Source organism: Lepidochelys kempii, chromosome 6 (genome assembly GCF_965140285.1).
Source record: "Lepidochelys kempii isolate rLepKem1 chromosome 6, rLepKem1.hap1, whole genome shotgun sequence".
NCBI classification, from domain to species: Eukaryota; Metazoa; Chordata; order Testudines; family Cheloniidae; genus Lepidochelys; species Lepidochelys kempii.
In genome coordinates this window covers 66,071,870-66,208,462 of record NC_136385.1, presented here as the reverse complement: position 1 = coordinate 66,208,462, position 136,593 = coordinate 66,071,870, and the positions used below count along the sequence as shown (strand labels likewise).

The 136,593-nt window shown below is 43.6% G+C and overlaps 1 protein-coding gene across 4 annotated transcripts; it reads right to left on the bottom strand.

Annotated features, from left to right (window-relative positions):
* Positions 1-17,769: 17,769 nt before the first annotated feature.
* Positions 17,770-129,697, bottom strand: SUSD6 (sushi domain containing 6). 4 transcript variants are annotated; one of them, XM_073348474.2, is made up of 8 exons: positions 129,362-129,697; positions 123,652-123,772; positions 119,485-119,585; positions 78,332-78,488; positions 30,599-30,796; positions 27,687-27,825; positions 25,471-25,895; positions 17,770-23,893 (listed from the first exon to the last, which is right to left on the bottom strand). In XM_073348474.2, the coding sequence occupies exons 4-8, from the start codon at positions 78,450-78,452 to the stop codon at positions 23,868-23,870; spliced, it is 909 nt and encodes a 302-aa protein (XP_073204575.1). In that variant the 5' UTR covers positions 78,453-78,488; positions 119,485-119,585; positions 123,652-123,772; positions 129,362-129,697; the 3' UTR covers positions 17,770-23,867. The 4 variants fall into 4 exon arrangements, with proteins under 4 accessions (XP_073204575.1, XP_073204574.1, XP_073204573.1 ...); XM_073348473.2 differs by lacking the exon at positions 119,485-119,585; XM_073348472.2 differs by lacking the exons at positions 119,485-119,585; positions 123,652-123,772.
* Between the last annotated feature and the right edge of the window lie 6,896 nt (positions 129,698-136,593).

The window sequence follows — 136,593 nt, the reverse complement described above, 5'->3', positions numbered from 1 at the left end:
TTTAAGACTCTCTTTTGTTTAAATGTATTTAACTTCAATAGCTAAATAAGATTAAATTGCTAATGGGCAAAGGGTCCTTTTGTTAAAGCTTCAGCAACTTTACTCTTTTAAGAGCTCACAGAGAACATGTTGTGAGGCACAAAGGCAGACCTTACATTCCTGATATTTCTAAGGTAAAAGATATTTTAAAAACCATTTTTTCATGCCTTCATTATATAAAATAAAACAGAAAAAAACCAAAACAACAAAAAGACAAGTTCAGTTCTTTAGCAATCTTTTGCTGGTCCCACATAAGAGTTATTTAGGGTTATGGATCCTAACAGCTACATTTTCTTGATATACATATTTTTTGAAAATAAAAATAAAAACATTAGAATTTTGGCTGCTCAAAATTAAAAGGCAGTAGCAAAAGTTGCCCAAAAGGGTTGCCAGTCCCCATCTGTTGAGTTTATATCTTCTTCTTGTAAAGAATGGCTCAGAGTTGTCTGGCAAAACAAATAGGGCAGGGCTGGTTCTGCCATACAGGGCAGTACAGGTAATTGCTCACAACAGCAAAATAATGTATTTGCACTATATATTGCACAGCTCTGGCATTCACTGGGCAGACTGTCATGTCTAAGTTACTGACACAAACTATACACTAGATGAACTGTCAAAGTCAACAACAAAGTAGGTGCGGTAATATCTTTTATTGGACCAACTTCTGTTGGTGAGAGAGACAAGCTTTTGAGCTTCACAGAACTCATCTTCAAAGAGGGCTTGTCTCTTTCACCAACAGAAGTTAGTCCAATAAAAAAAATATTACCTCACCCATCTTGTCTCTCTAATATCCTGAGACCAACACAGCTACAACTACAATGCAAAAGTGAACACTGCTAAGACAACTCCTTGTCAGACTGAGCAAGGAAGCAAGTTCCAGAGATGAGGACCTCTGCTGAGAATCTCCTTCCCCAACCCCAGAAGAACAAGTTTTATGAGTTGGCTCAAATGCCCCAACTTATCTCGTGTACTGTGTTAAAACATAAGGTGATAAGGGATCTCACAAGTCTTGTTTCCACGGGACTCTTTTCTTAGGATTTCCCACTGTTGCTATCACCACTACAGCTCCACTGAACTTAGCAGAGGTCAAGGTGGGAGATCTAGTTTACCCTATAGCCACTGATATTTTAACAGGTGTGTCTTCTAGAAATTCTTTGAACTGGGCTAGAGGTCACAGTGATTAAAATACTAGCAGCTAATGGTGCTACTCTTGTACTTCCGCCATTGCTAGTACCAGTAAAGTCTCCCCAAAATAGCAATGGAGGGTACGTCTACACAGGAACTAGACACACACGGCTGGTCTGTGCTAGCCAATTCGGACTTGCAGGGCTCAGCTGCGGGGTTGTTTCATTGCTGTGTAGACTTCTGGGCACAGGGTGGAGCCCAGGGTCTAGGACCCTGTGGGATGGGTGTAGACATAGAATCATAGAACTTGAAGGGACCTCGAGAGGTCATCTAGACCAGTCCCCTGCACTCGTGGCAGGACTAATTATCTAGACCATTCCTGACAGGCGTTTGTCTAACGTCCTCTTAAAAATCTCCAGTGATGGAGGTTCCACAACCTCCGTAGGCAATTTATTCCAGTGCTTAACCACCCTGACAGGAAGTTTTTCCTAATGCACAATCTAAACCTCCCCTGCTGTAATTTAAGCCCATTGCTTCTTGTCCTATCCTCAGAGGTTAAGAAAAACTATTTTTCTTCCTCCTCCTTGTAACAACGTTTTACATATTTGAAAACTGTTGTCATGTCTCCTCTTTTCCAGACTAAACAAACCCAGTTTTTTCAGTTTTCCCTCATAGGTCATGTTTTCCAGACCTTTAGTCATTTTTGTCACTCGTCTCTGGACTTGTTTCTTGACTTTAGCAAAGCTTTTGACACGGTCTCCCACAGTATTCTTGTCAGCAAGTTAAGGAAGTATGGGCTGGATGAATGCACTATAAGGTGGGTAGAAAGCTGGCTAGATTGTCGGGCTCAACGGGTAGTGATCAATGGCTCCATGTCTAGTTGGCAGCCGGTATCAAGTGGAGTGCCCCAAGGGTCGGTCCTGGGGCCGGTTTTGTTCAATATCTTCATAAATGATCTGGAGGATGGTGTGGATTGCACTCTCAGCAAATTTGCGGATGATAGTAAACTGGGAGGAGTGGTAGATACGCTGGAGGGGAGGGATAGGATACAGAAGGACCTAGACAAATTGGAGGATTGGGCCAAAAGAAATCTGATGAGGTTCAATAAGGATAAGTGCAGGGTCCTGCACTTAGGACGGAAGAACCCAATGCACAGCTACAGACTAGGGACCGAATGGCTAGGCAGCAGTTCTGCGGAAAAGGACCTAGGGGTGACAGTGGACGAGAAGCTGGATATGAGTCAGCAGTGTGCCCTTGTTGCCAAGAAGGCCAATGGCATTTTGGGATGTATAAGTAGGGGCATAGCAAGCAGATCGAGGGACGTGATCGTTCCCCTCTATTCGACATTGTTGAGGCCTCATCTGGAGGACTGTGTCCAGTTTTGGGCCTCACACTACAAGAAGGATGTGGATAAATTGGAGAGAGTCCAGCGAAGGGCAACAAAAATGATTAGGGGTCTGGAACACATGACTTATGAGGAGAGGCTGAGGGAGCTGGGATTGTTTAGCCTGCAGAAGAGAAGAATGAGGGGGGATTTGATAGCTGCTTTCAACTACCTGAAAGGGGGTTCCAAAGAGGATGGCTCTAGACTGTTCTCAATGGTAGCAGATGACAGAACGAGGAGTAATGGTCTCAAGTTGCAGTGGGGGAGGTTTAGATTGGATATTAGCAAAAACTTTTTCACTAAGAGGGTGGTGAAACACTGGAATGCGTTACCTAGGGAGGTGGTAGAATCTCCTTCCTTAGAGGTTTTTAAGGTCAGGCTTGACAAAGCCCTGGCTGGGATGATTTAACTGGGAATTGGTCCTGCTTCGAGCAGGGGGTTCGACTAGATGACCTTCTGGGGTCCCTTCCAACCCTGATATTCTATGATTCTCTCCCATTTGTCCACATGCTTCCTGAAATGTGGCACCCAGGACTGGACACAATACTCCAGTTGAGGCCTAATCAGCATGGAGTAGAGTGGAAGAATTACTGCTCATGTCTTGCTTACAACACTTCTGCTTATACATCTCAGAAGGATGTTTGCTTTCTTTTGCAACAGCGTTTCACTGTTGACTCATATTTAGCTTGTGGTCCACTATAACCCCCAGATCCCTTTCCGCAGTACTCCTTCTTAGGCAGTCATTTTCCATGTGGTATGTGTGCAGCTGATTGTTTCTTCCTAAATGGAATACTTTGCATTTGTCGTTATTGAATTTCATCCTATTTGCGTCAAACCATTTCTCCAGTTTGTTCAGATCATTCTGAATGTTAATCCTATCCTGCAGAGCATTTGCAACGCTTCCCAGCTTGGTATTGTCCACAAACTTTATAAGTGTACTCTGTATGCCATTACCTAGATCATTGATGAAGATATTGAACAGAACCGGACCCAGAACTGATTCTTGTGGGACCCCACTCGTTATGCCCTTCCAACCTGTCTGTGAACCACTGCTAAATACTCTCTGGGAATGGTTTTCCAGCCAGTTTTGCACCCACGTTATAGTCGCTCTATCTAGGTTGCATTTCCCTTGTTTATTTATGATAAGGCCATGTGGGACAGTATCAAAAGCCATACTAAAATCAAGATCATACCACATCTACCGCTTCCCCCCATCCACAAGGCTTGTTACCCTGTCAAAGAAAGCTATCAGGTTGGTTTGTCACAATTTGTTTTTCACAAATCCATGCTGACTGTTACTTATCACCTTATTATCTTCTAGATGTTTGCAAATTGATTGCTTAATTATTTGCTCCATTATCTTTCCGGGTACAGAAGTTAAGCTGACTGGTCTGTAATTCCCTGGGTTGTCCTTATTTCCCTTTTTATAGATGGGCGCTATATTTGCCCTTTTCCAGTTTTCTGGAATCTCTCCCGTCTTCCATGACTTTTCAAAGATAATTGCTCAGATATCTCCTCAGTGAGCTCCTTGAGTATTCTAGGATGCATTTCATCAGGCCCTGGTGATTTGAAGATATCTAATTTATCCAAGTAATTTTTAACTTGTTCTATTTTAGCCTCTTCTGATCCTACCTCATTTTCACTGGCATTCACTATGTTAGACATCCAATCGCCACCAACCTTCTTGGTGAAAATTGAAACAAATAATTCATTAAGCACCTCTGCCATTTTCACATTTTCTGTTGTTATTTTTCCCCCCTCATTGACTAATGGGCCTACCGTGTCCTTGGTCTTGCTCTTCTAATGTATTTCTGGAATGTTTTCTTGTTACCCTTTATGTATCTAGCTAGTTTGATCTCGTTTTGTGCCTTGGCCTTTCTAATTTTGTGCTTACATACGTGTGTTATTTGTTTATATTCATCCTTTGTAATTTGACCTAGTTTCCACTTTTTGTAGGACTTTTTTGATTTTTAGATCATTGAAGATCTCCTGTTTAAGCCAGGATGGCCTCTTGCTATACTTCCTATCTTTCCTACGCAGTGGGATAGTTTGCTCTTATGCCCTTAATAATGTGTCTTTGAGAAACTGCCAACTGTCTTCCATTGGTTTGCCCTTTAATGTTAAGAATGTTTAGGCTAGACAGCTCCTGTGAAGCCCTATGGTGGGCAGATGCTTGAAATATCTGGTTTTGATTGACGCGAGGTCTTTGGTCTTTACACCTTTTCAACACTTGTATAGCATGTTATGCAAACAGTGTATTTGGAACACACAGCCAGATTCTCAGCACTCCTTGTGCCTGCTTTGTACTGCTCATTAACATTAGAATCTTAATTCTGTTCCCATAGAGATGCCACACTTCTATCACTTCCTCCTTCCATCACATTTTCCCCTTCCCATGGGAGCAGAGTTAAAGTTGTTTTCCAGAACTTTTTTTTATATTTAATGCATTTGTTTTGATATTGAAAGAATGATTTTTGGAGTGTCTAACATTTCATAGTACCCCTTGATCTGCCCAACCAAAAAAACCCCCCTAAACATTACGTGACAACATATAAAACCTAGGTAATTTTTTCATTAGGTCTTGTGAGAGGCAGTTTTCAATGTCAACTGTTTTTTTTTAATTTGTCTGTTACTTTGATTTAGTATTCAAACAATTTCTCCTTCTGTCCCTGCCAAAATGCTTTCTTTGTCTAGGGGAAATTTTGCATAGTTTCATGTTTAACTGATTAACACAGTGTTTAAGTAATGTGCAAAGGTGAAGTTTGTGATAGTGCTGGGAACAGAGGTCTAACCTGTGTAACCGATATCTCATCCACTGGGGCATAGTGCTTTGATATAGATGACTTTAAATCTTTATACTTTATTAGACCAAGTTTAATGGGGCTAATGCTGATACCTCTTTGAGATGTATAGGTGAAAGAACACTAGGTACGTTTTTCAGTAGGTTATGTGGTTGAGGCAAAGGCTATGGAACTGCAGACACAGGGTTCTTGTTTCAGCTCTCCACTTGGGTATGGTTTATCTAATAATCTAGTCATCTGAAGTCATGGTTTTGTTACACTGTTCACCATTTCCTGTAATGTCTGACAAATCTCCATGATAAAGCCACCAGATCAGCTGTCTGTGAGGATGACAGCTCTGTACTGCAACCCAGGTCCTTCTCCTGCAACTGTTCTCTCATACACAGCAGAAATGTTTTTGTTTTGTGTTACAGCCAGCCATTGATAGTCTCTTGCAGCCCATTTTGGGCAAGGTCATCTCAGAACCTTAAAAACGGGGATGCCCAAACACTGACCCCATAAAAACTACCATGGCCATTTACCAAGAGGAGCTGCACTTAATTTACCTAAAATTCACCTACAGAGCAGTTTTCAGCCACCCTCATCTTTAATAATACTGAGAGAAGACCTATAAGGCTGCTGGGCCCAGCTTGCACTGCTTCAGTTTAGGTCAACATTAAGGATTGCAGGCTGGAACTGGTTCTGGTAGCTCCATTGACCCCATCTCCACACTTAAAATGAGACTGGGACATGACTGTTGTGTTCTGTATTACTCTGTGGGCCATGCTTTTGCCTAAGCTACACGTTGGCCTCCCAAACTCCTGTTCTGCTGGGCTGTGAAATGAATTTATCATAGGTCACCTGACTTGCCAATCAAAATTGTAAACATATCCCTCCCATTCCTCGCTTTCTCTGTGGACAACATTCCTTTTGAACAGGAGATGGTGCTATTTAATCACAGTGGCTTCTCTGTCAGAGGTTTTTCTATTCTCAACCAACACAATATAAATAGAAAAGGAGGACTTGTGGCACCTTAGAGACTAACCAATTTATTAGAGCATAAGCTTTCGTGAGCTACAGCTTACTTCTTCTGAAGAAGTGAGCTGTAGCTCACAAAAGCTTATGCTCTAATAAATTGGTTAGTCTCTAAGGTGCCACAAGTCCTCCTTTTCTTTTTGCGAATACAGACTAACACGGCTGTTACTCTGAAACCTGACAATATAAATAGAATCACTAAATCGGGGATTACTAGCATCATTAAAGTTAGGGAGACCTCAGAAGGATCTGTTGGTAACTCCTGGTCCTGATTAGAATAGCTTAATAACTAATTCAGAATGGCAGTGAAGTGAAAGTCCTTCCAATATCAGAGCTCTTCAGTAATAGCTTGTCCTATGCAGGCTGCTTTTAACTTTCTTGCACTGATTTCCAAGGAAGTATGTTCTGGTTAATAATCGACCATTCTCTAGGCTGCCTCTGCCCCCTGCTTTTTCTCGTTTGCTTGCTCTTCCACCTTCTCTTGCATAGCATGGGTGGTGATGCATAAGCCTCTGGGCTAATGAGTCATGTTTCACAAGACATTTTGGCTAATATAATTAGGCGTTCAAGGATCAGATATTTTCAGTAATCATCTCATGGTACAGTAGTAATAGATAATCTACCTTCAGGTCTGGATTTACTATGCATGATAAGGAGGACTAGGTGATTTAAGTGAGTGGTAATGAGCTAGAACCATTTACCTCTTGGTCACCAGTCCAACAGTTAACATCTGGAAATGAATGAACTGGGGAGGAGGGTGTGGGTGTGTCTCAGCAAAGAGGTCAAAGACCAAACAGATCTGGTAATTGAGCTATCATTTTTGTAAGAGGGCCACTCAGTGCAACAAAAATAAGTCTATGCACTGTACTGCAGGCTGATAACTCACTACTTGGTTTAACTGAATCACAATAGGAAAACTTCCATTGATTAAACATGTAGTAAGGGAGGGGTGGAGCATGGATCAATCCCATAATACACTGGGTAGCCCAGTTAACCCTATCATGAGCACTTTACTACCATCTGCTTGTCCTCCTGGTGCCCTTGCCAGGGCACAGTTGAGCACAGCAGATGTGGCCACGGCACAGTACAGTGTTGGGGAAGCTGATCCAGCTGCAGTCATCAAAAGTTTTTATTGTGATGGTTTTTAATTATCACTAGAAATGCAAAACAAAGAAATTACCACCAGCAAAGGTGAGGGAACCCTGGCCTTCAACCTCTTGTAATATTATCCAGGGGATTAATATCCTGACAGATAATGGCATTCCCCTCACTGTGCACCATGGCTGGGGGTAATGCATCGTGATCTGAACATTTTTTTTCAACTATGATTGGTGAGATGTGACTGATTTGTCTCATCAAAAGCAAATGACGATTCCCACCATAGAATGACTCTGAATGCACAACAGAGGTGGTAAACTGGGGTGGAGGCAAGAGAGACAAGGTCTGCGTGAGGAAGGGAGAAATTGATTCAGTCACTGTGACCTATTCAGTCTTTGGCCTCTCTGCCAAGACTGCCAACAAGAGGGAGAACTGTGGTGGTGGGTTTTCTACCGTGAACCCCAGGCCATCAGAACCAGAACTGTGATGATAAACTCACACCCCAACTAGTCAGCAAGTGATGAGAACTTTTGATCCTTATTGAAGTGGGGAAAATTCAGAAAGTCCCAGCACCAAGTGTTGGCACTGCCCAGATGCCCACATTCAGCAGTTGCTACATTTTATACCATTTTGGGAAAGTCTTAATTTTGCTACCAAAATGCTGCAAGTGGGAAGATTCCAAGCTGTTTAGTTCAACGCTCCTGGATGGCTCTCTAGAGGCTCCAACTCTTCCTGAGGCTCTGTCATAAATATAAAGGGAAGGGTAAACCCCTTTGAAATCCCTCCTGGCCAGGGGAAAGCTCCTCTCACCTGTAAAGGGTTAAGAAGCTAAAGGTAACCTCGCTGGCACCTGACCAAAATGACCAATGAGGAGACAAGATACTTTCAAAAGCTGGGAGGAGGGAGAGAAACAAAGGGTCTGTGTCTGTCTGTAGTCGTCTTGGCCGGGGACAGAACAGGAATGGAGTCTTAGAACTTTTAGTAAGTAATCTAGCTAGGTATGTGTTAGATTATGATTTCTTTAAATGGCTGAGAAAAGAATTGTGCTGAATAGAATAACTATTTCTGTCTGTGTATCTTTTTTGTAACTTAAGGTTTTGCCTAGAGGGGTTCTCTATGTTTTTGAATCTAATTACCCTGTAAGATATCTACCATCCTGATTTTACAGGGGGGATTTCTTTATTTCTATTTACTTCTATTTTTTATTAAAAGTCTTCTTGTAAAACACTGAATGCTTTTTCATTGTTCTCAGATCCAAGGGTTTGGGTCTGTGGTCACCTATGCAAATTGGTGAGGCTTTTTATCCAACATTTCCCAGGAAAGGGGGGGTGCAAGTGTTGGGAGGATTGTTCATTGTTCTTAAGATCCAAGGGTCTGGGTCTGTAGTCACCTAGGCAAATTGGTGAGGCTTTTTATCCAACATTTCCCAGGAAAGGGGGGGGTGCAAGTGTTGGGAGGATTGTTCATTGTTCTTAAGATCCAAGGGTCTGGGTCTGTAGTCACCTAGGCAAATTGGTGAGGCTTTTTACCAAACCTTGTCCAGGAAGTGGGGTGCAAGGTTTTGGGAAGTATTTTGGGGGGAAGGACGCGTCCAAACAGCTCTTCCCCAGTAACCAGTATTAGTTTGGTGGTGGTAGCGGCCAGTCCAAGGATAACGGATGTAATATTTTGTACCTTGGGGAAGTTTTGACCTAAGCTGGTAAAGATAAGCTTAGGAGGTTTTTCATGCAGGTCCCCACATCTGTACCCTAGAGTTCAGAGTGGGGGAGCAACCTTGACAGGCTCCATTGACCTTTCCGGAACTACAGAGAAGAGGGATTCTTTTCCAAATAGGAACCTGTAATGGTCTCATCTCAAGCTGGGAGAGGATCATTCAGCCCAGAAGCAGGATAGCACAGTAGTAATTTGGAAGCTGTGTAGCGAGGTGTTGCATTCATTAACCTACTTGCACTATGAATAGAGCGATAATATCTCAAGCTGCCATCCATCTCACCCCCATATGTGATACATCCTGGATTTGGACGTAATTGAAATCATTGGAGCAACAGTTGTGCATTATTAACAACTCACTGTATGCATGTTATTTAGTGATGGAAGCATGATTCCATCATGGTTAAAGCACAGGCCTTGGCTGCAAGGGTATAGGAGGGCTTTCAGAAGAACTGTGTTCTTTTTGGCTCTGCCAGACTTCCTGTATGACCTCGAGCAAGACATTTAACCTCTCTGTGCCTTGCTTTCCCATGTATAAAATGGAGATAATACTTACCTTCCCGATGGGATGTTGCAAAGATGAATTCATGACTTTGCAAAGTGCTTGGAGATTTTGGAATAGAAGGCACTGTAGAAGTGCAAAGTGTTCTTATTAATACACAGAATGATTCTTTTTACAGTTTGGCAGAGGCAGCAATACGTGGCTCCAGATTGGGATTAATTGTGGGGAGGGATAGTTCAGTGGTTTGAGCATTGGCCTGCTAAACCCAGGGTTGTGAGTTCAATTCTTGAGGGGACCATTTGGGATCTGGGGCAAAAATTGGGGATTGGTCCTGCTTTGAGCAGGGGGTTGGACTAGATGACCTCCTGAGGTCCCTTCCAACCCTGGTATTCTATGATTTGGGATGTAGGAAGGTGCTAACATCTCAAAAACCATCCTGATGAGACTTCAGCCCCAATTGTTGTAAATCTCTTGAGAGCAGCTGTTATTGTGCAGTTTCTGCCCTCCTGGCCAGACATGGGAACAGAGAACAGTTGTTTTTGCAAGACTGCTGTCACACACGAACCACAGCTAAGATGTGCATTCCTACAGTTTGGGAACTAAAACAAAACCCAAACTGCAGGGAGAGGATGAGCTCTAGGGAATTAGAACTGAAACCCACCTCCAACCCCTCACCCCTTTTATTCTCATCTCCCAAATTCAAGTGTCCTGGTTTTGGGTCTATGTCAAGTTGTTTGTTAGGACAGGCAAATTCTGAGTAACAAAACTCCCATGGTCTGAGAGGGCTGTGAAATGAGAGGTTTGTTTCCCTGAGCATGCAGCATTCATGTCTGACCTCTGAGTGATTTAGGTGATCAGGGTTTACCTGTATTATTTTGTTAAGACTTTACACAAACAAACAGCTCCAAAAATAGGCAGGGAGCTGAGCTCCTTTAAGGGAAGAGCTGCCTTTCAGGCCCAGCCCACGTGTGCAGCCTGATTAAGAAGCATACAGAGGGGAACTGGAAAAGCTGGCTGTGCGTGACTGAACGCCTCTGCTGGAACCTGTGGCTTCTCCTCAGCCCAGGCAGTTTCACAGATTGCAATTTACACATGAAAGAAAGTCAAGCATTGAAAGCCAGCCCATTATGCCCATCCTTTTCCTCTGTCCCACATCCTTCCTTTGGAGCCCTTTGCTGTCCTACACTGACATTAGGGGGTGCATTTACAGGTAACTGACTCCAATGGAAGGGATGTAGGAATATAACCCCAATTACAGCATATGGAGTTGTGATAGCAGTGGGTGAAATGCTGCTGAGAGCCCCTTTGCTGCAGAGCTTCGTCTCCCAGTGACTCATGAAGTGACTGCTCTGTGCCAATTTGCACTGTGTCCTCCTCACAGCCATAACCAGCTCCCAAGGCTGCTCACCTGCTGGTGCTCTGAGACTGCCCTATTGCCCCTTACGTGTCATTTCCAGCCGGCTGGTGATTCTCTTGTCCAGCACAAGCTCTGCCTGGCTGTCAGGCAGCTGCTTGAATCGTTGCCCAAAATGACCCGCCCTCGTTCTGGGCCTCTGGATTTACGGCCTATGCAGCTTGGCGCCCTCCCTTTGCATGGTCACCCCGGCTCCCATGGTCCAGCTTGGGGACAGGAAGAGCATGTCTCTCCCACCTGGCAGGTCACCCACACCACACTTCAGATTTATGAGCTGGGAACCTTGTCCTCCCAGTTGCCATGGAAACACAGCTTGCCAAGCAGGGCTGAGGAGAACAGAGCAGGCTGGTGAGTTTCCCCTTCACCATCCCCACTTCCCGCTTGGCCTGGCCACCCTGCACTGTGCCAGCAGCGGCCACCGTCCCGCCACCAGGGAGCATGCACGAGAGTTACCAGGCGGTGTAACAGGATCAGCAGGGGAGGGCGGGAGAGAACTTGAGGGCGTTAAGTCTTTTCACACTGGATGGAATCCCACCCCCAGGAACTGCGCTGTATGAACACAGAACAAGACAGTCCCTGCCCCAAAGCGGTTGCAATCTACTAGAAGACAAGCGGCAGCAGATGGGTACAGACAGGAGTACCAGGGAACCATGAGTCTTTGTGCCACATTGACCTGGTGGAGGGAACCTAGACCCTTCGTGCCCTTGGATCCTGGGTTTTGTTGTGAATGCAGCTTCAGGCCTGCAACTCTGAGGATCCTGTGCTTTGTGATGTGGGACAGTCTGGGCTCTTCGCGGCCCAGGCTCCTGTGGCTTGTCAGACTGGACGAAGGCATGGTCTTTCGTGCCCTGGGGCCCTGTGCTGGGCTCCTGTGTAGACTGATGTTGTCTGAGCTCTTCAGCTCCACTGTCCGCTCTTTGGGCTCATGGCGTGTTGTCCAGTTTGGGCGTTTGAAATGTCAGGAACGTGGCTTGAGCTAGTCACTGTCATTCCAGAATGAAATGGGATGAAGCTGAAGAGGCCCGCATAGTGCCCCAGGGCAGAGAGAGATTGCATTAACAGTGTGACAGTATATTTTGCTGCATATAATTCCCAGCTAACAACGGTCGGTGATGCCTTCCAGTGACAAAGCCACCACCGAGCTCTAGTGATAATCCCTTCTGCTGCTCCCCAGGGCATTGCCCTGGAAGGTTTCCATTAACAGACCCTCTTCCTAATATAAAGCAAGCTCTGTGCTCAATGCCCTCTAACACAAAACCATTAGCCCCAATGAACATACCAGTGTGGGGGTGTTTCCATATCCTAGGGTAGCCCCAACGGTGGGTCAGAGGCTGTGAGGGAACTGAGGATTCATGGGAGATTCCAAGGAGTGGGAAAGGTGTGACCTATTGGAGGGCAAACTGGTGGGCGGGAGCTGGAATCTTGTTGGAAGGCATGATGGGGTTGCTGCGCTCAGCAAGGCCAGTGCTGATGTGCACTTGTTACAGGATTCACGCAGACAGTTACGATGGAGTGGATGTACTGGTGGTTTTGTATCGGTGGATAATCCACACACACCAGAATGCCATCCCCAGGGTTTGGGCAGTACACTGAAATGCCTGGCTTAACGCCGGGTGAACTAGGAGGGTGTCTTGTTTGTGTGTGTCTGTTCCCTCTTTTGAGCAGGTTTCCTCAAACCAATTGCATGGCAGGGGCATTTTTGTCTAGCTGCCTCTGCAAACTAAACTCCTCCTTTGAGCATTGACTTTTGAGGTGCCTAGTACTCCAGACTTTTCTCTCCTCCCTGCAGCCCAGCTAAGTCAAGCTTTTCTGCATATGGCCCTCACTTGCTACAGGCACGAACCCAAAATGACAAATTGTTTCCGATACATTTAGCAGATAAAAGCTGCAGAACGCCGCATATTTCTGGCTGCAAGAGCTGCTGCCAGCAGCAAGCAGCCATAGCCCTGTAAATCTGTACCCAGAAGGCATCAACCCCACCCACCCGTCTGACACAAGAATGCCCACAGATGCTGTGGGAGTCAGGGAAAGGATCCTCCATGTCAGAACATCAAGTGTTACAGCATCTGAGGAAGTGAGCTGTAGCTCACGAAAGCTTATGCTCTAATAAATTGGTTAGTCTCTAAGGTGCCACAAGTCGTCCTCTTCTTTTTGCGACTACAGACTAACACGGCTGTTACTCTGAAACCTGTCAAAAAGCATCAATGTGGTGTCCGGAAGTTATGTTTGAGAATGCATTGTGGTAAATAAGCAGAGATGTCACCTCTTCTTCCCACTTAACCCTTCTTCCTATGCTGGGATTTGGGATGCAGAAAAATCCATGACAAAAATTATCACTCTATAGAAACTATCTTTCTGTAGTGAATAAATTTATATTATTGTTTTATTTTAACCAGTGTGTTTGGATTAGAGTGTGGGGGAAACTCCATTTGGGATGTCAAAGTTGGTGCATTATCATTTTCCTTTGATGAAATGATGATCTATGAGCTTGTACTGTTCAGAACTGAGCAGTACAAGATGCATATTTGGGGGTACAAGACTGGGACTAGGACTTTGCGCGTGTCACCCTGTATGTAATTCACAAGTGGCTGGTCAGAGTGCTCATGTATTTATCTGAGAGTGAATTTGCATGCTGAAAGCTGTGTGAGCAGGCCAAGAGTGGTTGTTCTGACAGCAAAGCAGTGTAAAAGGCACCCCAGGCTAGAGAGTTAAGGAGACACAGCTGTTCAACAGGCCAGATTGTACCCGGGGGAATGTCACAAAGCCAAAACCTTTGATAGTCTCCATTTCTGTGGTTTCTGAATTTTTTTCCCTCCTCATGTCTGTTTTGTATTTTCGCATAGATCAAAGGATGCAAGACCTCAGACTACCATAATATAGGTTACTGAGGCAAGGATCGTGATTCCTGGAAACACCATTGATATTTGCAGGATTGAGAAATCCCAAATCTTACCCTGGCCAAGAGAATCCACTGGTCAGACAGGCAGCTGCCCAGCAAAGTTCAGCTTGGGTATGTATCCAGTATGGTTTCAAGTCTCATTTTTTGGTCTGGGATGGTTGAATCATTTTGGAGATTTCAGGGAAGTTCAGGTAAGCACCTGCGAAGGAGTCTTACCTGGATTACCAGGAGACTGTGCTCACTGCCTCAATTTCCCTTTGCTGGTAGCCCCTCCAGCTAAACCAGAAACTCCTCCCTCTCTTGGGTAACAAAATTTCAAGGACAAATGTGGAAGAGGAGCCCACAAAACCCATCTCTGGAGGGTCCATAGGCTTTTAGCTTCTCAGTCCAGGGGAAGTGGAGAAGAGCTTTTCTCCCCCCTGTGCTGTAGTTGTGGCCCTGAAGAAGGAAGCAATTGCCTACATCAGTTGTTCAAGTCACCTTGTTCAGGGGCTCCCTATGCCAACAGTTTCAAAATGCCTCCCTTTCCAGCCTTCCATTCTCTAGCTGGCTCTCAGTGCAGGTCAAGATGGAGAGACCATTCCTTCCCCAAATGCCCCGGACTGCAGGCTGAAAGCTTATATACAGCTGGCTCCCTTCCCAGAATTCCTGGAGAGTCTCTAACTCTCATGGTCCTTTGGGCCACAAGTCCCAGAATCCTTCTGTTCTTAGTTTCTACCCAGAACAGGGCAGAGCTGGTCCTGCAACCTGTCTTAAAGTGGCAACATGCCCTAAGACAGGGTGTCACACCACCAGTCCTTACTCTGGGACTCAATCAGATCTGCATATCCCCTAGTATTCTGCCTGCATTTCAGAATGCCTCTCCAATATCTCCTCCTGTTGTCCGACTGCTATCTCCAGTTCAGGTTCTCAGCAGATGAGCTTACCTTTCCTCCAGAAATTCTCTCATCCTTCTCGCTACCAAACCCACCATTGTCCATGACCCTGATGCTTTCTCTGTCCCTGAGACTTGCAACCTTGTCGTTTGTTCAGCTCTTCTTTATCCTTCCCCTCCAAATCCTCTCTCCCTGCATCGGCACGAACATCCTCCCTTTCCTTCATCCCAACTGCTAAACCCTTAGCGTCTGGTTTATTGGAACCCCCTCCTCCTCTCAACTCTCCCCATTCCAGTCTATCGAAACCTTGCAGTAATTACTGCTCTTTGCACTGCAATAGTGCCTAGAGGGTCTAGCTCCCCTGTGCTAGTCACTAGAGAAACTTTAAAATAACCACTCTGCTGCTACTCCAAACACGCCACCATCCTCAAGTACTTCCTGTCCCCTTCCGCCACATGTAAGCACAACCTCATCCCCCAAACTCTGACCCGCTCCAACCTGCTTACATCTCACCCAGATTTCTTCCAGTCCTACTTTATGCAAAACGCTCTGCCTATCTCCCCTTTTCTCTTTTCCCCATTTGTGGATTTGGGCCTTTTGTGTTGTCCTCTGTATCTTGGAAAAGGCAGCCAATCACACCAAGTGTCTTTCCTCCATTGCTGGATTGTCACTGCTTCCTGTTCTTGTGCCACAGTTTTTAATGGGTTTTGATCTGCTAATTTAGGATGTAGAAGCTCCCTAGGCTCCTAACCCAGTGTTCCCATGCAGTTGTAAATTGCATGAACACACATGATGCTAAAGCAATTAATAGTAGAGGGAAGCAAAGTGCCTTGTTCGAGATCATGCAGCAAGTTAGTAAATCAGATGGGATTAGAGCAGGGCATCCTCGTGCAGGATCAGAACTCTACACCACATGGCATATGCAGAAAGCAAATAGGGATGGGTATATATAATAACTGCACCAGACAATGGCCCTGGAGTTTGTCTCAGGAAATCTAGGCCCCCTCCAATCTGTCAGGAGATTAAGAGAATCTGGTGCTGGGATCAAGATATCTCAACCTGTTCTTAGGCTAAAGCTAATTTATACCAGGCAAGCTCATTACATCTCTCCCAAACCAAGTCCACTCAATACCAACAGTTGTTTCACTGGCAGATCCACCCATCTACATTCAATGAACACCACACTCTTCTTGGAATTTTCCTTCCTCCCACTCCTTCACCCTCCACCTTTCCAGAGTCACTTTCCCCTAAATAATACATAGGGGGTGGAAGGTGAATGGGCAAAGACCGGTCCCTACTTTTTGAAAGTTATCCAGCAGGCCCTACTATTTGTATGCATGGAAAAGGCAAATGTGCAGTTCCACAATCACCTGTGGCCACTAGGCACAAGCTGGGCTCCACTCAGCTAAAGGGGTGGGGACAGGGAGAGGAGGCTAGGAACATCCATTCCCCATGGCAGAGGCTTGTTCTGGGCAGCAGAATTTATAGTGGATATGAGCGGGTACCTGGAAGACACTAGCAGCAATGAGGCCTTGGGGGAATACAAATGGGACAAAATTGGTGAGAATAGGTCCATTTGCCCATGGATGCTGGGCAGAAACTGGTGACATCCCCTGGGAATTCCACTGCTCTCCCACCACCTAGGAAGAATGACATGACAGAAGTATGTGCAAAAATGCTGTGCAGATCTAGGCTTCCTTCTGTACAGTTTTAGGCTGGGAGCATAGAACCCACTGTGTCAGTTTTATAGATTGTGGGTTGTCTTTATTTACAGGCGCGGACTGGGATTCAAGAGCTATGGACTCTAATTCGTGAGACTGCCACAGAGCCAGTGTAGCCTTAGGTAAGACACATAACCACTCCCTGCCTCAGTCTGCTCCAATGTAACATGGGGACAGTACCCTGTCAGAAATATAAAGGGAAGGGTAAACCCCTTTGAAATCCCTCCTGGCCAGGGGAAAGCTCCTCTCACCTGTAAAGGGTTAAGAAGCTAAAGGTAACCTCGCTGGCACCTGACCAAAATGACCAATGAGGAGACAAGATACTTTCAAAAGCTGGGAAGAGGGAGAGAAACAAAGGGTCTGTGTGTCTGTCTTATGCTGGTTTCTGCCGGGGATAGACCAGGAATGGAGTCTTAGAACTTTTAGTAAGTAGTCTAGCTAGGTATGTGTTAGATTATGATTTCTTTAAATGGCTGAGAAAAGAATTGTGCTGAATAGAATAACTATTTCTGTCTGTGTATTTTTTTTGTAACTTAAGGTTTTGCCTAGAGGGGTTCTTTATGTTTTTGAATCTAATTACCCTGTAAGATATCTACCATCCTGATTTTACAGGGGGGATTTCTTTATTTCTATTTACTTCTATTTTTATTAAAAGTCTTCTTGTAAGAAAACTGAATGCTTTTTCATTGTTCTCAGATCCAAGGGTTTGGGTCTGTAGTCACCTAGGCAAATTGGTGAGGCTTTTTACCAAACCTTGTCCAGGAAGTGGGGTGCAAGGTTTTGGGAAGTATTTTGGGGGGAAAGACGTTTCCAAACAGCTCTTCCCCAGTAACCAGTATTAGTTTGGTGGTGGTAGCGGCCAATCCAAGGACAAAGGGTGGAATATTTTGTACCTTGGGGAAGTTTTGACCTAAGCTGGTAAAGATAAGCTTAGGAGGTTTTTCATGCAGGTCCCCACATCTGTACCCTAGAGTTCAGAGTGGGGGAGGAACCTTGACATACCCCTTAGCTCCCACTTGCGGTAAAGCTTCATTCGTTGTCTGCAATATGCTTTGAGATCCCCAGATGGAAGGTGCTAAAGAAGCGTAGAGTATCATCAGATAACCTGCTGGCTGGTTTCTCCACTCCAGCCAAACAGCACGAGACCAAAGGACAGCATGTTTTTTAAAAAAAGCACACCCCAGAGGTTAGACACTCACTTCAAAAGAACTTTTTTAATTTAGAAATGCAGTTATATACATAGAACAATTAAAATTAAATTAAACTTTGTACAAATATTAAAATACTATCTTCACACCCACTGCAATGTACAGGAGACCAGAAAAGCAAAAATAAAACTGATTGAGTGACATCCTGCACAGCATCAATTACGTTTCATTTGTTTTAAAATCCCACATCTAGGAGTACCATTCCGCACACAATTCCATAGTGGTGTAACTCAGACAAAAACCAGAAAACAAATTAATGCATTGAAGGCAACCAAGCTTCGCTATCTGTAACTACCTGCAGTGTGCTCACTGCATCACACAGTGTCTGCTCCACAGACAGTTCAGCTTCGTGTTTGGTTTGAACTCTTATGTAAAGTTGAGAATCAAAAATAAAGCATTACTTTCCAGCAGAATTAGATTGCCCCTCTCCTTGGCTCACCCTTGGACAGAAGCAAAAAGCATATGTTAAAATAGAAGAGCATCAATTTAATTCAGACATCCACTCTGGTGCAACCACATGTAACCTCTTAAAGTTCTCCAGAAGGCCAAGTTAGAAGCAGTATGTAGGACAGAGCTCTCTGAAGAGAGGTCCCAGAGACTTACATGCTTTGTCCCAGGAGCAGTGAGAGCAGGACAATCATTCTTGGGGTTTGTTTTGTTTTTTTCACAAGGTTCTGAAACGTTGGCAGAAAATTCATTCCCAATATAAAAACACTCCCTCAAATGAAGCCAGCCTTAGGCAGCCTCTCTGCATTCCCAAGGCCTTTTACAGAGAGAACTGAAGTTTCTTAACTACAAGTTTCTGTGAACAAATGTTTTCAAATTTAATCAGCAGTTCCTTCTTTTCAGGATGAAATTTATTGTGCTAGTGTGAGAACCAGGAAATGAAACAGATACTAGTTCTGCTGTCCAGGCTATGTGAAGTAAAGAATATTAATAAAACAATTGTTGTCCAAAAATAAAAACTAATTTGAAAAATTAGTTTAACAACATGACATGTTGTAAACAGATCAGCAAGGAAATCTAAACATCTCTATCTTGCTGCGCCTCCACTTTTTTACATGGCGGAGTCGTTGGTTTTTAGTATCTGATCATCTAGGCACAGTGAACCCTTCTTTATGGGCTCACCATTATATGCATTTGCACCCAATAGTTTGAGCCACCTACAGGGCCTGCCGGAGTTTTTAATAACAGCTCCTACTCACTCACCCCAAGTTTTCTAGGTGCTCTCTCTTCTGTACTCACAGCAGTGATCTCCCAGCCCAGCTTACGTCCTACAGCAGAACTTACTGCGCTCACTGAGTCCCAATTCAAATCAAACCAAATTCTCCACACTTCGGGGAGTCTTGTATTTCCTTCTGGAATAATGTCAATATTTCTCTCCAAATTACTCCATGTGCTGTGAGGGCAAGTCACCCCTCCAGATGCATAAAAACCCTGCTAAGTTGTTGAATTGTTAAATGGGGAAACCCTGAGAGAGTTCACTTCCAAGAGGAAGTACGTAAGATGATGCTCACAGAGTGTAATTTTATGTTGCAAGTTTGCTGTTGGTTTAAAAGGATGGGAATCCTCTGGCTCTGCTCCGTCCCAGAGTCACAAAGCTCTAATTGTGCAGCAGTCCTACAAAGGAGGAGAACACTACAGAACCTTGCTCCTTCCACCCGCAGGAGTCAGGCCCTTATTTAAAAAAACAACCGAAAACAAACCACCAAAGTTCCCTTCCCTGTTACTAATCCCTTTACATTATTCCAACATTGACATGATTAAAGTTTGCTTTTAATTCACCTTGCACTTCATAATTTCAGCACTGAGAAGAGACCAATCCAATTCACTTTCATTTGTAGTCAGTTTCACTTTCTGGATCTCTCACACTAGCCTGGTACTGTAATATCTGAATTGCAAACAGGGCAGAGGAATATCCTTGTTTAAAAAACTACAAAAACCCTTTCAATTGGAATAGCAAAGAAATCATGGAAGAGTTTCTATTGCACATAGTGTTTTGTAAATTTCTCCTGACAGCATCCCTTTAGGTTTTGTACCCCCTTATACTTTTAATAAGTGCTATTTTTAATTTTCAGGTATAATTAAATCATTTGAATATTCTTGTTAAGCATTTCAGGGTACAGAATGTGTAAGACAACATAAAACTGCACCATGCTGGGAATGCTATAGGGGGACTGTTTCCTTTTGACTATTCTGGTCTATGATTCCAGCACGAAATGCGGTATTCTTCACTCCAACTTAATGCTAACAAGTTATGGGAGAGTTCATAAGAAAGGGTTCTTTAAGGCTGAGTTCTGCAGTTCTTGCTCCCATTGATTAAAATGGGAGTTCTGAGTGTGCAGTATCTCACTTATCTTTCTAGCTCTCTTCCTTCCCCAGAAATTGATTTCTGCCCCTTCAAGTCTCCCTAAGACTTTAAAGGTATGCAGGTAATGGTCCACATGTTGCTCAGTAAAGAGAAAGAAAAAGCATTGTTTTTTCTTTTTGAAAACTTATCTGCTGGATTTTAAACAGGTTTTTCCCCTCCTCATTCTCTCTCATTTTATATGAAAGTAAACTCTAAAGCTGAATGCTTGGGAAGGTGAAACACAAGAATCCAAAAGCTGTTTCTGCTTGTTCTGGCTTGCATGGGATTTAATGTCTCTAGTCTGCATGGATGTTTCCACAGAAGAAAGTGACATGCTACTTTTCTGCAACCGCCAAGGCATCCAGGGGCATCAGAGATTTCCAGCCAGCAGGCTACAATTAGATCCCCCCATGAAAAGCCAGTATCAGTAGCTGCTATTTTATCCTCTTAAAATCAAAGAGACATCGATTGTCTATTTCTGCTGATTATTAAGATTACAGGCACATCTTTTCCCTCTCCCCACACCCCTCCCTCCTGGGAAAGAAACTCTGGGGGGACTCAAACAAAATTAAGGTCCCCTTCTTCTGTTGTTTTTCCCCAGTTGATTATTTCCCTCAGACTGGTGGATAACCACACTATTGTAAGTCGGGGTTAGTGGACACAGCCACTATGCGCTCTCTGTTAGGTACATGGCTGTCAGTTTCAGCATTCAGAGCAAGGTCAGGCCCTGGGATCAAATTCCAGCTTCATTAAGAGAATGCTCTTCTGTCAGCTGAAGAGTGTGGCACCTGGCCTTTGCACCCAGGCTGCTGGATGTCAGCTTTGGTTACCAGGGAACCTTAAGCTAATTAGAGAGCAATTCATTCTATTTTCTATTTGTTTGATGAGAAGAAAACAAGGTCAGTGTTTGCACTTTGATAAGAAGTGAGAGACCAGGTTATAGGGACACTTATTTCAAACGTGATTTTGTAGAAGAACAATTTTAAAACTAAGAGTAGAAATATTTCCATGTTGATTTTCTTTAAATTCCAATGGAAACTGTTTACAAACTAATACATTTATGCCTGCAGTCTGAAAGCCAAATACTGCAGCACCATTAAGCTGGAAATGAAACAAGTTTGTTTTTTATTGTCCAAACTGAGACAGAAACAAAACCACCAAGGATAGTGAAAGTTGGATTTGTCAAATTCTTGCAGTAACCTAGGGTGTTGAGCAGGTAAAGAAGTTTGTTTAAAATATACTACTTTTAACTTGACAGTGTCTCTTTAAAACAATTCTTGTGACTTAATTTAAGAGATACAAGGGATGTGGGAAAACAGAGCTGTTCCCCCCCCCACACACACACACGCACACACTGTTACAGCCGTCCTGGGAATTAACAGGCAAATGCATTAGGGAATTTAATGAGCAGGGGAGGCAGGTTGCTGGCTATACACTGCAGCCAATCCCTGCCCACTGCAGCTGGAGCTTAACCTCAGTTACTGTAGCAATAATCCATTTTAAAGTGTTATATAACACTCAGTATTCTAATATAGTCACTGCTCTGGGTAGGGAGTACAATTATAAAAAGGGGAGAGAAAGAGGGGCTGAGGTATTCACCCAGAAGTCACAACTTGCTGAATAAAGCCACGTCTCATTGCTCCCTCCATTTCAAATACAAATTCACTGGCTTTCCTTCAGGGCAACTGCTGGTTGACCACTTGACTAAGGTATGGGGTGAGCATGCACACCTCCACCCCCGGCCCCTTTTGCCTTAGTCCAACTAATGAGCTGCATAGACCTTTTTTTGAGGGGCTAAGCACTGCTGCTGGAACCAACTCTAGGGAAGCTGTTCCCTTGTCTTCCCTGCTTAACTCCTTTAAATCCACCACCAAGCCCCAAACATGCATTTGGCCATGGGACACAGTTGTCCCTATGCAGCACCATTCAGGAAATGACATGTAACAACCTCCAGTATGTCACACCAGGCCCTACATATACAAGGGACAAGAAATGTATTCCTAGGCTTATTTTAAGACAGCCCTGTCAAGAGAGTCATTAAAACTCATGCTCTGGACTAGGGAGTGTCCTGCTCCAGGTAATTGTTTAAAAACTGCTCTGCTGTCTCCACAATGGCCATGCAACCCAACTGTGTCAACTCCACTCTTCAGGAGGGGTTTTAGCGAACACACTGTTCCCCATCCCCATGAAGAAGAGGCCCACATGTGAGAGCAGCTCCAAATGCACAAAGAGGTCCCATTAGGATAAAACAGCAGCACAACTCTTTCCATTTAAGGTTCTGAAGACATGGTGCAACTATTTAGAAAGTGTGATGCTGTACTCGAGTACCCTGGTATCTCTTGCCAGGCAACCGAGGATGCTAACCACAAACCCCAGCATTAGCTGACAGTGTTAATATTTCTGCTGACAAAATCGCAAACATAAAAAAGGGCCAGTGAATCCAGAGAACATCTTAAAAAGCCCTTACGTTTCCTGGAAAATTGAGGGAGTAAGGGACAATGTTTCTAAAGGACTTTTCCATTTTTGCTGTCATGTCAAGTTAAAAGTTGTTCGTAGCAGTTACGCAGGAAAACCTGATATTTTTAAAACCGTGTCAGACACCCGACACCTGCAAAAGAACAGGCCTTTGGATAAACTGGCCACGAATATGGCACACCATGTCAGCAGAATGTGACTAACCTGCAGTTAACACAGGCTTGGTTAACTGGAGATCAGAAAATCAGGGTTGTACTGCAAGTTTTCTTGCTTCTAGGCCTTGTCTACAACTAGCCTTTTGAAGAAATTCTCCAGGAGTTTAGCACCAGGAGCTGCCCCTGTGCTAGACCAGCACTGAAAGGAACTGGTAAATTTTCCTCAGAGTAGACAGCCCTAGACTTCAGGAAACACAAAAACCGAGTGGATTGTGAGGTCAATGAAAGAATGAGACAGTGGGATTTTCTGGAATGGAATCTTGCAGAGAGACAGTTAGTCTGCTACATCAAAGGTGTATGTATATTTGCGGGGAAGATGAAGGATAACAAAAAAGGCATGAAGGGGAGGAAGAGAAAAATCTTCAGGCGTTTCCAAAAATCTTGTAAAAGATGTCAGACTTCTCTGCCTTTACAATACCCAGTAATGCCTAACTGTTAATATGCAGTCAAGTTACAGAACATACCACTTTATTTTTTAAAAACTATGAGCACTGCTGGATAGTGTAAATTACCCATATTGGAACTTTTCCCAAGCCCAGGTTCATCCCTCTTGGAGAACTCTGTCCTGCCCCCTAGTCACCAGGAGGATACTGGAAGAAAGGCCTTTATATAAACTATGTCTGCACCCAACGAGCAAGCAGTTCTTGATCCCTGCTCTCTGGGCTGCTGAACAGCTAGTGAGGCCTGTGAGAAGCTGCGACAAGCCAGTGTGAGAAGGAGAAAGGCACAAGTAAGTAGCAGCTCTCCAGACGCTGCTGTCAAACATCTGACACGGGGAGGGAAGAAGAGGGAGGAGCTCAAATCCATTACATTATTCAAGCCCCTAATGTAGATGAAATGGGAAGGCTGACACCGCACCAAATGGCGCATCGAGGAGACAACCTGGCAATATCCTTTGGATCTTCAGCTGAAGCGTCTCTGCTTGGAGGTATCCAGGGCCCAGCTCGTGAAGGTGGGGAAGGCTGCACAGAATGCTTGCATCCCAAGAAAGAAGAGGGGGAACCAAGAGGGAGAAGGCTAAACAAGTGCAGCAGGCCTCATGCTTCCTTCAACAATGGAGTATCTGGAAGGGAAAAGAAAAAGAGAGGTCAGACTTTACACGGGTCACTCTATGGAACTTCTAACAGGTGGCAGCAAAGTGCACAGACAGGGCATATGTTACAGCCCCTCCCACATCCCAGTACAGACACACACTCTCCGACAATGGTAGTGCAGCATTCGCCCTCCGACACCAGGTAGCACTTCTCCCCAAGCCCTCCAGCAGCCTCCCTACAGATCAGGAGTTTCCTATTGCCTTAGCCTAGCAGCAGCAGGTGATTGCAAATAGGCCTGTGGCAAGTTAACCTTTAACTACAGCCAGTGCAAGTTCCCATGTAGGTGGGAGTTAGGTAGCTTCAGCAGGATCTTGACCCAGTAAGCTAGCCTTTTGGTTAGTCTTCCTTATAACATAAGGACGGCCATATTGGGTCAGACCAAAGGTCCACCTAGGCCAGTATCCAGTCTTCTGACAATGACCAATGCCAGGTGCCCCAGAGAGAATGAACAGAACAGGTAATCATCAAGTGAGACACCCCGTCGCCCATTCCCAGCTTCTGGATTATAGCAATTTGCCCCACTGAGAGGTGCTTTAAACAGAGATTTAAAAGCAGTGCTATACATTGCAGAACACATGGATTGTCTGCCTATTTCTGCACAGTCTGAAAGGCCCACTGGATCAGCTTTTGGCAACACTATCCCCAAACTCTGCTACCCATGTTTGAGGTTTTCCTCCCATATCTGGGAATCTGGTATTTCCCTCCCTGTAGGGGAAATAACCTTTGGGGTTTTATTGTTGAGTAGGGTTCCAAGTCATGTTACTGACTATTATAGGGCTTGCAGCAATGGAAAATAAAGTTCTGCTTTGTGCTATCTATAAGCCATTTATGCTTCTTGACCTAGCAGATCTAACCTCTACAGAAGCAAAGCTTTGTTCTGTCTCCATATCAGCTCTGTCCTTGTAAGGCCTCTCTTTTCGCAGAGTCCAGAAAACTCAGAGAGCTGGTCCATGTTATGTGGACTCCTGTCCGCTACAGGACTGAGGCACAAGACCATCATAACTCATTCCTCTTAGGACTTCAAACTAGACTTGTGCTCTGGGTCTGTAGTGCTTTATGCACTACGCTAGACAGTCCCTTGCCTTGTCAGTTACAGTGCCCCAAATGGAGGAGCCCCAGAACTGTAAACTGCTCATTTTCAAAAAAGTGCCCCCCTCCAACAAGCAGTTGCCCCTAAATAGGGCTGCCCTGCATTTTCATGGCACTGCGGGGATGGGGAGAAAGTTCTTTGCCAATGACTTGATAAAGACCAGAGGAAGCACAAGAGCAGAGCAGAACAGACCTGTGGTCCTAGTCTGGCATCTTGCCTTTGATGCAGGCCAATGCTGGATGCTTTGGAGGAAGATGTACAGCCCCCAGTATACATTTAATTACGTAACACAGTGGAGGTAGGGAAATTTCTTTGACACTCAGCTGGTGACCAGCTTGTGCCCTTAAGCCAAAGAATCAATGGCCCTTGTAATTCTCATCCTAGCTAGCTTCACTGCGGCGACTATTCTTATGCACATTAGTGTCTCATTCAGTATTCCCTGTTCATATCACGTACCGTCTGTGTATTCCTCCGAGGAAGTAAGTGATAAAAGGCTTTGTAGATCACTGCTTTCTGAGTCTTGAGCATCTTTGTGCACAGGTCTACTGCTAGCCATGCCAGCTACCCAGGAAGAGGTGGTGGCCTGGTGTACGAGAACAGTTTCAGAGCGTTGAGAGCCACTGGCTTCACACAGTCCAGAGCGTCCTGGGGCCTCGTCCTCTCCAACGAAGCAGTCCCGAGCCCCTTGGTCCTGCTGCTGCTGCATCTCACTTGTTCCACTCTGCCCAGCTCCCTCTGACAGCACAATCTGTACTCGTGAATCCGAGGGCGGAATGCAGTTCCCTGCGCTGCCATAGACTGCTTCTTCATAGGACGGCAAGGCCACCTGGACACCATCCACCATCATGGAGACCTGATCCCCAGATACACCTTGATCACGTCTTGCAAGAGGAAAAAGCTAATTTAGGGCTAATTTAGATAGCTCTGTGTGTCTGTGAGCCCCCCAACCACGCCAATGAGCCATGAAGTAACCTTTCCTTAACCCAATTCCACCACTCAACAGTGACCTGTTCAGGGGGAGAAGGACTGAATTTTACCAACACCCCATGAAAAGCAGTCACCTCCTTGTGCTGCCATGCCAGTGACCACACACTAGTTCTCCTGTTAACAGTGGCTGGCCCTGCGGAAGACAGGGGCATGCTCCAGAACTGTGCCCTCAAATGAGACAATGCCCTGCTGCTCAACAGCCACCCCACCAGCTGTTCAAGGAGCAGAAGTGGCTGGCTCAGAAGACCAATCTGTGCCCACCCGGAGGAAGGGCAGCAGAGCACAGTACACACTGCCGGCAATGGCAGCAGTTGAAATGTGGGACCCTCCCCTCCTCCATGTACAGCTGTCTTTTCCCAGGTCAGGAGGGCAAATGTCCTGTATTTTTTCTATTCCCCCCCACCCTCCCTGCAGCAGGGATAATCAGAGATGTGCACATATGTCAGAAGCTCCTGAATAATTAATTTATTCTGGCTGGTCAGTACCTTTATTTAGTGATATCAGCATAATTCACAGCCACAGAAGCAACGGAGGGATCTCTTAAATGAGCTGGGCACTGGCAGGGGAAGGGGCAGATGTAAATCCACAGGCTCTTACCTTGGTAATCATCCAGCACTGGAAAAGTAAGGAGGCTGAAGTAGAGGACAGTCCAATAGGGTTTGGATAATGTCTTACATTTAAAATGTAGAAGCACAGAAATAGAATAGCAAATAGATCAGGTGGAATGGGAGAACAGTAGCCACAGAAAATGCTGTATCCAAGTTCAGGGGGTCTCCAGGAGGAGCCGTTCACAAGTGCTGGGCACACTGCTTCACAGTGCACAAATGCTGTGTTTCCTGAAGCCCATAGACACTCTGTGCCACCCACAGACCTCTTCTCACCCATAATACTGCCTGTGCCTCGTCACTGGAGACGCGTAAGTGGGGCAGCTAAAAGTAAGGGGTGCATGGGGGGTGGGGGGAAAATAAAAAAAAATCACAGCTCCACTATGTCCTGAGTTTGTGAGGCCCGTGGTTTAAATAAGGCAGGGAATAGCCCTTTCCTCAACTCTATTCAGTATGCTGTCCTACAGGAAGTGAATCTGGGGGGTCAGGCCAAGCTTCCAATAGACTATGTTCACATCACAAAAAAACCACCAGCACACATTAGTGCTGACTGATGTCAACAACGGGAAGTTTTAATGGACAGACCAAAGCCTGACAGGAGCTGGAGACTAAACCCTCTCCAGATAAGGGCTGAGGTACATTGGCAGGGCAGTGGAAGCCTGTGGTAAGATTGCCAGTATCACATCTATTCTGTGAATGAGAAGAACAGTCTCTTTTCTTGTGTCATCAACCCGATGGCATCTTTTGCCAGCAGTAAATTTATTTAAAGGAAAGGGATGAGAAGTTATGGCCATTAAAACCAGACCCTGCTCAACATGACATGAGGAGATTATACAGAAACCCAGCAGAACCCAACAAAGCAACAGACTTGAAGGAAGAGTGATGAAGAAAAGCACAAAAGGATGAAAAAAGGAAATGAGAAAAACAGAAGAACAGGACAGAGAAAGGAAAGAAGAGTGATGGGGTTAAGATGACAGAAAGAGGAGACAAACCCAACACCCTTGTGGACTGCACATGTAAATAAATATTACATCCCCCAGCCCCTGCCCTCTGTTGAAACTTTTCCCCCACTGAGCTCACCTGCTGTGATGAAAAGACTTCAGCTTTGGCTGCAGCAAAACGAACAGCACAACTAAGAGAAGGATCAGAGCTACTGAGCTTGCTGTGGAGGCCACTATGGAGAGGGTGGGGACCCCGATTGTCGGGGGCGAATCTTTATCTACAAAGCCAAAAGAAACAAATGGTTCATGCCTCAGAACAGCCATCATGTGAAGAAGGTACATACAAGGGTACTCTGAAAAATGGAGGGAGTGTCAGGGAAGAGCAATAGAAGGGGGGAAGGAGGCTAAAGGGGCTGATTTAGGAGAGGATGAGTTAAATGCATACATTTAGTTTGGCTAAGTGACAACTGTGACGAAGCAGGGAGGGGGGAGTGTTGACCTGGGAATGTGGCAGGGGAGTTTCATTGGAGATGGGATACCTGAGAGCCTGTAACCTGAGCCGGGGGGAGATGAGGGAAGCAACACCTCTGCCCAGGAAACTGGACAAAGGCTGCAGGAGAGAGCCTGCTGGGGGGGGTTGGTTTCAGTTTTGGGCTGGGTGGTGGAAAGCAGGGAACCCCAAGCCTGGGGTCTAAGCTCCCTGCCCCCCAAGAAGGACTTGACTGAGGGGTCCTGGTTGTACCCACAAGCTCTGTTTTAGACTGTGTTCCTATTGTCCAATAAACCTTCTGTTTTACTGGCTGGCTGAGAGAGTCACAGTGAATCCCAGGAAGAGGGGTGAAGGGCCCAAACTTCCTCACACTCCGTGACAACAACTACAAAGAGACTTGATGACCATAAGGAAGGAAGAGAATTGTTTAGCGTAACAGAAGGGGTGTTTTAGGCTGAACAGCAGGAAAAGCTCCCTGTTAATAGGAATTCTTAGCCAGTGGAAGAGTCTGCCCCAAGGAAAGTAGTGGAATCCCCATGGCTTGTGTTAGCACAGGTAAAGTGTGACAAGGGAGCTGAGCAGGGGTAGCTATGTCGGCAGGAGAAGCCAACATAGCGCTTTCTACACTGGCGCTTAGGTAGGTCCCACAGTAAGTGCTAGTGTAGACATAGCCTAACAAACATGTAGTAGGGAATAATCCTGTACTGGCAGGGAAATGAACTCAGACAGCCTAAGAGGTCTTCTCCCTCTCTAGGCTGTGTAATTAATTGCCTGTATGTTGCTTCTATCCCCTAACCCATTTAAGTGATGACTAAAGTCTTCTGTACTAACCCGCCCCGCAATGCTTGTAGGTTCACTGGCCAATGCTCTTACATGCTTCATATACAGGACACCCCCATTTAACTGAATCCCAGTTAAGCAAAACTTCCATTTTGCTACAATTCACTATGTCCTCTAGGGTCACACCTAGCAATAGGTACTTAGTGTAGACAAGATCTTCACATCATGTTCCTGTATGGCTGCATTTTCTGTGAAGCGGTGCGACACCCGAAGATGGATTAAGATGTGATTGTTTGCTTTGAAGCCTATGGTCTTAACACAGTTTCCTCATTTCTCACTGGCTTTTTCAAGTCACTACCCTTCCACCAGTGACTTGAGGCCCTATATTTCTGGTCAACCCAGGCCATGTGTGATATTAACCCATCCCCGGTGATACTAGAGAAAAGCCACGTGGTCATTGCCATTCACATTGCTACTTGCAGTCCTGGAGTGGGCAAAATGCCATCATGCAGGAATGCTGTCCAAGCATGGCGAGTTGTCACAGTGAAGGGTTTTCTTGCATGGACTGGGACTGGGGGAGGAAGTGGGATGGGAAAGAACAGAGGAATTTTTACAATCCCACACTGAACTCAGAGTGCTTTCAGGTTCTACCTGGCCGCAGGTGAATTCCACTTCCCCCTCCCCTGGCACAGATGCTCAGAGTAAGGGCTGTAAGAGTGGCCAGGAGAGAAAAGGGCATCTTTGGGAATAGTACAGTAGGTTCTAGTGGCCACAGAGCTCGGGTGAACTCCAAGAAGGGGTGCTTTTCTGTTTGCTTTCTGATTAAGTTAAGCCAGAAAGCAAGATGTGTTATAAACACTAATCCCGGAGGAAAAATTTGACTCCAATTGTTGCTGCTGAGTCATTCCACCAGTATATGGGCTCCTCCCTCCATCAGCTTTTACTGGGTATGTATGTTTTTTAAAACCAGAAATCCTTAAACATAGACAATAAAATTACAGCTGTATAACAAATATTTTTCTGCAGACTGCTTTACTTTCCTGTCATGGGAGAGGAATTCCTGTCCAGCTTGGAAAAGCCTCACATAACAAAAGCTGTCAATTTCCATTTAGAAAGAAAGAAAACAGAAATCAGCAGTAACATCCATCAGGCCAGGCCAAACAAACAGCACCATGGAGCTCTGCGCTGCAGCAGACTGCAAGCTCCAAAAGCAAATAAAGCAGCCCCTCCAAAAATGGGTGTTAGAAAGCACTGGTGAAGAAGAAAGAACAGAGACACAGCCACAGTCTGCAATATTGTTGTAGCCCTGTTGGTCCCCAGGATATTAGAGAGACAAGACGAGGTGGATGATGTATTGTCCGCTTGCCAGGAGCCAGAGGGGCAGCACTGAAAGTGCACACGATAGAGCAGCTTACTGCCCCCTTATCTCTAATACGGCAAGATGGAATCTATTGTCTCAGCAGGCTAATACAGGAGCCACCACTCAAACCATGACAGAGATCTGCATCCAGAAGCACATCTTCACAGGCCATGTTTCTCTGTTAAAGAACATGGGCTGGACTTTGAAAGGAGGAATGTAGGAGAGGTGTTGTGCTTTTACACTGTGAGCTGGGATTACCACTGATTTTGTTTGTACAGCACCTAGCACAACGGGCCCAATCTTGTTGCGTTCTTTAGGCACTACCTCAATACATGTATCAAATATTAAAATATATAATAAATAAGAGAAGACAGTCTAAAATGGAAGCTACCTTCCTTACTTGCTGTAATGCATTACTCACCTTGGCTTAGCCTACAGCTAATTTCCATGGCTGGATTCCATTCTCCATTCTTGCATGTCAAGTATTTGTAATCTCCCTTTAGCATGTAGCCTTCATCACATACATACTCTATGACGCTGTCAGATGTCAGAGGGTCACTGCAAGGAGTTGGATGGCATTTGTAGCCTCCATTCTCAGGCTCCGGCGGACGGGGGCAAACTGGAGGAAAAGGGGAAAGGAGAGAAACCATCATGAAGATGTTGTATAGAGGAAGACTCCAACTGTGCAAGTACCGACTTTGCAAAAATCAGCTGAAAATGTGGCGCATGTTTGTAGTTCCTCCTGCTGGCTTCTGAGAAGTCTTTTGTTTCTAGAAATGGGAAGAAACACCATAATACAGCAATGACGCTCCACTGCCTGGGTTTCACCCCTACTAAATCTAGTGCAGTTGTTGAATGCTAGGTTTTATTCCAATACTATAAGTTAGCCACCAAGTTAAGGAAGGGTCAAAAGAAACAGACTTAGAAAATAAGGTAAGTAGAGCATGTCTACGCAGCAAAAGACAAAAACCAAAACTACGCGTCAACTAACTTGGGCTCTGAGGGCTCTTGTTACAGGGCTAAAAATAAATGTAGATGTTCCCATGTAGGCTGGAGTCTGGTCTCTGAGACCCACTCCCTCCTTGCTGGGTTTCAAAGTCTTGGCTCCAGTCCAAGCAGGAACATCTACACTGAAATTTGGGTGCAGACATGCTGCCATGGGTTTTTTTCCCCTCTTTCTTTTCAGTGTAGACATACCCTAAGACACATCCATAGCAATGCCACTTGTAAATTGCTTCAAGTGCGGACACCTCTCTAGGCAGGCCCATAAAGTCCTTAATCTTACGTCTCCCCACACGGTCACTTCATTATTGATTTTCTTCTTTTTCTAAGGTCCAGATGGCTTAGTCAGCCTGCACAACTTGATATGGAGAGATAACATGGTTTCCTCCCACTCAAATCAATTATAGAATCATAGGACTAGAAAGGACCTCAAAAGGTCATCTAGTCCAGTCTTCTGCACTCATGCCAGGACTAAGTATTAGACCATCCCTGACAGGCATTTGTCTAACCTACTCAACCTCCAATGATGGAGGTTCCAACAGCCTCCCTAGGCAATTTATTCCAGTGCTTAACCACCCTGACAGTTCGGAAGTTTTTCCTAATGTCCAACCATTGCTGCAATTTAAACTCATTGCTTCTTGTCCTATCCTCAAAGGTTAACTAGAACCAATTTTTCTCCCTCCTCTTTATAACAACCTTTTAAGTCCTTAACGACTGTTAATCAAGTCCTCTCTCGTCTTTTCTTCTCCAGACTAAACAAACCCAGTTTTATCAATCTTCTCATGTAAGTCATGTTTTCTAGACCTTTATTCATTTTTGTTGCTCTTCTCTGGACTCACTCTAATTTGTCCACATCTTTCCTGAAATGTGGCGGCCAGGACTGGACACAATACTCCAGTTGAGGCCTAATCAGTGCAGAATAGAGCAGAAGAATTACTTCTATCTTGCCTACAATACTCTTATGAATACATTCCAGAATGATGTTTTTTTCGCAACAGTGTTAACACTCTTCTCATTTAGCTTGTGATCCACTATGATTCAGATCCCTTTCTGCCATACTCCTTCCTAGGCAGTCATTTCCCATTTTCCTTCCTAAGTGGAGTATTCTGCATTTGTCCTTATTGAATTTCATCCTATTTACTTCAGAGCATTTCTTCAGTTTGTCCAGATCATTTTGAATTTTAGTCCTATCCTCCAAAGCACTTGCAACCCCTCTGCAAACTTTATAAGTGTACTCTCCATGCCATTATCTAAATCATTGAGGAAGATATTGAACAGAACCAGACCGGATCCCTGCAGGACCCCACTCATTATGCCCTTCCAGCATGACTGTGAACCACTGACAACTACTCTCCGGGAACAGTTTTCCAACCAGTTATTCATCCACCCTATAATAGCTCCATCTAGGTTGGATTTCCCTAGTTTATGAGAATGGCATGCGAGACAGTATCAAAAAGCCTTACTAAAATCAACATCATACCATATCTACCACTTCCCCCTCCACCAGGTTTGTTACCCTATCAAAAGAAAGCTATTTAGTTGGTTTGACAGATTTATTTTTGACAAATCCATGCTGTTACTTATCACTTTATCTTCTTGGTGTTTGCAAATTGATTGCTTAATTATTTGCTCCATTATCTTTCAGGTTACAGACCAGTCAGCATAACTTCAGCGCAATTTCCCGGGTTGTCCTTATTTCCCTTTTTAGAGATGGGCGCTATATTTGCCCTTTTCCGGTCTTCTGGAATCTCTCCCATCTTCCATTAGTTTTAGAAAATAGTCACTAATAGCTCAGATATCTCCTCAGTCAGCTCCTTGAGTATTCTAGGATGCATTTCTTCAGGCCCTGGTGACTTAAAGGCATCTAATTTGATAAGAGCAATGCCCAGGTTGGGGACCTTTGCCTCAGATAAAACAGTTGTCTCATTTGAGGGAAAAAGCAGGCTCTAAGAGCTGAATCTAGAGAAGGGAGGAAGGCAGATGAAATAGCCTCAAAGCTAAACCCAGCTGGCAGAAAGAGTCTTATTTTGTGTTTGTTTTTGTACTGACTTTGGACCCTGCTCTGTGTGTGTGAGTGAGAGAGAGAGAGAGGTGTGAGAGTGTATTTTTGTAGTAACCTGGCCAACAGGCTCTGCTGGAAGCCATCAGAGCTGCCTGAAAACCTTATTGGGGAAAACTAAGGCCGAGTAGTTGAAGCACGGTGCCTCATAAGGAGGTGGGGCAGCAAACTGACAACACGGTAACTTGTCAATTTAGAAGGGGCAAATGCATTTCAAGGCCTCGTGGAAAACCGAAGACAGTTCTGCTACATTTCTGCCAGTATAATCAATAACCATGGACAGGGAAAAAAATAGAAAATGAGGAAATCAGAATGAAAACAGGATCCTTGCTGCTTACGATTTCATCTCCTCTGGCAGCTTACAGTTATTGCTGGCAGCATGCAGAATCTTTGATATGCTCTCCACTACCACCACTTATCAAATGAGGAACCCGTCCTATTCTGAAGGTGTTCCTCCTCCAATAATCTGGATAGCAAAAAAAATATCAAACTGAAGCGAATGTTCTTACATTACTCAAACACTGAATGCAGGGGAGAAGAGTCCATCACTTCTCCCTTTAAATCCAGATCAACATCTCAATCCTAGTGAGGAAGCTTGTTCATATTTAATAAAACACTTTGGGGCTTGAATAAATTCAGGTGCTTTACTTTTTACCACAGTGGGTTACCCACACCCTCTCTTGTAATCTCTGACATACACATATCTTCTGACACATGCAGAGGAGTGATGGTGCTACAGTTCCACCCATGATCCCAGGGTAACTGGATGGTATTACCTGAAATGATCACCAATGAAATAGTTAATCCTGACATACCGTATACACACGTTCATAAACCGAATACTTTTGGTAAAAAAGTGACGCATCAAAGAGCAGCGGTCAACTTATAAATGGGTCTACACCAAAATTTGATGATTTTAAACTCCATGACATCATTGAATTGAATATCTAATAGATTGTCATTTTGTTTACCTTGAGCATCTACAGGCACGGAGCCCCTCAGTTCCCTGTGGCTGCGGTTCGCCGTTCCCAGCTAATGGGAGCTGCAGGAAGCGGTGTGCCACTTCCCGCAGCTCCCATTAGCTGGGAACGGAGACCCGCGGCCACTGGGAGCTGAGGGGCTCCGTGCCTGTGAACGCTCCAGGAAAACAAAACGTCCGACCCGCCAGCGGCTTAATCTGACGGGCCGGGAGCCAACATTTGCAACCCCCTGAAATTTAGGGTTGGCTTATGAAAGGGTCATACAGTTTTTACAATTTTTACCTATCCATCTGGGGGGGGTTGGCTTATAAATGAACGGGCTAATGAATGAGTATATACGGTAACTTGGAAAGTGACAGCTTACACTCCACAGTGAGATGAGGGAGGGCAGGTCATATCTCTTAGGACCAGATGCTTTGTACAGAGGACTGAAGGAGGAGGGGGGGAGTATGGGAAGAAGGAATCCTCCCTCCAGTCCAGTAATACAGTAGGCTATAGCTACAACCCTGAAATTTGGGAGCAGATGGCACAACACTTGTACACCCACTGCACAGGAGCTGTATAGAGTCACTTAGTAGCAGGCTAAACAGCCACTGCTCTGCACTGCCCTAGCCACACCAGACTCTTCTATGTGGAGTCCCTTCAAGCAGCCTGCCCCCTCCCCTGCACAGCACCATCACAGTGGTTCTGCTGAGTTTAGGGCCTGCTTCATCTGCAGGGGGAGGGGATTTAAGCATCTTGTCCACCAAGCTATTTCATCATGTCTGTCTGCATACTGAGGACTGCAGTGGGTCACATTCTAAGTATTTTCCCAGCAAAGTTCCTTCCCCCCCCCCCCACCTTTTTAAATGGAAGTTTAAACTGACAGATCCAGAAATCTGCTATTGGAACATACTGCTGAGAAGCAACCAGCTCAGTACAACCCCTGGTGACAGAAGTAAGGTATCGTTAAGCAGTTTTCATCTGGACTCTAGCCACTAAGGCAGGGGTGGGCAAACTACAGCCCACAGGATGGATTCAGCCCACGAGCTGCTTAAAGCTGGCCCACAAGTTCCTGCTAGGGAGTGGGGGCTGGGGCTTGCCCTGCTCCGGCACTCCAGCTGGGACGCAGGGTTGGGGGCCGCATGATATGGCACGGCCCTGCTCCAGACGGGGCGCAGGGTCGGGGGGACGCACCACGCGGCTCCCGGAAGCAGCCACATGGTCCTCATGCTCCAGCTCCTATGCGCTCCAATGACCCCCTCTGGTGCTCCAATGGGAGCTGCAGGGGCGGTGCCTGCAGATGGGGCAACGTGCAGAGCTGCCTGGCCACACCTCCACGTAAGAGTCGAAGAGGGGACATGGCACTGCTTCTGGGAGCTGCTTGCGGTAAGCACCACTTGGAACCTGCACTCCTGAGCCTCTCCCCACACCCCCCCAACTCCGTGCCCCAGCCCTGATCCCCCTCCTGCTCTCCAAACCCCTTGATCCCAGCCTGGGGCACCCTCCGGCATCCCAAACCTCTCATCCCCAGCCCCACCACAGAGCCTGCCCCCCCAGCTGGAACTTACACCCCTTCCCGCACACCTGCCCCAACCCTGATCCCCCTCCCACTCTCCAAACCCTTCAATCTCAGGCAAGATCACCCTCCTACACCCCAAACTCCTCATCCCCAGCCCCACCCCAGAGCCCACACCCCCAACCAGAGCCCTCACCCCAACCCCAATTTTGTGAACACTTATGGCCCGCCATACAATTTCTATTCCCAGATGTGGCCCTCAGGCCAAAAAGTTTGCCCACTCCTGCACTAAGTGTACATCTCCATGGGAATTAAAAACCCTTGTTCGGCCAGCTTGGGTTGAAGGGCTGTAAAATTGCTTTGTAGACCTTTGGAACCCGAGCTCTGGGACGCCAAAGTCCAGCCTCCAAGCCCGAGCATCTACAGTGCAATTTTTAGCCTCAGAGCCTGAGCCCAGTGAGCCCAAGTCAGTTGACCCAGGCCAGCCACAGACATTCCAGGGGTCTTTTATTCCAATGTAGAGCTACCCTCGCTGCCTAAGAATGTTTCTTCTAGTCTCCATTCTTTTGCACTGTATTCATGCATGCCTTTTATATCAGAAGCCCTATTGGGCAGGGATGTACTTCTTTGTTTGGTGTGCTCTCTATTGTGAAGGGCTATACCATGTACACCAGCAATGCTATATAAATTATATACAAAAAGCTTTACTTTAAAAATGTTAGGTTACGCTCAAGCAGTTGAAAGCTTGCAAATACCAGAATTTAGGTTACCTAAGGAACCTTGTGTGTATGAATCAGAATGAAGAGAGTCCTCAATTACGTGATCACATGTTTTCCCTCCAGAAACCCTTGGTCTCATTCAGTGCAAAAGATGGATGATGCTCACAGAATGAAGCAGCTGAATATTGTTATCCTCATCATTCAGTGATCCCTGCCTTGTTTATTGCATACAATGCAATGATTACAGAATTAGTCATTTCCTCATTGACTTTTCTAGGGCGCTTATTGCCATGGGATCTGAGTGCCTCACAAATATTAATAATTCATCTCCACTGTGAGGGAAGAGTATTACCACCTGCATTTTATACCCCAGGAAACAGACACAAAGAGACATGCCTGAGGCCAAATGGTGACTCAGTAGCAGAGGCAGAATTAGAGCTAAGCACCTCCCAACCCCTTGCTCCTTCTTCCAGCCCACACAGCCTTAATGCTACAGGGGTTGAGCATGCACAGCTCCCAATGACTAATAGCAGCTGAGTGCTCAGTACCTCTGCAAACCAGGCACTGGGTGTCTCAAGAGGATACCCTGAAAATGAAGAACATGTGGCTATAAGCCAGACTTCGCATTTAATGACTTAGTATCTAAATTCTGGAATTTCCTAGCTTTTGACTGCTTGATTTTGCAACATAAATAACATTTGAGTTTTTTGTATGTAACTCATTCGGTCTTAAAAAAGGGGCGGGGGAATCTATTTTGTGCAACTGCAATACCATCCTCATCGTGCCTCAGGAGCAAGGTTTGAGCCCCGATCATTCAGCACCATAGCATGCCTTGAGCTACAGGACCATCCCAGCTTCTTCCCACTCCTTCCTTGAATATCTAGGGGACCTTCTTCCCTATGTGGTGCCACCAGAGGGGTGGGTTTCCAGGTGGGCCACTGGGGCTATGTGCTGAATCCAGAAGGAAGACTTGGTTGGGGGAAAGCCCAGCTTGTCTCTCTCTCCCCCTTTTCCTGGGAGGTATGTAGATGTAAGTGTATGGGTGTGTGAAATTCCTTGGAACCCTTCTTCATGTAGTGCCCCAGAGAGGGAAAATGGGCCACTGAGACTGTGTGCTGTGTCTGGAATACAGTGGTCAGGAAGAGTTTAGCCTAATTCTCTTTGCAGAGAGACATTCTCCGCTGCTGGGTTTAGTGCAGTGTGGGGGCCCAGCCTTACATTAGAACACTCACCTTCAACATGGCATGTTGCCCACATGTTCCCCACAAACACAAACTACAGAAGGGAAATGGTGATTTCCCAAAGTTATTTCTCTCCGTCAAACCTGAACAGAATTTCATCAGCCAAAGAAAAGGCCCTTCTCTGGCCCCCAGGCTTACTTCCTGCCAAATTTCAAAGGTCTGCTGCACACCAGCATCTCAAAAAGGTAACAGGAATTCTTTATAATGGAAAGTATTAAGCAACCTAAAACCAGGGGGAGCTGGTAGCCATCTCTACAAGATAAATGGCACACCCCCATTTTCACTGGCTTTTTTGTGTACCTGAAACCTTAACAGAATTCCTATGTACTTCTTGCCTCATCCCAGGCCATAATGGTTTAATTCTTGTTCATAGAAGTGTGAACAGTGGATGGAGCTCCCGTTGATGAGACACTTACGGCATTGTCCCAAGCAATGGAGGGAAATAAAATAACTCTAGGTAATCGTAATTTCAAGCTTTCCAAGGGGATATTACAGCCCTGGGTGAGTAAAAGCTGTTTGGAAAGCTATGCCTATCCCCTTGGCACAGCTTTCTTTTAAGATTCTCTTATTAGTGTAAGAATAGGGTTTGAACACAGCCTACTGGTGCGAGGGGCCAAGGTCCGATATTAGGTTTACACATCTCTTCAGAGAGGTTGTTCTCAGCCGGGAAGGGACAGAGTGGGAGAGAACAGGGAAGAATCACAAGGTGAGAAAGCCAAGCATTTGCGTATCATTGAAATCAGCCCAGCAGGAGAGAATTGCCATCTCCAGATCGAGGGGCAGGTTTAATCTATGTATCAGGATTTCTACAAGGGCAGTTCTAAATGTGTCAGGCATTGTTATTCATTGTCAATCAAAATGCAAGACAAGTAGGATGTTTGGTTTCACTTTGTAAAATAAAAAGTGACAGAAGTCTCTCTTTGCTTTATATCACATTTCTCCTTCTCAATAACCAATATACAATTCTCTGTGTATATATAAAGTCTGCTGCAGTTTCCACGATATGCATCTGATGAAGTGAGCTGTAGCTCACGAAAGCTTATGCTCTAATAAATTGGTTAGTCTCTAAGGTGCCACAAGTACTCCTTTTCTTTTTGCGAATACAGACTAACACGGCTGTTACTCTGAAACCTGTCAATGGGACACAGAAAACTGCTGCTAACCCCATGTTGTCAGTAGATGTTCTCAAGAGAACTCTGCTCTCCTTAGAAGGGAACTAACCACTTTCATGTCCAAGCTGTAATGTTCTTTGAATACATTTTTAATAGGACAAAAAAGAGCAGGAAATATTCTCCTATCATGTGGACAAGAAAAGCTACCACAAAATGACCCTCCTAGACCCCTACCCCAAGGAAGACTGCGATTGTCTTCTCCATTTACTTCTTTCCACCAAGCTCATAGGCAGACATCCTTCCAGCTAAGAGGGGCTAGATGTAGCTTCCTTTGGAGCTGATCAAAGATGTGTAAAGTAAGGTAGTGTGGTTACCAAAGTGTTATATAGGTGTTCCTTGGCCTTTGCTAGCCTGGGAATATGCTCAAGTTCTGAACTCTGATCAAAGATGGTGCTGTAAAGAGTTTCTGATGAGTTGTAAAACAGAAGCCCAGACCATGTGTGGTCATTAAGTATCCCATGGCACTTTCTGTTACGGTGGGATACCTACCTACTACAGCTGCCCTGTTCCACCCCACAGTGGCCCTCAGCAGTGGGTGAGGCAATTCTTCCTTTTTTTAGGAGCCCCTTCATGATGAAGCATGATTTATATGCTAAAGAAGAGATTATAGCTATGACTGGCAATTAGAGAATTTTGTAACTTTCTCAACTGGGTATTCAGTTTGGTTAGTGGACCTCGGAGTTGCCACTTAGTGAAGGAATAAAGCATTAAAAACTCAGTCACTCCTTATAGAAGTACGAAGCACACAGTTTCTCTTTATTTTGCTGTGAAATGTAGATCATCCCACGAAGTGGTAAAGTCATATTACAACAGAGACCATCAGAAACAAACCAAGAAACCCACACAAGCACACTAGATAGCAAAACAGACAGGTTTCAGAGTAGCAGCCATGTTAGTCTGTATCCGCAAAAAGAAAGGAAGACTTGTGGCACCTTAGAGACTAACAAATAATAAATTTGCCTCTGTTAGTCTCTATGGTGCCACAAGTACTCCTTTTCTTAAATCACAGACAGACTTCCACAGCAGAAGAATGACTCCCAAAAGATTGGATTCTCCAATGCCCTTAGATACCAAAGAACAAATGGAGAAAAGCACAGTCTCCTGCCACAATGTGGATTTACATATAGTATAGGTTTTAGGATCATAACCAAAAACTAATAGAGTACTTGAACCTGACAGAAATAACCTCCACAATTACACAACAGATAAGGAATCTGCTGTGGCAATGAAGGAGTGTAGCACAATTCACTTACATGCAGGATGAAAGAACAAACTAAACACTTAAATCCACATAACTAGATGAAGGCTAATATTAGCAGCTTGTCATAGGATTATAAAACCCATAGGCATTTATCTTCTTATTGCCCAGTAGTGACGCCATAAGTGATGCTAGAAAGGCACCTGGTCAAAGTCTTATGTTCCTTTCACAATGTGTATTAGGAAAATTTGTACGTGCTTAACCTAAAAGTTTCCTTTCCTCAGCTGGCCAGGTCCATAGATCCTACAGCGTGCTTGTTGCAGCAGAGGGTGTAGAATTCAATTCCATCAGTCGCTGGCTCAGAGATACAATTCTGCTGCCAGTTTAGCACTTTACACAGCTATGGTGAAAACTGTGTCCCCTTCTAACCAAATACATTCTTATGAGCGGTTTCAGAGTAGCAGACGTGTTAGTCTGTATTCGCAAAAAGAAAAGGAGTACTAGGGGCACCTTAGAGACTAACCAATTAATTAATTGGCACCTCTTCCCCCTCCCCCGTGGACAGAGATTGGGGGAGCATGGGGCGGTGCTCCCCTCCCCCCACATACTGGATACATGCCAGAGGCAACACTGCCTTCCATTTGGTCCTGTTTCCCTCCCTGAGCACAGCTATGCAGGGCTGGCCTTGTGCCCCCCTGGGTCTGGGTCAGGCTGCCGGTTGCCCAGCCCTGCAAGATGGGGTCCAGCTATGGCTGCCCAGCAGTTCTGGCTGGCAGGGTCCAGTCCTGTGCTATGGGGTCCCTTTTCCAGCTGCCCAGCTCCACTCCTCACCCTGCTCTATGGAGGGGTCTGAGCGGGGGGGAGGGGTGCTGGGCATAGGGGATGGTGGAGGGGGTTGGGAGGGTGCTGTGGTTCTTAACCTGCAGCCCACATAACACAGGTAAACAGGTTGAGAACCACTGAGCTAAACCATTCAGAGCCCAAGCAGAGAGGCTTGACATGGTGCTGAAAATGGTGTCTGCAGCCGGCAGGGACCCCAGGGGATATGGCTCACACGAGCTGAATGGCAAAAAAAATTAGAATTCTGTACCTATGTATTTTACATAGGAGCTTTTCCCAGAAAGTAGAAATTCTAGGCTCTGGAAGATTTCCCAAAAGGTACCAGCCAGCTGGTTAGCAAGCGACTGATATATTTAGAGATGCTGCCCCTGGTTCAGCTGCTGGAAGAAGGTGCATGTGTCTTTTCTCTCTCCTCCAGAGTTCTGTCTACAAGGGGGGCAGGTCTCCACTCTTACACCCTTTCCCTTGCCTCCTGATTGTTTTGAGAGTATAGTTGAGAGCAGGTGAAAGAACAAGAGGACTTTGCTAGTTTACTCCTACTTCGGCTTCCTTTTAGGGTCCCTACTCCTTACTGAACATATTCCAGTGCCTGTCTCTGGTACCCAGAGATTTCCAAAGCAGAGAAGCATAAACTTCACATGATCATTTAACAGTGTCACTACTGCCCTTAGGGTTTTGAACAGCAGCAGGGAAAGGGACCAGAACATTGATTTCACTCTGTTCTGCTTGGCAAAGCTATGAGCAACAGCAAAAAAACACCAGAGACGTCTCCCTGAGTCTGCAGTCAGACAACACTATTAGTTTACATTTGATACCACATTTGAAAAGGTCTCATAAGGGCTAGATTTTTTTTTTTAAATTTTAAATTCTGCAGGAATTGATCACCTAGACCCCACATTCACAAGGGAAAGCTCCCCACTCGGCACTAAAATATGCTCTAGGCTCACAATAACAAGGGAACCTAAAGCACTGGTACAGAACGAATGAATGCAAATGCCATTTTCAGCACTGAAAGCTTTTATTATATAACCCTTCCCAGCTGGCCGCCAGGAAATCCATTGTCTAGCCTAGCTCCTTTTCTCATGAGAAGGTCATGTGCCAAAAGGGTTTGGCTAGTCAGCTGTTACTGTCTTGGTAAAGATATCCACTCCAATTACTATCTCACTAGACCTTTGAAGGGCTCCTCTGGTCAAAGCCTTCTGCTATACCACTGACTGGAAACATGTCTGTGGGAAGGCCAGCACTGCACCTATCACCAATTCAGCCATCTGAAACAGTGATTACACAACACAAATTCCAAAGATATCGCAGTCAGGATTCTTTGCTTAAACAATACAGGGCCGTCCATAACCCACACATTTCCTTCCTTCCTCAGGCAACACTTGTGTTTGGTTACAAAATTCTTTCACAGAGAAGGAGATTATGAGCAAAGAGGACCAGACATCATCTGTCCTCGGTGAAACAATTGCGTGTCTCACGCCACACCTGCAACACACCCCCATCAACCCACAAAAAGCAAAGCAAAGCTGCCGCCTCAGGAATTCCTCCCTCAGGAAGCTATTTGACTGAGTGGGGAGATGTATCTGAAATCAACAGCCCTCTTTATGCCAGCTGTACCAAACTAATACACTCCCCATTTCCTCGCAGGAAACTATTCCCCATGCTTCTGGCTTGCAGGGAAATGGCACCAACCCACCTGACTCAGAAACCATAGACAAGGGATAGGGCTGGGGATGCAGGAATTGTTAGCCATAGAAATGGCCACAACAGCAGGTCACGCATAATTCCATGCCTGGTTTTTAGGGTTCCAATAGCTTGAAACTCCCAGCAATAGGGGTTTGCCGAGCTGTGCCCTTCTAGCTTTCTAATGTGGTGGCTTCCTACTACAGCTACAGGTTCTTTGAGATGTGTTCCCCTGTGGGTGCTCCACTCCAGGTGACTCTGCATCCCAGCGCCATTGATCAGAGATCTTCGGTAGCAGTGCCTGGTCGGGACGCACGCGCTCAGCTGCTGTCTTGCAGTCTCATTAGAGTCTGCCTGAGCGCACACGTCCTACGCCCCCCTCAGTTCCTTCTCTACCTTGGAGAAGTCAGACTATTACTCCAAAGCAGAGGGGAGGAGGGCGGGGAGTGGAGCACCCACGGCGGACACATCTCAAAGAGCCTCAGTTACTGCAAGGTGAGTAACGTTCTCTTCTTCTTCTTCTTCTTCTTCTTCAAGTGCTGTCCCTGTGGGTGCTCCACTCCAGATGAATGTGGAGCAGTACCCAATATGGCTGGTGGGACTTTGGCGTTACGGCAGTGAGTACCATAGACAGTACTGTATGGCCCACTATGGTGTCTGCCATGGTATCCTGCGTGATAGCATTGCCTTCTACTTAGACAGGACTAAGCCATTTCATAAGTCCTTGTGATTATTTGTCTCCACTACTGAGAGATCAAAGGGTGCAGCCATTTCTAAACACAACTTTCCAAGCGGATCTCTTGGGGATACCTGATACATGACGAGTCCTGGTTCTGAGGCTCGTGCAATGGACACACTTAGCAGAGATGTGTGTCTCACTGAGACACTTCACACAACGTGAGTGTCCATCGGACCTTCGCATACAGTCCTGACAGGAATCACATTTCTTAAATCCTGAACCCCCTGGCATTATTGAACTTGGAGTGCCGGGGGAGAGCGTCTCCGCGGGAGCTAAGCTTGAGGAAAAAAGTTTTTTTGTTGGTTTTCCCTTCTTTTAAACTAAGTAACTATCCTAAGGGAAGGGAAACAACTATTTCTATATTCTTTGTAATTGTTTCCCTTAGAGACCAGGGAAGAGGATCAGCACTGCCCGGAGTCCCGTCTTCAGCCAAGGATGGTTGAGAAGGAACAGAGGGGTGCACGAGACACGAACGCTCAGGCAGACTCTAAACGAGACGGCGAGACAGCAGCTGAGCGCGTGCGTCCCGACCAGGCACTGCTACTGAAGATCTCCGATCAACAGCACTGGAACACACCATCACCTGGAGTGGAGCACCCACAGGGACAGCACTTGGAGAAGAACTACGATTGCTCATGTAGCGGTCCTATACTAACAAAGCGTCACTTAAGATGTCAGGCGTAAGAGCCAGACACCAACTACCTGACTTTTGGGTGGTGTACATGTTGGCACCCAACATTTTAAACACATTTTTGGCTGATGTGATTACAGCCCACCATGCAAAGGGTTCTCTGCCAGTAGTGACATTACAACACAGGTTTTATCCTCTTTTTCCAGAAGGGTTGGCTCTAGGGTGACCAGATGTCCCGATTTTATAGGGACAGTCCTGATTTTGGGGGCTTTTTCCTTATATAGGCACCTATTACCCCCCACCCCATCCCGATTTTTTACACTTGCTGTCTGGTTACCCTAGTTGGTTCTGACACATGTAATTCCACAAGGTGGTAAATTGTACTGTCCTGCAACCCTCAACACACATAGCTGTCTCCAATGAAATGCAGTCTCTGGCTAGAAAGAATAAAATATACTGTATATTCTTTCATTTCCCCTTCCGATACAATATGTTGCCTCCAACTTTGTTAACCTAGGTTATTTAAAAATAAATAGAAAGTTGGGAGCAGCATCTGAAATGTCTAAGAAGTTATTTAAACTGCATCAGCTACCTGCTGCTGCTGACTGACCATTTTGTTTCCAACAGCAGCAAGCTGCTTGAGCATGCTATGTAAATGCTTTTAGTTGAAGCCAGAGTCCACATGATAGCAGTGAAATCATCTGCAGTCCAGACCTTCCTCAGATTTATTACAGTAAGATTGTTTTGTGGTGTGGGAAGAGCCCCCTGGCCATCTTCTCTTCAGCAGTTCAGCTTTCTCTAGTACACGAGCAGATGGCTCATCTCCCAGAAGGGCAAGTCAAAGAGACAACTGCTACCACCAGTGCCAGTCCTCACAACAGGGGTTAAAGAACCTCTTTATATTTTATTTGCAAGAGGCAAATGACAAAAACAAAAGGACTCAAATGTGAACACGCAGAGTTCCAACATACTCAACCCATAAAACAGACGAGGCTTAAAAAAAATAATCCCAAAATGTAATCTCCTTTGGACTACAATGTATTGCATGGAAGACAAAGTCCAATGGAAACCAGCTCTCTGTCCTTATTTGAGCCAGTTTCTGCTCCTAGTGAAAATCAATGACAACTTAAATCAATAGCAGGAGGACTGGAAACTTTATTGGGAAATTACAGTTTCCCTACCAAGAAAACATTTTGAAGAGGAGGCTTAATTTTTCATGCACTAATGTGGCAAATGAGATGAAACCGAAGAAAGGAGATCTGTATATATAATCATATAGCAGTGTATTTATATAATTAGACACAAGTACTTACGCTGTGTACAGTAATGGACCCCCTCACAGACATTCCATGCATGCCAAAGAATTTTTAAAGAGACAAAAAAAGAAAAAGAAAAAGAAAAGACTAATTGCAGTCTTCCACCAATGCAGTCACCAGCTGGTGACTCAGTAGAAGCACAGAGTTAAATTAACTGAATTAACATGCTGCAACACTAGAAAAAAAAAACACTATGCTTATTAACGCTCTGCCATGATTAGCCAACCATGGAGGAAGCCTGCTATTGCCACTATAATTATGGATATTGTCTTCTTTCCCATTTGAAGTTATTTTTTCCAGTGGTGTATTACTCTGCTGAAACAAAAACCATCGGCTTCAGCCAGTAGTACTGCCCCATGTTCCCGTTTCTAAAGCTGAATTTTATTTCCATCCCTAAGAAGTCAAAATGCTTTACAATCACATGCAGGTGGCTAGTTGTGCTTCTCGATTGCTACAACTTTATTTAAAATGAAGTTTTACAGACTATGGGGGAGACTTTTACAGAGACAAATGGCAGTTGGACACCTCGCTCACGGGACTGTCAATGGGAGTTACACGTGCCTTTGGGAATTCCTCCTCCCACTCCATCATGTGGAACGGGAAGGAATAATATACCGTAAAAACAAACAAACAGCTCCCAAACCACTCCTTTTGAGTAAAAGAAAAAAAATCTCACACAAACGAATACGCAGGAGTTTCCAGGCCTGACATAAGAGCCAGCCTGCGAAGGCAAGGTCTGTATGATGAGGGATCGTGTTATAATACAGCAGCGACCCAAGCAGTAACATAGTGCTGTTTGGTTTTGCCTCTAAAGTAGAGCAAACAATTTTATAATCAGGTTTCCAAACACTTTGCCATGCAAAGGCATGACCGGACCATGGTTCCTACATGGTCAGGATACTATAATGCTAACATGATTCCCCCCATAAAATCACAACTTGCTTGGGCTGACAGGCCTGAAGTCAAGCAACTGCCATGATTGTAAGACTAAGATTTCTGGGGCAGAGACTGCCTCTGTATGTGTTTGTATAGTTCTTAGAGCCCAAACCCTGATTGGGGCCTCTGGATACCATAGGAATATAAATAATAAAACAAAAAATGGGAGGTCTTTCAACAGAGATGAGCTGATAATCCTCGCCGTTTCACAGGCAGTTTTCAGTCACGTTAATGGCTGGCAAAGGGCTTAGATATCTTTGGAGGAAAGGTACTATCATGTGCAAAGATATGAAAGCCAGTGCACTAACCATGTGACATGCTCTGGCTCTGTGAACAAGGCAGGCTGACTGGCCTAGTCAGCAGCACCAGGACAGCATAAGAGATGGGTGGGCACCACTGCTACAAAACTGCCAACTTCAGTTTAATCACAAGAACCTGCTTTGGTCAAATGTGCATAGCCAGCCCTTATAAATGGGCAGTCCCTACACAGTCTTCAAACAGCACACAAACCCAGAAAGTCTGCCCATCCCCTGGGAAGGTGGTGGGTTTAGCTTCATGGGCAAGTTTTGACAATTTCCTTTCCTAGACACCTAGCTCTTACATATAGCAAAGGAAGCTCACAAGCTATTACTACTCACTCTAGTCTAGAAGACACTACTGAAAGCAAGGTGGTGCTTTAGACACTAAGAATCTGCTACACTAGAAAATGACCTGTAGGCAACAAGTCACTTAACTCCTTGCCCAGCAAATATTGTAAATAGTTTAGCTGCTAGAGCGGACCACACAGTCACAAAAGGCATGACTACGGCCTGGGGTAACTTTGCCTCTGAATCACCATTACAAGAAGTGTGCCGAACTGTTTTGTGCTCTCTGCATTAGCAATGTCACGTTTGTCAGCACCATCTGACCAGCGATAAGATGGAACACACTGCTGCTGTCATGAACAGCAGGTAATTTTTTTGAGCACAGATTAATTGGGAACTCCTAGGACCTAAAGTGTGGGGGTAATTCTGTGGGGAATTCTTGAGCAGGGCACTTGCCCTTCAACAAAGTCCTGTGTCCTCCTCCTCCTACAGATTTTGAACTTCAATGCCATATCTTCCTAGTGGCTCCCCCCACCCCCCGGTGAAGAATCCCCTGCAAAACTAATTCAGAGATTACTGGCATGTTAGCTACATCATTCCCTTAATCTTTTTCCAGACTGATGTTCAGTCCGCGTATAGTAACAACATAGTGTTCCCTTTTTTAAAGCGGCGTATCCTCAGGGCCTAACATCGTGGATAAGGGGGCCCTGATCGGAGGCAGATAGATGCTTGTTCAAGACAAATATGCAGAAACAATAATGAATGCTGACGATCTAGCAATGAAGAAAGATCGGGTGTTTTATATCAGTCGGCAGATTTTGATACTGCTGACCATTAGGTTGAGCTGATTAGTCCAAATCCCGGCTGAAATAAGTGCTACTGTTCCACTGGTTCTGGTCTCTGCTTAAGGAAGCTCCAGAAACTGGTGTGGGGGCAATTGCACTTCTGCAGGATACGGTGTTCCACGAGGTTCTGATCTGTAAGCACTCCTGCTCAACTGGAGGCCATAACCTGGATGACAAGAAGCCATCTTTTCTGCTGTAACAGACACCCCACTCAGTACAGGTAAAAGTAGTAAGGTTGGCCAACTGAAGGAAAGCATCTTCAGAGGATGGTGCGGCAACCCCGGCCTCCACCATTGACTGAAGGACGTCTGGCTGCTCATGATTTTCAGAGGTCCAAAAGGGACCACCCTACACAACATTTATGTTGAGTATGGTGGTCATGACCATTGCTCTCTAGTGCAGACCTCACCACAAATTGTTCTGGGGTTTGTGAACTCCAGAGCTCTACCATGGTGCTGTGAAGCTCACTCAAGCTTTGGCTGGTGCAGGACATCTGCCTGGTAACATTAAAAGCAGTGTGAATATTATACTAGTTGGACAATTACAACATCTCTCTTCACTGCCGAGTGTAATTCAAGCCATTGCCATTGAACCATAAAGCACATGACCTTAGTCCTTGCTATACGAGAGTCTACCTCACTCGTCGGTTCTAATCCCAGCTCTACCTCTGATTTGCTATGTGACCCTGTACAAGTTACTTAACATCTCTAGGTCTTTGTTGCCGCACCTATACAAGGAAGGTGATACCTATCTCACAGGGAGGTTGTGTCAATTAATTAACATATGTAGGGTATTAAGTATTTTAGAGCATCAGAGTTGAGAGAGAAACCAAATGAACCCTTCATACTTGTGCACGAGAAGACTCTTACCAGCCAAGTAACTTTAAGACCTATCATAGAATTCTCATTTACTAATAGCCTTTTGGAGGGAGTTTGAGCCAATTCATTTTTTCATCCCTTCTGCAACAGCAGCTGTTGGCTATGCTGACTCAGCCTACATGAAAAGTACTAATCTGGAAATTGTCTGGACCAGTTGTAGCAATGGCATTTACAGTACAGAGTTCGCAGTCTGCTCAAGTGTCTATTTTCCATCTACCCTGAAATGCCACCCGGAGAAGTCAAAGCCCCTGATTATAGAAATTTCTTTCTGCAGCTGGTTTAATGACAGCTTCCACGGGAGGAGTCGAACAGAGCAATGCCAGCAATACTTACCAGCAGTGGGGAAACCTTATTCATTGACAGGTTTCAGAGTAGCAGCTGTGTTAGTCTGTATCCGCAAAAAGAAAGAAAAGGAGTACCTGTGGTACCTTAGACTAACAAAATTTATTTGAGCATAAACTTTCGTGAGCTACAGCTCACTTCATCGGATGCATCACATGCATCTGATGAAGTGAGCTGTAGCTCACAAAAGCTTATGCTCATATAAATTTGTTAGTCTCTAAGGTGCCAGAAGTACTCCTTTTCTGATTCATTGAGACAGTCTACTTATACCCTGACCTTGTCTTAGCTCGGAGTAATTGCAAGACTGACATCTTAACAGCTGGGTAGATTTCTCTCCTTTATTTATTTAAAAAAAACTTGGAAAGGGACTTGTCCATTCAAATGTTCAACCATTTACCACCAGCAGGACTAGTAACTCCTTAAAACCCACTGGAACATTTGCTTTTAGCAAACAAATTCAGACCTTTTGGAACCAAAGTTTGGTATAGCCATTCACTCCTGTGCCCTCTTCCCAAAGGGTTTCAGAGTCCCCCACACCATTCAAACCACTTTATGCAGTCTGGCACAGAATCTGCATTCAGTCCGGTCACTTCATCAGAAAGAGTTCAGGGGACACTGCCGAGTCCAGAGACCTAAGTATTCTCAGTAACAGGGATGAGCCTGTGAATCTGCTCCCAGAAGAGATCAGGCTGAGAGTGACTCACTCTTGCTATCTTCAGGTTATGTTGCAAGATGTGGCTCTTTGGACAGGCATTTTCCTAACAAAAGGGCAAGGTGATGCTGAATTCACTTGAAGTTTGCCTCTCACATCAGAGGCTGTTAAGGACAAAGAGTGGTCGGAGAATTATGCTCTTCCCAGCAGGGATGTTTCTTCGGCTATGTCTACACTTGCAGAGTTTTTGCGCTGTCAGTTTCACTTGAGCTTCCAAAGCTATAAAATAAACTGCAGGATAAGTGTTCAGGTCTGGTTCCTGAGGCTCAGCGAGGAGGGAGGGTCTCGGAACCCAGGTTCCATCAAAGCCTGAATGTCTACACCACTATGTTTAGCCCTGCAAGCCCAAGTAAATTGACCCAGGCTCAGACTTGGATTTTTAATCACAGTGTAGACATACCCAAAGAACATCCCACTAAGGTAACCAATTGGTGGAGTAAGAGAAAACCTTTTGTAGTGATAATCAAGGTGGGCCGTTTCCAGCAGTTAACAGGAACATCCGAGGAGCAGTCGGGGGGGAGGGGAGGAATAAACATGGGGAAATAGTTTTACTTTGTGTAATGACATCCACTTCCAGTCTCTATTCAAGCCTAAGTTAATTGTATCCAGTTTGCAAATTAATTCCAATTCAGCAGTCTCTCATTGGAGTCTGTTTTTGAAGTTTTTGTTGTAATATTGTGACCCTTAGGTCTGAAATTGAGTGACCAGAGAGACTGAAGTGTTCTCCGACTGGTTTATGAATGTTATCATTCTTGACATCTGATTTGTGTCCATTTATTCTTTTACGTAGAGACTGTCCAGTTTGACCAATGTACATGGCAGAGGGGCATTGCTGGCACATGATGGCATATATCACATTGGTAGATGTGCAGGTGAACGAGCCTCTGATAGTGTGGCTGATGTGATTAGGCCCTATGATGGTGTTGCAAACTATGGACCACCTTGCAAATTGTGCCCACTTCAGTCGTTTCCTGGTGGCATCTCAGACTTTCACCAAGCCACTTCTGAAGCTGTTCACTGGCTCACTCATCTGGACTTGGTTATCTAAACACTGATAATAGCCTCCCTTGCCATATAAAAGGAGGAGGATATGAGGTCACTTTGGGATCCAAAAAGATACAGTGTTCATTGTGCTGGGTCATGGACTCATTAACGATCTGTGAATTTATTAGCTTGTTGGCACAGAAGCATATTTTATATTTTTGTCTTGTTCAAATAAAAAAAGCTCTACAGATCTGCCTATTACATGTACTGATATGGGCATTTTGGGTGGGCATTCCTACCGGATAGTGGGAAGACTGGGACAATTACCATGATTGTTTTTCTTGCTTCTTTTTTTTAAAAGTGACTCATTCTAAAAGTAGTTTTTGAGGTAAGTATACACGTACATGTGAAAAGGTGAAATTTTGCAAAATCTTAGCACATTGCTGGATGTTAACCCCAAGCTATACCACCAGTTTCAAGACCTTGGCTGGCAGTAAAAGTAACCTCGAAGTAGATGGTGAAAAAATATTTTATTGTTCTTTAAAACTCCATTTGCTCTTGGACATGTTTACTGGTAAGTATTGGTTTGAGCCAGAGATAAGTCAAAATACCTAGTTGCAAAGTATATAATAAAAAGGTTGGAGGTGACGTGACCTGCAAGAAGAGATAAACTTGTCTGTAATCACATCTAAATCTCAAGAAACAGTGACAACAGATGGATTGTCATTCCTTTTGTTCATCAGGAAGAGGGGGTTTGTTTTTTTTAAACACAGTATACTATTTTCAAAACAAAATCCACAGAAAAAGACCCAGAACCCCGCAAGAATCCTAAGCTTCAGTTTTCATCTACCCTACCTTAATGCTTTTACACATGAAGAAATACAAGCATGTGTCGTATGTCAAATATTTATATTCTTTAGCACCTTTGGAAATGCATATTTGTTTTAAACCAAATTAGATATCAAAATACATTAACAATTTGTGCAAGTTGCACAGTTTGCCTGCTTCTGCTCTTTTCCTGTGGCTTTTGGAGTGTGGCTGGCATGATGAATCCTGCGCAGGACAGAACCTAGCCAGTATAAATTGCTATGAAGCTCTGACAATTTACACCTGAGGATCTGTCGGTTGGTGTTTCAGTGGGTTAGTCCTTTTCCCGAGAGACTGAAATCACAACATTAATGATTTCATCAATGGTATCAATGGATTTAACACCAGAGATTAAAGTGTTGTGTGCCTCCCCCCTAAAATGGGAAGCATAACTGTAAAATGATACTTCTATTTTGTTATTCCTGTTTATGTTGTTTTTTCCAGTTCTCCAACTCACCTAAAGCTTTCGTTTGCATAATCAGAACTTCATCAGAGGAAGAGGTGAGCTGGATCACCACCTGTCAATGTTACGACCTAGTTTTAACATGATACAAGACATCCATTGTACGAGGTTAAGAGTGGGTTTTATACACTAGCTGTAATATGTCACTAAATTTTGTTTAATGCTTAACATCATTTCTTTCTCTGCCAGGCTCTCTTGTGTGTCCCTTGTTTATGTCTTTATTTGTGCATCGGTTGATCTGCATTGGTCATATAAATACAGTTCTAAACAGAGCAAGATCATCATTCTGGGCAATGTACAACTAATATTGAGAGTCTGATCTTGAGAGATGCTGAACCCTCTCAGCTGTGATCAGCTTCAAATGGAAGTTGCAGGTAACCAGCGCTATCAGGGTCATGTGATTATTTTCAAGGACATCTGAGCATGAAAGATCCCTTCATAAAAATCTGATGCTATGGTATTCTGAGAACCAGAGTGGAAGAAAGAGAGACTGATGGAGACTTTTAAGAGAATGTTATTTTTAAAAAAGGAAAGGATTGTTTTTCCAGCTTGGCCATTTCCTAGAACATGGCAATTCCCTCCCACTCCCCAGTCAGCACACACACGAACACATCTCCATACTGCCACCACTGACTTTCACTCAGCAGACAATAGATTTCATAATCTCCTTCTGACTCAAACTTTTAAGGGAAATGTTTAGCAACAGCAGCCAGGAGTTTGAGAGAAATGACAAGTGCCACTTTAGCTAACTTCCAAAAATGTGTCAAGGAAAAAAAAGCAATCTATAAAAACTGCTCATGCACGGAACATTTCAGATGTTCTCTGGGGAAGAAACAGGCAGCATCAGCATGCCTGAATGTTAAAGGAAATACTCCCCAAACATTGTGTGTGTAAATTTCCCTGATGTGTACAAGAGAAGTCCCTAGTTCGCACCAGCTTTAATGCCAGTTCAGCAGAAGGGCTGAGAACACCAGTGAGAGCCTTCATGTAGACTAGTTGCAGCAGCTGGACCTATTTGACCACCAATCAGTTACGTCTTCTGAAAGCAAGTCCAATTGACACAGCAATAAAAATAGGTCCAACTGCTGGAGCCTTGTGTATGCTAGTACTCTCGCTTATTACCACAAGATCCACTAAACTGGCATTGAAACTGCAGAGCTTCCCACACCACCCCCCGTAAAACGGTCTCCATTAGAGAAGGCTTTTAAAAAAAGGGAGACCATATACTATGATCCCTTGACATTTCCTAGCCACCACCAGTCACAGGCCATAGCAATGCACCCTGGGCCATGGTAGAGCTAGTGATGTATGTTGTCTAGAACTACTGAGGCTGGGTCTAGACCCACTAGATTATTTCTTCAGGTTCATCTCCATCACCCTGCGTGTACTCTCTGCTTGTCCAGAACTAGATAAGTTCTGGAAGGAGAGGTCCATCAATGGCTATTGGCCAGGGCTGGACAGGGATAGTGTCCCTAGCCTCTGTTTGCCAGAAGCTGGGAATGGGTGATGGGATGGATCACTTAATGATGACCTGTTCTGTTCATTCCCTCTGGGGTACCTGGCATCGGCCACTCTCAGAAGATACTGGGCTAGATGTCTCTCTCCCTTGAAAGAAAGCTGGACACCGAAGAAGAGATTTAAATCTAAGCAAATTATTTTTTCCTTTGAAATAATCCCTTTCTAATATCTGGGAGGTTATTATTATTGAATTCAAGCCATTAGCCAAAGGGGAAAATCCAAACAAACTGCGGCATTTCTGTAAGGACAGGTAAAGAGCAAAGTTGACATGTAGTCAAGTTAACATGGGTGGTTTATCCCCATGAACCCCATTCCATGAATAGGCTACTAAAACATGAAATGGGGAGCTATTGTGAGGGTCCTCCACCATTCTACTGTCACCACGATGGTTTGACTGCCGACATCTGTGGCAAACTATCAAATCGTCCATTAATGGAGAGTCTCTAGGGCCACAAGAGAGGTTTGGGGTGACTGAAGAGCTCCAACCTTTGTATACAAGGGTTAATGAGAACAGCAAACAGTTTAATCGAATAATCTCTCCCCCACTCCCCACCAAATAAAAAGGCCACTCACACAGAGTGGAGAAACAGTCCACATTTAAGCAATTAACAAGTAAGTCTTCAGACAACAAAGCCCTCTGTTATTTATGAGAGGTGCTGGACCCATGCTTCTGTATCACCCACCTCCTTGCCCTTTTGTTGGCACCCTGTTTGAGAACAGAGGACAAAGACCTCCAGAAAACCAGAAAAGGTCACTATGATACTGGATTTTTTTATTATTATTTTATTAGAGGTCAGCACATCGATTGGCTCCTTTTTTTTTTTTTTTACAGATGTGTGTGGGGTTGTTTTATATACAGTAGATGAGCTACCTTCTTACTACCCACAAAGAACAGCAGAGCTTAAGCAAATTCTCAGGGGCTAGTCACTCCAACAAGTTATTGTACACAAAGCCGCCACTGTCATTTTGGTTCTTTGCCTCCTTTATTCCGTCCCTCAGATGGATCACCTCTATGACATGCTTCCAAACACACAGAGCAGTGATCCTAGACCTCTTCAGAAAGCAGCATGAGGTACTGCTGCAGCCACTCTACTAGGATGTTATTTTTCTTCATTCCCTATTTTACTCCCTATAACAGTAAAATAAAATTAGTCTCCTGAATACACCATGCTCATTCCTACATGATCAATGCTCTGGAAATTACGCTTCTTTGCCATTCCTTCTACCCCTCCCAAACATAAAGGGCCTGATTTTCAGAGGTATTAAAAGCCTTCAGTTCCCAGGCATTCCAATAAAGAGAAGTTCTCAAGGATCACACAGACCTTAGCCTCTCCTTTTCACCATCCATAACACCTGTGGCTACTACAAGAATTGCTTATTTTGGGAAAGTGAAGGCAATTTATTTTTAGGTATATTTTAAAGCCATTTAGCAGCCTAAAATGAGGAGGAGCTGTCAGCACCATGTGACCAGCCACCACTACATGTGCTGTCAGCATGCACCCTGGGGACCTCTGAACTATAGCTATTATTCCAGCATGCTATCAAACCTAGTCACCAACAACAGATTTACAGTCTAGACATCACAGAAAGCAGAAAAGCCTTTTCCATAATGCTGTATTCTGAGGGACCAAACCAACACACACCGGAGGAGGACTGGGACATATTAATCCTTGCTACAACATAGACTGCCTTTATATTACTCACTAGAAGCTATTAACAAGGGCTTGTGGCAAAGGGAATGTAACCTGGAAATCCTCATGAATAATGAAGGCTCGACCCAAATAAGTTCCTGTCTAGAAGTAAAACCGCAGAGGGAACTGCAGCGCTAAATACCTGGGCAGACAAAGGTTTGTTATAGTGAAAACTGACTTTCAGTGTCTGACAGAAACAGGCTGGATGGTTGTACAAAAAGTGCTCCAAGGGCAAGACCTAGTAGTTACTTTTGTTGCATGGCTTTATAAATCTTCACATGTCACTAGCCACAGTAGGACAAGATTTGCAGTGTATTAAACAGAATACTGGGGATATTTTGTCCCATTGATAGGTCTTGGATGAGAATAACCAACAGCATTGCACCTCACACCCATAACCTCTTACACTACTTTTTTCTATTTTGATTTAGGATTAAAAGGGGGGTTGGTAATGGAAGTGTCCATGAGAACTGTAATCAGGGCACTAGAACAAAGACAACCAACACTGTAATATCTTATGCAATGCTCTCCAAAAGTCATTACCATATATTTGTAAACATGTCGCTGTTCTTATCCCCTCCAACTGTTAACTAGCTAGGTACTGGAGGCTGAAGGAGAAATGTATCATGGACATCAAAAAAGGATTTGTGCTTATTACACTATTCGCAGTTATGGTAGCCAAGAGGTGGGTCCCACCTCTTGCAATTCTGCACAGAGAGCAGCAAGTGCTTCCAGAAATGGATCAAATTGTATAATCCTAGATAGCTGTATCCTCAGGAGGGGACACGTGCTTCTCCAGGTGAAATTCCAGTCCCTATATCCCTGTGCTGCCAGCAGCTTGGTCCAACCTCTACCTTCCCAGCCACACCCCCCACACCCACCCCCGGTTTTAGCTGTTTAACTGGACCACCCACTTCTATATTACGATTTTGGAGAAGGGAAGTTTGGGATCTTTTGGAATAAAGGGCACAATAGTAATAGGAAACATGTAAGGGAACCCAAATGCTTCTAATGAATATCCATGACTACATGAACAGTGAGATCTCCACATTAGAATCATAGCGATAGGGTTCATCTCCCACTTCCTTGTTTCATGAAGTGATGCCTCTACATTTAGACCAAAACTGCACTGGCCTTTTCTACTGCTTTACTGCATTGCAAACTGAAGGTTCATTCACAGCCCATTATAATCCTTAAATCTCTTTCAGAATGAAGGCTTTCCAAGTTTCTCCTCTGAAGTCTGGATTATTCTTCCTCTCAGATGCTTTCATTTTCTTGACATTTGAGTCATTTGATTTTCTGTCTATTTTTCTACCCTCTTCAGGTCCCTTAGTATTATTTCTCTACCTTCACAGGTATTTGCAACTCATCCCAATCCATTATTACCTGCAAATTTCCTCTATGTGATGCTTACTTGCTCTTTTAGACCATTAAAGATGATGGGTAACATTTTCAAAAGTGCCAGAGTGACTTAGGAGCCTAAACCCCGTTTACTTCCAATAAGACAAGATGCTTTTGCAAATTTTACTTGATGTTAATTAAATCCAGACATCACAGCTATTCCACTAGACACCTTTCCTAAATTGAAGTAGATAAAGGATAATGGTAAATGGCAACGTGGTTAATCAGACAACTTTCAATCTATGTGATCATGTTACTACATAAGTCAATTTAAATTAATTGAAGTATCATAAAATTGAGATGTATCAAATGATTTATTGGAATCCAATGCTATTATATTTTGTGGTTCTATCAAAACAAGCACTCTGTCAAGTTTTATCATATATTTTTAGTTCTGACAATTTTCTTTTAATAAACTCTTGCTGCTTAGTACTTATGGTTCCACCACCCTCTAGACATTTAGCAATTTTCTCTCAGTAGGTCTTCCTACTTTACACTGACAGAAGCTAGAAGGACGATCTTAAGTATAAAGTCTCTTCTTTGAAAGTTAATACCACAATTTCTTTCCTGCAGTTTGAGTCAGTGCCTACTAGCCCATGATTTTTCAAACGTATTGGTAGCATAACTAAATTCCCTTAATATCTTACAATTAGCTTGACCAACTAATTTGTGTATATTAGTTAAATTTTTTCCTTACTCGCTTCTTAAGTTATTTTTTCAGGGTCTTCCTTACTTTATAGTTGTTCAAACTTATTTGTCTTGTTCAAAATAGATTAAAAAATGTTTGGTATCAGCTATTTAAGTAATTAAAATTAATTAAATTTACAATGGCAGGAAGATAAAATTAATTTATCTCTAGTGGTTTTCCTTTTCTCTCACCCCAGCAATTTTAGAGAAGCCTTCAATTCCCCTGACTCTTTTGGCCAGCGTGAACTATTATTTTTAATTATCTGTATGGCTGTAGCACCTAGGAGCCCCAGTATCCCACTGTGCTAAGTGAAGTACAAACAGAATAAAAACAGTCCCTGCCCCAAGCAGTTTTCAATCCAAAATGTACAAGAGACAGATGGATATGGATTGACAGGGTAGCACAAAGAAACAATTAGCATGATAAGCAGTGGTATCTACACACCAGCAGCCTAACTGTTAAGTTTTTTGTAGGCATATAAAGGAGAATTTTAAGGAGGGATCGGAAGTAGGACAATGAATATGTTTCTCCCAAGTGAGAGGCAGCAAGGGAGAAAGCATGATGGCACTTGTTTGAAAATTTTACAAGTAGGCCCTGGCGGCTGGCATCATGGGCCAAACAGAAGCAAGAGCAGACACTGATAATGAATGAGAAACATTATGTAGAAGGGGGAATTGACTGTGAAGACAAGTAGCTTCTGTTTAATGCAACAGAGAAGGAGTAGCCCGTGCACGGATGCAACAAGAGAGGTTTCAGAGTAGCAGCTGTGTTAGTCTGTATTCGCAAAAAGAAAAGGAGGACTTGGGGCACCTTAGAGACTAACAAATTTATTTGAGCATAAGCTTTCGTGAGCTACAGCTCACTTCATCAAGAGAGGTGACATGGTCAAAGTGACAGGCTAGACAAACAATCTCCACAGCAGCATTCTGAATAGATAGGAGGGGGACAAGACTTCATTTGTCTAGACCAGGGGAAAGAATGCTGCAGTAACTGAGATGAGAGAGGACGATGGCTTGAACGAGAGTTTTAGCTGTGTGGAGATAGGAAACTCATTCTACTTTTTGCTGCCTTTATCCTTCCCCTGCAAACGTTAAGTGTATATCAATGTCCTGAAAGTAGAAAAGGAAGCAACCAAAGAAGATGAACAATTTTGGGCAATCTCTCAGAAGCTACAATGGCTACTTCTTGTTTCTTGCATTCCTTGCTTCCCAGAATTGAAGTCCATTGCATCTTGTTTATGGTTTTAGCATCTCCCCAACATTCTTCCCTACTAGCGGAGTTTAATATTTCCTCTCATTCCATCTTTGTCACCATAGACAGGTAGGAAAAAGAATGCCAGTGAATTTTGTGTTTGTTTTCCAGAAGCCTAATTCAGGCACAATGGTAAACAGACTATTTCAGCCTTAGCTTCTTGGCAAAACAGCAGCTAAATTTCCATAGTAATCTCAGCTGGCACGCTTGCTGCACAAGAGACCAAATCAGATCAACAGAAGGACAAACAATGTGAGCATAGTGACATACAGATTTTGCATCGAGAGCTCTCCATCCATCACAGCTTTGTAGAAAGCTGAGTGCACAAGAACCAAAGGCAGCTGGGTTTTCCCCATCTATAGCATGTAAAATCCAGTCTTCAGTGCAGTTCAGTTTGTGGGTGTGAAGCTGATGCCACCCCGTCCTGTCAAAATATTTTTACAGGCACATAAATATGACTGGTCACAGTATTAGACTCTTCAAAAACAAATGAGAACACTTACACAAGATTGGTAGAAATAGTCTGATAATATCTGCTGGGTAAGCACATACAGTAGAACCTCTGACTGTGAAGACAAGTAGCTTATGTTTGATGCAACCGAGAAGGAGTACCCCGTGCAGAGATGCAAGAAGAGAGGTGATATGGTCTGAACTCTGAACACCAGTTACGGACTTACCAGTTCAAAGCCATGAGTGGTATCAGTACTAGTGCAGACACAGCTTGTGGTAGCCAACAGCATCTTAGGCACTATAATATCTGACCATGCTCAACGTAGATCTAGACGACACAGTGGTTAGAATATCAGAAACTCCCTAGAGCTTCCGGCTACCGCTACCAATGATGGGGTCAAAATGTTAGTAACAACTGTGAGAAATTCTGGACAGAGAGCCCAGTGTGCACAAGCCCCTAATATAAGGCTGAAATGAAGAAAACATTTTGGGCTCCTCAGTCATAAAAAAAAAAGAGGAAAACTGTCTAGTGTCCTACTGAGGAGATTAATGAGTTCTTACTCTACATTTTTAATCAGATATGCTCAGGTAGTTTTAGACCCCAAGATTCAGGTGATTTTTTAAAAGAAGGGTTGTTACAAGGCCCACGATGAACAGAAATATTTTCCTGAAATTCTGAAGTGCGTCAGTAGAAACAATGAGTTTGGATGCAAACAGTTTTTTGCCAGTGCATGATAACCAGGACGGTAGACTATCAACAGAAAGCATCAGATCATTCTACTTTAACTGTTTGAGGTGCAAAAACAAAGGAATATAAGATAATTAACCTGAAATTCTCCAAAATTAGTCACATTTACCTGATTTAAGGATGCCTCCCTTGAATAGGATTTGGTCCCTTTAATTGAACTTCTCCAGTAGGTAACTGTCACCCACTCTAAATTAGTAAAATAAAATAACTTCATGTTTAATTGCTTAAATTTTTAGTCCTATAAAACAAAACTTTCTTCCTCAACAAAAGAGTGTTTTCAACATGATGTGGCCTCCTCCACCAACCCTCTACATCTGCTACCTATGTAAATCAGCAATATTGATAGCCAAAAAGCAGCTTTTCTATTAGCAGCCAAAACACCTCCCTCTTAGAACTTGGGGGCTGTGGTAATCCCCCTTTTGAAATGCTAATGTCATTACAACCACAGCACCAGAGGACAAATGGCAGGGAGCTGGGAGACAGAAGCTCCAGCTGTGCCCTTATACATATGATTTAAGCAGGGCCCTTTGTACCTCTCCTCCCGCAAAGCCATCTCTCTGGCATCACACTCAACAGGATCGACAGATGCTATCCAACACTTCTGATAAATGAGGGTGGAAAGAGGCTTTTTCCAAGGTGATGAATACATGTGTGGTGAGCAGCTTGTGAACAGGCAGTGGTGGACATGGGTATTGTTCTTTCAAACAGACTCAGAATGAGAGAGAGGTTTGGGCAACGCTTGTGAAGACAAAGCAAAAAAGCTTCCCCTCTCTTGCTAATGTGGAAGCAGAATACGGTTACAGAACTGTGGCAAGACATTTGAAAAGTCAACATAAGAGAATCAGACACAGAAGAGTAAGGATTAAAAACCAAGAATTTTGGAAGGGAGATAAACCCTCATGCTTCAGTGCACAGGCCAATCTCTAACTGAGGGCAGCTAGGCAGAATCCTGCCAATAGTGAAATCAGTTTCCTAACTACTTACAACATAGGGTTTCTTGCACCTTTTTGTAAAAGCGGCTGGTGCTGGCCAATGCCAAACAGGATATTGGAGTGGACAGATCACAGGTCTGATCCAGCATGGCAATTTTCATGTCCCCATGCAATATTTACCAATTGTTAGCATACAGCCGTCACAGGTTGTGGCTGTTCTAAGGATTATGGGTTTTTTCGCCCTCTCATACCACTGTGAGGCAACTGATGGCAAATACTGACTTCATAATGGTGATCACCAAATATACCAAATACATTTAAAGATTTTTTGTAATGTTTCCAGCTGCTTACAATTTAGTTATTTCTCAAAATCTAAATTATCACAGAACAAGTGAGACCGCATACACGATGGCTCGGTTCAGTCTTCACTCAAGTGTAAACAGGCTAAGGTTTTACATATTTAAACAGGTGAACACACACATTAACTGGAAGAGTATGCTACAGTCCAAGCTACTATATCCAGTTCATGAATACTGCTGCGTTCATAGAGTTTTCCACTTCACTGTCGCAGACTGGCTGTAATTAACGGACAAAGAAAATATCTTTTTGCCAGAGCAGCAGTTGTACACAGAGGATTCACACAAAGGGGCCCTTTAACATTAGACGAAAGTTTGATCACTGCAGCTTTGCTTGCTGCTTTAGGAGTCCTTTAACTTCTACTCTTTCAGCAAGGCAGTGTGTCAGCATACAGTGAGAGGCGGCCATTCTGTATTACCACTGGTACAGAGGGAGGCTCCTGGCCCCTACAAAGAGGAGGCTGCATTAGCTGCAATTTGTGTAGAATGGGATACTAGCAAGAAGCTCTGAACTGAGGCTATTTTGCGAAGAAACAGAGCTTCACTCTCCAGGGACCTGCCATCAGAACTACACTCTCTAAAGAGAGTCAGGAAATGCAACGTATACCTTTAAGAGCAGCTAATTAAAAACTTCAGTGGATGAAAACCACTTTAGTGGCACTGATGGACACCCATCTGCTGACAGCAGGAGAAAGGCAGATAGCTACACTCCTCCTCCTGGAGCTTTCTGTAGCATTCAGTGCTGCCAACCATGAGATACTGCTGTCTCACCTGAAAGAGATGACAGGTGTCCTGAGGTAAGTGCTAAAATGGTTTAAGTCTTTCCTAAAGGGATGAACCCAACAAGTTGTGATAGGAAACTGCACCTCCTCCACTAGACCTGCATTATTAGAGTCCATAAAGACCAATTCTCTCTCTGACCTTATTCTACATCTATGTGCAGTCCAGGTGAACTGGAAGATGGCATGGATTCAAGTGCCATCAATATGCAGAGGACACAACTCTGCCTATCCTTCACCACATACAACGCTACCGCCAAGATGACCCAATGTACGGAAATCAGCTCCTGGATGAAGGACAGCTAGATGAAGCTGAAACCGAGCAAGACAAAAGTGATGCTGCTGGGCAGAAAAAAGCATCTGGAAGAACTTCCAGCCACAGTGTTGTCTCCTTTGGTTGAAGATGTATCACAGTTCAGGGGAACTGCCCCTCTCTTTCCCTCTCCTAGTCCAGCCAGGGCACTCACTCTCAGGCTTCCAGCCCCGCAGTCATCACCTCAATGTGAATTCCCCAGCAAAGACAGACTGCCTAAGAAGGCCTGCTCTGCTTTTGCTTACTCTTCAAGGCTATAAACCATGTAATTGCCACAGTTATAGGTTGCAAAAAAGCTCCTTCTAAACACAGGACATACATTAAGATAAAAGCATTGCAGAAAACATTTTGAACAATAGGAGAACCTACGTATATGCTAATAAACTTACCAGAGATCTCTACTCCAACAAGGGCTTTGGCCAGTGAACAGTCCTTCAAACCTCACCAAGGGGTTTATTCCATGTGTGACTGGTTCCCCCCAGGTGCCACCTGAAACTGGGGTACCACTGAGCCAGCCTGACTCACCAGCCTGGGCTCCCTTTACACTGTACTGCTGTGACAGGCCCTCAAGCCCCTTCCAGCATACACACAGGTAGGGACACGTCCAGCTGCAGCTACACACGCATGCTTGGGAGCAGCTCTGCATGGGAAGGCTCAGCTAAAGCACCTCCCAGTTCTTAAGGCACGCACCCCCCTTTGGAGAGTAAGCCCATAATTATACCATTTTGTGCTGCACCGAGAACTGTACAGTGTAAGCTCATAAAATTCACCCCCTCCCTCAGTGTGGAGAGAGATATGCAACAGCTTTCTGCCCCCAGTTATTTTCCACACACTGGTTTTAACTACAAAAGATAGATTTCAAAGTGCTTATAAGGGATAGCAAACAGATCAAAGCAGATTACCTAGCAAAACAAACAAAAAGCAATCTAAGCTTAATATACTAAAGAGATTGGATATGAGTAGCAAATGCTCACCCTAATTGTTTTAGGCAGTTTGCAGAGATTCTTGAGGGTAAGCTGCATTTGCTTGCAGTTTAAAATCCCAGATATTCTTTTCACAGGCTAGAAATCCCTCTAGCCTGGGTTCAGCCCTTCTCCTTTAGTCCAGTCTTTATTCCTCAGGTGTTTCCAGCAATCTTCTTGAAGAACCACGATGACATCACTTCCATGTCATAACTAGCTTTTGCATATGGTGGGAAACCTCTCTCCCCCCTCTTGGTTCCCACACACAGTCAGTGGAAAAACACTGGTACTCCAAGATGGAGCTTAGTACCAAGTGACTTGGTTACATGCCCCTGTACGGACACAGCAGCCATGAGGCCATTTGTAGAGTCCTCAGGAAGGCTCTCTGGTGGGAGATTAGCATCTTCGAAGACCCACTATTCTCCCCAATGGCCCTTCCCAGCCAGCCATCTAGACTGATTACATTCTGCCAAGTGGGCATTCCCCTGGTGTAAACACATTTGTAATAGATGCATAGACAATATTTCTAACTTCAGATACCAAAATGATACATGCATATAAATAGGATAATCATATTCAGTGAATCATAACCTTTTTGATGATATCTTACATGACCTATCTTGCACAACATACATCAGTTATGCCGTAATCATATCATAAGACTATGCGGTGTAATGCCACACCCTGGTCACAAGTTCAAAACAGCTGATGCACACCCATCATTTTGGGGATCACGCTTATCTACTTTGGGCCTCTGGTCTGGTCCTCACATACCAAAGGATCATTATTAAATATTTGTTCCCAATGTAGATAGACTAATCAAGTCACCCCTTAACAAAGAGAAGGGTAAGCTAAAGAGATTGAGCTCTTTGAGTCTGTCACTATAAAGGCATGTTTTCTAATTCTTTAATCATTCTCGTGGCTCTTCTCTGAACCCTTTCCAATTAATCAACATCCTTCTTGAATTGTGGGCCCCAGAACTAGACAATATTCCAGCAGCAGTCACGTCAGTGCCAAATATAGAGATAAAATAACCTCTCTACTCTTATTTGAGATTTCCATTTATGCCTCCCAGGATTGCATTAGCTCTTTTGGCCACAATATCACATTGGGAGCTCATGTTCAGCTGATTATTCACCACAACTCCCAAATCTTTCAGAGTCACTGCTTCCCAGGATGGAGTCCCTCATCCTGTAAGTACGGCCTACATTCTTCATTCCTAGGTGTACACATTTACATTTAGCTGCATTAAAATGCATGTTTGCTTGCACCCAGTTCACTCTGAATCAGTTTCCTATCCTCTTCATTATTTACTACTCCCCAAATTTTTGGGTCATCTGCAAACTATCAGTCATGATTTTAGGTTCTCTTTCAGATCACAGCTAAAAGTGTTAAACAGCATAGGGTTAAGCACCGATTCCTGCGGGACCCCACTGGATAACGATTCCCTGTTTACAATTACATTTGGAGACTTATCAGTTAGCCAGCCTTTAATCTATTTAATATGTGCAATGCTAATTTTATCTTGTTCTAGGGCGTTTTTTTGTGTTTTTTTTTTAAATCAAAATGTGTGGTATCAAGTCAAATGCTTTACAGAAGTCCAAGTATATTACCTCAACATTACCACCTTTAACAACCACACTTATAATCTCATCACAAAAAGACATCAAGTTAGCTTGACAGGATCTATTTTCCATAAAACTATGTTGATTTGCATTAATTACATTACCCTCCTTTAATTCTTCATTAATGAGTCATGTGTCAGCTGTTCCATTATCTTGCCTGTGATTGATCTCAGGGTGACAGAACTATAATTACCCATCATCCCATTTACTCTTTTTAAAAACTGGCACAACATTTGCTTTCTTCCCAGTCTTCCCCAGTGTTCCAAGATTTACTGAAAGTCACCATTAATAGTCAGAAAACTCCTCAGTCAGCTCCTTCAAAAGTAGTTTAAAAATATGTAACTTGAGTAGCTTCTGTTTAACATCCTCCAGAGACATTAGTAGAAGAGTGATATCACCATATGATGAGACAACGTCATGTTTTCCCCCCAAATACAGAACAGAAATATTTATTGAATACTTCTCCTTTTTCTGCATTATTACTGATAATTCTAGCATTTCCATCTAGTAACAGACTAATACCATTGTCAGGATTCTTTTTTTCCTAATATATTTTAAAAATGCCTTCTCATTGTCCTTAACTTTGATGAGCACAGATTTCTCCTTTCTCCCTTTTGCTTCCCCTATTAGTTTTCTAAAATTCCTACCTTCTGGATTTATATTCATTACTAGCAACTTCCCCTTTCTTACATTTAAAAAAAAATTATATGTATATTATGGCTGACTTCTCTTCCCCTCTAAGTCAGGTTGGTTTCTTAACCAGCACAGCCTTCTTCCTCAATCAAAAAGATGCTTTTTGGGCATGTAGTCAGGTTTTCTTAATTGGAATTCATTTATCATTCACATTTTTCTGAGACTCCGTTCTTCCTCCTAGCTGATTTGGCTCATAATGAAGAACATGAGAACTGCCATAATGGGCCAGACCAGTGGGCCATCTAGCCCAGTATCCTGTCTCTGACAGTGGCCAGTGCCAGAACTTCAGGGGAAGTGTACAGAACAGCCGCCATTGATGGACCCTCTGCCATGAACTCATCTAGTTCTTTTTTGAACCAAAAGTTATACTTTTGGCCACCACAACATCTGCAGACTTTGCCACTTCAAAATGTTCATTACTGATCCGGAACAGGGAGTGAACTGTGAACAGCATATGTCCCAGAACAGAAGTTTGGAGGACCCTGCTGTTTACCTCTCTCCATTGTGAAAACTGACCATTTATTCCTACCCCATTTTCAGCTTTGTGAAATGGGCCCTATTAAAGCAACAAGTCTATATTACTGATATGGACTTTATTCTGCTTCCACATTATAAATATGATCAAGTCATGATCACATGTACCTAAGCTACTATTAATTTTTAGTTCTGTCATCAGGTACTCTGTTAGGACAAGGTCTAAAAGAATTCCTCTGTGTAGGCTGGAACACTGAGTTAGGGAACGGTCATATAATGTTTAGAAATTCCAAGGATGTTTTAAGTTTTGGCAGCATGAAACCTCCAGCATGTCACTCAAATTGATGTCCCCCATGATCACGCAGTTTTTTCCCTACACATTGTAGATAGGAGCGTATGCTTGGAATATGCTTCAGATATCAGTATTGCCATCTTGTGCCCCAAGACTGCTACACTGAAACCAAACCAGTCAACAGAAAAATACATTCCACAGCTTGTAAAAAAGTGCCTAGTTACTTTCCTTAGGGAAGCCAAGAGTCAACAAAAAGGAAGAAATATTGCACTAGTCATTGGGACTGTCAAATGTCAGGTCTATTCTCTCCACATCCATCCCAAATAGAGAAGGAAGAAGTGTCTGAAATATGTCAGCACACGGCTCAGCAAAAGCCACCTCTAAAACAGCACTAGCAGTTTTCAGAAGCAGCTCTCTTCTTGGTGTACACTGGGCCTAAAATAAGAACTATTTAAAGTTTACAATCTGGTGGACAGTTTTCCCAGCGCTATAGTCAAGTTTCTTCTTAGGAGCAGCTAGAGAGTAAGCAACAGCCATCTTTGTGGCATAACACACCAAAAGCCAGTTCCAGGTAGAACTCCCTCTGCAGCAGAGAACACAATTCTCCTGGCTCACATCTTTGGTGGTGCTGGCACCCAGGAAAGTAGGCCACTACAGTTTGTGTTACTTTTTCCCCTCACCCTATTGCATTAGGAAAGACCCTTCTCCACTGAAAACCCATACAGATCTTGTCTACGCTGGGGAAATTTAGCATTAGCAGGAGCCTTAGTTTTGACAAGGTTTCAGTGGTTGTTGGAGTTTTCAGACCACCACATTGACAGTTTTAACTTGTCTACACTAAGGCTCCCACTGGACCAGTGGGAATTTTATTTTCTTTCCTTATTTCTTTTGAAAAACTCCCCAACGCAGACAAAGTCACAATGGTGGCCAAATAGAAAAGGGACCCCAAAAAAGCAAGTCAGAAAGCTATTTTCAAAACTTTTAATATGAGCAAGAAAAAAAAACTAGAAATCTCTCTGAAAAGTAGAGAGCATCCCTCCAAATGTAGCAATGGCTTCTATTCACAATTCCCCCTCCACCCCCTTCATTTCATGGCCATGCATTTCAAACCCTCCCCAATCTGATCTACACCAATGATTTCAGGGCACTTACAAAGGCAGCTGACAGCAGATGCTCCAGTCATCAGTATTCTCACCGCACTGTGCTGCTTATTGATAAAAGGTTTCAGAGTAGCAGCCATGTTAGTCTGTATCCGCAAAAAGAACAGGAGTACTTGTGGCACCTCAGAGACTAACAAATTTATCTGAGCATAAGCTTTCATGAGCTACAGCTCACTTCATCGGTTTTCATGAAGCTGATAGATTTCCACTCCATACGGCTAAATTCAGTGCCTTGCATAATGACAGGTTTCAGAGGAGCAGCTGTGTTAGTCTGTATCCGCAAAAAGAAAGGAGTACTTGTGGCACCTTAGGATGAAAAACCAATGAAGTGAGCTGTAGCTCACGAAAGCTTATGCTCAGATAAATTTGTTAGTCTCTAAGGTGCCACAAGTACTCCTTTTCTTTTTACTGATAAAAGGCTTCCATCCCTCGGGAGTCTCCCTTAATTCCACAACGTACTATGAACCCTCAGGCCGCAGATCAACTTTTAAAATCCCTACAATACTCTAACAGAGGTGTCGTTAACTGCAGCTGCAGCAGAGACCATGAGCAGGGAGCTCTCCTAAGTATGATGCTGTAATGAAGTAAACCTTACCTAACCATTAAAGTGTTAAAGTTCTTCCAAGAGCATCATGTTATTCTTATCCCTCCCACTCTACTCCTCTGCTTGGACACCTAAACACCCCCTTCATTTCACTACTCACCCTTTGAGCCATTAATTGGTTTGTCAAACCATTGGGTCCTTTTTGCAACTCTAAATCTAAACCTTCTTTTACATTCTACCTCCACATACTCCTCCCCCACCCTTCTTCTGCCCATCCTAGCATCTTATCTTTCCAGTTTCCCTCCTGCAACTTCATTCTATTCTCTCCTCTCCCTGGAGCTCCAAATGCGTCTCCAGTCTTATTTTACGGCCATATTATAGCTGTGAATCTCTATAGCTAACGTTGTAGGAGACTGACTATTCTTGGTCCTATTTTTGACCCTCTTTTAAATAATTTGCTTTCCTGTAACCCAGAAAAATTTTACCCATGGCTAAAGCAATGTGACACCTTTGCCAGTGGAAGTTGACGGAAAAAAATGCAAAATTGTCCAAGTAATGGATTCAATACTGCGGCTACATTTTATAATCTTAATTTGTTTCTTTAGCACAGGTGGTAGAGGGGGCATGAGGATGACAGAGGAGAGAAACTGGTGCCAATGAAAAAACAGCCGCCTTCATGAGAACGGTGCAAGACACCATGCAAACCTTTTCCACAGGATCCTGCCAAATGCAGCTTCACACTGAAACAGCAGCAGCCCTTGGTTTTCCAGGGTCTAGCTTTTTATATATGTGCCAGCAGCACCACACTCCCAATCCTATCTTTGGTTGTGATGACACAAAGGCATCCTCCAGTGATGGCATTTATCTTCCTTTAAAAAAAAAAAAAAAGCAGCATTCTGGGGCCTAAACAGGGAGGTGATCCCTTTTTGCTTTAAAAGCTGAAACAAAAACAGGATCAGATACAAAGACAAGCATCAATAAGCAGCAGCAGCTATGCTACAGAGATCAGTCCTCGATTCTGCTCTCAAGTAGGGAGTAAAGATTTGCCCCACCGAAATAAGCCTGGCTGAGTATAGGAAACAGAGCATGCAAGATTAAATTAAGGCTCCTTGGTTAATGTACTGCTTCGTTCCCTAGCTTCTCTTCCCCCGAGACCTTTTTTGTCTTACAGTTCACACAAACGCAGCATTCCTTTGCTTCCATGAACATCTTGACTGCAAAGAAGGGAGTCATGCAAGTACATAGCACTGAAGCATTTCCTGTTGGCAGCTCCCATATATGGAAAAAACACTGAGGCACAAGAGAAAGCTTCCTCAAATGCTGGCAGCACAAGCTCTGTGACAAAGCATTCTCTCTCTTTTCCCAACCTCTTTCTTCAGCTCCGTACCTCCAACACACTCATCCCCCTCCTTCCCTCACACAAAGAGCATAAGAGTTCAGCCATACTGGGTCAGACCAATCGTCCATCTAGCTCAGTATCCTATCTCCCGACAGTGCCAGATTCTTCAGAAGGAGCAAACCAGAACAAGGCAATTTAATCAAATGATCCATCCCGTCATCCAGTCCCAGCTTCTGGAAATCAGAGGCTTAGAACCCATTTATAGTTTTGGCCTTCACAACATCCCCAGCATCAAGTTTCACAGACTGACTGCGTTGTGTGAAGAAATACTTCCTTATGTTTGTTTTAAACCTGTCTATTAACACTTCCTTATTCTCTTTCTCCACACCACCCCTAATTTTATAGGCCTCTATCACATCCCTCCTTAGTGGTCTCTTTTCCAAGCTGACTAGTACCAATCTTTTTAATCTCCCCTCATACGGAAGGTGTTCCATACCTCTAATAATTTTTGTTGCCCTTCTCTGTACTTTTTCCAAGTCTAACATATCTTTGAGATAGGGTGACCAGAAAGGTTTCAGAGTAACAGCCGTGTTAGTCTGTATTAGCAAAAAGAAAAGGAGTACTTGTGGCACCTTAGAGACTAACCAATTTATTTGAGCATAAATTGGTTAGTCTCTATGCTCAAATAAATTGGTTAGTCTCTAAGGTGCCACATGTACTCCTTTTCTTTTTGGTGACCAGAAATGCAGTCTTCAAGGTGTGGGCGTACTATATAATGACATTCTGATATTTTTTCATCTTATTATCTATCCCTCCCCTAAAGGTTCTTAACTTTCTAACAGTACCTAACTGTTCCAACAAATGGAGACTGCACAGCCCATGAATTCTCTTTCTGCTTAGATACAACAGATTTCAGTGTGATCCAAGGAGTGTACCCTACAGTTACTCTATCCAGTGCTCTAACATGCTGCTGTACCTACAGGTGTAACTCACTCCCCTTTCCAAAGCTTCCATAGCATTCCTTTCAGTGCTTCAAGTTGCAATTCATTCATTCTCCAGATACAACCCAGCTCCCTGTGCAACCAGAGGCTCAGTTGCCTGAGGGGAAAGGCTGGTTGTAAAGGAAAAGAAGTCTGAAAGCTCTCCCAGGTTTTTCTTGGTTTTTTTTTGCTTTTTTTGAGAGAGACTGATACTTATGGTAAAGATACTTGAACCTTGACTACACTACAGCCTTTAGCATTAGGTTTCAATTTTCCTAGTGCAGACGCAAGCTAAGTCTTGATCTGGTGACCCAAGTGTTTCTCCCCAGCTGAGACAGCCACACTGTAGAGTTGGGGATCACTAGCAGTGCTGCTAGTGCTTAACCCACCCTCAGAGAGCTTAAAGAGATCAGGGGAAGGAGGGGGACTGGGGAAGAGGAAGAATCGGTCAGGTAATTGGGAAGAAAGAGGCCAACTTTTTTTGGGGGGGGTGGGGGGGGGAATCTATCCTACTTGAAACATAGGAACGTAGGATGTAAGACTGGAAAGAATCTCCTGGGTCATGGAGTCCAGTCCCCTGCTGTTGCAAGCAGGCTTATCATAAACCCAGCGCTTCAGCTGCCAGGAGAGGCAATTCAGGCATCAAAAAGGGAGAGAAGTGACAGGGGAGTGACCAAATTACATGTAAAAAGTTGTCCAAGTTGGATTACCCTGTTTCGAGTTTCAATGGCAGGATATGGTCCCACAAGTTCCAGAAAAACCCAAACTTGAGAATGTTTTCAAACTGCAGTGCTCAATAACTAAGAGTCTGGGCCAAGTGCCAGGATTACTCTGCATATTCTTCTTGTCAACTGTTTGAAATGGGCCATCCTGATTATCACTACAAAAGTTTTTTTTCTCCTGCTGATAATAGGCCACCTTAATCGATTAGTCTCGTTAGAGTTGGTATGGCAACCCCCATTTTTTCACGTTCTGTGTATCTATATCTTCCTACTGTATTTTCCACTGCATGCATCTGATGAAGTGGGCTTTAGTCCACAAAAGCTTATGCTCAAAATAAATGTGTTAGTCTAAGGTACCACAAGTACTCCTCGTTCTTTCTGCATAAAAAGTTTACAAGGGAGATGAGTGTCTTCAACCTAGTCTGCAGAGAACATCAAGGAAAAAGCAATTCTGATTTACCATCTTCTCACAAGAAAACCAGGACAAAAAAAAAAAAAAAATGGACAGGGAAGCCTTCATGCCTCCCTCTAGAGTACCAGTTTCTCGATTTCATGAGCCCTAACAGGCTGGCTCCATTGGTCCTGATCTCATTAGCTCAGTGATAGTGTAGAGAGGCAGGATCCTCAGCCAGCATAGGTATTGCCAGCAGTTACAGCTGAGCCAACTACTCTGGGGGCAAGAATTTAAATATCTTATTAAGTCAAACTTAAGAATTTGAGGAGCCCATTCTATGTTCCCCTCCTTCCCACTCCTTCTCCCTGAACACCATGGCAGGACGGGCAATAAGACCATCTTTTTGGACCCTACATACAAAGAATCAGGAGAAATTTCAGGCAGAGCGGCTCAGGTTTTAATGAGAGTTTGGTGGGGAAAGGGATTATGTCAAAAATCTGTCTTCCAATAGAGACCAGGCCATGTGCTCAATTATTTATCTACTTACCATAATAACAAACCTTCTGTAATTTGCATGAGGGAAAGGTTCAACCAGAAAGACCAGTTCTGACCCCCAGTAAAGAAAAGCAACAACCCACAGTTAATCTACATAACCTGGCACCTCTGGCAATTTGCCCTTCTTGCTTAGATTAAAGGAAATAAAGGGGTTTTGCCTCAATTTGTCCTTACCACTCACATACCCCCATCTTCTGTGCAGCCTCAGAGCATTGTTTTCCCTTCTTCTGCCAAAAGCAGCTGCATACAGACAGTCCTTAAAGATCAGCTACAAATCAGTGAAGCCTTCATTGTGAAGGTCACCCCCTCACACCCTGGAGAGGACTGGTTCACAACACAAGACATATGGTCACTAATGTTCCAAAATTAAAAATTGTAAATACAGATTAAACTATTGGGAACAGGCCAATAGTTGCTATATAGTAAAAGCCAAAGCCTCAAGAGACCAGAAAAGGAAGACTCCAACTGAGAAGACAGCGGCAGGTTCCTCAGGAGTGAGTCAGAATTGGACACTTAGTTCTAAAGGCTAATTTATAGTTACCGTTTCTTATCTATTTTCTTCTTATCCTTCAGTTCTCTTTACTAATCTAAATTAGGTTTCCTAATTGGCATAGTCTTGCCACAGATTGTGTATACGCAGTTCCAAGTTTCACAACTTTCCTGTTGAAGGGTTTTGGGGGAGACACACACACACACACACACACACACCACTTATAACATACTCTTGGGAAGTACAGACGGTCAGTCTCAGAGACCTCATCATTTGCCTCCTCTTCCCTGAACAGGCGAAGGGAGGAGCCAGTGACAACCTTGTTTACTGATGTTCAGGAAGGAATTCAGGCGGCTGCCAGTTCAATTTCAGGGGTGCCTCACCAGAGGCCTGTTGCAGCAGCCTGAGCATGCTGGGTACAAAAAAGAATAGAGTAAAAAAAGGATCATGCCACCCTACAGACCACTAATTTCTGTGTGTTCGGATATACTATTTATTCTGAGTTACTCACAAGTTAACATTTTGTGCTATTACAGCACTTTTCATCTGAAGAGCTTAAAGTGCTTCACAAACAAAGAGGTAGGAGCCTTGGCACTTAGGCACCTATTTAAGCCACTCCCCATTTCTCATTAGAATGGGGCAAGAATTACAAATCAGCTCACATACAAAGGATCACTATCATGGTTTTATTAAGTCTTCCAATTTGAATTTTCAAGACCCAACAAATTGTGTGGCTGGTTCAGTTTAACAGAATTCTACTAAAATCGAAGTCTTGCTTGATTCATCACCAAAAGTATGTTTGAGTGGTCTAGTTCTGGTTCCATATGGACCAGTTTCCACATAAACCAAGCCACTATAAACACTGCACTGTTACCATCATGCATGCGTGACCAATGGCTCCATTGTTATACACTCTAATCCTCTGCATTGTATTTCCAATTTGTGTGTTCTCCTTCATGAGACACCCCATCGACCGCCCACCCTCCTCCCTTCCTCTGCTTCTTTTCCCATTGCCAGTTTTCCTTCTCTTTGCAAGGTGCTATATCCCCTCTTTGGATTTTAGATGACTACAAAATCAGCCCAATCACTTGTCTGTCTAGCCAGTGCTATCACAACCACTAAATAATTCACCCACAACTACATGAATGTCATGTTTTAATCTAGCATAATTCTAGAGGCAAAAGCAATCCTCAGATTGCTATTCCTCTGGAATGTATATAAAGCAAACAGAATCCCTCAGTGCCTTGGAGTGTTCTCACAAGACAGAGCAGGAATAGTGAGCTAGCTGTTCCATGGGATGCAAACATCACTCAGCAGTATCCAAGAGCCTCTGCATGGAGCAACCTTAGCACTGAATAGGCCTTAGCACAGCAAACATCACATTTGTCATGTTTGCATCAGAAGCAACATACAGGAATGGGATCTTCTCAGTTCCTAGGTGTTTGAGCCTGAATATACAATTGTAAGTGGTGACCTTAAAAACAAGTAGCTTGTTGTACAGTGCATATTTCACTAGTGACTAGTCAATGACACACACACAGTATCTTGGCCACAGTACAGATGCATCCTACAAGGAAATGGAATCAGCTAGGATAGGAATTCAACTGCAACATTTCTGGCCCCTATTTTCAGAATGTTCTTTCTGTCTCCAACCTCCACCATCTTCTCTCATTGAGACTTTGAGAGCTTGCTAGTATGAGCACAGATACAAAAAGAGCAGAAAAGAGAAGAGACTTTCCCTATTATAAACCCAAAGAGTATCCTTAGGAGTCCACTCTTCTTCCCTCAAAGCCAAAGACATGGAGCTGTGAAGTACGATAGATATTTCTGAATATCCCCCTCTTCTGATTGATTGAGCATGGCTTCCAATCTATCAGCACCAAGTTGTACTGTTTTATGTGTTAAGGGTATTGCTGGAGTTGAATTTCACTTGACTGAAAGCCCTGAAAGTTCAAAGCTGCTTTCCCCAAACACTGCAACATCCTCAGTCACTAAGCAACTTATCACCTTCACCTTGAAGCACATCAAGGATATTAAGAAAGATTGCTTGAGACAATACTGAGGATTTTTCTCAAAATCCATATATGAATAATATCCATTTAACACACAAAGAAGAGACCAGACACCAGCTGACTGGAAATGGGTCTGTCCTCTGCATCTACCCACATGGCAAGCAAAATGAGTGTTTGTCTAGCAGGAATATCTAACCTACGGGCTGCTGAAATAATGTAGGTTACAGCTTATACAAAGCAAATCTCTACATTATTATACACATTACACAGTCCTATATACATTTGTTACATTTAATACTTCACTAGCCACAGCCTTTACCTTCAATCTCTCTGACCAGAACGAAGCCCATTGTTTTTACATTTCTAACAAGACAACCAAGGCAATTCTTGTACTGTTTGTGGCAGCTGCGACCCATGTGGCTGTAGCTCTGCATTCAAGACAGTCTTAACACAGGAGTCTCTACGAAGCAAGAGCTTATACCCTGACACACCCCCATGTTCCTCCAGAGCATTTATGTGAACTAAGTGGAGTTTGAAAGAGGAGCAGGGGGAGGAAGAGATGATTTCCCAACTGATTTGCCTGTATTCATGGTTTATACCTCTGGATCTCAGCTCCTTGGCAGACTCACTCACTAGCATGACTCAACTGACAAGCTGCTGCAAGTGCACTCCCTTGGTTATGTGCCACAATGCCTTCTCCTCCTAGCAACTATCTTTTAAATCTGACACCAAGATCTCAACCAAGAACTACTGCAACAAAGCATCTGAACTTGGAAACACTCATTTCCCAAAACACGAGATTCTTTTCCTCCCATAGGAAATACAAACCTATCTTGATAAAAAAAACTCTTCTCCTGGGTTGTTTTCTCACCATTTCATACCTGGGCAAAAATGAATCCATCTGGGACAGAAGATAATTGTTGTAGACTAATCCAGAGTACTGGGTGGAAGAAGGGAAACAATTCAGGACAACTCTAGGCTTTTCTGACATGGTAGTTGAATGCTCTCTAGTGCTGTTGTGTGTAACACACAACTAGATATCTCTGAAAAATAACACTGTAAAAGCTTAACAGTGTCATGGTTGACTTTTCCCTTTCAGCAGCCCTGTACAGCAGTGGTCATTTGCATACAGATTACAGTCTCAATTACAGATGTTTCAATATGCAATTGGAGTTTCAGGGATGGTGAAGCTTCGGTCCCAGATCACAGAGTACTTGACAGGCTGGTGGCTACAGAGTCTATGCTGGGTTATTATTGGGGGTAGAGGGGCTGGAAAGAGATGGATTATGATTTTAAAAGGTCTTTTCCATCTACAACTACAGATTTTAACGTAGATAGTGGTCACCCATTCCTGTCTGTCTCTCGATCCCAGCAGCTCCCTCCCCACCAGAAAAGGCCAGATGCGCCAACAAGAGGGGCTCCTCATTTGTCAGTAGCTCCCAACATCAATAGGCTTTTCTAGCCAAATCCACCTCCAGAAGCAATTGGGCATCCCTTATAACTGGCATTTCTAGTATCTAGAAGAATCTCATTGTGCTAGGCCAGGGGTGGCCAACCTGTGGCTCTGGAGCCAAACGCAGCTCTTCAGAAGTTAATATGCGGCTCCTTGTATAGCAGGGGTAGGCAAACTTTTTGACCTGAGCGTCACATCAAGGTTCCGAAACTGTAAGGTGGGCTGGTGTAGTGTATTAAATTGCTCCCTGTAGGAATGTGCTACTTACAGTGTACTACTTACAGCTGTCAGTCCTGGTGCTCTGAGCAGCATGGTAAGGGGGCAGGGCCAGGTTGTTTGGGGAAGCACAGCCTTCCTACACAGGTGTACGGTATTAAATCGCTCCCCATAGGCATGGGCTACTTATGGTGTACTACTTACAGCGGCCAGTGCTGGCGCTCAGTAAGTAGCACATTCCTACGGGGAGCAATTTAATACACTACACCGAGCAGTGGCTCTCACAGCCGCGCTGCCAGGCAGGAGCTTGCAGCCCCACCGCCCAGAGCACTGGCAGCATGGGAGCTGAGGCTGCGGGGGAGGGAGGACAGTAGGGGAGGGGTCGGGGACTAGCCTCCCGGGCAGGGAGTTCAAGGATTGGGTAGGACAGTCCCGCAGACCGGATGTTGCCCACAGGCCACAGTTTGCCCACCTCTGTTGTATAGGCACCAACTCCGGGGCTAGAGCTACAGGTGCCAACTTTCCAATGTGCAGGGGGTGCTCACTGCTCAACCCCTGTCCCCACTCCACCCCTTCCCACCCCCTCTCCTAAGCCTGCCATGCCCTTGCCCCTCCCCCTTCCCCCAAGGCTCCTGCATGCCACAAAACAGCTGATTGGGAGATGCAGGGAGGGAGGGGAGGCACTGATCAATGGGGCTCCTGGTGGGCCGGAGGCGCTGGGAGCCCCCGAGTGGGGGGGAGGGAGGGATTTGAGCTGTAGCTCACGAAAGCTTATGCTCAAATAAATTTGTTGGTCTCTAGGGTGCCACAAGTACTCCTTTTCCTTTTTGCAGATACAGACTAACACGGCTGTTACTCTGAAACCTGACATATTACTGTGGCTCTTTGGCAATGTACATTGGTAAATTCTGGCTCCTTCTCAGGCTCAGGCTGACCGGCACTGTACAGATAACTACTGCTAGGCTCTGTACAGACAGAGGAAGTGACAGTCCCTGCCCAGAATTGAGCTTCCAACCTTCACATTTTGCGGATTTTAAACTTTTATTTGCAATGCTTATATCATCCTGTCTCCAGCTACTGAACTCAAGACCTCATTCACCCTCTTTGTTCCCTTCTTCCCTTCCTTCTCTATTCCTTTTGACTTTCAACCCCTCCTTGTGCCGACCTCTACTCCATAATGTCCTTCCCCCAAACCTAGAGAGAAACTGAATATTCGCTCTTTTTAAAAGCCACGAACCACTAACAAGACTAGCACCAGCCACTACCTACACTACTTTGCTTGTATGCTGCATCCTTCTCCCACATCTCATCCCAGGTTTTTAGTCTTTAAAACTGTAACCTTTTCAGTGCAGGGGTGTACGGCTTCTAGTACATATTGGGTGCTACTAGACTATAAATTATAATTAGGCTTAACACTTATTTGGAATTTATACTTCATTTCCAGCAGGAAGCCACTGCCATACATAGGAGCAATTATTAGAAGTCAACACATTTTCTTTTTTGTAATAAGTCTTATTTAACATCGCTGTGCAGGAACAAGAACACCCTCCTCTCCCCCATTCCCAATATTTCTCATTCTAGTGGTCACCACTGCAGATGTTCACTGTGGCGCATATCAAAAAGCATCTCAAGAAGGCTAGTAATACAGAGAGGTTATTAGCTTTCAACATGCACTATATAAATATAAATATATAAATATAAATGTGTGTGTAAGTAAATGCAATACAATGTTAATTCATCAGTGAGCCCTGGTGCATGTATATATGTGTATATACACACACACACACACACTAATATACATATACATATAAAGTGTGTGTGTGTCTTATTTGTGCATTCCCTATACAAATTCTACCCTCAAGGGTTGGAAGTGATGTATTGTTTGGCACTTTCTCCATCAGCCAGTTTTGTCCACATTTGCACCTCTCACCACACACTTCTGTCAGAAGAGCATCAAGAACAAGAGACAAGAAGAGAGATGAGATGAATGGGGGAGAAGCTGGAAAGTGGCTAACAGCAGGTCAAGTGACATGTCAGAAGTTACCGAATAAGAGACCAAAATGAAATCAATTGATCCCAAACTGCAGTCTGCAGAGCATTGGCTGGTCATTTGGTGCTGGCTCTCTACTTTCTTTCCAGATTTTAAAATCACATTTGCAGCACTAAAAATACATTAAGGCCCTTCCCAGTAGTATTTTTCCATGTAAGCTGTAGCTGCCACACAGATGTTATATGATCATCTAGGATAGCGAAAAAAGCACAATCACAAACAGAAGGGGAACAGAGACTATAAGATCTCTGTATATGAAGAAGTGGTCTCTTGTATTTTGCCTAACACTATGTAGGTAAAAATTTGCTACTTGTGTATTTTAAAATGCATCTACCTTGCACACACAGTAAGTAGGTACTGTAAAAGGTTTTACTTACCTGAGGCCAGTCCCTCCAAGATGAAAGTACTGAAGATAACTAACGGAAGAAATAATCCATGACCAGTCAAGGCAAGTGGTGATGCTGTGTTGCTCTTTGGTGCTACCATTCCATGGCACATCTTAAAAGAGTTCTGGTCGTCTAAGAATGATCCAATCTACAACACAAGAACAGAAGAAAAATGCAAGTGAAGAAGACAGATCTCTATACTATTAGAGGGGAAGTGAATAAAAGAGAAATAAATAAGCAAAAGTTGCTGCTTGTTTTAATGTTTAGGAATTCCACCATGTGAATTCATCTGCATTTTGGGGGGAGGAGGGGGATATCGCAGAAAGATTTCCATGTGAAGTGTCAAAAGGCTAGAGTATCTAAGCCAGAGCTTTTTTTGGCTGTAATCCACTCATATTTTACATGAAGGCAACAAAAACGGCGCTTACATTTTCTCTTTCCTTTAAGGCACCCAGACTGACTGCAGCATCTGGAGATGTTAAAGCAGATTTCAGGTAAACCAGTTTTGCTAGACAGTCGCTGATTTTAAGAATGTCTCAAAGAAACAGCAGTCTGACTACTAGACAGCTGGGATAAATCAAATGCTTCCTTAGCTACTTGGAGAGGCACAACAGCACACTTGCATGCACACACTTAAAGACTACCTTAAGGAGGAACATCAAATAGACACGGAGGTCAAAACATCACACCTGTGGATTACAGAGTGCAGCCAATTAAATTCAAGGATGTGATATCATCATACCTGTGAATTCAGCCAACAGTTTGTCACCTTTTTCCACACTCAAAACATAAACCAGATTAACAAGAACTGCCCTGATGACAAAAATCAGTAGAGAACCAAAGAAGCACAAGTCAAAGCCCCATTTATGTGACAGGAAAGGCTATACAGGCGTGACTCCAGAGATCCAAGGTTTACTACAGTTTATGTAAATTTAGAGTTAATACACCACTCAGGTTGCATCTGTAAAAAATCCCCTTAAGGGAAGTCAGAATTAAAATCCCAGTTACCCTTTAAACTAAATATATATTTAGCTTACATTTTTTGCCAGGTAGCTAATGCTATAGTCAAGGTTATACGGACACTCGCTATAGCCCCTCTATTCTTCCGTATACTTAAGACTTTCAGAGAGAGATTCTCTTTTGGGGATAAGATCTTTCCATGCCTGGTCTCAACTAAGGAATTTTAAATTTGGGGGGAGGGGGGGAAACACACACACAAAAAACCCAAACAAACAAAAAAGCCCTCTTCTGCTATGATTTTTCAGTTCAGTGGATGTTCTCATTGTAGGAGGTTTTTTTTGCTTATGCAAAACAGCTCAGCTTCAGAATTTGGATTTTTCAGGTTGATTAGTCTTCATTTAAGGAAAAGTCCTTTTTCTGTTTTGAGGTTGAGGAAAGAAGGAAGAAAATAAAAGTATAAGATTTTTAAAACTTGCTATTAGGCATATGTGGTAATAAATCTGGCTGTTTCTAAGATCTAGGATACTAAGTTAGTAACACAGCAAATAAACACAGCCAGAAACTGAAGTTTGTTTTATCCTGTCTTCAGTTCTTTATTCTGCCACAGAGAAAATACTAAAGAAGTTGTTAAACAAAGGGAAATGATAAACTTGGGGATCACTTGAGAAAACTGGAGGAACATTAGTTGAGCTTTCTGTCAGATAGTTCAAGCATGGGCTTAAAACAGCATTTAAACCACCACATTAACAAGAGGCTTGGAGCATCTCTGGAGGGCAGGCTGCTAGTGAGAGAATATTTGTCTGTGCCATAAGAACCATGAGAATAAACCTGTGGGGGTGTAACCACCACGTCACACTTGCAGTATAAGAATGGGTTTATGACGCTTTGTTCACTCAACTCATTCTTTCCACAGCGCGAAAAAGGATTAAGAAGATAGTTGCTGCCAGTTACTGGTAAATTTTTTTTTACGTGAAGATTAGACCACATTTAGAGTGAAAATCTTTACCGACGCAGAAAGCCAAGACACACTAAACAAAGGAACAGAAACCAGATGACAAACAAATGTGTTTGTCCCCAACACAGTCAGATCTATTGCATAGGATTTTAGAATTATATTAAAGAAGGAGGCCTAAATATTTGCTACTCTCTACCATACGGCCTATAGTCAGTTTCATTCTTCCATGAGCCATTGCTCTGGGCTAAACTACAGACCCCAGCATGTAATGCTTCATCTTGAGCCAAGTATCCTTTGCTTTAAGTATGCTTACATCAAGATGAGGCACTGCAATTTTCCCCAACTCAAGAAGATTGTACTGGCATGATGAGCTATGCAAGTGTTTCCAAAATGTTAAAAAAGAAAAAAGAAAAGAAAGAAGAAAAGAGGCAACTACCGCCTCAAGGATAGGTACCTTCCTCACAGGAAAGCACTGGAGACTGACGCAGGAGTAAGCTCCTGGATATGTGTTTGTTACTACCTATTGCTGCTCTGGTGACAGGCTGCTGCATAGCACAATGCTGCATGTCTCCTTTCTCATAGGGTCAGGCACTACCGTTTCTCTTAGTCACTTTTTGATGAGACGTCTCATACGAGTGCTGAAAATTTGAGGAAGTATCTGTGTGACCCAGGGACCTCTTGGTGCCAACTGGAAGGGGGCACAGTCATGCAAAAGGGTTACTGGGATCTCCTGGATCTGATATCTATATACTAGTTCACCAAAGGGCAGCATGTAAGGTCTCTGCTGAAAGCCTGTGTCACAGCGATCATAACCATTGTGAAATGTATGCACGGACGTGCACGCACACACGCACTGAAAATATGTTCTTAAGACCTGTGAATTGGGGCTGGTCTCCAAAAGATGATAAATGAATTGCTTTTAGGAAGGAAATGCTTATCTGTCTGGCTATATGCAAATTGAGTATTGTGTGCTTCACAATGGCTGCTTTATTTAATCAAAAGATTGCAAAAGCTACAGAGAAGATTTTCCACATGAAAAAACAAGCAGCAGGGGGTGTGCTGTTTTGGAATAAAGACAATGGAATGTTGGAACTGTAACTAGAGGCAGACAAACACCCTGCATCCTTCATCTAGGGCAGCAGTTCTCAAACTGTGGGTCAGGACCCTAAAGTGGGTCACGACCTCATTTTATTGGGGTCGCCAGGGCTGGCTTAGCCTTGCTGGTGACTGGGGCCGAAGCCAGAGCCCCACTGCCCGGGGCCAAAGCCTGAGGGCTTCAGCCCTGGGCAAAAGGGCTCAGGTTTCAGTCCCTACCTTCCTGGGGCTGTGTAGTAATTTTTGTTTTTAGAAGGGGGTCGCGGTGCAATGAAGTCTAAGAACCCCTGATCTAGGGCAGTGGTCTCCAAAGTTTTTGGATCGTGCACCCCCACAGTGCCGCCGAAGAAAGGAGAGGGGAAGACCTGCTGCAGGCATGCAGAGCTGCCGCCAAAAGGAAAAAAAAAGGCGGAGTGCCGTCCGGCGGCGCTCCTCCTGCCACGCACTCCCTGGGGTGTGCGTACCCCACTCTGGAGACCACTGATCTAGGGGACAAGCTGCCAGCATTCTTGTCTTATGAACGGAGGGTCGCAGCCAACCTGGTTGTTAAGGACTGGGAGAAAGACAGACTTTGAGTGAGCAAAACTTCATCAGACAGGAAAATGTCCTGTTAACGAAGTCTAGGTCCTAGTATGCCTGTTATGATTTTATTTTGCATGTAACTAGGTGTTTTCAAATATTTCTATTGCTATCACTTGAATCTCCATGCTTTGTTAAATAAGCTTCTTGTTTTTACTACAAACATATCTAAGTGTTGTGCAAAGTGGTGATATGAAGGGAATATGGTGATCAGGTGTGTCTCACTGGGAGCAGAGAATCTGGGAATTCTGGGAGTGTCTAGTGGAGCCAGGGCTGGACACTCTACAGATGCAGGGAAGGCTTGGGGTGTGCCTCTTGCTGCCTGCAGAAGGAGCCCGTGTAGGCCGAGAGGGGAGTACTTGTGTTGCATGTAGCTGGTGGAGTCAGGGAGCCAACCTCCAGTCCTGTAAGGTACAGACAAGGCTTCCTCACACTGAGGGCAGGTGGTAGTGAGATCTCTCACAACTAGGGTGACGAGATGACCCGATTTTGGGGGCTTTTTCTTATATAGCCACCTATTACCCCCACCCCCACCCCTGATTTTTTACACTTGCTATCTGGTCACCCTACTCACAACCCTGGGTACTTCCAGGAAGCATCACAATCTGGTGCTGCTCTGCTCTGATTTATGAATACTGTATGCTAATCTGGTTATTGGGATGATGTTTACTGTATGAATATGTTGGTTAAATTTAATTACAGGGTGGAGGGAGAGTTGTAAGAGAAAAAAATAAGCAGGAAGTGAAACAATGGCTCTAAATAAGCCTCACACCCTGAACACCCAGTAAACCAGGGGTCAGCAACTTATGGCCCACGTGCCAAAGACGGCACGCTGCTGCCTGCCAGGTCCCAGCTGCCGACCCCGCTCAGCGCACTGCTGAATCCAGACAAGGACCCCGGCAGGCAGCAGTGTGCCATTAAAAATCCTGCCCACCCCCTGGGCCAGGTGAAGAAGCTTGGTCCTGCCAGCTGCTGCTGCAGAGCCGACGAGCTCCCCCTCCCCCACCTCTTCGCCCAGCATGCTGGGTTCCTGCCCCTCCTCTCCCTCCCTGCCGCCAATCAGTTGATGGCCCTTTTGAGGGAGGGGGAGAAGCAGAGCTGCAGCAGGCTGGATGCTTTGGGGAGGAGGCGGAGAAGAGATGGGGACGGGGCCATGGGTGGAATCGGAGCATGGCCCCACGACCCCAGCCCTCTGCCCTGACACACACCCAGCCCTCTGCCCTGACTCCTGCACCCTCCTCACATGCCCCCAGCCCTGACTCCTGCACCCCCCACACCCAGCCCCCCCACCCTGAGCAGCAAACAGGAGCTTCTGCACTACCCATACATTCCCACCTGCACCCCTCGCACCAAATGGGAGCTGCCCAGGTAAGCACTCCACACCCAAACCTCCTGCCCCAACCCTGAGCTCCCTCCCTCATTCTAGCTCCTGGCCAGACCCTACACACCAACCCCCAGCCTGCTCCTTCACCCCCAGCCCTGTGCTCAGTGCACTCGCACCCTCAGCTCAGTGCAGAGAGAGAGAGGAAGAGAATGGGCTAGAACCAGGGAGAAGGTAGGTACCCACTCTATGTGGGCAGGGCCAGGATCCCAGACCGGCAGCTGGGACCCTGGCTGGCAGGAGCCGGTGGACGGAACCCAGACTGGCAGTGGGCTGGCCCTGCTCAGCTTGCTGCTGGTTTGGGGTCCCAGCTGCTGGCCCCCTCAGCCCGCTGCCAGTCTGGAGTTGTGGCTGCTGGCCCCTTGCCAGCAGGGGTCCCAGCCGCAGGCCCTGCTCAGCCTGCTGCTGGCGTAGGTGAACGGAACCCCAGGCTGGCAGAGGGCTGAGCGGGCTGGCGGTGTAAGATCAGCATTTTAATTTAATTTTAAATGAAGCTTCTTAAACATTTTGAAAACCTTGTTTACTTTACATACGACAATAGTTTACTTATATAATATATAGACTTATAGACAGTCTAAAAAAACGTTAAAATGTATTACTGGCACACGAAACCTTAACTTAGACGGAATAAATGAAGACTCGGCACACCACTTCTGAAAGGTTGCCGACCCCTGCAGTAAACATTTCAGGGTTGTTGAGCAAATGCATTACGCTAAATGCTGCTGTTGCTCACAGTTAGCTATGTCTTTAAACAAAAAAGAACAAACAAACTGTAAATCTGTAACATGTACAGCTGTGGGCTGTGCATCTTTAATAGGACCATTTAAATTTGAAATGTACAATACAGCAACTCTTTATATAGGCTTCTTAATATGCCTCTTGAAAGAGAAACAGTTACAGAAAATGAATAAAATAGGAATCGGTCTTCCACAGTTATGAAATCAACATCTACATACCCTTGCAAGTAATGTTATGCACCCAGAAGGGAAAAAAAACAAAAACAGAAACCAAACCATCTCTGCCACTTCCTGGTTATAGTTCCACACCAGCCATCATACGATCTTTTGCAGTGCATGACTGAATATGCTGGAGTCTAAAACTTCAGTTTCAAGCAGCATCCCATTGGCTTGCACTTAAATCTCACCTGCACATACATGTGCACGCTTCTAAACGAACTTAAATCAAAATGAGTCAGCTGTACTGATTGTGTAGCAGTACAGTAGCAGCAGCTACAATGAGCCAGCCTCTAGTGTAGGCACTTAATTCCACTAAAACTAGGGAGAACATATTTCCTGCTCTTAAAAATGTATTAAGCTATTTCCAGTGGCGTATACACTCCACATGTGGCAAAAGCTTTTCTGAGATAATTGCTGGTTCATTCTTGGCCTGTCTTTTCTCCTCCAAAGCTTTGGAAGCTACCAACTCTTATCCCTCACCCCCTACAGTCATCTCCCCTTACATGCTGTCCCAGCTCTATGAAATCATTTGCAAGTCTCACCACTTCACAAAGGCAGTGCTCTTTGAATTACCATGTGATCACAGGTTTCAGAGTAACAGCTGTGTTAGTCTGTATTCGCAAAAAGAAAAGAAGTACTTGTGGCACCTTAGAGACTAACCAATTTATTAGAGCATAAGCTTTCGTGAGCTACAGCTCAGATGCAAGCAGTTCTGATGCTCTGAGGACATGAGGGAAGGAGGAGTTTGAGACTTCCTGGTTGCTTGGGCTGTCTAATAAGGATATATTCTACATCACTGTTTTTGGAACACTGGAAATAGATTGAGTATTAAACCTTAATTCCATCTTCATGTTGGTTTGGAGAAGCACTTGGTGTGTCTGGAATGCCCACTTTTCAATACCATATGTGAGACTCACATGGATAAAGCGAACAACATCCTCACGCACATCAGAATTCTCTAATTTAACCAGTTAGCCTCCTTCAAAAGGAATATTTATAACATAAGTATATCTTGAAGGCACACAGTGGAGAGTATGTTTCTGATGTATGAATTCTGGTTGTGCACAGCAGTCATCATGAAAAAACAAACTGAAAGACCCTTCTTGCCTTATGGCCACATTGCAGGTGACACCTAGAGCAAACTGAAATGTGGTACAGAAGATTGTAACTAAATGTGGTGGTTAAAAAACACAAACCGAGCTATTTTAAAAGTAAGTGCCCAAAATAAGAATTTAAACAGCAAAACGCAAGTTACCATCTGCCTCATGAGGATGCTGAGATGACTGGGGAAAAAAAAATCAACTCCCATTAGGAATGTTTTGGGGAGAGGGGGGAGAAAACCTGCTTCAAAGCTGCTTAAGATAATTTTACCTGTTTAATTTTTGTGGTTTATTTAATATCTTAAGCCAATTTAATTTAACTGAAAGCTTTTAAAACAATTATTTTTAAAAGTTCAGATAATTGAACAGTTGCTTTAAAACTGTTTAATTAAACCACAGTAAGAATTAAACCAATAGTTACCTTAAAACAGCTTTAAAATAGTCTGATTTTTCACTAGTTTGTAACAGAACATGGATTTACTCAATCCTAAACTACTTCATGAGGCACAACCTCCTACCCTACCACCAACTACAATGTTAATTCAATTCAGATGGCAGTCCCCATTCGGACACAAGCCTGGTCTGTACCTAAAACTTAGGTTAACCTAGCTATGTTGCTCAGGGCTGTGAAAAGTTTCACACCCTGAGCACCACAGGTAAGTTGACCTAACTCCCAGTGTAGTCATGGCTGGGTCAAGAGAAGGATTCTTCCATTGACCTAGCGACTGCCTCTCAGAGGTGGATTACCTACATCTGTCAATTTTGGAAGCATCTACACTATGGTGCTACAGTGCACAGTGGCTGTAGACATACCCACAGCCTCCCTAATCACTGAATGGAGTTACTAAAATAGTGACAGGTATTTGTAAAACATTGCACTAGAAAGGAAAAACTTTGTCTGGTACTACAAGCAGCTAATCTTCAAGAGTAATTTCATAGGACTTGAGTGCGAAGTTACAGCCAACAGGGTCCTGCTGTGGTCTTACAAGTATTAGTGATAAGAGGAAGGGAAAAGTTACGGGCAAACAGCATGGAGATATAGATGATATGATTCATAAAAAGAAGCCTCTGATCACTGCATAATTACAAACAATTACAAGAACACTACACTAAGGGATTATACCCACAAATGAACAGCACCCAAACTTCTAGAGAATTAAGGTGGTTTCCTAGAATCACCTTATTTAACATAATGAGCAGCAATGTAAGCAAAAGCATGCAATCACGTGGGGGCTTGATTTAGCGATAGGAGCAGCAATACAGAATATTGTTGCAGTCCTCTCCAGTTGATTTATTTTAAAACATGCTTTATTTTGAAGAAAATTCCCTTTAGAAACTATTGTTTCAGCATTTTTTCCCCCGCACTACACTGCATCAGAGAGGCTAGGTTTCATATTTTCAGCTTAATCAATCCAACAGAACATTTGCAGAGGGCCAAATGCACAAAATGTTCCAGAGCACTTTCCAAAAACAGTAAGACCTAAAAAACAATAATAAAAATCACAATCTAACTGAGAGGGCTTCAGGGAAGGAAAATGAAGACAAGCCAATGAGAAGAGCTAGATAACCTCTTGAAAGCCTATACAAGCATGAGAAGGTACTTACTAACAGGAAATAGATTCTGAAGCAATTTTGGATTGGCATGCTGATTTGCATACACCTACCCAGACAGCTCTTCCAGTTTATACAGCTGTGCTGATTTCAGTTTCAGGAAACAAAACTACAAGGTCTGTGTGCAATGAAGGCTGGCTTTATGAGATGAACTGTTAAATATGCTCTTCACCACCCTTTAAACTTTGTACTTGTGTTTCAACTTACACAGCTAAAAAGCATCCACATGCTATGAATCTGGCTGGAATATCCTTTCACAGTACTGCAGCATTATAGCTAGAAGAGGATGCCCAACTGGGAAATCCTTTTATTATCAAAGCTTCCCATACAACTAGCTTGCCATTTTACTAGTTATCAGTCATACCCAGAAGAAAGGATGGCACTCCTTTATAGATACACTAAAGCTACAACTGAAAGCAACAGTTAAGTACAAAGTGAGTTTAAGGACTGCTGTTCCAATTTCCAGACATGAAAACATCCACACCTTCACTTTTTAAAAGGGTGAGAAAATGTTTCAAAGAGTATTTAATTTAATACGAGGAGATACAGTTTTTAGGAAAGGCTCACACAGTATGTTCAAAAATCAAATATTTCAAACTCAATTAAAAAGGGAAATTGTTAGCACAGGAGTCAGTTCTTTCAAATTCCATTACCTTCAATTGTCAGAAAAAGCAATTTTCAAACATCCAGTTTTTCCACCATCTAGTTTTACTGACCAAGTTAAATGAATTGCAGAAGAGAAAAGGAGTTTCACTTTCTGGTTCTCAAACATGAGATCACGTAGCTTGGTTTAGGATTTTAACACAGAACGGAAATGTTTTAATGAAAACTTCCATTGACTTTTTTTTAAAATACAAAAACCTAAAAACACAATAGTGTTTCATGAGGGCTTGTATTTTGCAAAAAAACTACCTGGCACTGTCCTTCCTTTGCTGCTGCTGCTAGAACAGGTACATGTCTCATGACTCAATGTATTTCAGTTTATTAGCATGCACAAATCTCTATACAAGCTACATAGTGATAAAGAGTGATGATAGCAGTACCTGACATATTTGGCTTTGCTGGACATAGCCAATTTGCTGTCTTGTCAGTGTAGCACATTTAAAAGGGAAAACTGAACTTTGCATTGTCATTCAAGGCATTTGTGATTAAGACTAAAAAAACCCAGAGCCTCCCAACAGCCTTTTACCTGTAATCAATACCATTCTGCTGAACTCAGCTCAGGCAGGTGCGCCTCTGTTAGATATGCGGGGAGTAAGCTGCAGAGGTAAGTGCCTTCCACAGAGAAGCTGCAGCCACAAGGCACACAAAAATTAAGAACAGTCAGTTCAGGGGTCTCAGCAGATCTAAGCTGGTAGGATAGAAGCCATCATTTAGTCTCAGGTCAAACAATCAGCTTCATTTTGATCAGGCTTGGATCTCCCTCACTTTGTCCTTCCCCATCGAACATCCAAAAAGACATGTCAGAAAGAGGAACAAGAGCATCCCGGGAGTTCAAAAGGTAAAAGCCCTTAATTAATCAATACCTTCATTTTGCATCTGAAAAGAGTTCTCTGCAGATTTCTGCTCAATCTTGCCTTTCACTTGCTTAAAGAATTGTGCCATGTAGAAGTTTAAAAGGAAAATCCCTTCATAGACACTATGAAATGTAATTGTCAAGCTAGTGGGAAGAAGAGCTTCAGAATGAACACAAAACACACAAAAAAGGTATGTACCTAAAAGAGGAAGAAAAAACCCCATGCGTGCACCACAGCTGCAGTGCAGTCTGAGTCACAGGGGAAAATTATTCCTCAACTCTTTTGAAGCCAGACAAAGATGCCCAACTGTTGGGTTTCTATGTGAACTATGTACTGCAATTTAAAAAAGACAGACCACACACTGAACAGCTAGGCAAGCATTTTAAAAGGAGCTCTGGGCATCAGAAGTGCACTGGCTGGTAATATTTGTTAATCCAGTGGTTCCTACCTGCTGTTTTGCAAACTTGTACTGGTACTTCAGGCTTTGGTGACTGGGACTGTCCCTTCCTTCCTTAATGAGGAGACCCTGTGCTGAGCCCTGTTGTGCCCCAAATCCATGGTGATTAGTACATGCACGACTGATTGAGGCTTGAGTTGCTCCCAACACAAACCTTGCAGAGAGGTGGTGGCTGTGCTTTAGAGCAGGCAGGTCACCACTGCAGGTTGGAGAAGAGATCTGAACAGGAGACTGGTAGGCCCTGGATGAACCACCACAGGTCTCAATTTGTTAAACTGGTACAGCTCCTCCAGAAAGATGAAAAAGTCAGTGATTAATCAGGGAGGACCCACTGTGAAGTAGCAAAACAATTACCTGAAATTCTGCTCTACACAGACCCGCAACAGTGGCTACCTCTATACTATGAGTTAGGAGTGCGATTCCGAGCTTTCGGAGACAAAAAAATCACACTAGCTTTCATCGAACTAGCACGTTACAAATAGTACTGTAGTTGCAGCAGCATGGGCAGCACTAAGCGGTGGCACAGGATAGCTGCCCCGAGTACAAATCAATGCAAACCCTGCGGGTATGTAACTCAGACAACCAGCCCATGCTACCGCTGCCCAGGCTATCCTGGCTACACTACTATTTTTAGCATGCAAACTCAGGTAAGAGTTAGTATGAGTAGATCTACATGAGCTGGGACTCTCACCCCTACACTATAAGCTAGGTGTAGCCTAGAAGTTGGGTCAAATTCTCATTGCCCTACCTTCCAAAGAGGGGAGGAAATGGGGACTGAAAACCCAGAACAGAATGAGAGAAAACAGGCCACACCAGAGAAGAGAAGGACACAATCGCTGTTGTTTGTTCCTCTGTGCCCCACTATATTATTACATAGCGAGGATTTGAGTAGTAGAAGATCACATCAAAGGAGGACAAGTAGTAACAGCATTACAGGAAATAGCAACATTTCCAACTGCCCTCTTTCAAATGTGCATTCATCAAGTGTGTGCTGCTTATTCCTGGAGTGCGTCTCTCACCATTTGGTAGCTCCAAGAGGTTACTCTGCATGCAGCCCAAGAACTCTGAAATATTCAGTCCCAGAGATCTTTCTGAAGATCAGGGAGAGACATGAGAGTTCAGAAAGCAGGGACTATTGAAGCTCCTACTTCTGTTTTGCTTTCTCACCAGACTGCTTAAGAGCACACAGCCAGGTTGACTCAATGTCCTCCACACAAATGTTACCCAAGATTAGATTTCCCTTTTAATGCAAAAATACAAAGACAATAGATATGAGAATAGCATAGGCCAAACTTCCTGAATACTGCTAAGAGCAGCTAGCTAAAAGGTGGGGCTTTCCTGTCACCACACACTAAAAAGCTGGTTCAATGGCAAGGCATGTTTTTCCGTGGAACGTGCTGCTCATGGATGCAGGCCATTTAACTGTTTCAGAGCTGCCCAACATACCACACTTGGGCAAAACTCACCCTTGGTCCATCCTAATACGTCTGGTACTCCCCCCGTTTCTATAGTGCTATGTTCTATAGCAACAGAATGTGGTAGCATGCCTGTAAGTTGTAAGGTAGTCTGGTAATATGCATTTCTTCAGCAACACCAACTCTCCAATTCCTGGGAAGCTGGCTGTCAAGCATCCAGGTTACTTTCCAGGTATTACGGTACCCGAAATACTGGCAATAAAGGGAAAGTGTCCTCAATAGGTTTGTGTGCTTTCCAGGACCTGCAAAAAACCCACTTCAAACTGTATGGCACCACAATAGCTCTTATACTCAGTGTTAGCAGAATGTGTGTTTGTGTCTATATTATAGATTTGTGCTGGAAATGGCCCAACTTGATGATCACTTTAGATAAGCTATTACCAGCAGGACAGTGGGGTGGGAGGAGGTATTGTTTCATGATCTCTGTGTGTATATAATATCTGCTGCAGTTTCCACGGTATGCATCCGATGAAGTGAGCTGTAGCTCACGAAAGCTTATGCTCAAATAAATTGGTTAGTCTCTAAGGTGCCACAAGTACTCCTTTTATTATAGATCAAGAATCTCTTCTCCCACTCCCCCATTCACATAAGAGGAAACCAGGAAGCGGAAGAGCAAGAGAGGTGTCAGATCTATCTGGTGAAAGTTCTTAGCTCAACAGGAAGTGAGCAAAGCCCGCAATCCCTGTTAAAGAGGCAAAAAGAACTGAAGCAAGGAATTTGCACACGCCTTGCTCCCTTCTTAGGCAGGTATCCTAAAGCAGTCCCTTACCCTCTAGGGCAGGGATGGCCAACCTGTGGCTCCGGAGCCACATGCGGCTCTTCAAAAGTTAATATACTGCTCCGGGGCTGGATCTAAAGGCACCAACTTTCCAAAGTGCCGGGAGGGGGAGGGGGGAGAAGAGGGAGGGGTTCTCACTGCTCAACCCCTGGCTCTGCCACAGGCCCTGCTCCCACCTTCCTGCAACCTCCCCCAAGCCTGTCATGCCCTCGCTCTCTCTTCCCTCCCACCCCCCTGCCCACCACAAAACAGCTGATCAGGAGGTGCTGAGAGCAGGGTCGGGGAACTGACGGTGGGCTGCTGACGTATTACTGTGACTCTTTGGCAACGTACATTGATTAAATTCTGGCTCCTTCTCAGGCTCAGGTTGGTTACCCCTGCTCTACGGTATGTCTACACTGCAGCTGAAGCAAGCCTCCCAGCTGGGCAGACAGACTCATGCTAGTGGGGCTTGAGCTAGAGTGCTACAAAAATAGTGTGGATGCTGCAGCTCTGGTGGAGACTCGTCCTGGACACCCAAGTTCAAGTGTAGGCAATCGAGTGGCTTGGCCTTGGCTGGCTTGCCAGAGCCACAAAGTCTACACAGCTACTATTAGCTCGCTAGTTAGAGTCTGTGGACTGGGAGGCTTGCTCCCAGCTGCAAAGTAAACATGCCCTTAGAGACTAGGTTCCTTCCTCAGTCGCAACGATTAATTGTACAAAAGCTACTGAAATTAGAGGATCACTACTTGTATGCAGCAGGCTAATTTATTTTGTTTTTAATAAGTCTTCCATTCCCATCTCTGGCTGGTAACACTGTACTCCAAGCAGCAGCATGTTTAGGAGGGACCAAGTATGGAGTTACAAATTACTATGATCACTATTGCAAGAGCGAAGTATTAAGGCAAGCTAGAGGCGAGTTTTGTCCCACTTATGTTATACTGATGAGCTATGAATATCTGCACACCCAAGCAAGTTATACTGAAAACTATGAACCAGCATCATTTACCAATTTTTGACCAGGATAATAAGTCTAATCACCCACTCTAGTTTCTTGTGGAACCTGTGAGTGGACTGTGGGTTTTTTGTTGGTTTTGTTTTATTTGTCATAAGGCACTGTAAGATTCACTATGACAAACAGGTTCCACCCCATATGGGAAGTTAATGTTTGATAACTCAAGTCATGTAGCATTTCAGCAATCACAAAAACCAGTTTTAAACACAGAATCCATTCTTCAAAGACACTTACCCAATTCCATTATTACTTTCTTCAATCTGTGAATTTGATATGCAACTCAGGGCTTTATTTTTAAAGACAAAAATCCTCCTTTCTCACCAAAACAGCTAAACTATTGCAGCTTTAGACTAGGTGATTTACTGGAAGGCAACAGATTTCATTTGCTAAAATCTCCTCAATCCTCCAACATTCCCAATAGGCATTTCTTCTAAGTTTGGGCAATTAAAAGTGAATCATAATGGACACGCAGCTTTCTAGTTCATAGAATCATAGACTATCAGGGTTGGAAGGGACCGCAGGAGGTCATCTAGTCCAACCCCCTGCTCAAAGCAGGACCAATCCCCAATTAAATCATCCCAGCCAGGGCTTTGTCAAGCCTGACCTTAAAAACTTCTAAGGAAGGAGATTCTACCACCTTCCTAGGTAACGCATTCCAGTGTTTCACCATCCTCCTAGTGAACAAGTTTTTCCTAATATTCAACCTAAACCTCCCCCACTGCAACTTGAGACCATTACTCCTTGTCCTGTCCTCTTCTACCACTGAGAATAGTCTAGAACCATCCTCTCTGGAACCCCCTTTCAGGTAGTTGAAAGCAGCTATCAAATCCCCCTCATTCTTCTCTTCTGCAGACTAAACAATCCCAGTTCCCTCAGCCTCTCCTCATAAGTCATGTGTTCCAGACCCCTAATCATTTTTGTTGCCCTTCGCTGGACTCTCTCCAATTTATCCACATCCTTCTTGTAGCGTGGGGCCCAAAACTGGACACAGTCCTCCAGATGAGGCCTCACCAATGTCGAATAGAGGGGGATGATCACGTCCCTCAATCTGCTGGCAATGCCCCTACTTATACATCCCAAAATGCCATTGGCCTTCTTGGCAACAAGGGCACACTGCTGACTCATATCCAGCTTCTCGTCCACTGTAACTCCTAGGTCCTTTTCCGCAGAACTGCTGCCTAGCCATTCGGTCCCTAGTCTGTAGCTGTGCATTGGGTTCTTCCGTCCTAAGTGCAGGACCCTGCACTTATCCTTATTGAACCTCAGATTTCTTTTGGCCCAATCCTCCAATTTGTCTAGGTCCCTCTGTATCCTATCCCTGCCCTCCAGCGTATCTACCACTCCTCCCAGTTTAGTATCATCCACAAATTTGCTGAGAGTGCAAACCACACCATCCTCCAGATCATTTATGAAGATATTGAACAAAACCGGCCCCAGGACCGACCCCTGGGGCACTCCACTTGACACCGTTCATTTGTGTACTGAAATGACTGATTAATTCCAGGCCAGTGGAATTAATCAAACACATTTGCAAGGCTAGCCCCTCAGTCTCAAGTCCTAAAATACACTCAGCATGATGGATTTGGTGTGGGGAGGAAGAGAAAGCAGCAGCAGACTGACATGTAATTGCAGAGCGGTGACACTAAAGTAATATTTGGTCACGTGCTCAAGAGAAATGGAACAATTGAAAAGCAAAAACTGTCTTTTGTTGGAGAGAGGAACGGCTGCACATAGGCTTCTTTCACACACAAAGCTAGTTCGGCCTCTTATCCCTACCATTTGAAGGCAACCTTACGCAAAGCCTCCAGAAAGCCACACCACAGGAGTCTTTATTCAAAGTACTACTGGCTTAAGTTACCCTCATCCTCTTAAGAGTCAACTAAAAAACACACATACACACAAAAATATGGAAGAACCGCTACCATCTGTAGCTCTAAATCAGTTTAGGCAGCAATTGGAAAGATCCTACTCAAAACACCCGACAAACAGTATAGGCAAAAAAATTTTAACAAGGGCAAAGGGTTTAACATTTGTTATCACCTAGTCTTCAAATGACAGTTCCTTTCAAGCTGGACAGGATTTTGGAAAGTTTTGTTTACCATACACCCAAGCCACCTTGATACATACTCACTGCCCCCGCCCACCTGATAAGAGTGATTACCTGATAAGAGTGCTTCTTCTTGGCAGACAGATGTTACTGTTTAACTTTCATACTTGAGCCTAAGTGGCCTCCAGATAGCAACATATCTTCCTTGTGTCCCTCCCACTTTAAGGCCCATTGTTCAAGAGAAAAAAAAAAAAAGTCATTTATTCTGTATTTTACTTTCAGCAATTCAGGAGATTTGGGTTTTTTCCCCTTAGCTAGGGCAATATTGCACAACAAACAGCCCAACTAGGTAAACTAAAGGGGATGAAGAAAAGCATATTTAGCTGTGCTAGGGATAGTTCTCTCACACACACACTTAACAGGATCTCCACCTCTGATTAACAACCATTTCTTTCACAGCAATATAATGGCCTTTGCTAATACACTTCTGCAGCCTTTGCCCTGATAGCTCCCCCAACCACTTACCTCTCCATTGAGACAAATTCAAGAGAAATGGCATTGAAGGAGAGTCGGTATTTTCTATTGCTTTTGAATCATACACCTAATTCTGAAGGGCAAGCTGGAAGTATGAAGGGTATTTAAAAAACCTAATACATTCTATTCAAAATTCTCTACATGCCAGTCAGTTAACATGCTAGCTCTGCATATTTGCAAACTACAGTGCATATACTTGGATATGAAATTAAAACTAGTTTGGTGGCCTTCACCTACTCTGTAGGTCATAGCTGCTCACTTCATAAAACCACCACTTGGCTACCTCACAAGCAACTATGTCAAGGAAGCCCGTTAGAATATGGTTATCACTTGACTCAATAAAAGCCTGGTTCCATCTTGCCACGCAGCATAATTAGGGCCATCCAAAGATTTAGTCTAGTCCCGGTCCTGTCTACACTACAAAACAAAGACAATGCTTAACCTTGTCAAGGGACAACAGTGTTCTTACTGGGACTCTTGCAATTGTGTTTCAGTGTAGACAGGCTCCAAGAAATTGATGTTTAAACAGTGATGAGAACCAGCTAACCTTGTTATACCAGGGTCTTGTCATGCCTGTGTTGATGAGAACAATTAGACATGCTGTAGCCATGGTCTTTTTAACATATTCAGTAAAGAACTGTTTAAACACTGTCAATATTATAGCTGCAGATGGCCTAACAGTTTAGCAGCAACTCAACAAAGAGCACTCCCACACACCCTGCTGCAGTGAAACAGGGCATTATTGGTCAGAAGAAAATACACTAGCAGAGCTGGAAGAAGCTTGATTACTGTTGCTTAATGAATAGCAAAATTCAGTCAATCTCAAAAATAAATTAATAATGCAATATGTATTATTCCAAAGGGATCCTATTTCTGGTTTAAAAGGCCTTTGGGATGCAGGCCCTTTAAAATTAAAGGTACCTTTTTAATTTCAGTAACAAGAGCGTGCTTAGCTGTACCTCTTTGCTGAAGTGCAGACATTCCAACCTGCAATGAGGAACGAAAAGGCTGGAGGTCCCCAACGCTGGCACAATCAGATGCAAGCTGCACAAATTCCCCAAATCTGGAAGCTTTCTATGCACTTTACCACTCATGTAATGAACTTGCCAGATGCATGGAGCTCTATCACAAAAAACCCAAACGTGGGAATACCGCAATAAAAACCCAAGTTTGGGGGAGGGGGAAAAAGTGAGGGGGGAAGAAGAGAGAATCAGTGACTTCTCATCTTTGTGGGACCAATCAGTCAGACACTCTGGAACACAACAAATACAGTCAACAAATCCCCAACACATCGCTCCTAACCATAGCAGTCAACTTACATGGGAGCGCAAACGGCCCAAATACTACAGCTGACAAAATGCAGGGTAGTCTCAGCTCAGAAAACATTAATTCAGGATACCACCTAAAATGAACAGATTGGATTAAAGAATGAATGGAGTTGAACAAACAGTTTGAGGCTACCAAAACAAGAGATATTCTCTGAGGGGAAAGAGAATATATCTAGAGAATATGCAACAAACACAGCAAAGGACTAAAATGGCTAAGAATCAGGACATGCTAACAGGTTTCAGAGTAGCAGCCGTGTTAGTCTGTGTTCGCAAAAAGAAAAAGGAGTACTTGTGGCACCTTAGAGACTAACCAATTTGAGCATAAGCTTTCGTGAACTACAGCTCACTTCATCAGATGCATGCTAACAATGTTCCAGTGCTGGAGTCTGCAGCTGGAATGGAGGGTGGAATCTAGGACATCATCATAACATGATTAGGGTTTTTTTCTTTTTGGAAGTATGGGGATAGGGGGAGAGTCTAACCTACAAAGAGTTATCAGAATGGGTTAAAGAAAGACCCACAGCACCTTCATAATGACAGTGACAAGATTACTGCCCTAGTGAGTAGGGGGAAGCTGAAGATGTGATAGAACAACTTATTGTTCATAAGGCTTTTGACAGTTCCATATGACAGTCTTATAAGAAAACTAGGGAAATGTGGTCTAGATGAAATTACTGTAAGGTGGGTGCACAACTAGTTGAAAGACCATACTTAAAGAACAGTTATCAACGGTTCATTGTCAAACTGGGCAAGTGTATCTGGTAGGATCCTGGAGGGGTCAGTCATGGGTCTGGTACTATTCAATATTTTCATTAATGAATTGCATAATGGAGCAGAGAGTATGCTTATAAAATGTACAGATGACACCAAGCCAGGAGGAGTTGCAAGCACTTCGGAAGACAGGATTATACTTCAAAATGACTGACAAATTGGAGAACTGGCCTGAATTCAACAAGATGAAATTCAATTCAGACAAGTGTAAAGTACTACACTTTGGAAGGAAAAAAGCAAATGCACAACTACAAAATGGGGCATAACTGGCTAGGTGATGATACTGCTAAAAGGGATCTGGGGGCTACAGTGGATCACAAACTGAACAGGAGTCAACAATGTGATGCAGTTGCAAAGAAGGCTAATGTTCTGGTGTGTATTAACAGGAGTGTCGCATGTAAGACACAAGAGGTAACTGTCCTGCTCTGCTCAGCACTGGTGAGGCCTCAGCTGGAGTACTGCATCCAGTTCTAAGCACCACTGTAGGAAAGATATGGACAAATTGGAGAAAGGCCAGAGGACAGCAACAAAAATGATAAAAGGTTTGAGGAGAGCTTAAAAAACTGGCCATGTTACTCTTGAGAAAAGATGACTGAGGGGGATCAGATAACAGTCTTTAAATATGTTAAGGGCTGTTATAAAGAGGTCTGATCAATTTGTTCTCAGTCTACTGAAGGTAAGGACAAGTATAATGGGTTTAATCTGCAGCAAGGGAGATTTAGGTTAGATATTAGGAAAACGTTCTAACTATAAGGGTAGCTAAACTCGAACAGGCTTCAAGGGAGGTTGTGGAACCCCACCATTGGAGGTTTTTAAGAACAGATTGGACAAACATGTGGAAGGGATGCTCAAGGTTTACTTGGTCCCGCTTCAGTGCAGGGGGCTGGATTTGATGATGACCTCTTAAAGTCCCTTCCAGCCCTACATTTTTATGATTCTATAAAGGAATAGCCTGATGACTGTGGCAATACAAAAAACCCACCTTCTAAAAAGAAGAAGACACAATAATCCTGCTTTGAGACTCACACCAACAAACCAGAATTGGGGGAAAGAGCAGCACAGGAATCAAGAAAACCTTCTCAAAGATTAAGAGCCTGTAATCTTCTACTCAGACATATTCAACTATAAATGGTAAAATATAGCCATTAGGGAATGACAATTCTGCCCCAAACCTGCTGGACAAGCCACAGCAAAGTCTCAAAAGAGGCAGATGATTAACACTAGATCTATGTAAAGGAATATTTGGGAAAGAGCCCCTTTTATAAAGTTTGATAAGCTTAATGCTAACTATTTACTCTGATGCAGATATCTATGTAAGAATGGTATCACCTAGTACAACAAAAGAGCTGTTAATATAGTTAAGATGGGGTTTCAAAAGTGCATAGCAACTACATGTTGATAAATTACTCAGAAATAGGGACTTTGATAATCTAGCCACAGAGGTCACTGTAGACATCTAGTGAAGTCATTTCTGAAGTTGTTTCATGTTTGTCTTTAAACTGGTAACATCACAGCTTGGGAAAATCCTAATTGTGTGCAGCAGTGCCCAGATTTTCCATCCTCCCCCACAAGCAGTGAATAGGCTTTTATGCAAATCTGAAATTTCACACATGTTGAGATTTAGAACGTTTATTAGAAGTAGAATATTGGCAATAAAAAAGGTAGGGGTATACACCATCACTGGTTGATTAGACCTATTATCTTACATGTGGCCACTGAAGTGTATTAACTTGGAGGAACTAAGACCCCCACTCCTTTCAGCAAGATTTCTTTATTTGCATTACACTGAACAAGCTGGCTATTACATAGAGAAATAATGAATTTGTTTTAGCTACAGAATCTTTTTCAGGCTGCATAAGAAAAGCCCTCCAAGTCTCCCCCACTGCCATTCCCCTCCTCCCCATCCCAATGGGAGTATCTCAGAAGAAATGACATTTCTTATCACATTTTCCATCCCTGGCACACGTATCACAATATTCTCATCAATACTTCTATGACTAATTTTTCTGATTTGCTATGTAAGTCTGTACAAAGGGAGAGACGCATATGGGAAGCCTTGGATATGTGCCAGAGGATGAACTCTTGCTGAAGACTAGTGTGCACTTTGTTAAATAAAAAACAAGCAAATGATCCTGATTTCAGAAATATAATCTGATTTGCAACCATTTCCTCTGATCCTACTTCAGCAGGTTCTTCCAGTTCAAGACAAGGTTAGTTTTCAAAAACATTTATCAATTAAAAGTTCCTAACATGCAACAAAACGTGTAAGTACTAAAAAAAATAGATATAGATAGCGTTAAATATATGGATTCAGAGAACTGAAAAATAATGTGAAAGGCAGCTCTGGACATGTGTGCTCTTTCTGTCCCAAAGCATGTAAAGTATTTGGCACAGAGGCAAAAGTTATAGCACGAGACTGCTTAGGAACAGGTTAAAGAAAGCAGAGTTTGAGGTTAATGTTCAGTAAATATTTGACTCAGCTTTTCATTGCTGAAATGAGAATCACTGATATTAATTCAATATTTTTAAATACAGATTTAGAGAGACAGACATCCTACCCCAACCACTTTTCTCTTTAAATCCCTTAACTTGCTTTTCTTCTTCAAATTTTCAGCACTTTGTCCTCACCTTCAATATTCTACACAGGCTTCACCGCTGCCTACATTTCTACTTTCACTTCCTCTTACATTTCCCCACCCCATTCACCTCCTTATCTTAAATACCCCATCTTGACACATACAGTTTCACTCCTTGCATGTGAGGAAGAGCCCTTCATCTTCCCCAAATCCTTCTACAAAATCCATTTTTCATGACACTTCCTAAAATGAGCTCATCCACAAGGTTTCCAAGCCTTCCCAGGGCTGAATAACTAACTGCTTCAAGAATCATACAGGAGTTGGTAAGGTTTGCAGGTATGGGCTTTCTGCAATTTGCAAGGCCCTGTGCACAGTTCCAGCTCTAGAAAATTATATCTACTAGTTTACAACACTCACCATCCACTTCTTATTTTATGCTAACAATTTAAGGAGACTTAATTTGGACTGATTTGGTTCCTCTGCATGGAGCCTGCAATCTCTACTACATGGTATCTTCTGGAGCTTGACTACTGGGTTTCCTGAAACCCATATGAAATTCAGTTTATGTACCTCAAAGATGAAGGGCTGAGTCCTTCCTAACAGAGGACACCTCCTCACTTACTCTACATTCCATCGTTTAAAAAAAAAAACACAAACAGTTTATGGCTCCAGTCATTTATTTCCTGCACATCAGACTGCTAAGTGATGCTGCAGCATGTATTTGGGCTCTTATGTGAATGCCTATCTAAAGCAATCTATCATCATCATCCTATGTCTGCTCTACCTTACTAAGCTGGAACAGCAACTCATGGGTTCATATCAGAATGAACCAACACTTAGACTGGGAGGGGGAATACAAAAAGAAGCAATTGCTTATGTGCAAAAAACATCCCCACCCCCTCAGAACAACATTTCTCCAGAATATAAAATGATGCAGATTTGTGAATAGAGATTAAATTCACCACACACACAAAAAGCAGAAGGAAGGTGGAAGACTCAGATATATATTAAGAAACCAAGTTTAAGGAGGCCAACAGAGACAGTCACACAAAGGAGAACATCTTTGACCGGGAGCCTGGATCCAGAATCTACTATCCAGTTACTACACTCTATCAAAAGGATGCTTCAGATCCACATCCCAAACAGCTCCTTCATCCAATCTGACATGAATTGTAATGTACACATTTAGAAATTCACACCAATAACCTACAATACCAGAGCTGCTGTTGCGATAGCCCTCTGCAGACAGGACATGAGGAAAGAAACAAAGAAGAAGAGCCATTCAACAAAGCAAAATAAATAAAATAAAATACACACAGAGAAACATCTGCTAGTTTCACCAGGAATGCCATATGGTACATTCTGAGGATGACTCAATTCAAATTTAGAGAAGTGACCTATTTTGCTTTTAAAGATAAAAAGAAATGTCAATCCCCTTTCCTCTGACCCCAGCATTACCACCGCAAAATTAGTATCTGGCTTGATGAAGAACCAATGTTGCCAACACCCTAGCCAAGGCAGTAAAGCTAGGAGCCCTTTTCATGAGATGATGCTAGAGTAAGGGGGATCAGAATACTCACTTCAAAATTTTTATTAGCTCTAACAGAAGGTTTGTTTTACCCACAGTGCTCTTAATGCTGCTGCACTGAACAACTAGTTTTGCTACGAGCCAATTACAGTGGAACCGTTCAGCACACACACACGCACACAAAGCATCTGGCACAAGTTGGATGGTTGCAACGCTAAATCTTAAACGTATCCACTCTCCAGTCAGGCTGCAATTCCTAAATCAGCAATACACAGAATCGGAACCAGTGCAGCAAGTCTAGAAATGAGAGTTCAGATACAAACTTGATATAAATTAAAAGGAAGCCAACGGCGCAGAATCTATCAAATTCCAAAACACTGATACATCCCCGAGATGGAGCTAGAATTTGATGCAGGCTTGAAGCAGGCATAAAAGTTCCTGAACAATCCCTTCTGGTCTTAAAAAATAATCTCCTTATGTGAGTACATCAGTGAATTCAGTTTGTTCAGGGAAGAGGCTCCAACAGCTAGTGATGGTCTCCTCATACTTATGAAGGCTTCTAAAGAAGATCAAGATTAACATGCAAATCAATTCACTTTTCATAACAATTCCCCCTGCATTTCTTGCCATATTTGTCAATTCTTTATTTCTTCCCAGCTTAAATTCCTATTCACTCTGTAAAATTGAAGTGCTCAAGTCGTGAATTTGGTTTTCCAAGACAGGAGGGCGATCGTGAAGAGGATTAGTAGGACTTCACAGCAGCACAAGCTGAGAGAGGGAATTCCTATTCCAAACAACTACGGTGGCTGAAGTAAAACAGAAGAGGACTGGCCAAGTCAACTTCTGTCAGCGTTGTACACCCCCCCCCCCAATGCCTCTCACATACCCTAATATAAGAGCCCCCGTTTAAACAGCTGCAGTCAAAATCCAAAACATTCTCTCTTCCCTTTAAAGTTTACACTATTTAACATATCTAGTATTCGTTCAAAACAGATTTGTACACAGGACATATACTTCTAGCCCTGTATTAATTTCATACTTGCAGAAGGGAGATTGAAGCATTTGGGCTTCTTGCCCAAAGTCCAAAAATCAGTCCTCCTGCTGTCCCCATACCAAGAGTAACCAATGAACTATTTTAGCAATGCCAGGCATTTGCTTACAGAAGGGTACAATCAACAAAGACTCTTGGGTACCAAGCACAGCTTTAACCTGGACCACCTTCCTCTGAGCTACCCAGATGCTTGGTTTTGTGATGCTGCCAAGGTTGTTCCTGCTTATGTGTGCACAGCAAGAAGTGAGAAGGGTTGCCCTATGGAAGAAAGACAGCAATTGGGTAGGATCAGGGGCATCACAGCCAAACACCGTTTGGGGTGGGGGACCCAAACAAACGTGCAAAAAAATCTGACATCAGAACTTCATCACAAAAGTATTTATTAAGGAAGGGGGTGTCAATATTCTCATTTTGAAATTACAGGATCATCTTTACCCTTTAAAGAAACCAACTTTTGATGACAAGCCACATTTATGTGGTATGTTAGCTAAAAAACGAAAAACAAGTTTTGTTTTGTTTTTTCAGATTTGGTGGGGGAGTATAGGAGGGGGGCTCTGTTTCACTTACCACTGTTTTCAACCAATGAAAGCTCTGTTAGAGGAGACATATGCTGACCCAACAGAAGTAGAGAGAGAAAAAGATAGATTGTATTTCTATGAGGGTTGGCCAATCGAGGTGGCAGTAGCCCAATGGAAACTGAAAATTGGTCCAAAGGTCCCCACTTGAAGTTTTTTTTTTTTGCCTTCTCCCACTCTGGGTTCACATGCACAGCTGTACGTTAGCCGTATACAGGAGCTTCCATGACAGAAAGCAAAATTACCAATGCTCTGGAAAGTAAATCTTACAGGAAATTCAGATCTCTCACATACAAGCAGATTTTTTATTACTGGTGAAAGCATCAAAGGTAGAATTAAGCTGTGTTTTCATATCCCAAGGAGATAAGTTTGTGGTACTGACACAGTTAGAAAGGTCACAGCTCGACTTTAACCAAGAACATTTGAGCTGGAAGCCACTGAGTAAGACTACACATTGAACTCCACAATATAAATTCCTACAGTCACTTTTCTGCTTGTAATCATATTTTAACCTGCACATGGCTCACACTGACACAGAGCCTCATGACTCCCCTCTGGGGAGCAGGATGACTGTTGGGGAAATAAATGTGAAGCCCGTACTTCACAGCAAGGGATCTGGGGCAACCAATCCACTTAATCTTGCCTGAATTCACAAATGCCCTTCAGACATCCTTTGGGCCACAGTTTTCCCCTCACATCTAGACAGTCACACTCTGAACTCTTGTCAGGCCTCAACCCAAAATAGGGTCAAGGCAGGTCTGCACTTAGATGGGAGACCTTTATCAGTATGTCTACACTGCAACATAATCCCGTGCTTGAACCTGCCTAACCCCCATTCGGTCTACATTGCAATTGCACTAAGTCAGGGCTGGAGGATCCAAACTTAAGTCAAGTTGGGACTTAGGGTCTGAGCCATTGTTTTAATTAGTGAATGCCTGTAAAGTGATCTGAAATCCTTAGATGGCAAGTATTTACACACTCCTGCTAATGTCCAATTATGTTCCATGTGAGAGGAAACCATTCTGTTCTGCACAGTCAAACATTTAAGAGGATGTGGCTGGTTCTCTGATTTTTGGACAATTGATTCCCACATTGGGCTTTCATGAAAGCAGAGACAGATCCATCCTGGGATTTTAAGTTATTTCACATCTTTGTTCTTTGACTTGAATACCAGAAAATCCATACCTAGCAAGATCCTATAATTTTATCCTATAATTTCTGTTTCAGGGAAACCATCATTGCACACCTGTATTTAAGGTAAAGCAGACAGACTGTATTTCATCTGGTATAGCAAAATCTGTACCTGTACAGCCTGGAACACCCTTGACAGTTAAATGGTTCGTTCCAGAGGCCTACACTGGGTGAACAGAATTTCTAATTAAAAGGTAGGGAGAGGTCTCTCTCCTCTCCCTAATGTATTCCTAGAGTCTTCTTCATAAGCAGCACTGAATTACGATTTTTAAAACCCGAGAAGCAGCACTGCATTTCTGTTGTGGCATTTGTTTTGGATTGATATTTAAACAACTGAAAAGTTCTATGTCTAGTTATAGCTCAGCTAGTCTATGCAAAAAACAAAAAATACCCACATATATTACATAAACTATTATCACCACTTTGAGGCTCACATTCCCTTCCAACAGAAACTAAAGCAAATAAAACCACTTGGTAAACTTAATTCCTGACTGGCTGATTACTCTTGGGTGCTTGAAAGAAAGTTCCCAATTAGGCCTACCTTTCAAAGCATGAATTTTATAGCTACAAAATGGTTTATTATAGGATTATCCACAAGATTTCCAATGCCATTTCACACCCAGGAGAGCCAGTCTAGAACCCCGGGCCAAATTCTGGCCACATTCCACAACTAAAAACTCTTTTGCTTCTCAGTTGTTCAGCTGTTAGTTTATGTCTGCACCTAATAAGACCATGAACAAATACAAAACTAGCAGAATTTACTATAAAGGTTTCTTTATATTAAGAATTCAGACAGCATTAAATATCTGATCACTCTTGAAAAGTCACAGCAGCATAATAAATAAAAATAGGGAGGGAGGGACACAACCATTTCTTTGCAATTTACCTTTCATCTATAGTTCACCAGTTCAAATCTTACTCAAGATTTTTAGTAGAGACTGAAATTGTTACCATCTGATGTATGTTTCATTTCACACAGGCCATGCCTTTATAGAGTTAATTTTTTATGGCATCCACCGCCTCCCAAAATTTAAACAAATTACCATTGGACAAATTAAACAAATCTCACCAGCTAACTAAGCCTCCCAAAATCTCTACTCCCTCAACTTGTTGATAAATCTCTTCTACAAAAGATGCCTTAGTAAATAAGCTACACTGACACTTTCTGAATACAGCAAGACATAGACCCTGATCAAAATTTCAAGGGCCAGATCTACTCTACGCACTTACTTCAGCATAACAACGTCACTCAGGGGTGTGAAAAATCCACACCCCGAGTGACAATCATACCGACCTTAACCCCTCCCCCTGGTGTCCAGCGCTATGTCAGCAGGACAGCTTCTCCCACCAACATAGCTACCGCCTCTCATAGAGATGGAGTTATTCAGCTGATGGGAGAGCTCTCTCCCACTGGCTTAGAGCATCACCACCAGAATTGTTACTGCAGCACACCTGCATCAGTGCAAGCTTGTAGTGTAGACCTGCCCAAAGGAAAAGATTTCCAGATCAGGTGATATCAGTCCAGCTTTCCATTACAGAATGGTGCAGCTGTCAGCAGTATCATGCAGGTCCATACAAACTGTGGGTTACTTTTGTCCCCACCCTCTGCCCAACCCCACACATCCAGGCGGTTTCTAGATCTTGCTAATAGAAATGGCTGACATTTTTCAAAAACCTGCAAAGTTTCCATTAAAAACTTTTGCACAAGTGAATCTCACACCCCTGGTGCCCAGTGCGGGAAAGGTTGCCATTTTCTAACCAGCTCTACTTGTACTTTTCTTTCTTCACATGTTTCTCAGATCTAAATGTTACTTTCTGCACACACTGCTGAAGACCATTGTCATCTCCTGCTTCCATTATTGCAAGCTCCTTTTCTCTGGCCTTCCCCACATCTTCTGCCTCAGTCCAACAAAATGAAAAGGAGTACTTGTGGCACCTTAGAGACTAACCAATTTATTTGAGCATAAGCTTTTGTGAGCTACAGCTCACTTCATTGGATGTATACTGTGGAAAGTATAGAATATCTTTTTATACACACAAAGCATGAAAAAATGGGTGTTTATCACTACAAAGGTTCTCTCTCCCCCCACCCCACTCTCCTGCTGGTAATAGCTTATCTAAAGTGATCACTCTCCTTACAATGTGTATGATAATCAAGGTGGGCCATTTCCAGCACAAATCCAGAGTTTAACAAGAACGTCTGGGGGGGGGGGGGAGGAAAAAACAAGGGGAAATAGGTTACCTTGCATAATGCAAAATATAGCTTCTAAGGTCAACTTTTTGCCTGTTCTGTCACCCCCTCTTCAAATCCCTACACCAATGATCCCTTTTCCAACGCATCAAAGTGAAGTTTGTCAACCCTCACAGCCCTTTGTTCCCCGCTTACTTATCTGCTCCCCTTAGCCACACATGCCCATTCTGCCAATGATGCTGGCACTAGCCATCCCTCTAACTCCTTCTTCCACAGCCACCCATATACACGGAATGCCCTCCCCAAACTGATCTGTAAAGCAACTCCCTACCTCTTCCATCCCTCAATAGTTTATACACTTTTTTTCAGGTTTCAGAGTAACAGCCGTGTTAGTCTGTATTCGCAAAAAGAAAAGGAGTACTTGTGGCACCTTAGAGACTAACCAATTTATCTGAGCATAAGCTTTTGTGAGCTACAGCTCACTTCATCGGATGCGTACTTTTTCTCTTTCCTCACTCTTAGCTTTCATATTACCGGCCTATCATTGGAAACTTTTGCCGTTTCCTGTGGACGGTCATTAGCACATTGTGGGTGATGCCATAACAACCACAAAGCACCATGGAAACTGAACTACCCTCTCAACCCTGAAGACTATCTTTACGAATCGGGGGAAGCACATTGGTGGCGTGTGCGTACACATGCGTGAGTGCAGACAAATTACAATACTGGATCAAACCAGAAGTCCATCTAGTCCAGTATTCTCCAACCATCACAAGATATCCATAGGAAAGTGCAAGGAATGCCGCAGAAAGCAATTATGAAATAAGCACAGCACGGAAGGAGGCTTACATTTTGGTGCCCACACACTACATTTTTTGAAGACCAATGGATGACCTCAATCTCATCTTTCACTAACACTGTAAAATTAACATTCAAAATAATTTTATCAGTATCAGATTCCTCTGGATGTTGGGACAGTTGCAAATTTCCCAACACATCTGAAAGACTGGATATCAGCATCTCTTCTATTTAGGACATATCTGTCTTTTCCAAAGATATCACAGCACCAGCTCTCCATGAACTGGAAACTAAGGGTCAAATTCTGATCTCAGTCATAGGTGTAAATCTAGAGTAGCTCCATTGAAATCAATGGGTCTTCCTACAGAATGCAGGGTGGGGGAGGGGGCCACAGGCACATGGGAGGGTCACGTGAATGTAATGCTAATGTAAGCGTCAGATTGACAGCCCTGCAGGCTGGTACGGTCACAGAACAAGTACAGCAGGCAACACAGGCTTCCCCACACACCTGCCTCAAGCCTCACCTGAAGGAACAGGTCAGTCTGCATAACTCGTTCAACCCTTGGCCTTTTTACTCACACTCCAAGATGAACAAATACATCCCAGTTTTGACAGATCAGTGAAGTGGACAAGTGTCTAGTTGCCAGTACAGTCCAACTTCCCACCTTCTCACAAACACATTGTGTAAAAGATCACGAAGAGCAATACCTTTGCCACTATCAATCTGTACTGGATTCTAACCTGCAACACTATATCCCATTACCAGTTGCCTAGACCCATCCACTCCCCAGAACAGCAAGTGTATGTTTTGAGAGAGCACGCACACGCACACACACACGCTACAGGTAAATCTAGTTGAGCGTTACAGCAAAAAAAAGAGAAAGTTGCAGCACACGAAGAACCGACAAGCTCACAGTTTCAGTTAATGAAAGGAGAGGTCCTGGCACACAATACTTTCATTCACATAAAGTTGCTTGCAATGGGAAAACATAAGTCATATATCCTTTTACAATAAAAGTTGTTCAGAACCATTGAATAACTTATCTAATAGCTTAAAATCAGTAAAAATTACACTGGTTCCATTACACTGGGTATATACATCTATCATGGCCATTGCAAACAGCTTTACATATGCACATGTCCTTCCACTCAAACCAGGGACTGGCTTGGGATTTACATGAATTTTTATCTGTTTTTTGGCTCACAACAAGAACCTAACCAGCCAGTCATTCTTTGCCTAAGGAAACAGGCAGGTGAAATCTCCCCTGGGCACCAAACAGGCAATTTCTTTTGACTAATTTATATTAGTTTTAAAAGTCATCCCAAAATAGCCCCTGGTACTCCCTCTCATGTGCTGCATGTCCCAGCACTTCATTTTGAAAAGAGAATGCTGCCATGAAAATAAAAAACAAATCTACACAGAGGAGTGGAGATTTAAAATAGGGTTCTCCAATTTCTTCACATCACAGAACAGAGAGAGAGAGTCCTAAAAGTAATGTAAATTTTCCTGCTTTAAACTGATAGTCACAGTAGATTACTGGGACACAAAACACTTATTGAAGGCATAGGTCAAAGAGCCTTACTGGAAACTTCAAATAGAATTGTCTCAGAGATGCTTCTGCTTATGTACCATATTTCCCTGTATTCTCTCCTCTTTCCTTATTACCCACAAGATATTTTGTTTCTGAAGAGTTCAACTGCTCCCCATTACTTGAAATCATGATCCTCCATTTGAAAGATAATTAGTTGTGGAATTGTTTAGAATCTCTTCAATCAAAGCTTAAAACTTTAGGTGGGACAGCTGGAGATGTAGTCTTTCACACATGAAAAATCCAGTTTTCAAACACCATTGTCCCTCATAATTAACACACGCAGAGGAATAGCTATAAGGTGGTAATATTTTAGAATAATTGCTTCTAATTACAAAAAAACCACTAATGGAATGCTAAAAATTACTCAATATAAATAGGTGAAGTACAAGATATACCTTCTCTAAAAAAGTGCCATGCACATACCAGTGGAGAATAAAAAAAGAATACACACACACACACACTTACTAGTTTTTATTTTCAAGTTACCATGGGATTGGGCATTTTCTGGGGTTTAATGATGGGCTGGGGATAACTGCCTTCACCTAGGCCATTAAGATAGCCTATCATTTAATCCATACTAAATGCAGTACTCCACAATTAATTATTACCAGTGTTTTTCAAAGGTATCTAAAAAGTGTCAGCTGAGCCAAAGGGGTGAGGGGGAAGCTATTCATTCTGTTTAGCATTGCCCTTGAATTTCCTACTCACTCCTACCACCTCTGCAGTGGCAGCCACATCATCAGATGTTAATGCTGGTCATCAATAAGTCTTGGAACTCTAGGGAAGTTCCAAAAGACTGGAAGAAAGCTAGTGTCGTACCAATTTTTTTTTTTTTTTTAATTTAGGGTAAATGGGATGACCTGGGTAATTAACGGCCTGTCAGCCTGTTATCGATCACAGCCAAGATAATGGAGCAGCTGATATAGGACTCGATTAATAAAGAATTAAATGAGGGTAATGAAATTAATGCAAACCAACATGGGTTTAAGGAGAATAGATCCTCTCAAACCAAACTTCATTTTTTTTTTTTAAATGAGATTACAAGTTTGGTTGATAAAGGTAACAGAGTAGACATAATATACTTGGATTTCTGTAAGGCATTTGGCTGGGTACAAAACAATGTTTTAATTAAAAAACTAGAATATAAAATTAACATGGCACATATTAATGGATTAAAAGCAGGCTAACTGATAGGTCTCAAATGTAACTGTAAACAGGTAATTGTCACTGAGCATGTCACTAGGTGTGTTTCCAGTTGGGTCCCACAGATTATCGGCTTTATGCTATTTAACATTATCGATGATGATTGTATATTTTTTCCCCAGGTCATTGATAAAGATTGCAGATGACAAAGACTGGGGGAATAGTAAATAATGAAGAGGACAGGTCACTGATTAAGATATATCTGAGTCATTTAGTAAACTGGTTTCAGAGTAGCAGCCGTGTTAGTCTGTATCTGCAAAAAGAAAAGGAGTACTTGTGGCACCTTAGAGGCTAACAATTGTATTTGAGCATAAGCTTTCGTGAGCTACAGCTCACTTCATCGGATGCAAGCAAACTGGGTGCAAGCAAACAATCCAGGTTTGAATAAGGCTAAAAGTAAATGCATATTCTAGGAACAAAGAACATCGGTTATACTTACAGGATGGGGGACTCTTTCAGAGTCACTGCTTCCCAGGATAAAGACTTGGAGGAAGTGGTGGATAACAGCTGAACATGAGTTCCCAGTGTGAGGCTGTGGCCAACATAGCTAATGCTCTCTTGGAATGTATAAACAGGCGAATCTTGAGTAGGAGTAGAAAGATTTTTACCTCTATATATGGCACTGGTGCAACTGCTGCTGAACTCTGTGTCCAGTTCTAGTGCCCACAATTGGAGAAGGTTCAGGGAAGAGCCATGAGACTGACCAAAGAATTAGAAAAACAGCCTTATAGCGATGGATTGCACTCTTTGAGTCTATTTGGCTTAAAGTGAAAGTTAAGGGGTGACTTGATTACAGTTTAAGTATCTACAGCGGGGGACAAATATTTAATAATTGGCTCTTCAATCTAGCAATAACATGACCCAATGGCTGAAAGTTGAAGCTAGATATATTCAGACTGGAAATAAGGCATTAATTTTTAACACAGAGTAATTAACCATTGGAACAATTTGCCAAGGGTTGTAGTGATGATTTTTAAATCAAGACTAGATGTTTTCCTAAAAAAAACTCTGCTCTAGGAATTATTGTGGGGAAGTTCTCTGGTGTGTGTCACACAGGATGCCAGAGTAGATGATCACAGTGGTCCCTTCTGGCCTTGGAACATATGAAGGTGTGTGGGGGGGGAAAGAGGTAGAAAGATTTGCAATCAACTCCTACCCCCCTTCCTCAACAAGTTAATCCACAGAAATGATAAACACAGATAAAAACAAGGCAAAGCTATTAAAAGATAAGATGGAGAGGAAAATAATCAGATCATTTCAGTCTATATTGGAATGCCTTGTATTAAGTACATCTTCAGTCTTCTCCTTTCCTTCCCAGCCAGAAATGTAACTTACAGGTAGGGCCCTTTATTTTCAGTTTTAATTTTATTTAATTTTTCCCTAGATTTTTTCATCTAGATATTTACCTAGTTTTATAACAAAAACAGATAAAAATCAGTGCAAAAAAATTACTACAATAAAAGCTCTTTTATCCAGCACTTCACAAACCAGCAAGATCTGTAAACTGGCATTTCTGAACTGCACTGAAAGTCCAGTTTATTGTGTGGTTGGTGCGGGGCCGGCAGGGGGCTGAGGCACGGGAAGGGGCTTGGGGCAGAGGTGTAGGAGGGACACTCACCTCCAGCAGCTCCCCATCACTTTGCCTCCGTACTGCCTCCCCAAGCGCTGACCCCATTCACCGGGAACCGCAGCCAATGGGAGCTGCGGGGGGCGACGCCTGCAGACAAAGGCAGCATGCCCACTTGCAGAGCCACCTGGCCACGCCTCCACCAGGAGCAGCAGGGACGGGGAGCCACTGGAGGTGAGTGTCCCACCCCATCCAGCACCCCAAGCCCCCTCACATGCGCCAACCCCCTGCCCCAAGCTCCCTCCCGGACCCAATGCCCCACAGCCCCTCTCACGCCCCCTTTTAGCGCCATCACCACCCTGCACTCCAAATCCCTCCCTCTGAGTTAACCGGTATTTTTAATTTACTAGCACCCCCCCTTTCCCCAGCATGTCAGTTAAAAAAGCTTTTACTGTAATAATTTTTCTGGGTAAATATCAGGGTTTATTTTGGTGGATGGAAAGATTGGGGGGGAGGGAGTATTCAGTAGATTAATTCTTTGAATTCCGTTCATCAATGTGGTTTGCTGCAGAACTTAAAACAGTACAACGCCACCTCTGAGTTTAAGACAACGATAGATCTCTAATCCCCAAATAAAACTTTTCATTTGAATAAATCATTTACTGTTGTAGACTTAGAACTATTAGCTTGCAAATATTTACATTTAATAATTGAGGCACATTATTTGCAGGGCATACACTCAACTTCATCCTTTTCTCCTGTTTTAATTTTTTTTAAAAACCCTTGTGAATATTTCGTGTTCTGAAACATACTCTGATACAGATTTTCATTTTCTTCCCATTTTAGCGTCTCAAATCTTTGAACAATTATCTGCTAATAGCTTGAAATGTGTAAGTGGTGGGTGAGAGATTCATCACTACGTTCAGATGCGCACACACTTCAGAGATTGCATGCACGCCTGTTTGTTTATTGTGTGTATCTTTTAGACTAATACATAGCCTTACTTCAATAGGCAGCTGTGATACACACAGACTAATGTATTATTGTTTATATATATAAAAACAATATCTCATCATGCAATATATTTTACTGTTCTAATAAAACAAGTTAGTTTTTATATATTCAAATGACACAAAAGTAGGGTGAAAAAATCAGAAAAAACTGAAGAATACTTTCTGTAAAACCTGGGAATTTTTCGGTAAAAATCAGTTTAAACTGAAAACAAAAGGGCTTACTTACAGGTAAAGGATGGTTTAGTTGACTCATTTTAAATGTTAAATTATATTCAAAGTGTTCCTCATTGTATGTCTACGCTTCAGGTTCCACTGTTGACTGCTATGCATTTTCTCTTGGGGGCGGGGAGAAAAAAACCCCAATAATTGCAGCAAGTTAAAATATCAGGATGTCCTATCACACTTGTGCACATCCATTCTGTAAAGCCAAGAGCTACAATAAAACTTCCATAGCACATAGGTCTAGTTACCTTGGTGTGGTCTCTTAAAGGGTAATAAAAGTTTAGAACTCTCACCTTCTGTTGTTCACTCTGGCCAAAGCAAGCAGTAGGCGAAGGGAGAGGAGGAGGGAGGGAAGTTACTTTTGTTTGAGTTTCATCTACTCACATACCTGCATTTTTCAGTTACATGTTCCAACACATAGCAGGAGATACCACTATACTGAATTCTAAACCTAACATGTCTCTCACCTGAGAGCCACTTCTAGTTATAGCTGTCTCCAAAATATTTTTTAAAATTATATTAAAAAAATTCAAAAGTATCAACATGACCTAGAAGCACAAGTCCCACTGATAGTCCATGAGATCTGTGTTCCTAAATCACATAGTTGCTTTTGAAAATCTCACCAGAAGACAATGAAGAATCCAACAAGAGATCTAAAAGCTCAAGTTAGAGCAGTGGTTCTCAACCAGGGGTATACACACGTACCCCATGGGGTATGCAGAGGTGTTCCAGGAGGTACATCAACTCATCTAGATATTTGCCTCGTTTTACTGTTATGTTGGATCATATTAAAGAAGTTCTGTATTAAAATCACAAATAAGTTTGATTCCCCATAATTAGTAATACCCTGGAATTTAAACTAAGAGGTCTCTTTGTTGTACCAATAAAATAAAAACCAGCAGGATCTTATTAAAGGGAAAAAGGCAAAATACCACATTTATTGTGAATACAGAAAGAATCATAGTAAGCAGTTAGTTATAGCTATAACATTCCATTCAATCTCATATTTATTCACACATTCATTCATACAAACATACACACACACAGGTTCTGCAAGGTTGTTATCATAGTTACCAGCCTTAGAGTTGCTCATGCCAAGCCACTGGCCAGGTGGCCTGGACATGAGGAGGGAGCAGGGCCTTGTCAGATGCTCATCTGATGCTCCTGGAAGTTGGTTTGCAGAATCAGACCCCAAAGTTCTCACTTTTTAGAGTCTATTTTTATAGGAATTTCTTCCTATGCCAGTCTATGGGAATTGCTTCATCATGCTGTTGCTGAATCAATCAGCAGATAGCACATTCCTGACGGCTCCAAGATGTTATCTTGTTCTTTGGTTCTCCCATTCTTGAGGCTGTTGGGTGGATTCCAGTCTGCCCTCCGGGGCGGGGGGGGGGGTCCTCTGGTTATTTCCACTTGACGCCTTCTTCAGCCGATGGACACTGGATTCTTAGGCTGGCACCTCCCTGATCATTCAGTTATTATCCACACCAAGCATCCATCCACATACATCCTCTATCTCTATTTTAATCACAATGGTTAATACAACAAAAGGGCGGGGAGTCTCTGGGTGCTGTTTCTGTTGTTAGAGTATTGCTTTGAGTCTCTCTCTGTGTGAATTGCTTTGAGAACAGACTCTGTCTTCGAATGTACTAACACAATTAGCAGCTTGCAAGTTTCACACATAGAGGGAGAGAAACAGTACCAAAAACCAAGAGACCTCTTAATTAGTAATACCCTGGAATTTAAACTCTGGGGAATCAAACTCATTTGTGATTTTAATACAGAACTTCTTTAATATGATCCAACATCTTGGTCTCTTATTTTTACTGTCTCTCTCCCTCTGTGTGAAACTTGCAAGCTGCTAATTGTGTTAGTACAGATTTAATAATTTTATTAAGATGATGTTGAAGTAAAAAGAAAATGGTACAGAGTTTAAGCATAGTTTCTGGTTATCAGGGAATAAGGTACAGATTATCAAAGGGTGCGAAATTCGGTTTAGGAACGGGTGGCGTAACGAATACATAATCTGTAATCTCCCCAATTGGGGGTAAAAGTTTAACATGTCAAAGTACACACATTGAGATATGGGGGTATGTTGTCCATATAATGGCTATGTTCGGGTGTGGAGTATAATGAGTGGATATCATGATGAGGATGGATTTACCCTCATTTGGTGGGATTTAATGTTCAGTGAGTTTATGGTTCCAGTTCATATGGTCCAATGGAAAAAGTCTCTCAGTCCCTTTCCCATAGTTGATGCACATTGTCGTACCAGCTCACACCTCCTGGTACGGTCGGTGGCCGGTGATGTGTTCGATGTAGATGTCCCTGGATCATCGGATGGTGTCCGAGACCATGAGGCGCTGCAAGAGCCGTGCGTAGCGTCGACCGATCCCACAGGTCCACAGCACAGGCTCGTTGCAGGGGTCCCAAGCGCCCAGGGCTCCGACGATCAGGGCATCCATCTGCACCTTGGGCTTCACAGAAGGTCAGGGTCCTGTTCTCAAAGGAGACCGTGACGTCGATGAGGATGATCTTTTTCTGGGCCTCGTCGGTGACTACCACGTCAGGTTGCAACTGGCTGTCAATACCGGAGGATGGCGCAGTTCATGGCGACCTCCCCAGGCGCAGTGCGATGGCTTTCACCAGGCAGTTCTGGATGGCATTGTGGCGCAGCTGCCGGGCTCTGGAGCGGGGCTTGCAGCTGCACAGGACATGGGGCAGGGTCTCGTTGGAATAGCCGCACTTCCTGCAACGCTTGTCTCGGTTCCCGTGACGGACGGCTCCGTTGAACTGGACGCAGTTGAGCCGGGCACGGTGGATGAACCGCCAGTTGGCGAAACGGGTGAAGCCGCCCCTGGCGAGGAAGTGGTTGCTGGCATCCCACTTGCTGGTCAGTTCGAAGGCTTTACCCTGGTCCGGTTTACGCTTCAGGGTTTCTATGTACAGCGATCCTGCAAGATCTCCCTGATGGTGTCCTCGGGTGTCTGCCGGACACGGAAACCCACTGGCGTGCCAAGGTGCTGGAATGCCTGCCCCTCTGCCAGGGGGATGATGGGCTCGCCCTGGATCTGTAACCCTGTCGTCTGTACAGAGTCCCTTTTGCTGCCGTCAATGTGGAGAGTTGCGCACTTCTCTGCACTGAAGTGGAGCCCCATCCAATCGACAGCTCGACTGGTGGCATCTAGCATACTTTGGAGGTTCTCTGGGTCGTCTGCGGTCAGGACCAGATCATCCATGTAAATCAGGACGCTCAGCCTCTCACTGTGGAGGTTGAAGCCATCTGTGCCATTGGAGATCGCTCGCAGCAACGGGTCCATGGCAAGGTTAAAGATGATGGGGCTGAGGGGACAGCCCTGCTTAACTCCGCTCCGGATTGGGATCTTGGCGGTCTCCCCTTCGACCGAGCGAGTGCTGGTGCTGCATCCCTTGTACACCTCTCGGATCACACGAAGGAAGTTCTCTGGCATCCCAAACTCCTGGAGCGCAGCAAAGATGTGGCGGTGGGGCATGGACCCAAAGGCATTAGCCAGGTCAAGCCATGCTACCGTTCACTGCCTCTGTGCCCTTCTGGCCATTTCGATGGTGGTTTGGAGGACAAAATTGTGTTCATGGCAGCCCTCACAGGACATGAAGCCTTTCTGGATGGAGCTGATGGCTCCCCCGCTCACCGACCACTCCGTGATCCTCTATGCCAGGCAGCTGGCATAGAGCTTGTACATCGTGGAGCAGAGGGAGATAGGCCTCCAGTTGCTGGGGCCATCCCGCTCACCCTTCTTCTACACCAGTACTGTCATGGCCTTCTTCCAGGAACTGGGAGTCCAGCAGAATCGCTTGCACTGGTTGAAGAGCGTGGGGAGGACCAGGCAGCCAGGATCTCGCTTTTACAGGAGGCTGTAGGGGATGCGGTCTCTCTCAGGAGCTGTGTGTTTTTTGTTTTTGAGAGTCTGGCCATCACTTCCTTGGGCATATAGTCAGTTTCCAGGGCACCTGCTTCGTCGACACGGGGCAGGGGGTGGAGGCACTCTGGGCACTGTGCATCATTCTGGGCTATGCAGTCAAATAGCTCCTTGAAGTAGCTGTAGAGATGCTCAGATGCGATCGTGCAGTAGGGTGAGGGCCAGTCTAGGATCTCCCTCATGGCCTTGGAGTGGTTTGCCCAGTAAAGCTTTTGGATCCTTGAAGCCGCTGCTGGATCATAGTGGAGGCTGGCATCCCTATTTCTGGCTCCCCTGGTGGTGGTGGTGTGGTTTGGAGCAGGCGTTCTCCTGGTTCGAACTTCTCCCATCTAAGACAGGGTGTCAAGGTTCCTTCCCCACTCTGAACTCTAGGGTACAGATGTGGGGACCTGCATGAAAACGTCCTAAGCTTACTTTTACCAGCTTAGGTTAAAACTTCCCCAAGGTACAAACTATATCACCCTTTGCCCTTGGACTTTTGCTGCCACCACCAAACGTTTAACCGGTTACTGGGAAAGAGTTGCTTGGAAACGTATTTTCCCCCAAAATCCTCCCAAACCTTGCACCCCACTTCCTGGGGAAGGTTTGGTAAAAATCCTCACCAATTTGCATAGGTGAACACAGACCCAAACCCTTGGATCTTAAGAACAATTAAAAAGCATTCAGTTTCTGAAAAGAAGAATTTTAAAAGAAGTAAAAAGAATCTCCTCTGTAAAATCAGGATGGTAAATACCTTACAGGGTAATTAGATTCAAAACAGAGAATCCCTCTAGGCAAAACCTTAAGTTACAAAAAGACACAAAGATAGGAATATCCATTCCTTTCAGCACAGCTTATTTCCTCATCCATTTAAAGAAATCATAATCTAACACATATCTAGCTAGATTACTTACTAAGTTTTAAGACTCCATTCCTGTTCTGTCCCCGGCAAAAGCATCACCCAGACAGACCGAGACCCTTTGTTTCTCCCCCCCCTCCAGCTTTGAAAGCATCTTGTCTCCTCATTGGTCATTTTGGTCAGCTGCCGGCGAGGTTATCCTAGCTTCTTAACCCTTTACAGGTGAAAGGGTTTTTCCTCTGGCCAGGAGGGATTTTAAAGGTGTTGACCCTTCCCTTTATATTTATGACACAGGGTCTGTTCTCAAAGCAATACTTTATAACAGAAACAGCACACACAGAGACTCCCGGCCCTTTTGTTGTATTTATCTCGCTTTGTAAACAATTGTGATTAAACATAGAGACAGGATGTATGTAGATGGATGGTTGGTGTGGATAAGAACTGAATGATCAGAGAGTGCCAGCCTAAGAATCCAGTGTCCATCAGCCGAAGAAGGCGTCAAGTGGAAACAACCAGAGGATCCCCGGAGGGCAGACTGGAATCGACCCAATAGCCTCAAGGATGGGAGAACCAAAGAACAAGACAACATCTGGCAGCACAGAGCCATCAGGAATGTGCCATCTGCTGATTGATTCAGCAACAGCATGATGAAGCAATTCCCATAGACAGGCATAGGAATAAATTCCTATAAAAATGGACTCTAGAAAGTGAGAACTTTGGGGTCTGATTCTGCAAAACAACTTCCAGGAGCATCAGATGAGCATCTGACAAGGTCCTGCTCCCTCCTCATGTCCAAGCCATCTGGCCAGTGGCTTGGCACGAGCAACTCTAAGGCTGGTAACTATGATAGCAACCTTGCAGAACCGTGTGAGTGTGAGAATAATTATGAAATTGAATGGAATGTTATAGCTATAACTGCTTACTATGATTCTTTCTGTATTCACAATGAATGTGGCATTTTGTCTTTTCCCCTTTAATAAGATCCTGCTGGTTTTTATTTTATTGGTGTAACATTAAAACAGGCTACGTAAAAAGCACTAGCAAAGTTAGCACAAACTAAAATTTCATACAGACAATGACTTGTTTATACTGCTCAACATACTATACACTGAAATTAAAGTACAATATTTCTATTCCAGTTATTTTATAATTATATGTAAAAATGAGAATGTAAGCACCAGGGAGAAGTAAAAAGCAGGCACGCATAGGCTGTGAATACATAAGGGATAAGAATCAGAGGAGCAGCCATGTTAGTCTATATCCACAAAAACAACGAGGAGTCCAGTGGCACCTTAAAGACTAACAGATTTATTTGGGCATAAGCTTTTGTGAGTAAAAAACCCACTTCTTCAGATGCATGGAGTGAAAGTTACAGATGTAGGCATAAATATAAACTGACACATGAAGAGAAGGGAGTTACCTTACAAGTGGAGAATCAGTGCTGACAGGGCCAATTCAGTCAGGGTGAATGTGGTCCACGAGTAGTCCACTCTGATTGAATTGGCCCTGTCAACACTGGCAACTCCCTTCTCTTTGTGTGTCAGTATATTTATGCCTGCAGCTGTAATTTTCTACTCCATGCATCTGAAGAAGTGGGCTTTTACCCACGAAAGCTTATGCCCAAAAAAATCTGTTAGTCTTTAAGGTGCCACTGGACTCCTCGTTGCTTTTATAAGGGATAAGAGTGTACATTTGCATAGAATGGAACCTATCGCTGAACGAGTAGTAGAAATTGTTACATAAAGTAACTGGGGAACATGAACTATGGAGGTACATTTTAGATGCAGGCCTGTGTCACAGAATTCAGCACTCAATTTCAAATTCCCTCAGCAAGTTTTCTGGAGGGGCAAAGAGTAAATCTAGAGGTACACATGAAGATACTTGAAATATATTTAAATAGCAAATATTAAAATGAAAGATTATGGGCTAATGATTTGGAAAATATCATTGAGATACAAACCGTTGCAATCTCCCTCCGAAATAGACATTGAAGGGTAAAATTTTCAAGAGCACTTAAGGCCCACCAAAAAGTCCACGGGACTTAAGTGCTCTTGAAGATTTGACCCAAAACTGCTGGACTATACTTCCAATCGCTTTAAAAAGATGAAGAAAAAATCCCCAATCACTTTAGAAAGCTTTTAATCATGCAGCACCAAAACATCTACACTCTTTCAAAACGGAGTAAGAGGAACAGACGTTTAACAGTGACTTGCAAAAGGAAAAAAAATTAGGCTTGTGCCTTTTTCTATTTCTGGAAGGTGGATAAAGGAGGCCCAAAGAGCACAAAACCAAAAAAACCAACCTTGCCTTCAAAATACAAGTCTTCTCTACCTTGAAAGATCCGATGGTGAACAGGGAACTATTGCAACGGATACATCATGAGACACAAAAGTGAAAGATGAGCTATGGAGAAGAGAAGAATTTTTAACTCTGGCTGTTTAAAAACTTATTTTTGTTACTACACATTTAACCCCAATGCCTTTGGAACATTCTGAAGCACACAAGACCCCCAAATCAGTCCTCAAGCAAAACCAAGGAACACAAAACTTGATGTGACTGAGATTAAGGCCACCAGGGTCTCCTTTATTCATCAAGAGCAATCACAAAGGAAGTAGCCCCTTCCCCTAATCTGTTAAAAAGCCTCTGCGGGTCACTTAAGAAGCTTGTGCAATTTTTAATAGGCTCTGCTGAAGTGAAACCAGCGCACAGCCCATGAGGTAATCTCCATTGTGGCCTTGTACTCATTACACAGGCATTAACTTTTGGCAATGCAGATCTTCTACAGTGTTGTTCCGGCAATATCGTGAAGCAGCAGTGCTAGAGTATCCCAAAAGCTCTTGCCTTCTCCTTTATCTCTTGCACTATGCACTTCTCACCCCCCTTCCCCACAAGAGAACAGCTGCTTTGAGGTGTATTATGTTGTATATCTTCTGTGAAAAGGTCTTGTATATGGCAGCTTGATCATAGAGGGTCTATACACTGGCAGATAGAACAGTGTGGAATTTATCCAATGTCAGAGCAATGCTTGGACATTTCTTTGTGTTCTCTGCTTTTAAAGAAAAATATCCCAATCTACTTTCACAGAAAGAATAGTATTTTGTCTACAAAAGAGTTACTCGTGAAGTGATGCAACACTGTGGAAAGACTGTTAAATTTTGAGTCAGTTTCTCTTCTTTGGAAAAAAAACAAATATACCCTGAAGCAGCACAGATTGCTAACTAGCCAGTTTAAGTATTTTTCATAGCACATCAATTTTCTTCTGCTTTTTACCTTTTGGATTACTGGACAGCCACATCTAACATGTGTATTTCTTTATACAGTTTTTCCATCTAAGCAAGCTTCAGGGTATTGGTGTGCTTGTCTAATCTGACATACAACAATCACTTTTCTTAAACAGGTATTTTGTTTAAGTGGGCTCCACGGTCTAATGGAAATTGACAGCTCTCTCACTATAATTACATTAGCACATGCTTTAATTTAATACCTATTTTTCAAAGACTTTTGAAGATGCAAGTCACCAATAAAAAAAATCAGAAACTATACTTTGAAAAAAAATCAAAGCTCAGATACTTCATTTATTTGCACATTTAAAATACTGCATAAAAACAGTAACAGCTTTCATGGCAAGCCAGCCTGAAACAGTTTAAAACCCTTCAGAGTCACATCACAAAGCACAAATTATCTTGTTGAAAGAGACATAAACCTTACTTAAGAGTAAGAACCTCACTGTGCAGCCCTGATACACAGGACCACAACATAAAGAAATTAAGGCTATGTCTACACTGTAGCTGGGAGGTGCAGTTCCCGACAGATAGACTCATTGGTTCAGCTCAAGCTAGCGCACTAAAAATTGCACTTGTGGCTGTTGCAGCGTTGGCAGTGGCTCAGGCTACTCACCCAAATCGAAGCCTGCCTGACCCCTTGGATCCAATCTCGAATGGCCTGCCCAAGGTACCATCAGTGCCACAACATCCACAAGGCTATTTTTAGCATGCTAGCTCCAACTGAGCTAGCGCAAGTCCATCCATCCATGATGGGAATCACACCTTCCAGCTGCAATGCAGCCATCCCCTACATCTATGTTACTAAGAGTATTGCAAAAGAAAAAATATTCTAGTTCAAATTTTCACCATCTATTTACCTTAGCCCCAAAATATGTGAGACACAAAAACCAAAACTAAATTTGGTTACTTTTGCTTCCTATCTATATTCAATTTCACTTCATCCTCCTAAAGTGGTTTAAATGCGGTTTTGTAAACTAAAAAACAAAAAAGAAAAAAGTGACGCAGTGAAAGCGTTTAGATGCTCAAATACATTAGGATTTTATAAAACTTAAGATGGGGAGCTAAAACTAGTTAGTCTACTTCCTTCATTAGGGATTACCTTAAAATGGTGCACTGCAAGTCCAACTGCCTCTTTAAAAAGTGGACTTTTTCTACCAAGCTTGCAGCCAATGTTAATGTAAACTAAGAGCTTCACAAGGAACTCAGACTGAAGTGGATGTCTTCTGATGTACAAGTGCTTCCAGAAGCAAATTTCATTTCACTGTGCCCTATCAGCTTTGTCTTGTGTACAAGGTTATTGTCAGAGAGGTGATGGCCAAGTAATACCACTACATTCCACTTATGCACACTTGCATTAGGGAAGAGGATTTACTGGTGGATGGGCTGGTTTCCAGGATAGAAATCCCCCTTGAGGAATTACTGAAGTGGCATGAGACACACTGATCCTTTCTGCAGTGAATAAGGTTCTCAGTGCTATACTTTGCTTCCAGAGCCTGGCCATCTTTCACACTTGTGAAGTGAAAGGTGCAGGCAATGGGGCGGACAAAGAGACAGGAGTCACTTCACATCTAACTTCTGAGACTATATGTTTTCAGAGAGCCCCTTAGTTAATACTGCTGCATTGCACAACAAATCCTATTGATTACAGCTAAACAGGCCAGGCTTCCACTGCCATCTGGCTGGCCCTCTTTGGGAGGGACTCTCACTTCCTAGACAATGCAGGGTATCAAGACACATGGTCTGGCATGGAGCAAAGAGGTAAAACTCAAAGCATGTTTAAAGTGTTACTGCCAACTGATTTTTGTTACTAGCAATGCTAGGTTAATTCTGAAACTACAGGACTATTTGTGTTCTGTGCAAATATCCTGTTTGAGGACTGCAGCACAAAGGCAGATGAACAACACTAACAGCTTCCTGTTTTTACTCATGCTTTTATTCAACCAACAGCGGCCAAGTTAGCAGGTTCCACTTCTCGGTGCACAGGCGAGTCTACTTCCTGTAGAAGTAAACTTCACAAAGCTGTTCCCTACTTAAGAATGATTCCACAACTGCTCCGCACACAAGTCTTCCACTGAAGTCAAAGGGAATTCTACTTGTGAAGCTGCTATAGAATCAGAACCAATGCTACAGGCCTTGCAAACAGACACAATGAAAAGCGAACAAAAACACATGGCATATTTAAGAGTTACTCACCCACCACAAGTTCTAGTATAGCGGCCAGTTACATTAGTATAAATCCAAAGTAATTCCATCTATATCCAGAATTACTTCAAGATCTGAATGTGAGAGAGACTAGAATTTAACTCTATATGTTTAAAAAGCGGAACTTGACATTTACAACCAACATTTATTCAGCCAGCCGTGACAACACCCATGAGTTTTTAAAAGGGATCTGCAATGTGTGAAAGATCTCCTAAATAACTTACCAGAAGCACCTTGACTGCATTTATTTGGCTAGATATGGGAAAATCTGTATAGAGCTTTTTCCTTGACTTTATTATGCTTATATTGTTCCCCCCGCCCATACTGAGATGTGTGCTTTTCTTTAAATATAGGCTTTTAAAAGAGTAACAAATAAGAATGTCAGTGCCCTGCTGTCACAGGCTGGCTGATAATTTAAGGGGAGTTGGACCCAACCTCACCTGTGAGTGGTCAATTACTTCCCCAGCTGAGACTGATCAGCTAGAAACATATTTAAAAGCCAGCAAGTAGGCCAGTCAGGAGAGAGCTGGAGGGGGTAGGACAGTTCCTGCAGTAGACTCTTGGGTAGTGGGAAAGAGCTACAGGAAACAAGTTGGCTCCTGTGGCAGGCCATTGCTCTCAGAAAAGTGGCCCATAGAGAAGATAGGCCCCTGCAGCAGACCCTGGGTTATGGGGAGGGGACGGCTGATGTGCTGTTCTAATTCTGTATTCTATAGAAACAAAGCTGAAGCCCTGAGAAAAAGACCTGAAGCAAATGGAGGCAGTGATGTCAGCCCTTTCTGGGTTGAGGGAACAGGCCAGAAGCCCACACCTGCCTTCTCACAAGAACCACAGAGGCCACAGTGATGGATGTAGTATAAATACAAAGAGATTTAAGGAGGAATGGTGCAACATGAACAACTACGAACACACACAGAACCCTGGGTTTGTTGTTGGAGGATCACACAGCTGAGAAAGAGGTTATTAATAGCATAGTATCTTACTTTTTGGAGAGCTGAAAAGATTCTCGGGGTTAGGAGAAACAGTTGAACGTTGGGACTGGATTGCTCATGGGAGACGGAGCCTTTCACTTCTAAATCACCATGCTGAATGCAAGACAAGCTCCTAGTGATCAAAAGAGTTACTATTATCTGCTGTTCAGTGGCCTACATGAAATAAGGCATCAGTCTTAGTCCCGTTCTGAGCCAGCATCACATGCCACAACTGACATTAGACATCATGTTTCAGAGTAACAGCCATGTTAGTCTGTATTCGCAAAAAGAAAAGGAGTACTTGTGGCACCTTAGAGACTAAGCTTATGCTCAAATAAATTAAACATCTGTGTCAGTCTCAGCAGAGAGACAAAGAACTGAATGGCTCATGGAGACTCTCCCTGGAAGTGATCCCTCAGGCCAGGGCTGAGTCACACTGATGAGCATGCAAGGGAGGTGGGGGTCATAGTGGAACTTTGTGCTACAACTGTTCTGTGGTCAGAAAACTTCTGGCTCAGTACCTTTCAACAACACTAAATTCACTTTAAAAAAAAATTGTATATAAAATATTTCGAGGATACGTTCATTTTGGCAGTGGCCTTTTAAATAAAAGTCTCAATTTCCTTGTCATAAACCAGGTTTTCTTCAGTTGGAAGTATTGTAACCCTTCTGCCCGTCAGAGTTGGCAGCAACAAGGGCCGGGTTCAATATCTAGGGGTTCCATTCCAATAACACAATGCAAACCGGCTCGAGCCCCCACCCAGTGACCTGGGACAAATATATACCACCCCCACTGGGCGCCTCCAAGAGGCAATACTTCCCCTCTCGCAAGCACATAGTCTGAGTGTAGCAAAAGCCTTTTAATAACAGAGAGAAACAATGTGGCATTATGTTGGGGAAACACCACCAACAGGATTCATAACACAACCCATGAGCAAAAAAAAAAACCCCACCCCAGGCAAATTGGGGCATGCCCTTTTCCCTTTGGTTCTTGAGTCCAGCAACCCCAAATCACCCAAAGTCCCAAAAGTCCAATGCCCCCAAAGTCTCTGTCCCTGGTCAGGGCAGTCCCAGAGTTCGAAAGTTTATCTGCAGAGCTTTACCTCCCAACCTGGGTGGAAATGGGACGGGGGTAAGAGGCACCTTACATGATCTGAAGCTGACTACCCCATAGCGGCGCTCCGCTCCGCCAGCCGCCCCACAAATTCCTTCGCTCCGCTCCGCCAGCCGCCCCACAAACTCCCTCGCTCCGCTGCGCTCCGCTCCGCCAGCCGCCCCACAAACTCCTTTGCTCAGCTCCACGGCCCACAAGCAGCTCCTGCCATCCACACACTGCTCCGCGTCGAACTGCTTCACCAGCCGTCCCACAAACTGCTCCACAATACATCTTCAGGCTCCCCCACTACTTAACACAACACTCAGTGATTTCAGCTCTTGGGTGAATTCAGCTTATAGTAGGGGAGCCCCAGTGCTGGTGCACTGTCAGCCCAAAGTGAGCTCAGCAGCCTATAACTAGACTTCTAATGAAATCAAAATTAGCTCTGATATTCCACAGTGGAGAGAGGAGGAAGTGCAATTAGCATGTAAGGCCCTCACCAAGGGGCCCATGCCACCAAGTATTACTACTTGTCCCTAGCCTCTCTCCGTTCACACAGTTTTGGAACCCATGACCCTTGCCTAGCGAGTGCTACTTAGTTGATGGTGAATCCCTCCATCATAACAAAAGGCCACGTACAGTTCCAAGCACAGTTCCCATAATCAGGGTAATAATTTATTCTTCCTGCCCCAATAACAGGGACACTGGGGATCCCACAGCAGCCAAAGTGACCATTTGGGCAGCTATGGTCTCATTCTAGGCGTGGTGGGTGTGCCTATGCAAATGAGATCGGCCCCTGAAGTTCTTTTCCACAACTTGCCACACCTCACCACCAGATGTCAGGGTGGAGCTCATCCTGACACTGCTTACAGTATTATATAATTACAGGTTTCAGAGTAGCAGCCGTGTTAGTCTGTATCCGCAAAATGAAAAGGCGGACTTGTGGCACCTTAGAGACTAACCAATTTATCTGAGCATAAGCTTTCATGAGCTATAGCTCACTTCATCGGATGCATTCAATGAAGTGAGCTGTAGCTCACAAAAGCTTTTGCTCAAATAAATTGGTTAGTCTCTAAGGTGCCACAAGTCCTCCTTTTCTTATTATATAATTGTAGCTCATTTTTAAAGTGGGTTCAGGTATACCTTCTTCCCCAAAAAACCCACTGCCAATTTTCTGGAGATTTAGAAATTGCATTTTCTAATTTTTTATTTTTTTTTTTAAAGTGTTGTTCTCTCCCTTACTGCTGTGTAGGAGGTCAATGCAACAGGAAAAAAACTGGCTTAACAGAGTGCTGACAATTGCACAGTTATTTTTTACTCAAACTTTCAGTTACAGTAATCTTTAACATGAATTGTAACAATATCAGGTTTAAAAAAAAATCGGAAGTGTGATTTTTAAGTTGCCAGTGTCCCTTCAATCTCCTATATAGCCATAAATTATGATGCCACAAAGAATTTTTACCTCTGCATAGATATAAGCGGAAGAAACAGTGGGTGGGGAAAGAAAAAAAAGGCAAAAACCTGTTTGTAAATCTGCTTCTAAACTAGTCATCTGAAGGATCAGCCACCAACTGCTAACACAAAACCATATTTATGCTTGTATTACATGCCGCTTAACCTTCGAGAATCGAAGTTTAATATGCAAATCATCTTCTGCTTAGTGGTTTTGTCTCCTCTTGATGAGCACAGACACACTACAAGTCCCAGCTACAGATGCGGATTGAGGGGAGAAACCCTCCCTTTTCTGTACACTGCCTGGGCAATTCCTCAGTTTGCTGAGAATAACCATTACACTTCTGCTTTAGCACTGTAAAAAGGAAGCAAGTATTAAAGGTTTTATTACAAAAGAGGAGACAAGGTAATCATCCTCCCAGTTCTGACGCAGGATGTAAGCAGTAAGCTGGTGTCTGATGTCTTTAGCACAGCCTGAGAAAAGGGCTGAACAACTGAGAGTAAAGATGCCTTGGAACTGAACCAGAAATTTTGAGCTTAGTCTCACTGCATGAAAAATTAAAAAAAAAAAAAAGTTAAAAAAACCTCTTCCTAAGTGGTAATAAAGAACCTTTTCCTATTGTTCTTACTGAAACTCTCCTGAACAGACTGCATCTGTCAAAAAACAAAACAAAAAACACACAGGAATACTATGAAAAGACACTGCTGCCAAGAGACGCACTATTACACAATAGCATTTATGGGAACACACACACAAAGCCACCAGGAAGTACGAGTAGACAAGTCCTCTCAGTTTCTCCATTCTTTGCAATTCTAAACACGTCAGAAATGTAGGATGAAAATATTCTGCAACCTCCTACCCCATGCCACAACCAAATAAAAGCTACACTATAAATAAAAGCCATCCAATCACAATAATTAAGCCTCCCAAAAGAATAAACCCATTCAAAACCATGTATATTTGTTGAGACCTATTTAAAGGAACATGATCATTCAAAAATATTTTTTTTTAAAACCCAGGAGTCACTAGTAATGAGATATTATAACTGAATCATTTGTTTGTGTTATTTACTTTTCTCCATTTCTCTTATACTGGATCCTAAATACGGGTCAGTTTCACTTTTGTTGCAGCTTCTTTCCACCTACTGGTTCTTATATTACAAGCTTGTAATAGTTGTTACAAATTCTTTAGGGGATATTTATAACCAACTAAAAACTTATGACCTATTTGTTATAAACACCACCTAAAATGTTACGCCTAAACTCTGCCAGTGCTTTGTATGTTTGTATAGTGCCTAGCACGATGATGCCCTGGCCTCAAGGTACTACTGCAATACAGATAAATACAGTACTAGAGAAACCTATTGGGCCCCCACCCTAACTGAACTCAAATTTCACATAAGGAGGTGGAAGTTGTCAGATCTGTTTGACCAGCTAAATCATTTAAATTAATAAATAACTCAGCTCCCCTATAGCATTTTCCATCAGTAGATTTCAATGCACATCAATAATCTCTACGGAAGACAGGGAATACCAATTTACAGGAATGAGATTTAAAATTGTTCTATACATGTACCAATATCTTATTGCCCAAGATAAGGTATTCAAGAGGTCTCCCTGACACTAGAAAGGATTCTGAAAGGCTGACCAGGATAACTTTAGAGATAGTAGACTAGTAAGAAAATTCAACTTAAAATTGTTAATTATTTATATAGCAGAGTAAATATAAAGAGTGCTTAACCTACACGTCTGTGTTAATTTTTAAAACATTACATAATGGAACTAATCAAAAGTCATCAAATGCATTAATCATTTTCTTCTATTACTCACTAGTTGCAGACCTCCATTCCAAAGTCTGTCTATAAAAATTTTAGGGAAGACAGACCAAAGGCGGCAGTTAAGTTTCCCTTGGCACGGAAGGAAAGTGCGATAATTGTTTCTGTTGTATGTGGTAAATTAATTACAGAATGTATTAACTAGCAACTAGCAGGCTGACTTGTTAGGAATCAAGATCAACATGCTGTCTGCATTCCATGATTAACAAACAATTCCGATGTCAAGTTTCATGGAAGAGGGGTTTTGTTGCAGCAGAGAGGTGCAAACACTTTTATTCTAGCAATTAACTTTTGATCCCACTTGCTCTTTTCATTAGCTGCTCCCACCCTTTTCTATTTAACAAATTATTTTAAATCTAGCCTCACACAGAAACTGGCAGAACAGAACTAAAATTAGTATTTAGTACCAATACAAACAAGCATTTTTGTTTTTCAGGAAGTGGCTAGTGAGCAAGAATACTACATTCAAATAGAGCAAAAAGCAAACAAAGAATTTTTAAAAGAAGTGACAATTTTCAAGAAGGAGACAGCAGTGAGACAGAGTTTCAACTTTACTCAGGAAATACACCATTTCTGAAATATCACCCAAGCAGTCTGCTGCTGGAGACACAAAGGAACTAAACACTACCAAGACCTACAAAGTTTGTTTCGCCAGAGAGCTTTTTCTGTCTCTCTCCACCAATTTCCACGGTAAAAAATTAAAAGAAAAAGCTTTTCTTTCACAGACGTCAGAAACAGAAAAGATCTATGAGGTCATCTAGTCCATTCCTAGGGGACATTGTAGGATTGGTCTGTCAGACGCTTTGTCCAGGGTAGTTTTAGAAGACTCAAGCAATGGGATTTCCCCATTTTCCTTGGGAGCCGACCCCACAGCCAACGGGGCAAATGTGATCCTCAGTTATAGTCATCCAACCCCAATGAACTCAGAAAGAGATCCTGCTGTCACGCACTCCCCACACCTGGCCCAACTCCTAGTTACACCCCTTGGTACCCACGGGAGCAGATCTGGCACATTTAAGCCGCAGCTCCCCGGGCGCCCTTCCAGACAGCAGCTCTCCCTCTTCAATGACAGCTGAGGATGGCACATCAGAGCAGGGACTGCGTGGAAGCGGGGCGGTCCCGAGAGGCTAGTGACAGGTCCCGGCGCCCAGGAGGGTCCCCGATCTCTAGCCAAGTGCTTTCGCGCTGCGAGCGCAGAAGGCCGAGGGGCGTGCGGGCAAGGGGGAGCCCGCCCGCCGGCCCCGGAGATTTCAGCGCTCGCCCCAGCGCCAGGCACGTGCCTGTCCGGGGCTGGCACCGAACACCCCACCCCACCGTACGCCCCTGGGAGGCAACTCACCCAGCCGCTCCGTGGCAGGTCACCGGGCGAAGGCGGCGGCGGCAGCAGCCGGCTCCCCTCCCCCGCCTCCGAGGCGCTGGCAGGCTGGGCTGCGGCAAGGCCCGCGTGCCCTTGGCTGTCTGGCTCTGGGAGGGAGGCGGGGAGCAGAGCCTGTCGCAGGGCTCGCGGAATGGACCATTCGCGGCCGCAGACGGATACAAAGTAGCAGCAGAACGTCCCGCCTGCACCAGCGTCTCGCGAGCCGCCGAGAGCGTGAGGCTCCTGCTGCCCCCGCCCTCTCCCCGCCGGCTCAGCCGCCCGCGTGCCTCCGCCTGCGCTCTCGCGCTAGCTCACCTCGAGCGCCGGCCGGGGAGAAGAGAGGAAGGGGGCGGGGCTGAACCTTAAAGGGGCAGAGCCTGGCCCGCCCACCAGCGGAGAGGCAGGGCTGAGGCAGCGCGGGGAACTGCGCGGGCCGGGCCAGCGGCGCCTCTGGGCGGGCGGACGCCAAAGGGCCCGGCCAGGTGGAATCCCTCCCGCACCCCAGCTTCAGAAGGGTGATACCCGCTCAGCTGCCATTGCCCGGCCTCCACTTAGCACAGCGCCCTGCACCCAGGAGCGGCACGGGGGCTACCCAATTGTGGGAGCAGGCTGCTACTGTCCCCAGCGGCCGGGTCTGGCCACACTGCATTGCAAACCCAGCTCCGTGGGACTCGGGCTTGTGGACTGGATGTCTCTATGCCCGCACTTGAGACTCCACACTGCTTCGTAAACCCAGGTTTACAATCGCTGCACCTGGTTTTCACAGCCAAGAAAACATATCCATGCTGCACTACACAAACCCTCTGACTCAGGTCCACGGCTTGAGCTGCAGCCATGCTGCAAAATGACAGCGCTTGGACCCAAGCCACAGAGGGACTTACGCTCTTACCCATCCCCCTACCAAGCACTGAAGCCCTGGGGCGGAGTGCTTGCTGACCCCAGTCAGACTAATTTGTGTGTGGACAGAAGTGGGGCATGGGCTCAAACCTGAGTTAGAGCCCAGGCATAGCATGCAGCGTAGACATACCCTATGAATTCAGGTTTCAGAGTAGCAGCCGTGTTAGTCTGTATCCACAAAAAGAACAGGAGGACTTGTGGCACCTTAGAGACTAACCAATTTATTTGAGCATAAGCTTTTGTGAGCTACAGCTCACTTCAACATCCGATGAAGTGAGCTGTAGCTCACGAAAGCTCATGCTCAAATAAATTGGTTAGTCTCTAAGGTGCCACAAGTACTCCTTTTCTTCTTCCTGTGAATTCAGCCTCACACCACCACTGTAAAGCATCATCAACCCTATTTTAAATGTGGAAATGGAGAATGCTGTTTGGGGTTTTTTTGCATTTAGTTTAAGTCTACTAAGTTTAAGTCAGTTACCTTCTGGTTCTAGTCAGTTTCATTTCTTCCTGCTGTAACTCAGTCTTGAAGGATTTCAGCTTCAAAACACTCCCAGTATTATTTTAAAATGCTTACCAAAACAAATATTTTTTCTTGACTTTTTACTTCCTAAATTATACGAAAACATTTATACTGATAAGATTTGGTAAAAAAATACTTTAATCAAAAGGTAATATCTGAGCCTACACTACATTAAAAGAAATAATACTACCCCTTTAAAAATCCAAGCTAATTTATACCAAGATCCTTGTCACAGTAACTATCTATTTTTATTCATGAATTCTAGTTATGTGGATTCTAGGAACAGAGAAATTCAAACAGTGATCACATTTGTAAATAGGAACACATCTATGTATTTAACCTAAATTTTGTATTTCTCTGTTGCTACTTAGTTCAAATAGATCCCGACCCTTGTCTTTGTAATCACTGTACACATTTCGTCACACTGCATTAGCCACCTTTGTAAACTGTATCTTCTCTGTAATGTACAAGCTAGACTTCCTCAGCCTCAGTTGGTATATGACCTACATAACTGATCAATTTAGTAGCTCTTTTCCAGAACTCCTTCACAATTTACACCCCCTTAAAGGACCAGTGCCCCAAACTGGACCCACTATTCCAGGTGGGGTTTCTCCATGGCCTTGTATATACCTTATAAGGAAATTCTTATCCGTCAGTCCAATGAAGAAACATTTCTCTGCTGAATCAATCAGGACATGTTATGTGTCCATTGAAAGTTCATGATCAGCCAATTTGTGATCAGCTTGTATGATAAACCATTCATTCAGGGTTTTTCTTTGTTTTTAAACTCCAAAGACAATTTGTTTACTTCATACAATACATCTGGGATGAAATTCACACCTAACCGGAGGATCAGCAAAAGCCCACATATTACTTCAATGCTACTTAAACCCTCAAAATACAGTAGAACTTCAGAGTTACGAACTGACCAGTAAACCACACCTCTCATTTGAAACTGGAAGTACGTAATCAAGCAGCAGCAGAGACCAAAGAAAAAAAGAAAAGAAAAAGAAATACAGCACAGTACTCTTAAACACAAACTACTAAAAATCTAAAGGGAAACCAGCATTTTTGTTCATAGTAAAGTTTCAAAGCTGTATTAAGTTATTGTTCACTTGTAAACTTTTGAAAGATCATAACGTTTTGCTCAGAGTTACAAACAACCTCCATTCCCAAGGTGTTCGTAACTCTGAGGTTCTACTGTAGAACTTGAGACATTCCCATCAATTGTATGAAGTTTGGGGTTATGATTTTATTTGGGGGTGGTTGGTTTGTTTTGTCGTAGGCAAAGCCGAAGATGGAGCAAATGATGTTCTCTCTTCATTCCCTTATTCCATAGTCTTCATTTGGTGGAAGTAGGTAGAATTTTATTTTTTCCTCAGTTATTATAACAGCACTTACATAAGTGCTAAAGAGATAGAAAAGTACAAACAAAAACTTGGTACTGAAATGTAGAAATATTATATGATATACCGAATATCATTATGTAGCCCATGGTTAGTTGTTCAAATCCAATCACATGGTGGACACTCAGCTAGTGGTATAATAGTTTCCCCTGGTTTTGTTTACAGTTCCCCTGTTGATGAAGTATAGGACCTTACTGGCCTTCTTGGCTGCAGCTGAAGAGTTTGTTTCCATCTTCATGTTATTTGTAGTATTAATCTCAATGGGTTTCATATCTACAACATTCCACTCAGCAATGGATTTAGGTTGCCTTATGATTTTTATATCTAATTTAAGTATCACCTGTAGACATCATTCAGTTAAAGGTATCATACAGTCATCTGTCAATTCAGGTGTTTGGTCCAGCGGCAGATTATAGTTTTGTGGGGTCCTGGGCCAGAGCAAATGGGGGCCTCCCCCACCCCTTCCACCTGTAGTCCCATCCCCCTCCCACCCTCCTCCCAGCACTCCTGCCAGGGAGCAGGGTCAGGGCACGGGGGCTTGCCCCATTCCACACGTCCGGTGCTTCTACCAGGGAAGAGGGTTGGGATGCAGGGGCGCTCATTTTCCAGGGCCCCCCAATTGGCCAGGGTCCCTGGGCACGGGTTGACAGATATGACACTGCAGAGGACTTACCAGTTATGGCCTATTTACACTCAAGAGCCACCATGAACGGGATTTGAGTTCTGTACTGGAGGCAATTATCAATCGCACTTCCAAAAGGAGTTTGAGTTAACACTTTAGGGTAAAGCAGAGTAAAAACAAAGGATCTCCAAGTTGGTCATAAACAAGCCATTGTTAACTTCTGATGGATCAGTCTCTACTGGGGTAGTGGCATGAAATGTCTCAATAATATTTGGGTGCAAAATAAAATGTTATACCCACCCACCTAATTTAAGCCTTGTCACCATGTAATGAGAAAAGGACTGGCTAAAGGAACTGTGGTGTTAAGTAGGGGTTAAAATATTTTTCTGGGTATGACAACCCACATTCAACCATGCACAATGAGTCTTTCATTGGAACCCAGAATCATTTATGCTAGGATCAGCAGTACTTAAAAAAAGTCCCGTGGGAATTGGGGCAAATATTTATGGGGCGTTTCTGGCACCAGAGGAAGACCAGGTTGCCAGTAACTTATGAACTCCACTGTGCTGGCTTTCTGTTTCACTGGATTCTACCTAACTGAAGCAAAGGGTTCCATTTCAGAGTAAACCCACAGAAGATTTTTTAATAGTGGCTGCATTTTGCACATGTATAGCACCCTAAGGCTGCCAACACACTGTACAAATACTAATGAATGAAAGCTCACAACGCCCTCTGAGGCACCTCCATCTTAGAGAAATTGAAGCACAGGTTCAAGATCACACAGCAACTCAATGGAAGAACTGGTAAAAGAACCCATATTGCCTCACTCTGACACCTGTGCTTTAACCATTAAACCTCCCTGAACCATGCTTTAAATCTAGACAATTCTAGAGAGGGTTAGGCTTAGGGAAAAGGAGTATATGCCCCACAGCATTGCCAGCCCCACACATTCAAAAATCACAAGTTAAACTTTTTTAAAAAAAAAAAAATCTCATGAGTGGCTTAAAAGTCATGAGATTTAAAAAAAAAAATTGGATTTTTTTGGGGTTGAGCCCTTACAGTACACTCAGTACATGTACTTAAGCTTTTCTCTGCAACCAGGAGAGCTAGAAACATACTTTTAAATGTAAAAAAAAAACAAAACAAAACACCAGTCACTTGATTCCCAGGCCTAAGGCTTTAAGGAAAACATCACAAGAAATCCCCCTCTCCTTGGACCAGGGACCCATCTCTTTCATCCATTTGGGCTCTTTCATCCTTTTCCTACATGGGGAGGAAGTAGCTTATAGAACACCAGTTTCAAGGTGCATTCCCAGAGTTGAGGGGATCTTCATTACAGAATAATAATATTTTTAAAAAATCTCTCTCATGGCAGACCAAGACAGGAAATAACAGCTGCCTCATGGTTTTTTCATCCTCACTTAGACACCTACCAGTGTTTTCCGCCTTCAGGGTGTTGACGCCCATGTATTGAGATAATAAACAAAAGAATTCTTCTGTCAACCTGGCAAGGTCTATACCTTGGTTCTTAGGTCAATCTAACTGTGTCTCTCGGGGGTGTAAATATTTCACACCCCTGGGAGACATAGCTAGGTCAACCTAAGTTTTAGGTGTAGACCAGGCCTTAGATTATAACTGCTTTAGAGCAGGGACCATCTTTTTATTCTGTTTGTATAGGGCCCAGCAAAATGGAGTTCTGGTCTATGACTAGGGCTCTTAAGCACTACGGTGATACAAATATTAATAGAACAATTTGCACTCATGTAGGTCACTTTTCCTGTGCACGTCTTTTTGTTCCCATAGGTTTATTTTTTAAGTCAGGGCGGTGGGGGCGTGGGGGCTGGTTGGTTTATTTTATTTTATTGTTTGTTTTTCTTTTCATAAATTGATTTTTTTAAAATTGGATAAACATTGCTTGGTTTTGTTTCATTTTGCTATTTTTGTCAAAATATAACTCTGGAGAAGAGGTGACAGAGATGCAAATGGTAAAATTGTGATGTGAGCTCAGAAGATAGAAGAGAAGACAGAAATGGAGGCACTGCAGAGAGGGGAAAGGGATAGGAACTGAGAAGTGCTGAAGACTGGATAAGTAATTTGCAAGGAGAGGAAGTGAAAAGAAGCAAAAAGGTGGTGAACTGAAAGTGGTCAGTTAGTGAAGGTGGCAGCAGTAAACAGCTTCATTCAAACAAACAAACAAGGAAGTTATGCAAGAGGCACCAACAGGTTAGAAATTGACTGAGTGACTCACATGGCAGCAACAGCTCATAGTTTTCCCTACTTAAAAAAGTTGTTTTGGTTCTTAATCCAAAAAGCTAACATCCACAAATAAACAACTCTTTAAGAGAGGACATACAGAAGACAGTCTGGGACACGAGCCGCAGTGTGCTATCTCCAGCCATCCCCAATTTCTTTTTTAAATGTGTAAGACTTCCCTGAGCACAGCTGCCATCTGTTTATATTGTGTGGATGAAAAACCAAGGCAAGTAGGCAGTCTTCCCACGACTTTCTGTTGCTAGATAGAGCAAATATCCAATCAAGCATCAGGCAGCATTAAATTAGTTCAAAATCAGAGATCCCCCCCCCCGCCCAACATCTGTGTTTTCACCTATTTGTTACAGACAGCACCTTAGACAGGAGCAAGTCAATCTGGTGATTTGTGGTATGTCATGACAGCACTTCATTGGTGCCCCCATCCATTACTGCAGAATTTCAGCCTTCTTTTAAAAGAAAGAAAGAAATAAAGGGCCAGAGGCTCAACTGCTATAAATTGGCCTAGCTCCACCAACTTCATTAGAGTTATGCCAATTTACACTGGCAGCCAGAGGCAACGCATGGGATCATGTGCCCCACCCTACCCCTGTGTTTCAACCAGAGGGGGAAGTTGGGCTGAGTGTGGCTGAGGCAGGGACATGACTGGGAAAGGCACCGGCACCTAGCACTCCCGCTAAGCCCCGCTAGGAGGCACCCGGAGCAGGGAAAAGGGAAGGGGCTGGCAGCGGAGCTCTGCCAGAGGGGACGCAGGGAAGCCCACTGAGTCCCGTCCCTTCCTCGTCCGCAGCCGCAGTTACCGATGCTCGGCAGTAGGTGTCTGGAGCCCGCTCCGCACCCACAACAGGAAGGTGATGGGAGAAGTTGGGAAGGAGCTGTGAGGGGAGTGGGGGCAAGGTACTGCTGGCTTGGAGCAGGTGTGGGAGGCATAAGGGGAGTGGGAAAGGAGGCAGAGGCAATGCGTCGGGTGGTCATGTGCCCCCCTGAACCTTTAAATTGTGTCCCCACCCCCACTATCAAGAGTTACATGTGGCCTCTGTTGGCAGCTGAGAATCTGCCCATAAGTTTCTAGTGCTCCTGGTTGGGACAAAAACCTTCTGTGATCAAAAACAATGAGGAGTCCTTGTAGCACCTTCGAGACTACCAAATTTATTTGGGCATAAGCTTTCGTGGGCTAAAACCCACTTCATCAGATGTATGGAGTGGAAAATACCGTAGTCAGGTATAAATACACAGCACATGAAAAGATGGGAGTTGCCTTACCAAGTGGGGGGTCAGTGCTAATGAGCCAATTCAATTAAGGTGGAAATGGCCTAGTCTCAACAATTGACAAGAAGGGGTGAATTCTAAGGGAGGGAAAATCACTTTTGTAGTGCTAATGAGGCTAATGCAATCAAGGTGGCCCATTTTAAACAGTTGACAAGAAGGTGTGAGTATCAGCAGAGGGAAATTAGTTTTTGTAGTGACCCACCCACTCCCAGTCTTTATTCAGGCCAAATTT

What these genes read in the sequence shown, in the direction of transcription:
- SUSD6 (XM_073348474.2), bottom strand. Translation starts at nt 78,452, where the DNA reads ATGTGCCATGGAATGGTAGCACCAAAGAGCAACACAGCATCACCACTT. An exon ending in TAGCTGTAGGCTAAGCCAAG is followed by an intron (nt 27,826 to 30,598) that starts GTGAGTAATGCA and finishes TTGGCTTTGTAG; the next exon opens with ATAAAGATTCGCCCCCGACA. An exon ending in CTCGGAGGAATACACAGACG is followed by an intron (nt 23,894 to 25,470) that starts GTACGTGATATG and finishes TTTCCCTTCCAG; the next exon opens with ATACTCCATTGTTGAAGGAA.